This window comes from Pithys albifrons, chromosome 1 (assembly GCF_047495875.1).
Source record: "Pithys albifrons albifrons isolate INPA30051 chromosome 1, PitAlb_v1, whole genome shotgun sequence".
Classification (NCBI taxonomy): domain Eukaryota; kingdom Metazoa; phylum Chordata; class Aves; order Passeriformes; family Thamnophilidae; genus Pithys; species Pithys albifrons.
In genome coordinates, this window is record NC_092458.1 from 60,224,177 (window position 1) to 60,329,334 (window position 105,158).

At 39.5% G+C, this 105,158-nt stretch overlaps 2 protein-coding genes across 4 annotated transcripts; one reads left to right on the forward strand and one right to left on the reverse strand.

Annotated features, from left to right (window-relative positions):
- The first annotated feature begins 24,887 nt into the window (after positions 1 to 24,887).
- Positions 24,888 to 43,611, forward strand: SERPINE3 (serpin family E member 3). Its single transcript, XM_071570931.1, has 8 exons — positions 24,888 to 25,177; positions 29,422 to 29,655; positions 30,923 to 31,120; positions 36,324 to 36,522; positions 37,569 to 37,669; positions 39,186 to 39,272; positions 41,426 to 41,509; positions 43,571 to 43,611. The coding sequence occupies exons 1-8, from the start codon at positions 24,919 to 24,921 to the stop codon at positions 43,609 to 43,611; spliced, it is 1,203 nt and encodes a 400-aa protein (XP_071427032.1). The 5' UTR covers positions 24,888 to 24,918.
- A 1,513-nt stretch (positions 43,612 to 45,124) lies between these two features.
- INTS6 (integrator complex subunit 6) lies at positions 45,125 to 87,083 on the reverse strand. Of its 3 annotated transcripts, XM_071551862.1 has the most exons (19): positions 87,033 to 87,083; positions 86,552 to 86,712; positions 86,234 to 86,311; positions 85,367 to 85,516; positions 68,674 to 68,763; positions 60,866 to 61,049; positions 59,814 to 59,939; positions 58,813 to 58,967; positions 55,868 to 56,020; positions 55,603 to 55,735; positions 55,031 to 55,125; positions 54,521 to 54,631; positions 52,720 to 52,935; positions 52,485 to 52,611; positions 51,089 to 51,231; positions 50,205 to 50,439; positions 49,109 to 49,480; positions 48,579 to 48,672; positions 45,125 to 45,707 (listed from the first exon to the last, which is right to left on the reverse strand). In XM_071551862.1, the coding sequence occupies exons 2-19, from the start codon at positions 86,660 to 86,662 to the stop codon at positions 45,614 to 45,616; spliced, it is 2,667 nt and encodes an 888-aa protein (XP_071407963.1). In that variant the 5' UTR covers positions 86,663 to 86,712; positions 87,033 to 87,083; the 3' UTR covers positions 45,125 to 45,613. The 3 variants fall into 3 exon arrangements, with proteins under 3 accessions (XP_071407963.1, XP_071407955.1, XP_071407973.1); XM_071551854.1 differs by lacking the exon at positions 87,033 to 87,083 and having other exon boundaries at positions 86,552 to 86,994; XM_071551872.1 differs by lacking the exons at positions 52,720 to 52,935; positions 87,033 to 87,083 and having other exon boundaries at positions 86,552 to 86,994.
- Positions 87,084 to 105,158: the final 18,075 nt, after the last annotated feature.

Genomic DNA, 105,158 nt, shown 5'->3' on the forward strand with positions numbered 1-105,158 from the left:
CAGTGAACTGACTGAAAATACACTCAATCCTCTCATCCAAATCATCAGTGGAGATGTGAAACATGACTGGTCCTAATACTGAGTCCTGGGGAATACCACTAGTCACCAGCTGCCATCTGGATTTATTTCCATTCACCACCACTCTCAGGGCCCAGCCATCCAGACAGGTTTGTACCCAGTGAAGAATGTACCTGTCCAAGACATGAGCAGCCAATTTCATCAGGAGACTGCAGTGGGAGATGGTATCAAACACTTTACTGAAATCTAGATAGACAACATCCACAGACTTTCCCTCATCTCCTAAGTGAGTCACTGTCATAGAAAAAGATCAGGTTGGTCAAGCAGGACCTGCTTTTCACAAACCCATGCTGGCTTGGCCTGATCCCCTGGGTGTCCTGCATGTGGTGCCACGCCATGTGGTGGCACTCAGGATGATCTGTTCCATCACCTTCCCTGGTACCAAGGTCAGGCTGACAGGCCTGTAGTTCCCCTGATCATTCTCCCAGCTCTTGTAGATGGGCATTACATTTGCTAATTCACAGTCACTGGAAGTTCTCCTGTTAGCCAGGGTTGCTTGTAAATGATTGAAAGTGGTTTGGGAAGCTTTTTGCCAGCATCCTCAATGCTCTTAAGTGCATCCAGTCTGGGCACATAGATGTCTGATTGGGACAGCAGGTCACTGACCCTTTCCTCATGGATTATGTGGGCTTCATTCTACTCCATGTCTCTAACTTCCAGTTCTGGTAGCTGGGTATCCTGAGGGAAACTGGTTTTGTCATTAAAGATTGAGGCAAAGAAGGCATTTAAGTACCTCAGCCTTTTCCTCATGCCCTGACACTTTGCATCCTCTGCATCCAGCAAGGGATGGAGACTCTCCTTAGCCCTCCTTTTGCTGCTAATGTATTTATAGATTTTTTTTGAAGAAGAAGCTTCACTCCTTTCTCAGGGAAGATGAAGCTCCACTGTATCTCTGATGGACCAGGATGTGGAAAATGCCAAAAAGGAAACCTTAGAGAAAATTTTCAATAACCCCATCCAAAAAAGTCCTTCATTTCCAGTTGGAAGGGAGCCATCTGGGTTGTTGTCTGAACCACTTGTCTAGACAGTGATAACCCAAGTAAACCATGTGTGCTACTTCTAACTTGGACAATACCTTTTTTGAACACAAAATAAGAAAGATAACCCAGCATTTTTATATATTGCTTTGCCATTAGGCCCAAATACATGACAGTTCCCCATTTTATAAAGTATTTCTGTTAAAAGATAATTAATGCAGAAACTCAGTCTTCATATTTTCAGTTCAAGCATACTTCTTTCTGGGTGAAACACATTTCTTCTCAAATGGGTCTGACAAAGGGAAAATAAGTAAAATTTTACTGGCTTGCAAAAGATGTTTTTAAAATACACATTCTTGATAACCTGTTTTGCTCAAGTTAATTTTGTATTTAAAAAACATAAGTAAAAAGCTAAGTACCTTCTCCGGGATTCAAGTCACATAAACAGATTTCATCACACGTGTTCTGAAAATTTACATTTTTGGCAGAGAAGTATCACTGATTACAGCTCTGGTCTAGCCACTGAGAAAATGACCATGTTAAAATGTGTATGTATAATGCTGGATTTAGCCTATATACAGGTGTAGGTGCTGATGACCTACCATGATGGCATTATGGTGTTTAGAATAAAAACTCATTGTTGGAGAAAAATGTTTTCTATATTACTAGGTAATTTTAATCAAAAGAATTGCTGCTCTGTGGAGGGGAAAAAGAAAAAAAAAAAAGAAAAAACATACATACTCTAAATAATACTAAAAGTGGAACAGCTCCCCTGGCCCACTGAAGTAAGTGTGCAGATTTTACAAACAATTTGGGAAGGACCTGGACCCCCAGTGCAGAAGAGACCAGAGGGATACTCGTGTCAGGATGCTACTCCTCAAGGCTTTTTTCTTTTGCTGTTGTTTTCTCCAGACAGGGAAAAAGGCATCAGGCTGAAGTCCAAGTCTCCCCTCTGTGACATGCTGTCATAGCTTGTAGCAGGGGTAGACTTTGTGTTCTGTGCTAAACACATTGAATAAATAGGAAAATCTACTCAAATTCTAGGAGCACAGAAGATTATCAGCCTTCTCCTGCCCTCTGTGTAAATTTAGTGCATTTTTGGATAAACCTTTCTCTTTCTGGGACCAAAAATAGCACTAATGAAACATTTGTTGTGGTGTGCATGTGTTTACCTGCTCTATGTTCCTTCAGAGCCCACGCAGTCTTTCCTTTGACTTTTCATGACCTTTAGATCAAATTCCCCCAAGAACACGGTGAACCTGATTTATCTAAAGTCCTTGTTCCATGTTATTGTTTGTACCCTGCCAAAATACACTGTGAAGTCAGACTAGCCACTTTTTTCCATCAGCCTGCAATCCACCATACAAGCAGTGATGCCTAGGACCATCAGGCTCCATGGATTTAAATTTATCCTTCATTACTTTCTATCATATTCATGGTAGAAAAAATAAATTATGAAATAGCATTGTATGTTTATTGGGCAGATATTTTATCAATGCTAGCTACTTCCAGATATGACAACCAACAGGATAAATTTTACTCAAATCTGTTAAAAATGTTAGTATTCCTTATTTGGAACAGAAAAAAAAGAGCCTTTTCACAGTATTTTAATAATACAGATAACATTTGATCTGAACATGAAATAAAAAACTCATTTGAGCTGATGGTGCTGTCTGATCCTGGCACCATGCCAACACATCCAAACTCCTGATAAAAGCTGATTGGAGTTTTTAATGAAGAGGAGGCTTTGAACCATCTTTGCACCTAGGGCAGGCCTCTAGAAAGTGTTCAGCCCACCTGGGGGCCCTTGCCTGATGCAGCAGGAAGCACAGGTACTCAAGATCTACAAAGAAGTATGGAATAGTTCAAGTGTCACTCCCAAGGTTGATATGTGGTATTAATCAAAAGCTCCACAAGCATCTCGCCTCCAGATTTTATCACATTAATCCTAATGGGATGAAAATCAAATGAGTCCTCGCAGACACTGAATTTATGCTGTCCCCACTGGTTCTGTCTCCCAAGTATTTCTGTTCTGTGTACTGATACTTAAGTCAAAATTAAAGTTTTAATTGTTTACATTGATGGTATTTCTGTTCTGTGTACTGATACCTAAGTAAAAATTAATGTTTTAATTGTTTACATTGATGGTGCTTGTAACCAAATTGTGTAAAAAAAGTGTCCTGCTTTCACGAAATCAGAGATGATAGTGTACAGAAAAGTTTTGGTCTAAAAGAAAAGCCAGATCATGAAGCGTGTTTCACTGAAGGTAGGCTTAATTAATTTTCCTCCCAGTATTCAAGAAGGGGCTGATCTCTTCAGAGAGTTGAATATCCACATGTTTAATGGCATGTACTTATTGTAGTTAAATTGTGAACAATGTCCTTTAAGAACTGCATATTTTTTCCTGAGCTTTCTCCTCACCCCGGAATGCATTGCTTTGGTGAATTAAAATAGAGATGAGAAGTCAATTGTACTTAATCTTCTGCATGTTCATTTATGAAGTGCTGCAGACTCACACAGTATTTTAACTAGGTTTCAAGAATGAGTACCGTGCTACAAGCTCTACAGCTTTTGGCAGTGTGTCTCGGTGGGATAATTACAAAATAAACATAGCAAAAATATTTTTATGTTGCACTCAGCTTTGCCTCTGTAGACTGGGTCTTTTGATTCTCACTGTGGTATTGTAAATCATTTGCTCCAGTAAAGCTGAATGATAAAATAGGAGCTATGGCACATATTGGTAATCTTGCATGCCTAAATCCCATCTTGGTTTGTTTGATGTACATGGGTCTTCATAATAGTCCTTTCCTCTTATTTCCATCAGTGTATAGTGTTATCTGTTATACATTTCTTTATTTTCCCCATGGGACATATCTGCATGTCAACATTATGTTGTATATGCAAAGCTGTGTAGAGTTGGCTTTGTTTAGTTTTTATGGTTTTATGGTTTAACATTGTGGGTTTTTGTCGCAGGTTTGGCCTAGCTGCTGCCAACCCTGGACTGGCTCCCCTTTCCCCTCTTAGAACCTTCCCAGCAAAGGAAAGGGAAAAAAAAAAACCACTGAAAAGAAATGCACTCCAGAGAAACTGAACTGAATAAAAAGAATAAATTATATTTTCTAACATTCACAAACTACACTGTATACACAGTACGTAGGATCCCACCCCCAGGGGAAAGGGAAAGGGAAAAGGGGAATGATTAGCCAGAAAATAGGGAAAACACCAACTCAAAGAAACCGAATGAAACAAAACAAACACAATTAAAAACTTCAAGGAAGGGGAACAAGAATGAAACAATCTCACCCAGGACAGGAGAACCACCAACAACCAGAGGGATCAGGCTGCAACCACCCCCCACCAGCTCCTCGGCCAAGGGAGAAGAAATAAAACACCCACTCCCCCCCCTGCTACGTGGAAGACACGTGTGGAATACTTGTAACTTCCTTAGATACAGTGGTTACTGAGGAAGCCATGGGTCAAACCATTACATTCTTATATATTATTTGTATGTCACTTACAGAGTTGTAGAAACAGTGGGAGTGGAAAGAGGCCTCTGGAGGTTGTCTAGTCCAAAGTGTCTGCTGAAAGCTGGCACAAAGCTGCTGAAGTATCAAAGCTTTGGAGTTAAGTTGTTCAGGACCCTGTCTGGTCTAGTTTGAAAATATCCAAAGGTAGCGATTTTGCGGTGTCTGTGGTCAGTGCGTGCCACTGCTTAACCACTGTAATGGTAAAGAATTACTTCCTAATGTGCAGTCAGAATTTGTCATGTTCAAAACCGTGATCTTTCCCTCTTGTTGTTTCACTGTGTACCCGAGAAATTTTGTCTCTGCCTTGTCTGTAATCCTCCATTAGATGCTGGAAGGCTGCAGTTGCTCTTTCAGCCTTTTCTTCCACATCATATGCTCTAGCTCCCAGACCATCTGAATTCTCTCCTGTTTGTCAATATCTCTCTTGTACTGAGGAGCCCAAAACTGTATGCAGCCCTATGGATGTGGTTAGATGAGTACTCGGTAGGCAGGATGAATAATTTCTGTCAATCTGATGGCAACTTCCTTGCTTATACCATTCAGTGTGCTGTTGGCCTTATCACTGCAAGGGTGCTCTGCTTAATCATGTTCACTGGGATCCTGAGATCAATTTTTGCAGAGCTGCTCCTTAGCTAGTAGGTGCTTTAGCTTGTGCTGTCATACCAAGTTAGTCCATTTCAGGTGCAGGGCTTGTATTTGATTTTATTGAATGTAGTGCCATGGTCTAGTAGACTAGGTGTTGTTGGGTCAAAGGTAGGACTTGATCTCCAAGTTCTTTTCCAAACTAGTTGTTTCTGTGATTCTGTGGTTCTCATTGGTACCTTTCTCCAGCTAGTAAAGGTTTCTGAGTGGTAGCCCTGCCTTTCAGTGTATCAGTCATGGGCCCCAGTTGGGGATCATCTGCTAACTTCCTGAGGGTGTTAGGTAAAAATGTTTAGCATAGATGAAAATGTTTAGTCGCACTGTAACTGGAAAAAAACAGTGTTGACCTCAGGGGAATGCCAGTTAGAATTTAAGCTGTTGTCCAGTGCTCTTTAAGCCTAACAACTCAGTCAGTTATTCACCCACATTGTAGTCCACCCATCTAGTCCATGTTTCCTTGATTTGCCTACCAGGATACTGTGAAGACTATGTTGAAAGCCTTGCTAAAGTCAAGGAAATAAGATTCACTGTTCTTTCTCCATTCACCAAGGAAGTTATCAAAGGTGGCAATCAGTTGAGATTATTCTTGGTATAACTTGCTGACTTTTCCAAATCACTGTCCTGTCCGTCTTGAGTGTGGAATTGGCTTTGAGAATTGCTTTATAATCTTCTGTGGGACTGACAATAGATTGATGAGCCTGTTGTTCCCCAGATCATCCTTCTTGCCATTCTTGAAGTGGGCTGTGACATTTTCTTTCAGCCATCTGAAACTTCACCCGTCACCACAACCTTTCAAAACTGAGAGGAAGCAGTTTAACAATTACATAGACCAGTTTCTGTTGCAGTCAGTGGTAGCCCATCCAGCCCCATAGACTTGAGTATGTCCAGCTTACTGCATTCCTGACTCAGTCTTACAGTGTGATTACTGATTGTGTCCTTGGAACTTTGCTACGAGATAGAGACATGTGGCAGACCTAGCAAGACACCTTGTGAGTGAAGAACCTGTGAGTGAAGACAGAGGTTTTCCCAGTTGGCAGGTTTTCCCAGTTACAGAAGACAGGAACTGTTCTAGTCTGGCCTGAATCACTTTGCAGTTGTTCAAAGAAGGTTCTGTCTTGTCTTCGTTTCTTGATTGAGTGGGTTGTAGGAGATGCCCACAACAATATCCCTTTTGTTAGCTTCTCCTGACTCATGAGGTTTTGACTTTCTCATCTTCTGTTCCCTTGCAAATATGGATGCATTCATGCCACTCAGTTGCTTAGAGCACAAACCTCATCACCATCTGCCACCCTTCCCTAAAAAAACCTGTATCCAGCCATGACAGGTCTGGTTACACAACTGTCCCATCACATCTGTAAATCACCTGTTTTTACATCCTGGGAGTGCTGAGGTCCTTCAGGAGTGATTTGCAGGTTCAGCAGCCTGAGGACTGGCACTGGCCATCCCATCTGCCCAACAGAATGGAGCCACCTAGGTGTTGGTAAGACAGTCCCACCTCAGAAAGGGCTTTGAAAGCAGATTAAAACTGCATGTGTTAACTAATGAAGAACTCAGAATATTGGAACACTTCGATGTTTCCCTCTGTTCCATTTTCTCTTTTCAAGCTGAGAAGACTTAATCCCGTTACTCATTTGTCATAGGAAAACCATTCCATCCTTTTATTCATTCTTGTTACTCTTGTATAATTTTCTGTTCTGCTGGGTGCTTTTTGAGCTAGGGGGTCCATAACCACACATAGTTTTTGGAGAGGTAGGTGCACTGTGGATTTACAGAATGACACGAAGGTGATTTCCATTTTATTCTCTCTTCCTCTACTAGTAGTGGAACTTGCTGCTTTGGCTGCAGCTGAGAAGTGATCTGATCTTTTCATAGATGTTTATATAGTTCCAAAGTCCAATTCCCAAGCAGAAGAAGTCATTTGAGACCCTACTATCATGCATATAAAGTCGGATTTTTTTAAATGTAATTAATTTTAGAATTAGCTACATTGAATTTCATCTGCTTTTTTATTGCCCAGTTGCTGTCTATTGTGAGACTTTTCTGCAGCTTCCGCTGTTGTTCATCATCTTTACTGTCTTGGATGCTTAATAACCTCAACAAACTCCCATCTCACAAAGCCCCCCCTTTTTCCAGGTTTAAGTCATGCTGAGCAGTGTAAGCTTGAGTACAAATCCCTGCATGACTCCACTGCCAACCTTCTTCCACTGTCAGAACTGGCTATTTATTTCCACCTTCTGTTTCTTGCCTTTTAATCAGCTCTTTATTCACATAACCTTACCTCTTAAACCATCACAGCAGGGTTTCTTTAAGAGGCTTTGATGAAGGACTTTGGAAAATCATTCTTAGCTGTACATCTATTTGTTGATGCCTTCTGAAGCCCTTAATAGATTTATGAGGTGCGATTTCCTTTTATAAAACCATGTTGACACTTCCCAAAAAAATCCTCAAATTATCTCTGTTCAGAATATGACCTGTCTCTCGTCTGAGCCGAAGTTTCATTTGAGTACAGAGCAATCCTCCCTGTGGCATTCTTTACCAGCTTCCAGGATTCAGCATAGTGCAGATTGCTAAATTTACACAGAGTCCAGACTTTCTGAGCCAAAAACTGCTCAGATCACTGTGTTACCAACTGCTACATTGTGCTACCAATGGATTTATCCTCCCTAAATTTGTCAGATTTCCTGTTAAATCTCTTTACATTCCTTGGCTTTCCACAGCAGTTCAGGACAATGAACAGTGCTGAATTCACTCCCTGCATAAGGAGATAGACATATTTATTTACAGCCTTCACACAGATAATTTCACTGAACACTTCTGTTCCAGGAGAAGATGCAGAGTGTTGGGTAATGTTGCCTCAGTTGCTGGGAAAGATTGTGTCCCTCTGAGTGCAGGAACTAACCTACAGGTGAGGTAAATGGGGAGGAAGGCAACTGCTTGTTGTGGAAAGCCTTGCAGCCTTCCAAGGTGTAAGTCCTGTGGTGGGGTATATCTGCAGTGGTAAATGGAAGTGGGACAGGTTCAGACACTGGATCATTTGATCGCTGCTTGTCTGTTTTGGACCACTTCAAGAAGCTTTTGCCAAAACACTACCTGGTGGTGCCCTTCACCTCAAGGACTGTTCCCACTGTGGAAGAGGCTACATTAAGTCTGGGTCCCTCTGTCTCCAACACTGTCCCACCAGACTTTGCATCTTCCTGTCCTCCAGTGTGCCCTTGGGCATTCCACAGAGCATGAAACTCAGCCTGTCAGGGTCATGCTGGAAAAAACGCCTCTCAGCTGGGCTGCAATGCAGTCCTCACTTCATTTCAGGTAACAGCCTCCAGTGCAAAATGAGCTAATTGTGTCCTAGAGCTGAAAGGATCCTGCAGTGTTCAAGGAGGGAAGCCAGGCCAGCTGCTGTGTGGTATATTTAGTGATCAATGGGACATCTCTGAAGGGTGTGGATACAAGTCAAACAGTGCTAGGCTTGCCTTAGAGCTGAAGAACAGTATTCAGACGGGTTTTTATAGCAATTTCCAGATAGACAGTATTGCATCAGTTTGGCTGCAGAAAGGGCATCCGGAGTCTAAGAGAGCTTCACAGGTGTACCTTGCCCTTGCTGTGGCTCAGCCTCTTGCATTAAGCATGGTTGATGTTTGAATCAATTGTCCTTTTTAATCACTTTTCTCCTGATTATATAATGTGTAACATGCAAAATAGCTTGGTAGGTGGAGGCCATTAATCCAATCTACCTGTCATAAATGAAAACTGCTGACTTAATGAAACATAATGAAATGGCAATGGAAATTAATTTAGCCAAAGCTGACCAGTGAGTATGAGAAATAACCCGTTCACACCTCCGTGCCTGTGGAGTGCCTGGATGGTGTGACAGGATCCCAGCAATGCAGTGTGCTGGGTTTGTGTGCCTCGCTGGGAAGCCACCCCCTGCAAAAGTTGCTAGTGCCATCTCGTGGTTCTCACGCACACGAGTGACAGCGCAAGGAACTGCCACCCCAGGTGGGTGACACCGGTGGGGCATGTGGCAGGGGCCCCGCAGGCTCTGGCTCACTGCCCTCATGTCCTCATACCCTTTGTGCCTGTATTCCAACCTAAGCTGCTGACACTGCCCGTGCTGCGCTCCCACCCTGCTGCTGTGCTTTATTGCCCTCCCTTCCATTACAAAGCTGGGGAGCAGAATAACCAAAGACTCACTGTCCCAAAAGGCTCTGACGTGTCATTTCACTGCTCTGGAGCCACAGGCGAGGAAGCAGCCAAAGCCCACAGGGAAACCACTCAGGGCTGCACTTGGGATGGAGCCGAGCATCTGCTGCGAGCAAGCCCTTTGAGTACGACACAGTGAGCTGGCTGTCTGTCACGAATTCCTCTGTTTACTTTGATGAAAAATTTAGCCCTCCTGGTACAGGGATAATCTGCTAAGTATGACCCAACTCCTGCCAAGACAATGCTTCTTGTGAGGTTAGCAGTGCTACTGGAGAGCCCCTGCTCCTTGGGTATAATGAACTCGGGGACAGGGCTACCCGGAACAGATAGAGTTTAAGAATGCAACACATAATACCAGTTTTATAATTCCTCCTGCTTCCATGAATTAACAGCCATCTTTTTGAAGTTCACATGTACTATTGCATGGACAGATTATTTTTTAAACTGGGCTGTGATTAGGAGTGAGAGGGTTTTTTCACATGGTTTGCCATGGCATGGTTATGAGTCCCACTTTTTCCTACTCTTTGGGGGGGTTTTGGTCACAAGAAAGCAAAGCTTTAACTAATTACTCTGTGGCTCTGCTTATGGAATTTGACTAGGTGCCAATGTTCCCCTGGTGTGCCATGTAAACCCACAGAAACGCAGCCTCTGCCCTTAAGTTTCTCTCCTCAGTTCTTTGCTGCCTTGCTTGCTTTCAAGACTTGATTGCCCTGTGGTTTTCCCACAGGAGGGGTGAAGATGCTCATTCCCACTCTGCTATGTATGTAAAGATGGCTGAAGTTTTGAAGAAAGGCCTTTTGGTGCTGCCTTAAGGCAGCAACAAAAATAACCACTGCCAGGGCTGCCACTGACACTCACCTGGGTAGAAGATGGGGAGGGGAGAGCAGGCAATGAGTTAGAGTAGTGCTGGGACAAGCCAAAGGGCAGGGGAGGAGCAGAAAGATAGGATCCATCTGTGACTTTTCGCCCGTTTTCTAGCCCCAGATGGTGGACCCAGTCCAGGCATGTGGGACTATGCCATACCCCACTCTTCGCAGGGTTGGGGTGAGATATGTGAGTGTGGAGGGAAGCCATCAGCCCAGGGGGCTAAGGATGCTGGAGCTGTTGAGTTGCCATCTGGGCCCAAGCATACAACATTTTACAGGTTTGCAGGACAGGTTTCCATTTTTGCTTTAAGCTAACAGGCTGATTTGCTGTTTCAACCTATGCAGACGAGTTCTTTTGGATTCATCTCTTCTTTGGCTAACATGAGCCTGGAGGGGCTCTCGCTCAGCCCACTTCACCAGTTCCCTGACATATGTTTTGTTTCATCCCTTCAGACAGGACCAAGTCTGAGGCTGCACTTGCAGCTCTGTGTCCAGAACAAAGAAGGACTGGAGCCAGGCTCCTTGCCTTTCCTGCATACTCCTCTCTTTAGCATCTCCTTACTAAATAAATTGGATTTGCTACTTACCTCATCTGTAGCAGGCTGCAGAGGACAAAACTCTGCTTTCAGCATTGCTAGAATCATTAAGTGACACCACAAGTATGCAGATGTGCTCTGTTCTTCTCTGCAATGGAGGCTCATTGTCTGTTAGACATAACAGGTCACCAGAATCTTTTCTGATGCTGTGATTTTTGGTAAATGGTCCAAAGAAAAATCAGCTCTCTCACGACTGACAGCTAGCTTGCAGCCTGACATGAATGAAGAGCATAGCAAGATGGAACAGATTTTTGCCCCAAGCCTTCTCTGCTGATATGTTAAGTTTGGCAGCATCATTTGGAGAAGAAGTGAATTAATCTTGGAGTTGTGTACAAAAGAGATTGGGGAAGGAAAAGGGAGAAAAAAAAAGAATGTGTGAATCTATGTTGATTATTTCAAAGCCATAAACAAATGGCATCAGAAAAGGTTTTGACAACCATATGGACTTTCTAAAGTGTGAAATCTTCTGAAAATTACATGCAATCATGTAAGGGACTGGCATAAAACAAAAAGAAGACAAGATATGGATGGATGAGAAGTACAGCCAGAGGATTGCATGCAATCTGTGATACAGGAGTTAAGATTCTGGGTACATGAAAAAAATGTTAGCTAGGAAAAAAGTGTATAAATTAAATAACATAAGAAAATCCTCCCAAAGGGGATAGGAATAACAGTCAATCCTGTTTCTTAATCCTATTTCTTAATTGCTGATTTTCAGAACTAGACTATGGGGAACAGCAGTCTCAGGGATTGAGGAACAGCTTTCCACTAAAATGATAATGGTTTTTCTGAGAAGCTTCACTGGAGATGCCACATGCAATCTGGATTTTACACAGGGTGAAAACTGCAGGTACAAGGGCACAGGTCCTACTGTAGAGGTTCAGCTGTTTCATCTGAGTTCAGTAGCTGATGTGGCAGTGCTAGGTTTCTCTCCTGATGTTCATCAAGGGTGGTCACTTCTTATCCTAGAGCTTGGGAAGTACTATCATTGCCCCTGAGAGGTAAATAGGATGACAAGAAACCAGGTTTTCAAATTTTGTAACCTGGGCGTGGCACATCTCCATACACACTGTATGTGCATATGGCAGGGACACCTCCATGGGCCACAGGGCCTAACAGATAAAGGTGCATGTTGTGAAGTAACTCACACACTGAAAAGAAGCTAAGTGCTGCTCTGCTATCTTGGGGAAATAGAGGCTATCATCAGGGACAACTCCTCAGATCTGGACAAGGGCCACCGCACTGCTTGAGGTCTTAGCTGCTAGGAGGAGAGAAACTTGAGGAGGGGTCTGGACTCTGGGGACTAAGTTTACATGCTGTCAGTCTGAGCCTCTTTATAACCTAAGTGTTTGATGCCTTTACCCTTCAAGTTATCACAGTGGACAGTATTGTGAGACACAAATCGCAGGTAAAATATTTCAGGTTTGATTTATAAATGACGTCTGATTTGTCTCTGATTTCGTCTTCCCTTTTGGCAGCATTCCAAGTCCAGATACTGGTCTGTGTTGCTCATCACCACGAGAGAATGGGAAAAACAGATGAGAGGTGAAAAACTGAAAGTGGAAAGCAAACCAGCTATGCCATCTTAAAGAAACTGGAAAAAAGTAGGCTGAATACACAGAGAAGAAATGATCTATCATGAGAAAACAGATTAGGGCAAAAACTGACTTTCATGTATCAGTAAAGATGTATGAAGGGATGAAATGGATGATGCATATGAAATGCATCTGTTTGCATAGTCTGGACATTGGATGTGACACATCAGCGCAACTTAGGCCAGAAAGTTACCATGGTTTGGACAAAAAGAAAATTGCATGACCTGCACATACTGTAATGCACATTACTGTGGCTCACCAAAGCACTGATGTCTCAGCCCAAAGAAATGCAAAAATGACCAACATAGATAATCCCAGAATCCATGAAAAGGTCCTAGCTGATCTTTCAAGGGAGCACTCCTGTGATTTTGGAAGCCCTGTAAAATGTGGGTTTGTTTAGTTTACCAAAGGTGTGTCTTCCCCCTTCAAACTGACAACGGCTTCTTACTTGCACAGCAGTGACTGTTCCTTCTTCATTGATAACAGATATTCCCTAAGCCACTGAGAAAGCAAAATGTCCCTCTGTGATGTGGTGTATAACCAAACACTCATGTGGCAGCTCCAGGATGCTGATCTCTGAGAAGCAGTTAAAAATGTCTTACCTGGTTGGTTCATTACCGCAGCCACAGCAGCCTGAGAAGTGCCTGTGTGTCTCCTCAGGAGGACTTCGGAGCAGCTTGCCTCAGCTGTCCAGAGAAGGTGGCAACATGTAGAGAAGGAGAAGCTCCTGGGAGATCCAAGCTTTATGGCTGCACAGCAGATCAGATGGGAGGATGTGCATATTTGTCCTTCATAGCCTAGCCACCATATCCCATCACTGAAGGATCACAAGTGACCTAATTTGGAAGCAGCTGAAATGAGAGGAATCCCAGTCTTGTTCTTCCATTCTATGGAGTCACTGTTGAGAAGACCTCGTGAGACAAGCTGAGCACAGAGAGAGCAGGTGGGAAAAGGGGGAATAGACAGGTTATTCCACATGGAGTACCAGCAACAATGACCAGTAACAAGGTTTCTGAGGGAATATCTTGGGGTTTTTTTGGTCTAAAGTCATTTCCTGTCTCATCCATAATACTCAAAGGTGTTTCCTGCTTTTCTCCAGTAGGGTTTGTATCTCAGCAGGGTACCTGCTACAGAATTGCCTACGTCTGTTTTGCTTTGCACTTGGAATGATGAAAGTACGGCATCTGTGCACTGTATACACTATATACTCTCCTATAGTCTGATATTTTGAGTTCCTTTTTCCATTCTGCAATATTTCATTATACCCCAATATCTCTAAGAAGTTAGTACGCATCCAAAAGAGTTCACACACACCTTTAATTTTTCCATATATGTCATCTAAGTATACCCTTCTTCACTTTCCCTTTGCTTTTCTTTAGGCCATTGCTACACCCCACAATCCATTATCATTTGATGACATTAGCACAGTCACCAGTTAATTTAATGTCTCACTAGCTCTTCCCACTACTGAAGGTGGTACTTGAAGTTAGTCCTAAGAGGTTCCAGCAAGAAAGTGTCATTCATGAGAATGTGATGAACTGTGTAGAAACATGTTTTTTCTATTTAAAAAGAAAACTCCAGAGAGTACTTTAAGATGCCATGATTTGTATTTTCAGACTGTGGAGTGACAGGCCTAAAGAAAAGCATATCACGACTCTCCTTATTTCTTTATTTAATGAGGTATGGGGGTTAGCTAAGGAATTTAAATGATTGACTGAGAAGTATTTGAAATTCTTGAGGGTCATAAGGATCAAGGCAAATGGATCAATCCAAAATAATTAATTTTGACACTGTGACAACTACTAGCTGTTTCTTTTTTTCCTCCAAACAATCTACGAATATTTTTCTCTTCTTGAAATTTTGAAGTAAAGAGTCTTATTTTCCAAGGAACTGCAATATTAAATGTCTCCATATTTGCCAAGAGCATTTACAGAGACTTGTAGCTGTTCTGTCTCTAAAGAAAAGAAAGCATTTAAAAAACTCAATTTCTTCATTTCTTGCTTCATTCATTCATTAGTTGGTTCTCAAACGCTTTTTCTTAATTAGTAGAGTTGTTATGAGACCAAGCTGCAACAGATACACATTAAGCACAGGGGAGGAAAAAAAGCAAACACCGCTGAGAAATATAAATGTTTTACATTTAATTAACAATAGTCATGCTCCACCCTAAGCAGAATCGGTGCATCATTGTGTATTGAAGATATGACCTTCAGAAAGAACAATTAGACTTTCAACACCTTTTCGATTACTAGTCATGTTTCTGGTGAAACAACATAGTTTAACAGTGTCATTTTGTTTTATTCAATAACACAGATTTACTGTTTTCAAACATACAACCTCGAGGGCTGGAACTACAACAGTGCTGAGGGTCCCATCTTGAAAGGCATTGTGGGACAAAAGTGCGCAGAGACCAACTCCGAAAGAAAGACCAGCAGCCATCCTGTAGCGAATGACACATGCCTTCTGTGTGGCTTTACACAAGATCCTCAACCACATAGTGACCTGGTCTTTCCAGAGAAAGAATGAGAATAACGTTGTGTTACCAAACCTAGCCCTAATGTAGTACCACTTACCACAGAGAAACTTAAACAAAACAATATTATTTTATCAGATGCCTATTCCTACAGATTTCTGTTTAAAAGAGGAGAAGGCAGTGTTTATTTTCTGTAAGAACTGGCCCTGAATTACTGCCCTGAAAGCTCAGCTTGGAGTCATCTCTCTTTTCCTGCCAGCTTCCAGCTGTGTCAGAAAGAGCTAATGGCTGGATATGAGGCAGCCTGCACACTGATACAGGAGAGGGCAGCTTGCAAAATTACTGCCACTCTGGGGATTATTGTAACTCTTGATCTTCAAAAACTGCAACAGCTCAGAGAGGAAGCTTCAGACTTATGAGGGGAAAAAAGAAGAATGAACATAGAAAGCAGACAAACTACAGTGGAAACCAGCACGTGTTTCATGTGTGTACCTGGTTGCTTAACTCCCCTGCCCTGGGTTGGCTTTTGGCTCTACCGTTCAGAGAAGCCTGAACAATGGTAAACTACACTGTGCTCAGAGGACTGCAGGTGCCCTGGTCACTACAATATCTGAAGAAAGTCCATGTAGCTTCTTGGTGAATTTGTCTAATGTTAACCACTTTAGGATCAGCCAGTTACTTTTCAGGATCGCATTCCTGGGACATTCTTCTCCCCTGACTTTTGTTCTGCTGCTTCCTCCCTTTTCCCATCTGTACAAACATTTGCAGAACTACAGAATATAAAAAATTAGTTTTACACTTGTTTCCCTGAGCTATAACGGTGATCCTATCAGCCTGCTGTGACCTGATGCAGAAGTCCTGGGTGACCATCGTAAACGAGGCAACATTTGAGAGGCCACGGTCCAGCAGGACTGAGGTTTTTGAAGAGTCTGCAGGCAGCATGCCCTGCTCTATCCTTCCCAGAAAAAATTTATTTTAATATCTTGGCTCCCTCTTCAAGTACTGGTGTGGCCATGCCACTGTTAGGAAGATCAAGAGCCAGAGCTGCTGGCATACAGCACTAATGCTGAGTAGGTCTTTTGGCACTGCAGCAAGAGCCATCTCATGTCCCCAGGTTTCTCTGTTGCCTTAGCAGTTGGTGAGCCAGCCCTCACCCAGCTCCCAACATCAGCAAGTCAGAGGGTGCAACTGCAAATTACTGCTTGCTCTTGTGGGACTGAAATCCCACTTTTTGATGGCAGGCACTTCTAACACACCCCTTTAAGGACTGTGTGTGGAGATTCCTCCCTTAAATGGCGATGCCCCTCAAGGTTCCTCCTCAAAAGTGAGTGGAAGAGATTTGCCCACAGTCATTGATGTGGATGAGTAAAATCAATCTCTATTTAAAAATTGTTTTGCTAGCTTTAATATTGCTGTTTCAATATTGCCTCAGGAAACAGTGCACTACACTAGTAAATATAACTATCTGTACTGTGTAGTAAATAATTCTGGTTAAGGTTTTTTAGTCTGATCATTATAATCATCAATAAAATAAATCATCTATTTTATTCATGTAAATACATTTAGTTTGCCATCCTTAATCCTGCGGCCAAAGTTGCACAAAGATTCAACTACACCTGTGTAATGCCTCATACCTGCCTTACTCACTGCTGCATGTTGGGTTTGCTTTAATGCCTACCATGAGGCTGGGGAAGACCTTCAGTGCTCTGCTTTCCATGTGGTGTGAGGAGGGCAAAGCTCAGGTGCTCGGTAAGGGAAGACGGGAGCCATGGTAGGCAGCATGTACATAAAGGCACAGTCGCTTATGAATTCACAAAGCTCCATGAGAGATGATGGAGGAAAAAAAGAGAGAGAACTTGTATGTGCAAAGTTGTGCTCCTTTGCTGCAGAAAAAAAAAAGAAAGAAATGGATCTTCTCTTTGGATTTTCATGCTTTTTGCTTCCTACTTTCTTGCACTGCCATATCAACAAATGCCACCTATTAAAAGGAAACCTAGATAGAAAGCCATTAGGAAGAGGCCTTCTAAGTAGTGATTTCCCCTTTCCTTACAGCTCCAGCTTTGTACAGCAGTCTCTCCACTCTGTGTTTAAAGCTGTATCTGCCTGTAACTCACCCACAACACAAAGCACAGACCTCCCTCCATGAGGCACATACACCGGCAGATAATCCAGATCAGTTTACCTCTGTGTACCTGGCAGCATGCTACTGTGCAGTGACCAAATATCAGAAGAGTTTGTGGTTAATTAGGATCAGATTAATCCCTGCTGACTGCCTGTCTCTGTGTAAAAAGGGCACTAGAGGTTAGAAAGTATTAAGTACCTTAAATGTCTACTTGCATAACGTAAAACCTGCTGAAGATCCAGACTTTGTGCTTGAAAGTGTTGATATGAGATTATTTACCCCTAGAGGCATTTAAACGTGCTTCTTATCCTATCACAGCAAGAAAATGCATTAAAAAATTTCCAGAAGAAAATGTAATAAATATTTGACCATGGAAAATAATAAACCTGCAGCACAATGGAGACAAGACATCTATAAAAACAATGCCTTAGAGATTCTGAATGTTATTTCCAACTCCTAAGAACTTAGTTTAAAATATGAAGTATAATTCTTATAGCTGCAATAAAGCTTTTTCTGTGATACAGTTGTACCTAGTTTTCAATTTTATTAGTCCCTATTTATCATAAAAATGCAACAGCTCATAATCAGATAGCTTTATATATACACCCCTTCTATGGCACTCCCCATGGAGCCCAAGGGGCATCACAGAAAAGACACATTTCTTTGTTCTTATATGGCCAAATTACTTAATGCATTCATGATACTAAAATATAAATTATATTTTGTTGAGATGCTTAGCCATCCCTAAGCATGTATGTGGCTTTTGGACAGGTCCAAATATGGAGAACTTCTGTGATTTCTCTTAATTTTAAATATAATAATATTTTTACATAAGGAAGAATCCCAAGATTGATTTTAAAACCTGAGAAGCTGGTAGAAAGATTTTTAGAGGCAAGATACACTAATATAGGTTATACAGGTCTATGAGAAAACGTCAAATTTACACACATCTTCACATGCACTGATGGACCACTGGGCCTTTGTTTCTTATTTTTTCATTACTAGCACATTTATATAAGTATTAGGGACATTTATATAATAACAGGATATTAGCTTATTTTGAGGTCATCTGTTCTTGTGATTTATTCCCCATTTACAGTCATAAGCTTCTCATTGTGACATCACCTTGGCGGCCACAGCACTACCTGTGATGTCATCAAAAGGGATTATAACCTGATGTGGGGAGTAAGCTGCAAGAGCAGATCAGCTCCTAAAGAATAAAGGGTTTGTTTTGCCCTGCTAGCAGAGGGAGATGGAAACACTCACCCACCTTTTTTCCCCTGCCTGTCGTGGAGCAGGACCATTTTACTACACAGGCTTGTAATGCAAGGTTGGGGCTGCCTGGGTAGGAGGATTTGGTTATCTTGGGCAAACTTCAGTGCAATAAAGTGGGTGCATGAGAAAATACATGCCACGTGTACAGGTACGTACAACCTTCCTTCCCTGCCCACCTCAGGTGTACTTCACAAGCTCGGATGAGACAGTAGGACAACAGTTCTCTGTGAAACTGCAGTGAGCACAGGGAGGCACATATGGAATCCACAGTGGGACACATTGCAGTTGTGCTGTTCTTGCTGTGTGGGCCTGGCAGCCCCAGAAGTCAATCAAATATTGCTCAATTGGGTCCAAATGGTTTGCTGACCTGATCCCCAGGCTGGAGGAAGGGTATCTTTAAATGACAGGCAGGATATAAAAGCTATGGCTTAGTACTAAACCAGTTTGGCAATGTGGCTTTCAACGTAGATCCATGTGGTCAGTTCAGGCCATAGGAGAGGTAAAACCACAGCTGGTGAACTGCCCTGTGCAAAGCTGCTCTGTAAATAATGTTCTTCCATGGTATTTATAAGTTCCCATTTGATCTCAACTCTTTTACCTGCTCAACCAAATCCCTCTTTCTGAAAACCAGACTTCTTATGGGAAGTCAGCACTGCAACTTCATAAACATCTTCTTGTTTTCATCTTCTGTTTGGTTTCCTGTCACTTCAACCATATCAGCAGCAGAAATTGCAATTGGCAACATACTCATATGAGGACCTCTTCCTATGTCATTTACTTGGCATCACTGATTTGGCACTGTAAGAGACTGTGATAGTCAGTTAGATAAGCATTTTGGGGTGTCAGCTTTTAACTTACTTTATAGTCCATGTCAACAGCAAATGCATTTAACTTGTCAGTTCATGTAATCATCTGGGAGGAAAATATGCTGCCACATTGCTGCTCCCCACACTGCTTTTGTCTCACTAGTATGTCTTGTCTGAGTGTGAATTTCCACCAGGCTCCATGCAGGGTACTGACTCGGTCCCAGAAGCATTTTAAATCTGCAGATACCAAAAAGGTGACATATGGGGGCAGAGGTGGCATTTCACAGACTGGCAAGTCAACTCTGGAAGTGCTGATGCAGCACCTCTGAGCTACTGCAGGCAGCTAAGTAGCTGATCACTGACAGCAGCCCTCACAGGTCAACTGTGCACTGAGGAAGGCTCTTATACATTCAGAGTCCACAGTGCTGCACAGTTGGGTCACAGCCAGCCTGTGCCACTGCTCCTCTAGAACTTAGCCTGCACCATGGGCAGGAAGACTACCCCCAGCTGTGGAGCTGCCAAAAAACCTCTATTGCTGCAAATAGTGCTTCTTTCCACCTTGAACTGGGCAGGAGGGTGTGAGGGAAGCAATGTAGGGGCTCCTGCAGAATAGGGCTCCATTGTATGACCTCCCCAGCAGGTCCCAGCTAGCCAGGAACTGGCACCAAGCCCATCTGCTCAAACCACAACACCTCACTGAGTAGATGGACTTCTTTGAAGGTGACCCTCTGCAGCGGTCACCCTTTGAAGAGCCAGATTTTGTCCTCTCACCCCAGGGGAAGGCAGGGGCACTGTTGGTTTTAACAGTGTTGGCATGTGGCTAGAAGTAAGCAAATTCACTCGAACTTGCTCAGCTGTGTGTTTTGCAGCTCCATAGTCAACTGGCTCCCTGCAGAATAAGCTCTGTATAAAATGATGATGCAAATTTTCCTTATCCTGAGATTCAGCAGACCCACCTTCCTGACAGAGCAAATGTGCTGGCATCTTGCAGTGCTGGCACTCTCCTGGAGGAGAGATATAAACAGGAAGGAAGCTGGTTTGGATTCTATTTAATTTCCCCAGGGTTATTCTATATGTTAAAGAGAGCAAGCACACACAACCCAGATGCAGATAGTAGGTTAAATTCTGTTCTCATTTATGAACGTGTAATTGTACAGTAATCCTGCTGATAACAGGGTTGTGCTAGAGTGGAAGGAACATTGCAGAAGACTGACCTAACACAGAAAAGCAAACAAGAGGGTTCTGAAGAGGAAAATCTGCCTTCCAACTGGTTGTCTCATCTTTTTCTCTTCCAGCCTTTTCTTGGGCCAAATTCTGCTTCAGATCACTGTGTAAAGTCCATGCAGCAGAAGTCCAGACTGGTCGGAGTCCAAAAGCTGAACTGGTCTCCCATTCCTCTCAGTAGCCACTCCAAACTAGGTGTTCTTAGAACCGAACTTGGTTTTCTCAGAACACAGATTAATAAATCAGAGAAAACTCCGTCTTCTGGGAGAAACAATTCATTGAGGGGAAAGGTTGCCAAATAAATCTCTCTCTGCCCATAGTTCCTGTCAGGCCATGTCTTTTACCCTGGTCTCTCATTTCAGTCCTGTGACTTCTAGCTGCTTCCAGGGCTGTACAAGTTCCTCACCTTCCTCCCTGATGCCACAAAGGCTTGATCCTGACTCTGTTTTCCACAGATGGAGCACCCTGTCACCCAGAGGAGTCTCCCAGCCCACAATCCCCCAGTAGCTCCCCACTTGCTCCAGGATCCAAGTTTGCATTCACGCTCCTATAACTGAGAGCAGAATTTAGCCGCTGAAGACCTTGAAGGTGAAGTTCTGGGGAACAGCAGACTCTGTTTTGCTTTCCCTCATATTTCTCTCTCTAATTCTGCATGTTTTCACACCAGACATTGCAGAGCCACCTATGATGGCATGTGTCAGTGCTGAGCAGCTGTGGATGCTTCAGCAGTCTGTCCCATTGCCCACCATTGTAGTCACACAGGAGGACATCAAGGGCCCATACACTAACAGCACTGTCACACTGAAGGCATAGACAGGATACAATCCATCAGTGAAACCAGCCACCACTTAAGGCTTCTCTCCACGGCTTTTTGCCAGTTTTGCTCCCTGTTTGTGAGATGCTCACACATCAGGAAGCTCTTTACTGTTTTCCCTCTCAAAGAGTGGTGTTTTTTTTCTGTTCAGTGAGGGAACAGAGAGGTTGGGCTCCCTCTGAAACCTTCAGAGTTGCTCCTGTAGATGCTCAGAGGACCTCCACTAAGACACAACACTCTGTGATCCAGACACCTACCCACACACTCCTGTACTGTGTTTTCTCCAGACATCCTTAGTTTGTGCCTTTTCTCACTTCCCTCACAGGCAGTCCGAGCTATTTCAATGTGAAATATTTCTCAAAATGCAGCTGCTACCTCTGCCTCTTTCTGACTTCGAAGAGTTATCATGGGGACCAATCAACTGAATGCCTTTTTAATTGCATTTCCAGGATCTTAAAAATAAAATGATTGTCAGAAAATTTATCAGTACTTTCCTCAGTACCTTGTGCTGCATAGCCAGAATAAGATCCAAAGAAGAATGTGCTGCTTAAACTAGGACACAAGCAGCTATGAAGACTCTGGGGAAAAAAATCCTTAAAAAAAGAGCCAGAAACTCCCTTTCTCAACAGTGGCCCAACCCTAACACATCAGTAGGTCCAGGACACCTCTATTTCTGACAGAGAATTTCTGTAATTGGCCCATTTGATTTGCAGTCCTCTCCAAACAGCACTCACATGGACAGCTCAGTGCCTGGCTCCACGGGCTCACTTGGTGACCTCAGTTTTCAGATTCATCCTCATGTGGCACCAGCTTCTCCTCAGACACCCAGTTCTCAACTTTGGATCCTAGTTTGGGGAAGAAAAACTTAAACTGCTAAACTAAACAGGTGTGAGAATTTTGGTTCTGACCTTGATTATGACAAATGTTCACAACCTTCTTCCAGTATTTTGTCACTTATTTCTTAACCACAGCTAGTTTCACTGACTCACTTATTTCTTACTCCACTGCCTTCTTCCACATCTTTCCTTTCCTAAAGTAGGTGCAGAGAAGGAGGATTTAAAACAAATCCCCCAATTTCTAAGCCTCCTTTGTGATGAGACAAGACCCAGAACACTTTTTTTGCCTTTTCTCACTGAAACTACGTTGCTCTACACAACATTTATACCAAGTGCAATTTTCACTTACCTCTTCCATAAACACATATTCCAAATGTGATAGCAACATTTTTGCAAAATCACAGTTCAATGTTAATTTTTGACAGTAATGCCTAAAACTTTCAGGGACTCCTTATCTTTCTTTTAAATCTTAATAAATCCACAGGAGAGTATCAAGCAGGGGATGGAGGAAATGTTTCATCAGGTTTGGACCCTCTGGGAACATCATGTCAAATCCAGATGTATAATTCTCAACAGTGATGACAATTAATTTATCTATTGACAGCTCTGAGCCCTTCATGAAATCACTTGGTGGCCTCTGAGCCCTTCATAAAAATCACTGTGTGGCTTCTGTTTCATTTCCTCTGAATACAGCTCCAGTTCAGTGGACACTGTTAATGACAACTTCAGCACAGAGGTCTTCATTCACCAAACTCTTAAGCCCAAATGTAATTTTCAGCATGAGGACACTGCTATTGACATTCCTGGCAAAAGCAACATCCCTGCCTGTTGTACTAGACTGACACTGGCCAAGCCCTTGCACTTCATCTGTTCTAGCAGGAATGTGGTCTAGAGCCCAGGATCCTGAAGCAGACTCCAGTATCTGCATCTATTCTGACATCTTCTCAAAACAGCAGAAAGAGAGGAACTGTGCAGGTGCAGAGGAAGGGAGGCCCATTGCTTCATTCTCTTTTGGGCCCTAATTCCACTCTGTGGCAGTTCCTTACCTGCTACAGATGAAACAGTAGCACTGAAACTACTGCTTGATTGTAATGAACTTTTTCCCAATGTCTTCTTCAAACAAGAATGTAGGTTGGGAAATAGCTAAGTATGTATATAAAGTCAACCTCTGTGAAGACCAATAAGCTGCAGTTTTACATTAATTTTAAACCCAAATCTTGCTTGCCTGAAGTGGTGTTATGAAGCTGTGAGGCTGAAACTGTGAATATGATGGGCAGAATTTTTCATTCCATCCTATGACGAAAGCCATTAACAGCTACAACTGCTTTTAAAGAAGTCAGAACTATAGCTCTTTTGCTTCTGGTCCATTCAAAGTGACCCCTTCCTCACTGAATCTCCTTCAAGTGCCCCATGTTGTTGCTTCTTTCCTTCTGAAAACTAAAGAGTGAAGGAAAATCTTGCTATTTGGGATGGCATTAATTAAAAAAAAAAAAAGGAAATAAAGACATTTTAATTGCATGGGATTTCTGAATAAGTTTTCAAAGTGGGGGTAAAAAAAAAGCTGTGTGCCTGGTACACAGAGAGCCCTTTCTCTTCCCCTCTGTGGCAGAGGAATCAATGGAATTCATATAAAAGAAGAAGGGGGGTGGGAAGAGAGATAGGAGATGCCTTGCTCGGTACCAGCAGGTCACAAGTCTCACGAGGCTAGATCAGGGCTTGCAAGGAAGTTGCTGACTCTATCTCCATGTGTACCTTTTTGTTCCTTGCCTTGGATTTGCTGGTCAGTGGCATGCTGCTTTGCCTGGCTCTCCATAGAGCTTGTAGCCTACAGGAATTTGGACAGAGTGGTACAGACATCGCCGACAGAGACTCTGATCACTGACTATCCCTTTAAATGCAGTCTCATGACTTAGTCTTTACTCCACTACCTATTAAAGAAGGAGACAAGACGTTCATAGACAGCTTCCATTCAGACACACAGAAGGACACAGAAAGGCAAGACAATTTAACAGAGCTAACTGTGAGTAAATACAAAGCATTAGAGGCATTCTCTAGAGCAAAGGGCATGGAGAAAGATTTGCAGGAAATCCTGAGGTGAAAGAAGGTGCAGTAATTTTTAAAATATACTCGCATACAATCTTCAGAAGGTGAAATTCTGTAAAGAAGGCTATTTTGTCATTTTAACCATATTCCTTTAAATATGAATCCAAGTGTTTCTTAATATAAGAGACCACTATATTAATATTCTCTTAATATATTGGTCAATGCTTGATTTCCCATAAAAATCTAACATGGGGATTTTGAGCTGCAAGCATGGGAACATTTTGAGAATACAACCTTAATTTTGCTGGGATAAATTCCATAGAAGGAATATCTGTGGAGGAAATTTGAAGCCAGCCTTTTTGCAAACTTGGAACTAAAGCCCAGCCTGGAGCCTCCTGTTAGATTTCTGCACCTCACAATGGATGGCCTTCCTTCTGGGTATGCTGGAGACAGAAAGGAGCTGTGGATGCTCAGCAGCATGGAGACTGCACTAAGATGTCTCATCATGTGTGTAGGTAGCTAACTTTTTAACCAAGGGGTTCTGTGTCTCCATGCTCTGTAATGACCAACCATCCTATATGCTACAGCATTCTGGAAAACTCGATCCTTGTTAGTTAGCAGAGTCATCAGCATGTCCCTACTTTTTTTTTTTTTTAATGACAATAGCTACTGAGTAGACCCAGACAGATATTTTAACAGTGATTGTTACTATTGTAAGTAATATCTCAACAGTGATGGCAAGAGAAAGTTTCTCTGTCAGCTCAGCCTCTTATTTTTCTAAATATACCTGTGTTATTGATTGCAGGTATGATTAGCTGGTGGAGAGTGTTCCCAGTTTGCCTCCATGTTGCCTATTTTCTTCTCTGCATTTATCTTGTCTGCTTGCTGCTTAACCAAAGGAAACTGCATCTCCTATGATGAACTAAAAGAACTGAAAACTGAATTTGCCATCAATCTCTACCGGCATGTATCTGAAGCAGAGAACAGAACCAATCTTGCAGTCTCCCCAGTAAGTGTGGCTGTTTCTTTGGAGCTGCTGCAGTTTGGAGCTCAAGGAAATACCTTTACAGAGCTGCAGGATGCCCTAGGATACAACATTCATGGTAATGTACTGCTTAAAAAATACTTATTGTCTTATAATTTTTAATATATTCACAGCCTAAATAAGGTGACAGGAATTGGACACGTCATACTAAACTGCTTTCTGTCTCACTGCAAGAGATAGTTTTAGGAGTGTTCTTCAGGTATCAGCTGGACAAAGTAGTTTCAGGAGTAGATGATATACATGTTATTCTTCTTTTTTCTGAGTCAGTGCTTACTTTCTTATGGCACAAAAATACAGGTACATTTAGAAAAGCCACTTCCATGAACAACAGAATTGCTCCAAATTTCCTACAGGTTCCTCGTGTCCACTGTGCCTTTGCCTCCCCTGTGTGCTCTGCAAAGAGGTGCCAGGCAGAAGACAGTCATTTTCTCTCCTGTCCCATTAACAAGTTTTATGAAACCTATAGAAGCTGAATTATCTTTAAGAATTTTCTAATGTTATTACAACTGGCCAAAAAGATGAAAAACTATCAGAAGGAGACTGGCAGACAGATGGATGTTGTGATTGCATCTTTCCCTCAAAGGAGGCTAAAATAAAACTCACTGGGAATTTGGAAAGGATATGGGAAAGACAGATGTCTTTAAATCCACCATTAAGTCAGCTTAATTTAAGGATGCTGTTTTCATTTTAGCTTTGGATTATCCTACCATCTCACATCACATGTCAAAAACTATTTTACATTATGGGCAGAATGTTTATGAAAAGCAGATGACTGCTTCATCTACAAAATTTACAGCTTATAGACAAATCTTGTGTATAGAGATGACACCACTATTTCTCAACATAGAATTTACTTTCAGGGTATGAAAACTAAACATAAAACCTACAGTAATTTCATCATCTTGTACTGTAACCTGCCTTTGTCACCATTACCATTCTGTACAACATTGATATTCAAAACCAACACAGCAGTAAGAGCTAACTCGGGCTGAAAAATAGAGATACAGCTACCAAGTACATGTACTGGCATAGGAACAGTGCATCTATATTATGAGCAGCTGATATAATGAAGTCTTGCCTTTAAGACTCCTGTTTCTGTAAATTCAGTTCCTAATTCATAGAAGGATTATACTTTGCTTGACACTTCTGGTCATTAGGGGCTCAGTTATTCAGACAGAACCTTAAAGAATAACATTTCACTGTGAAATCTGAGCACAGATCTCCACAGAAAATGTAACAAAGAGAAGTGCAGAGGTTGTTAGTGAGCTTCTAGCTCTTTCATCCTCTCTTTTCTTCATGTGGCACATCATAGCAAGCAGACGTTATATCTCCATTTTAGCTGTCTGTGGCACAAGCCACAGGAGCTTTGGCTTTCAGTAATATTAAAGTAGGAATGTGAAAACAAAGGAGGATGGAATATATTGCTATTGGTTATAACAGCACATTACCAGTAATGAGGAAGGAAACCACTTCCTCAAATGGTCTTAACAAATAAATCAATCAAATACTTAGATGAAATTCCTATCAGATGAGTAAAATCAAATCGTATATGTATGAATATGTGATAAAATCCCTTTCTTCCATTAGATGTTTGCATTAATGTTTTGGTTGGTCTGCCCTAAACAATAATGAAGGATGTGGTTAAAACCTTAGCATGCTGAAAACAATAAAGACATTGATGGTTTATTCACTGTTCACAGAGAATCTGCTCTTACATGCACTTGTTATCTTCTTTCAATGTTTGGAAGATTTGTTCACCTTTATTCTAAGGAAAACAATGTATAAAGGGAAATATCTGTAGACAGCACAGACAAAATTACATGCTTTAAAATGCTTTCTCCTTGCTGTTCTATCAACAATAGAGTATTTTAAAGGAATTTTGAGCTGTTCTCCAAGTAAGAATTCAGAACTTTAGTTAGCTAAGCACTTTTATGAAGTTACAAGCTTGGGATTCCACTCCTCACACTCACATCTGCTTCCAGTTTACTGTCCTTGATTTCTCACATCTGCCAAAGGGTTTGTCAGATGCTCCTATACTAATGCATAATACACAAGGAAAGCACTTTACACCTAAGGTTGTGTGAGTTTTCTAGACATGTGTTCAAGGAGTCAAATATTTTATCACTTAAATAGTAATAGATCCAAATTTTAATACCAAACTTCCCATAGGTGATTAGTTTTCCTCCAGATTATTAAAGTAGCACAACTAGGTCAGAAAATACACACTGGATTCTCAAGTGATAGAATCAATAGATGTGAAACTCTCCTTTTGCCCCATGCAGGATCTGAATCCATGCAGTAAAAGTCTCCAGATGACCTGTCTGGTAGCTGGAGACTCATAGTGATCCTGCCCTTGACCTGAGACCCTCAACTTGATCAGCCTGAGATAGGTCAGTCCAGGTGGGACTGACCTCCCTGGTTAGCCACCCCAAAACACCCATGCCCCAGATGGCAGTCCTGTCTGACTTCCCTCCAGCTCTGCCCACACCCACAGGTGACTGGAGAAACTGAGTGATCACTCCCTTTGCCTAAGGCCTCCCTTGAGTAAAAACAAAGATTTCCAACTGGCTCTAATGGTGAGCTCAGCCATGACAATGGGTAACCAGATACCTGTGAGCTACACAGTGCACTCCAGGTGCTTGAAACTCCAGGGTTTCAAGCCAAGGCAGAGGAACAGCTGAGCCAAGTACCAAAGCAAGGGGCACAATACTAACCCCCCTGGAAGATGGTGGCCAGGAATTCATATACAATAGTGAGCTACTGAGATTTCCAATAGAAATGGAGGCACTAGATGGTGAAATCAGAAAGTTCCTGGTGGTTCCACAAAGCCAAGAGGCACAGATGTCTTGCTAAAGGAAAGCAGTGCTCCAGACATTTCCCAGACCTCATGGAGAACTTAGTTACAGAATGAAGAACCTGTTGAAAACATCTTAAAGGCAAGTAGTAATACCAAAAAGACTTTTATTATCTGGACATAGGCAAGTCTCCTCCAAGATACCACAAGATATATAGGGAAGAGGCTGACCTACAAACACAGGAAGTTTGAGGAGATTTGACACAGAGCCTATAAACACCATTTGGGTGGGGTGCAAGTCCCAGGTCTGAAGAGGTCACTTCAGTACCAACCATTCCATCAAAAACCATTGCAACTGAAGCAAAATAATTGCCTTTCAAGGGAGTCTATGGAAATTTAGTGATGTTAAAAACATAAGATTCTCTAAGTTTGCAGGACTTACATTCCTTCTGGGCCCACACCTCAACCACATATCCACCACAGAAGCCACCAGTGGTGAACTAGGCTTCCCAGAAACAGGAAACCAGGGCATTATTCAACTCTTTTCATTAGTAGACAGCACACTAGAGTATACCTTATTGAATTTTGGAATGACACTGAGCTTGTAATTGCTACAAGCATTTTGGAAGACCAGAATAGTACTTAAAAGGATCCTGGAAAATCAGAGAAATGTGTGAAGTGAATAAGATACAATTAAGGAAGGACAAGTGCAAAATTCTACATTTAGAAGAAATAATCAACCATTCAAGTTGGGGAACAGTGAGTCAAAGAATAGTGTTTCTAGGAAAGGATCTGAGGGATCATAGGAATTAAAATAAAATTGTACTTCAAAAATAAAATTGTACTTCAAAAAAAGCAGACACTGTTTTGAGTTGTATAAATAGATGAGTCACTTGTAATATGTGAAGCAACCATCAGCTCTGTTTAGCATTGACAGGGCTCATCAGCAATACTGGGCCAGTTTGGGTCACCATCCTTCAAGAAACAAAACAATGCTTAAGGGCCAAGACTGGCACAGACTAACCTGGTGCTGTCAGAGAGATGTCTTTCCTAGGATGGGTGGATAGTGACAAGAGAAGGAGACAGTGGTACTGTGGCATCAGCAGCTCAGCCAGTCACTGCCAGAGGTACTACATCTCCCTAATGGGAACTCAGAGAGAGCTCCCCCATACACCCTCTCAAAAAAAAAAAAAAAAGGTACATTATGAACTCTTCCGAAGTGTGTTTGCATAGAGGTTTCAGCCAGATGTGAGTTCAGCTGCTTGACATATCTGCACTAATTTCTACAGCAACAGGAAGAGGGCTTTACTACGCCCTGGGCATCACCACCCTCAACAGTAGTGCTTTGACAGTAATACTCCATAAATTCAAGGGTCCTTCAGTTGTTAAGGTACTTTAACAATCAGAGGACACAAGTGTCAGCACTGGAGTTGAGAGCTGTGGAGGCCTGGGGCAATCCTTAACCTCAACATGATAATTGCAGTTTCTCCCTCCCTCTTGTCTCACAGATCAAAGCTTGCAGGATTTCTTGCACATGATGCCTGAAAGAATGACTGACTTGAGCCAAGGCACAGTGGTTCAGCTGGCATGTGCCTTCTTTGTGGATGCTGGTGTGCAGCTTTCGCCCCACTTCACTGCACATGCTGCACGCTGGGCAAACAGCAGCCTGCAGCAAACCAACTTCACTGACCCCAACAGAACCACGGCCCAAATACAGGAATGGATCACTAGTCACCTTGCAGGTAACAGAGCAACCCACAGAGAATGCACATGAAGAAAATGTAAAATAAGACCAATGAGAGAAATTGCATTTAACCAAGTATGCTTTTTTACCACAATTTGTGTTGTCCAAACCAAGGCTGAAAGTCAGGAAATCTAATTCTTGTGCTGACACTCATTTCTAATGTGAAGAAAGAGTGGGAATAGGTCTGAACCTGGGAGTACAAGTTTGCAGTATCAAGCTGGTAACCACTTGGCCTCATTCCCCTAATTTTTAAAATGGCAATCCTTTGCAGTATTTTCACATTTAATAAGGAGCAGCCAAATTCCTCAGTGACCATGTTCATGGCACTGAATGCTTTCATGGTGCTATGGGGAACACATAGGGCTATAAGCTCAGCAGTCAGACTCTGAGTGTAAAAAGTCAAAATGCTAAATAAGAAGAATTTACTTTCCACATAAGCAAGAAAAGTAATGCAATTAAATTCTGTGTTAATGAAAAAAATAATTAAAAAAGAAAGTCCTTAGAAGCAGCAGAGCAAATCAAGCCCCTATTTGCCCCATCAATTTATATGAATGTTAATTTGGCCATCAACATGTGAGCTGATGTTAAATGCACACACTACAGCGGTTGAAACTAATGAAAACTAAATCTATCCTTCTAAAATGAACAGTAAGAAGTGATCCAGCTCTGTGACAGAAAAGTATTGCTTCCCAAAGCAGGTACTAAAATGGAAGGTCTATTGCAGTGCTCACATGCGATGTCAATGAATTAAAAGTGGATCACTCTTCCAGAAATATTTGAGATACCCAAAGTGGGATCAGTTGAACAAATAAACAGGAGAAGGGGAACATTAGGATATAAGCTTCAGGTGACTTTGTTACTTCATAAAGCAGTCTGTGATCATTCCATCAGGGATTTCTGGTGCTATCAATGAATGACTCCAAGATACACCTAGGCATATTTAAGATGGAAAATCAGTTAGGGCCGGGGCATGGTGCTGAGCACTGGACTGCTCTCATCAGCACTGTTCAGCAAGTAGCACAGTGCTGGCACAACTTTCACCTTCAACATTTCCCAACTCTAACTCAGTTCTGGGGAGAGCATGGACCAACAGGCAATCCTGATGAGGTCCCTGTACATGTGGGAAGGGGAAGGTAGAGGGTTAATGGTGCCTTATGAGTTGTGCCTCTTGCCCTTAGGAATTGCTTTATTTAGTCACACAGACCCGGCCTTTAGGCCTAGGCCAGTAGGACAGCATGTGTCTTCCCCGTCTTTTTTCTGTGCAGATGGTGATGTGCATGGTGTGCCGTTGGATAGCGCTGGGTCATCGCTCAGCCAGATCGCCTTGGTGAGCACCATGTATTTCAGAAGCACTTGGCAAAAGAAGTTTTCCCTTATGGATACTCAGATGTTGCCTTTTACCACATCAGAGGGCTCAACCTTGAAAGTGCCCACAATGCATCACACAGCTGAAGTTAACTATGGTAACTCCTTAACCCAGATTTGAGCTATTGTACAACATGAAATTGTTTTATTTAATTTCCACAAATACCACAGTAAGACTGTGCTCTTTTCCCAGCTTAGAGTAATCTCAGAAGAAATTTCAGCAAATGAAGAGACCACCTGGCTGACCAAATTGACTCCTTAAAATGACAGGCATAGATTAAACAAATTCTGGGTTCAAAATGGTTCCTAAAACATCTGCTGTCCCTGCTTCATCCCTCACAGACCAACACCTCCCAGCACTCCATAACAAATGTGTCAGCTGTAGCACACAACCAAAAGGCACCAAGATAACATACCAGGAGAAAGGAGCATGAGAGACTGAGGGTCCCACAGTATACAAAGTCCTTCAGAATAGCATGGAGCTTGTTAAATGAAGATGCTAAGGGAGGACCGTAGGAAGCACATTTGACCCCATGACAGAGAAGCAGTTAAGACTGAAACTGTGTCAAGCCAATTTGATTTGTGGGATGGGTAAGAAATTTTCTGGCCCCTCAGTCTAATCCCTGCTTGTCATTTGAATGTGAACACCAGAGAGAGGACAGTATAACCAGGAACACCAGCACTGCACACTCTTGTCTCTGGTCACAGCCTGTCTCCAAGACTTTAGGGTAAAACTGCAGATCCTCAGTGCCAAATTCTGCAAGAAAAGAGAATTTTTTATAGTGCTTATACCAAATCAGTGGATGATCTCAGCATGGGCTTAAAACAGTATAAATAGAGGTGATACTTTATTTTTATAATATATGAATACAGTGTAGGCTACTTTCCTTTAGAGACTTGATGTATGTGGGTTGCTAACAAGAGGACTTCTGCTGCAGGCTTAATTTTCTACCAACAGGAATTATGCCAGTTAGCTATACAATCTCTTTCAAAATACAAAGAGCTTCTTTCCTTTCTACCCTAGATTTCAGAAGCGAACTTGGGTAAAAACCTCCCTAAGTCCAAGTCTAAATTTTTTCAAGACCAATTTATAGCTCCTAAAATCATGCAAGCTTTAAGTTTCTCTTCTGCTTTGATACTGACTCCCAAACATATTTGCAAGTTACCAAGCTGCCTCTCAATTTCCTCTTAGATAAGCTGAAGAAGCCAGGTTCTTCTAAACTATTCAAAATCCAGATGCTCCAATTTGCTACTAGTTCTTTTTTGTGCTTTTCTGATTTAAATCATCTTTCTTAAGTGACCAGGAACGTACACAACACTTTTACTGAGGCCATATACATGCCTGATTACGGCAGTTAAATGCCTCCCTGACATCCGATCCCGTCAGATCTCGGAAGCTAAGCAGGGTCAGCCCCAGATTAGTACTTGAATGGGAGACCACCTGGGAAATGCCGGGTGCTTTAGCTTCTAGTCCTGAGGACTTCACTGTCACTGTCCAAGCTCGCTCGGCCGTGGCAGATGAACCTCAGGACTTAAACGGTGGGGCCAGTTCTGCACACGCTGTGCCTCACCTAAAACGCACTGCACAGGCTGGAAGGGCACACCTTCCCAAATCTTCGTTCATGAAGCCGAGCCACACACACACATGCCTGACAAAGTGACTTTAGTATTTCTACAGCTTGCTAAAATACCTTGCACAGTGTAGTGGGGAACCAGCTCAGGGTGGTTACTCAAGGTTGCCCCACCTGGGTCTTTTTCTTTTCTGCATTTTTTTCCAGCTGAACAGCCCTAGGTAAGGAGAGGGAAATCTCCACACATAATCTCCTTTTTTGAACCATCATTTGATTTCCACCACTTCAGTCATCATGGCAACTCACTGTTTGTTTCTGATGAAAGTCTTCAGTGTAGCCATACTTCAAAAAGCCACTAATAACCCTTTTCAACCTTTATGTTTGCTCACTGTACTTTCCCCGTCTAGTTTCTGCTTGCTGCTTTTCTTTTCTTGCTCTAATTGTCATCACTTCTACTTGTAAATAGTTTCACAGTGAAATTATGTTTAATGTTTTAAATAAAACTATATGACTGGATTCATGCCTTTTTATCAAATTAGAGTCAAAAAAGTTCATAGTTTTGTTTGCTAATGTACTTGATACTTGAATTTATCTCACTTTCTATTTCCCTCTGTGACTTGTTTATTCTTTTCTCCAGGGTATGTTCTAACATCCCAGATTACTTTCTTTATAAACTGACTCCTGTTTTCCAGTCATGGGAAACAACTGAATTTACAGTTTATTAGAAATCCTTGCTGACTCATGTCCAATTCCACATCCAAGTTCTTCTCATATTCTGGGGTGGTGATCACCCAGGCCCCAAGAATATTATTTGTCTCTCAAGTAATATGAACTTTGTTTCCACGTCTGGAGGTGTAATTAAGCCTGCTCTTTCCTCATTTCCATTAGGAACCTCACCATTTTCTTTTACTCTATCATCAGATTATTTATTTAATAGGAATTAATCTAAAAAATTAGCTTGCTTGTATGGTTAAAATATTTTCTTTTGTTGTTCAACACTCACATCAAGCAGGCAGATTGCAGAGCATTATTTCTATACCTTTTTATCTCTGAACCATAACTCACTTGGCCAAGAAATAATTTCTTCTGCTCTTTGCAAGTTTGTCCTTACAATTACGTCTTTCTTTGTGGTGTTTCTTCTTCCAGGACATTTATGGTGTGCCCATCATTGCTTCTTCCTCCAGCTGGGACTGCCAGCTCCTGAGTGCATTCACACCTCTGACTTGGAACACTCCCATCTTCTTTATGTTTGAATCTTTTGGATGTTAAATCACTTTACTAAGGAGTGCTGTTTCCCTTTCCAAAACCCTACACCTCATCATCCTTGCTGTTGAGCATCATAAACTACTACACGAACTTGACTTTTCAGTCCTGGGTGATTTTTCAGCTCATGGCAAGGGTTTTGCTACTCATGATACCTTGAATAGCCTTAACCATCTTTGCTTTACAAGCTGTTCAGGTAAACAAACAGGTTTCTTGGGACTGAAAGACAGCTATTACCTCAGGAACAGACTTTTCTGAACTTTCTCTTTTAGTAGAGTGAGATAAAGAAATTAGAGGTCCAAAACAAGGGAAGGTAGGGGACTGCCAATGCTTATGCAAATGAAGATCTCAGGTAAAGCCAGGGACCACGAATTCAGCAGCTGAGCTGCATTGTCTGACCATATAATTGCACCACAGTCCTTGCAAACTTCATGTGAAATCATTAGTTGTGCCAAAAATACTGAGACTACTTTTTATCTAGCCTGAAATAGGTGAGCTTTTTGCAGCTAGAGAGACTTAAGGAAAGTCAAAATGAAAGGGGGATGATTTTAAATTTGCTGATTGTCAGACTTGATTGGGTCAATTTCCATCTTTGTCACTAAAAATCCTAGAAACATTCCTAACAAATCCATTTGAAACAAATGCCAAAGACTCACTCAGTACAACTCAACAGAGAGTTGAGATAACTTTCTGTCATTATTAAATGTTAGTAGCTGTCTCCCACCAGGATCCAAAACACAGAGTGAGAAAGATTAGTTATGACCTACAATCAACTGCAGCTTTTACAACATTGTTTATTCTTTTAACATTGCCACGCAGAACAAACCAGCCTGGGGACAAGTAACACTGCTCTAAGAAAATGTCAACATTACTGTTTACACACACCTCTTAAACACTGCAGCTATTTTACATATTCATTTTTCCAAGCAATTTGTTAACAACATTTGAATGCTAATTTAGTATATGTATAATCCTTATGGGATGCTCAAAATCAGTTCAAGCAAGTAACATTAAATGTTCTAATTCAATAATCTAGTCTTTGATTTTCTTTCTAATTAACAAATAAGGACTGTATAACCTTTGTGCAGAATGTGCTGACTTCAAAATATCAGCATGTCCACAAATTAAACCACTCATGACCAATGCACTACAAATGTAAATCTCCCTTGTTTGCCCATTGGAAATCAGAACATCTTTTCCCAGCAAATGATCCACATGCTGGGAGATGGTTTTAACAGAGCAATTCTTTCTCCTTATTGCAAGGCAGGAGGGCTCATTTAAGAGCTCAAAATTTAATCTAGCACAATAATCAACACTGTATGAATCCTATCCAGTCCATATCTGCAAAACTAATAAATATGGTACATTAAATATTTGAGACATCCTATAGCTATGTATGTATGGCCAAAAATTTAGATATTATGAACATGAGCTACTATAGTCTGTAATTTACAGCCCCTGACTAAGAAAGTGTGAGCATCTACCCTTGAAGTTACAACTACTACAGCTGGGTGAAGAAGTAGATTCAGTATTTTGTATGACCTGCAGCAAATGCAGTAAGATGTTTGCTTGTGATGTATTAAGCTTGCATTTAACTCCTGGCCTGCTAATAATTACTGAGTGTTCCTAAAATGCTATTTATGGGATTGTCAGATGGAAAAATAAGAAGGTAAAATTGTGATAATCTGTTCTGCTATATAACAGAGTGCACTAGAAAAACCTGGATAAATTTTTCTTTGAAATATGGAATTAAAATGGGACTTTTAAACGGCTATTACAAATGGTTGTATAACTAATTGCAAGTTTGGAAGCCCTACAGCTTTTACTTTTGAGACTAGCTTTTATGACCACTGGATCTTGATAGATCTTTATGCCTAGATTTTAAAAAATTATAAATTTGGCGCTTAAATAAGCATAAACTATTGTTTAATGTAACTATTTGTTTCTTGAAACAAGGTTAAAACTGATTTTTAAAGGTAGTGAAGATGGAAACATGAGGCAAAGTAGATTTCAGTTAATTAAGTAGGACACTCTTAATTTTGTTTTTGTCATTTCTATCAGTAGCGAAATTTTAATGAAGGATATTATAAAATTGTATATTGAGACAAAGAAGACTAAACATTGCAGGAAGAGTCATCATAGTTACTGTCATTGCCTTGATAATTTCTTTAAATCCGTGAGCAAGGAGCACATATTATACAACCAAGTAATAAAATATCCATGCTCTGTTGAGATGCTGTTTCAGGTTCTCTTACTAGCACTGTGATAGATGAGCTCTGTTCAGATGAGAGACTCTTATGAGTTAACAGCAACCTGAGTCGGCTACAAGAACCCATGTGCTAGAGACAACTCCTTAAATCCTACCACAGCTGCTCTGAACTGTGTGCTGACCCCAGCTAGGGTTGTGGCTTTGAGGGTTTTTTCCCACTTGAATGATGAAATAAGATCTGTATTTGCCCACCCACAGGCCAGTTCCAAACTGCGGCTCTGGAGGCTTTCAGTGTGGTCGAGTTGCCATACCTGGGGGAGAAACTCAGCATGTTTCTAGTGCTTCCCAGTCACAAAAGAACACCTTTGTCCCAGATTGAGTCTCACCTTTCTGCCAAAGACATAATCCTCTGGGCCAACAGCTTAAAGAGAACAAAGATGGACATTTTTCTGCCTAGGTAAGCAGTGTTAGCATGATGGCTTCACTACTTCAGTTGTCAGAATTCCATGTGACAGTGCTGACACAAGCAATGTGTGAGCAAAATCACATGACATGCTTTCTATTTTGTTATTCACCTCACAATCAGCAATGGCCTTCCTGAAGCCATGAAGAGGTGAGCTGGGAATGACAAGACTTTCTGGTATGCTCTGTACTGGTTTAAAAAACACAAGAATTTTAGTTGATCCCACAGCTTTTACTTAAAATTTGTTTGGGGTTAAGAATCCTTTAAGGATCTAAAAGAGATATATTGCTGGGTCTTTCCCACACTCAATTTTTCTCTTTGCTTTAGGAAGAACAAAAAATATAACCTTGTAAAGACACTATTGTGTTTTTTAAACTTGCCCGTGCGCTACAAAAAGGCACTGCACAAAGAACTTAGGCCCACCACTCCCTCCATAGTCATACCCATCTTTCCATGCACATACCAAGTTCCAGTCATTTGTTTTCCACCTCAGTCACTTACTGTTGTTAGCACACACACGTATTTTCTACCATCTATTCCAATGAAATTGCATACTAGGAGGAATCAGGTGCAGGAGGCCTTTTGTGGCTGTACCTATTGTATGGATCAGCATGGAAGGGCTTCATTACAGATCTCCTAAAATGTATTCATCACATTAATGAAGCACTGAAAAACCATTTATACATTAATATTCTTTTTCTCCAAGCTAATAACTGACAAATGTTTCAAAGGACCATTTACTATAGCAAAAAAGATTATGAGAAAAAGAACACTTGGGAAAACGCAGAGTTCACATGTCAAAAAGACTGAGGCAATCTGATTGCAACAGATGGGGGTGAGGGATTCCTTCTGTTAACATCTTCAGGTGAAGATGAGTTGCTTTTCTGCAAAGTACACTTAATCAGGCAGCATGCACTGGGCTCATACTGGAATAGATGGATGAAATGCAAAGGCTTGATATAAATTGCATCTGTTATACCTTTTAACTCCACATAACTACAAATTCTGCATTTAAATAAAATCTATCATATTAATTTCAGGTTCAGTATTCAAAGCCTTTTTGACCTAAAGACAGTTTTCTCTGCCTTGGGAATTAGAGATGCATTTGATCCCATCACTGCTAATTTTAAAGGCATCTCAGGTAAGAGGTTTGACTGAATACAAAATGAACCCTAACCCAGTGGTTGTAGACTCCAAACTTGGAATGATTTTGTAGACCTGGGTCTACTGAATTAATTCAAATTCTTTCTCTGTTAAATTCTAAAACACAATTCATACTCAACTGTTCTATTTTATCATTGGCAATTGTATTTTGAGCTGTTTTGTAGAAAAGAGGAACCTGAAAAGGACAGGGTTGGTTTTGGTCTTGAGCCTTCTTTTTCCTTCTGTTTTCTTTAAGATTAAGTCAAGACAGCATAGGCCTAGAAAAACGGCTATTTATTCAGAAATCTAGGAATGCCAGTTGTACTAAAGCATCTTATTTGTGTTTTTAAATAGTCATTTAACAGTTAGGGATGCTGGTCCAACAAATCTGTATTCCAGCTCCTGACATTGAAAACAATACTGGTATATGTCCAGGCTGTTGTCTTGCTAATCCAGTGACCTGTGAACAGTTATATTTGCCATTTGCTATAATACTGGTGCTATGATTAAACTCTTAGTGTTGGAAGCCTGAAATTCTCCTTGGAAAGTTTTCCTCCATACTTAATATTAAACACAAGAAGAATCCAAATTATCTATTTTCTTTCTCCTTTGACTGCTTCCAGTAACACAAAGAATTTCAACTTAATCACTTCTGCTCATAGTAAAGACTCAGAATGGTAGCTGCCCAGAGAGCAGCTCACATTCTTGTGCATGTGTGAATAACTGAAATTCCTCCAATTCAGACAAACCTGCTTCTACAGAAAAATTACTTTCCTGGGATGAACCTCAGAAGGCACATTACTCATGGATTTCTTCATGCCACTTTTAAAATTGAACATAGCAATGTTCTATTACAGTATATATCTTGGACTGCAAAGAGATGCACATTAAAATAATTTGTTACTGCTCACTTCTTTGTTAAAGCATGCTGCTTCATTCATTGCAAACAACTAATATACTGAGAAAGTGCACAAAGATGTGTTTTATAAAGTTAGTATCTATTTAAATAGGATAAATACTTGGAGGAAATGAACTTCATAAACAATATTGTTTAGCCGCTTCCTTCTATGTACACAACCTGGTGGCTTTCATCAGAGGATAAGGCTTGTGGAAGTATTTGACCCTGCCTGTCCAGGGTTATGGATCAAAGGATATATTGAGGCCCTTCTCAGTTCTCCTCTTACACGACTCGGTTATGTCATAAGAGTAGGGTTATAGGTGGCCTAAGAGTTACATAGGGCAGATTTTATGAGGAAAATTTGAGTTTATCTTTTACTTAATCAATAGATACAGTTGAAGAATAGGTAAGTTTTCATTTCCTCTTCCATAAGAGGCAGAAGTCACCTGCAGTCCACTGTTGTCTATACAGGGAAAAAACAAGTTAAGATGGTTGAAAGGCCTAACAGCTGTGATCCTTATATTCTGCAGAAAAAAAAGGTAAAAGCACTCTATTTTTAAAAAGGTGTTTGCAATGCAATTCAGAAAACAACTAATATTAATGTGGGTTTTTGCAGATCAAAACAGTCTTTATATTTCAGAAGCTATTCACAAAGCAGAGATTGACATAACAGAGGATGGCACAAAGGCATCAGGAGCTACAGGTAAATCAATCAGAACTTCTCACTTCTGGAGCTTACTACAAAACCAACTACTAGCCTTTTATTTGAAATAAGGCAAACACGCATGGTTGCATTTAAATGTATGTCTAATCTAAACTTAAACTTTTATATTTAACACACCTCCATTTTACCTTTGTAAATGTTCATAAGAACCTTTAATTTTTGATCTCGGACATGTAAAGGCTCTAGTGAAAAACAACTCAGCCCAGAGGAAATCTAGTTTGAGAAAATGAACCACTCATTTTTCTGTTGATCAAATCTGTTTGCTCAGCTCATAAAAACAAATCCTGAAAAAAGGTTAGTAATATCTTATCTATAGTGCCTGAACTGCTAGAGATTTTGAAGATGATCTCATTTAATAGCAATGATGGGAAAGTTTTACAAAGACAGGTTTGATTTTCACATACATGCAGTACCTAAGGGATCATTTCCCCATGAGCAGCTGGGGCTGGGCGAGTGGGGAGATTCAGAGTAAAACCTCAGCTATGGACTACACAGTCATTAAGTGATCTTCATCAGCTGAATGACATATCAATAGCAATCCTTCAGGCAATTTACATAGAGCAGGATAACCAAAATTACTGAGCTGTGCATTCCCCCATTTTTATCATTGGTCATAGGAGCCTTATCAAAGAAGGCCCTTGCTTTTTTTGGTTTGTCTTTGGAAGCCTCAAATGATCCAGAGATGCTACAAATTAGCACAGAAAGCAACTGTAATCCTAAACCCCTTTGCTTCCTTCTTTTGAGAGTCTGAACTTGCCCTCAAGCTGTTCCAACATCAGCACAACAGTGGGGTGATCATTAACCACATCTCAGCCTTCTGCTTCCCTGGGCTGTGCTGACTATAGATGTGCTACACACACGCACTGCAAACGCTGGTGGTCCTTGACTGTGGATCTGGGCAAGATCTGGGTCTCTGCCATTTCTCCTCCTTGCTTCAAGGAAGGCGCACGTATCCCCTCATTCAAACATTCCATGGTCACAAAGCCAAAAAGTACCTGAGCACACCTGAGTTGGTGTATTTAGTATTCCTCTAAAAACAGCTTTGAATAAGACATCCACAGTACATAGGTGGGTGTATAGTAAAAAATTTATGTAACTAATTAACCTTTCTGCAGAGCTGTACAGTTTTAAATTTTATAAAGATTTTCATCTCTGTTGGAGCAATATTTTTCATAATTTCTCTGGTAATGTCTAGACAAAATAAAAGCTTTCAAGCAGCTTCAATTACATATTAAAGACTAAGGGTAAGAGACCTTTATCCCATTAAAACCAATGCCAAAGTTTCCCTTTACTCCAACCAGACCAAGTTAAGAAGCTGATTTTAAAACGTTTGTTTAAAAGTTCTGGATCCAGTCACATGGTGGCTTGAAAGCTAAACTAGGCACTTTTTCTAGAAGCATTAAAATAGTGCCTCTCAAACTAGTTTTACTGTATCTTAAACTTGAGTCTTCAAATTAATTCCATTGTTTTAACTGCTCAATAATCCAAATCTGGTGGGTTTAATATTGGGGGGTTTTGACAATGTATTCTTAATACTGCATTGCTACAATAAAGTATTAATTTAAAGAAAATGTGTAACAGCTGAGCCATCGTAATTCTTAAGGACTCTATTTAATCTAATAACCCACAACCTGAGAATGGAAAAACAGTCATAATTTGAGATTGAGAATACTTAAGTTTTGTTGAGAGCTCTGTCAAGACAAATTCCAGGATAACATATTTCTCTGCTGCAAATCTCCTAATTTAAAAAGTGACTAAATTTGTGCCTTGTTTATCTTTTTCACCAGAACAACATAGCTAGGAATTGGCTAACAGGTGGGACAATAAAAAGCTATGACTTCAATAGTTAGGGCTGCCATAACATCAAAAGTTACATTACCTTTGAAGTCCAAAGCCAGACAGACTCTCTTCAGCTCCAAACTACACACAAATCACCTGCATGTAGTCTCACAACTCTCGTCTTGGTAATTGAACCAGACTGATTTCACTGTTGGATAAAATCATTGTTTTACACTTAAAGCAGAGAAGCAACTCACAACTTAAGGTACTAAACATTAGAGCTTGAGGGCACTCCACAGAAGATGGAAAAAAAGCAGATACATTTTAATAATGTTTTCTTTGTTGCATTACAGCAATGGTATTACTAAAGAGATCTCGAACACCTATTTTCAAAGCAGATCGACCCTTCACATTTTTTCTGAGACAAGCTAATACAGGTATGCATGCTCTCCCTTTCAGGAACAGAAACCTTCACAAATAGCAATGAAATCAATACAGTTCTTTGTAAATAGTGTGCCATTCTTCAATCAAGAAATTTCATCAACCATGGAAACAGTGATGTTGCGGTTCTTTAAAGCATAGAGCTTAATTTCCTTAAAAAGAATACATGATAGTCATAGAAGTCAGGGAAGCCAAATTAGCCTTTTCTCCAGACAAGCAGATTGTGCTCAAAGATTTCTACCACAGTTATAGGAACTAGAAAGATCTTAGAGATATTAAACACCACAGACAGCATCAAGGACTGAACTCCACAGGGCAATTCAAATTACAAACTGGCCAGATCAGCCAGATTAACATTGAAAGTAGTTAAAATAGAAATCTTTCCCTAGAAATCAAACTTATTCATGCCTATACTGATGGCAAACAGCCTTCTGTCAAAAAAAAAAAAGCATTTCTTTTGATACTGGTAACTCCCTGAACCTGCCCCAGACCCCAGACAAACACCAAAATACCCAACAAACAAAACTGCAGAGCATATTTTAAGAGTGAAGCATCATAGTACTCCTTTAGCTTCAGTCTTAGATTATATGTCATTTCAGGTGTCCAGTCACGTTTATTCCAGAATTTCTGACGAAAGAAAACACCATATAGCTCATTTGCAATAACAAAGAATTGCATTATGCACCATTTAGCAGATATTTGCTCCTTGGAAGCATCAGGCCATCTCCAACAGCTCTTACCGTTCCTAGCAATGCAGTCAATTTCCACCCTTTCAGTATTTTCCTAGAAATCCTTCAAACCTCGTAACTGGGGTCACATCTCTAGATTTCCAGAGAACACTGTAATTTATAGGGTGCAGTAAAACACTGGGGCCTAGTAAAAGGAGAGAATAATTTTCCTTATCTGCTTTCAAGCAACACACACTGTTCTCTTGATCAGTGAAATCCTACATCTAACACTCTGCTTTAAAAACTTGTGTATTAACATTTCCACTACAATGCAAGCAGCTATTTTTTTAAAGAGAAAAATCACTGCCTTGGTGGATGTTTTAAATATGCTTTGGCAATCCCTACCACTTGATGAATAAAAGTATTTTTACTTGGCAAATGCAGAATTTCAAAATACAAAGGCGTTAATAAGCTCCTCTATGAAGCCTGAGCCACAGACTCTTCAGGATTAAGAACTGATTTTGATGAATAAAATGGCTCAGTTTACAGCATATATGTTACATAAAAAGGAAATCTGATTGTAAAACAGGATTTTAATGTAAAGCATAAAATACACACTTTCCAGTCAACTTAAATCAGAAGGACATTTGTAATGTAAGCTTTTTAGTTCAAGAGAAAATGTTCAGTCATTTTGTTTGCTCAGACTTAGTGACTGAAGCTTTTCAGGTATTAAAAGGGACAAGGGTAACAAGATCTAGTATTAACATATTTTACCAATGTATCTAGAGGTGCTTGAAACTCACTATCCCCATGAAGTTCACAATGAATCTTTATGTAGAACAAAATTCTTCACTGCAATCTTCTAGTAACAGCAGAAATGTATTTTCCAAGACTTAAAATGGCATAGTTCTGCTCAAAATAATTTTAAAAGGTTAGTATTTTTAATCTGAATTTCAGGTTTGAACACATTCCCTTTAAAGGACAGGCAAGGTAGCAGGAATACAAATAAACAAATCCAATGAATCTGAGTCAGTGATTTCATTCAAGGGGTTGTAATGTCATCTTTACCTAATATGAGCACAAAGCAATTAATTCAGGCTCTGTTTCACTCAGTTCAGAAGTGATTATTTAGCCAATGATTTGTGTGGGTTTCAGATTTTGGCAAATTCCTAGGTTGGGTTATCAATTATTTGGAAAGGTCTTTTTTGTTTTAATATAGAAATGTTCAAATTACTCGAAGACAAGGATGCAATTGCAGTCAGCTTTCCCACACAAGCAATGAGTGATTCTATGATCTGCTAATTCTATGCTTAACATATAAATTTAAACTGAGCACTTGGAAAATGAGGCCCCAGATTGAAATAACACTAATATTGTTTTCATTCACAGGTTCAGTATTCTTTATAGGAAGAGTTACAAATCCTTCATAATAAGCACTAATCAAATACACTGTCTTCTGTTCCTCCTATGGTGAGCTCTCCTTCAATGAAATTAAAGGCTATATGACATGTATTTATTAAAACACTGCTTTAAGCAGTAACTTTTGCAAGAATAAGCGAGTAAGCCCTCCAACGCTTTATTACATTGTACACACTGTTGGAAACTTAAAGCTGTCTAGGAATCATGAGCACCACAACTACAGCAGAGACAATAAGCATATAAACATTTCAGAAAAAAATGAACAGATTTTGCCTCCTTAATGTTTAACAGTATGGACCAACAGCTTCAGCTTAACTTCATCATGGTTTGACCACTCCCGAGTATGTAGGTCATCTGAAAAACAGCACCCCACAAGAACATTTTGCGATATGCTATTTTTCCAGCACAATTTAATTTCCCTATTCTGAAGTCAAAAGCTTAAGAGTAAAACTGAAATTCAGTCTGACCCCAGACAGATATAATCCAGCTGAGACAGTAGGGTAACAAGTCAACAGCAAAATGCTGTGAAAAGAAGATAAAGCTGAAAGGGTGTTTCAAAACTGACACAGAATCACTAAGGCTGGAAGAGATATCTAAGAACATCAAGTCCTACCATTAGCCCAGCACTGCCACATCCACCACTAAGCCACATCTCTAAGCACAACTACTGGTTTTGAACACTGCTAGGGATGGTGATTGCACCACTTCCCTGGGCAGCCTGTTCTAGACAAAGCAGATAAGAAGCAGAATCCCCACTCAGTGAGTGACCAAATATATCATTGCCAAAAAAAGTAGCAGTACTACCTTTACCACCTTTGAAGTGTATACAACAGAGTGGACATTTCTGAAGAACACTGAATGAGGCTAAAAGCACCTAGAAAATATGACATTTTTTTCAGCATCCTGACAAAATTTGGGATTCAGCAAGTGTTCAGCAACTCATGGTACAAGGATCAAAAACCCAGGCCCATGAAGGTTTTGAGTGAAGGCTGCAAACTACTGATTCCTAAGGAAAGCATCATAATGGAGGACTGTTTGATTTAGCTCCCACTGAATCAAACAAAGCTTTCTAGAAATTCAGCGCATCTCTACCACAGATGAAAGACATGGCCAGTAAAGCTATCAGTGATATTTTATGTCCAATCAGCAGCACCTTCTGGCTATTCTTGCACTTGTAAACATGTAAAGACTTCTGACACAGAAAAATTCTGTGCATCCTTTCTCAAAGGCTACTGGCCCCTGCTTGACCACACTGAATCCCTCAATAAAACTGTGGGATTTCTCACTGCATACAGAACATCAGTATGACAGTCACCGAACAGTGAAGTGGAAAGTACACAAGATACCATTCTACTGCAGCTGCAATTCAGGATTAGCTTTCTTTCACTCATTCTCTGATTAAGAACAGAATATCCAGTGATACAAACCCACTTTTTATTTTTTAACACTGATACTAGAATATATAAGCTCTGGAAAGGGAAGGCAAAATTAATCACTCCAATAAACAACAACTGTACTCAAAACTACATGAAGATTAAAATAGAGATTTTATTGATGGAATAACAAAAGTGCTTTTCTTAAATATTTTTCAAAATACATTTATACAACTTACAATAATATATCCAAAATAACTGTATATACAAAACATTACCTTGTTTAATGTATGTGCTTTTTTTTGAAAATTACAAAGCAACTTTTTGGCAAAGTTCAACCTTAAGAGGTGATAGTTTTGAAGGTTGGATTAAGAAAAATAGAACCTGAGGGAAAGTGACACTTAATGTCCATGACAAGCAAGAAGTTCTCCATTTAGTTAAATAAAAATGGTTTTGTAGTATTTTTCACATTACAAAAATAACAGAAGTGAAGGGGGAAAAAGATGATGGATACTCTTATCATTTTATAGAGCAGCTTCTCATTCTTTCAGGTACAGGAACTTGAGATAAAAGTGCATGTCAAAAATGAATGCAATTAAGGACAGCAATGCCCTGCTGTGGCTCTCTTGTGTGCAGTTTCTTAGCTGCTGTTGATATGATTGACCTGATTAGATCTGCGATGGATCTCTTCCAGAAAACTCTCAAGCTGTTCTATTAGCATTCGTTTTTTAAACCTGTATTTAAAAGAAAACGTGACAATGGATGCATACAATAATACATGAAACGTCATTCACAGAACTTCTACCAGACTCTGGAAGCTTCAGATATTACTTTAGGACCAGTGCATGGTGAGGCTACACATACCTCATATGTATATATGCTGTCTCCTAACGCTCTGGTAAACTGCTAACTTGCTTTTCCATTTAATGAGTATAAAACTATGTCTACTACAGTCTATTCTAGCACATGGCTGAACATCACTTAGCCCTTATAAATCCAGGAAAAAGAGTTAAGTGTTTGCTGTTTCCAGAAGTAGTTCTGAAATAGAGAAGTAAAATATACATCAAAAGAACTGTAATCCTAAAGCTGGCAATAGCTCTTAGGAATTACTTGCATGCCTTCATGATACATTCACAAAAATTAAGTTGGTAGTGGTGAAGGAACACCCATTACACAGTGCAGAGCAGATTTCCTGACAAAAATTATAAATTAAAATTTTGAGAAAGAAATTAAAGAAAAATACTGGCATAATCCATACATGTGGAGTCTCTACAGTTTTACTTCATAGCAGTTGCATAAATTTGAGCAGCAGGCCATTCTGTCACCTTTGCTCACACCCCTGCATCAGCAAGTAAAACTTCTTGCTGTTTCCAGATAGCTCTGCCTCTTGTGACATCTGAGTCTCTGACAAGCCATTTCTGACTGGTGCTTTGGTACCCATAAGCAGCAATGAAAACATTTTGAACTATACACCAAATTCAGTCCTACGACCTCACTAAATCCCAGCAAAAGCCTCTAGCTTCCAGTCAGGCATCCTGGTTGATGTCCTTGGCTCACAGAGTCATGGTATCTGCCCTAATTTACTGATCACAGACCTCTCCACAATCCCAGCTTGACTATGGGGAAAACAATCTCCCATTCCCAACCACTCTGTCACTGAATACCCACACTCTGGTCCCTTACCTATCCTTCTTAGAGTTTTCCTCAGTACCCCAAAGGCACATCACACTTCAAGTACCACTTCCCCTCCATTCTTCCTCATTGCCTCTCAAAAATGATAGCTTTTCTGCTGTCAAAAGAGGAACTGAGGGACATTCAGCTTCCAAAAGGAGCTGAAAGCTGTGTATTGTTTTATAAATCTTCCTCTTCCCTTACAACTATGGCAGATTAACCTCCAGAATTGAATGGGGACTCAAATACACTTCATTGCTGAAGTGATCAAGAGCTTTTCTAAGCCTGTGTTCAGAGACAGAGCTCCTTGGAGCAGCAAAGAAAGGAGGCATTCCAAATTTGCATTGCATTCCATAGCATTGGAAAGTCAACTATCAGTTAAAAACACAAATATCTTGAAAACTTTGGAGGGCCTAGAGATGTTTTTTGCAGGGAGCAGGGAACCTGGGTTAAATGGGGTAGCTTGCTTGGATAAGAGAAGGGGCAGAGAACTGCAAAGGGCTTATAGGGAATGTTGTCCAGGTGGATAAACTGAACACACTACAAAAATCTAACCCAGGAGAGAAGAGGAGGGAGGTTAAACTGTTCCTACACTCAAACCAATAAAAATTGGAACTTTAGCAACAGTCAACAGGAACAGAATCGCCAGCCCTTTCCACCAGTAGATAAAGAAGGTTATGGTAGGAGACAAGATTTAATTCTCATACATCCAACAGCAACACAATCACTACCAAATTTTGGAGGAAGCATGAACTCAAGACAGGTAGAATAAGGAGGGTGTGCAAAAGAAATGAGAGTTAGAGGTGATCTTAAAAGCCTAATTTTATAGACACAAATATTCTAACCCCACTAAAGGCTGCCACTAACTCCAAGAGCAACACTATTGTTTTGGTGTGGAAGCAGGTATAACCTACAAACTACGGAACAACTCTGACAGGCAATATATGAATCAAGCAAAAGCACCATAAGTCACTGTTGCTATTAAAAAAGAGCATGATCTGTGTAAATTCACATGCCCCACTGATCTGGCAATAGAAGGCTAGAGGATCTGTATGGATGTTCAACATCTGGGGTACCTAGAACTCAGAGTGGTTTTAATAAAAAAATACTATGTATTTTGACCATAAAATTTGTTCAATAATGCCACATGAAAAAAGCTGACTGCTGCAAAAACAGAATAGAGGAAAAAGTTAGCTATATTTATGATCCAAGCAAGGTGCTGGAATTACTAATTCCCTGTAACTCAAATGTTATTGGTTCCAATATTTTTCTCATTTCTTTTCTTTTCGTAAAGATGTAGAAGGTTAAGTATGGACAGTCTTAAGGATACTGTACAGAACAGTTTCTATCCAGATCAACAACCCAGGGTTTAAATCTTCAGCAAGTCTCTTCTCTAGTGAAAAGCTTCCTCCATTTCCAAAGTCTCAGACAGGACCTATAATATCTCTGAATGAAATTATGTCTGAAGAGTAAAGACTTATCTTTACAGAGCATACCTGAATATCAAAACTATTTTTAGGACAAGATTCTGAGCAGATGCAGAATGAATTTCAACTCTTTCTGAAAGCCTAATTCACAGTAATATACAGCTCCATCAGGTTTTTAAATTTGCAGTAAACTAATACCTGGACTTTGAAATCTGAAATTTTTTTTTGTTTGAAGTTACCTTCTCTTTCTGTCCCATTATCCATCTACATTTATGGTGACTTGACAGTTACAGTTACTAACATTAAGACAAAACCTGAGGGTAAAAATGGTAACCCTGGTGCCAATACCTCAAGAAGCTTAATTAAGCATTTCTGTTTCTTCTTAGGGAATTACTTACTTGCAGTGCAAAGCATTGTTTTTAAGCAAGTAACTGCATGGTGGTCAAGCAGTTAGGTATGATACTACACAGTGCAGTTTTACGAGATTAATACAATTCAGTTACCTACCTCGAAGCTTCCTTAATAATATCTTGTAAAAATATCAGTCGGGTTTGTAAGCTTCCTTGCACATGTTTCAGTAAAAAGAAGATTCTTTCATATTCTTAAAGGTAAAAAGAAGAAAAAAATCAGTTAGCTGTGGTAATAGACCTGAGTGAAATGCAACAAACATTCAGTTTTTTGTATGCTTTTAGAGGCTGTATGGCCTATCAACTGTACCACTGACATACTGTTTAATGAAAACATTAAAAAACAGGGTATTGCAATTTAGGATATTACTGGAACACCAAAAAAGTTAATTCTAATACTGATGAAATAAAAACCATGACTTTCATGAACACTGATAAGTATCACAATGTTTTAATCACTCATACATGAAGTTTTCATCAGAGGTTTTAAATTTATTTTTTCAGCTTCAAAAATTTTCACTGATTTTATGCATCAGTGTCATGGTTCAGTATATTTTTAAGTAGCAATCTAATATAAATTCTTTGCTTAATTCTCATGCCAATAATTTGAAAGATATTTTGTATACTTACTCCTTCCTGGTTTTCTGATCTCTTTCATAATTTGTGCTCTTAGCTCTATATTAATCTCTCTGGAACTTCTGAAATGAACTGGTTTTTTTCCTTTGCTGGGTGAAGACACTGACAGGTTCTCTTCTGTACTTTGTTCTCTACTACCCGATTCCTCATGATTCTCCAAAAATCCATCAACGTTCAAATTATTCCCTAAGTGTTCATGGCCTGCATCATCTGTATGAGCTGCTGGTTGATCCAACGAATTGAATGGCAAAGAAGACAGTGAAAACTCTGAATCCACAGTATTTGGGAAAACATCTGGTGAAAGTGAGTCTGTAACATGATTCTCAATGACATCATAAATTGCAACTTCATTATTTGCTTCTGATGCTGAAAAAAAGATTATACTTGCCAGTTTCACATTCTTTATCATTTGACAGAAGTCAATGAATCAGACCAATATTAGACTTTTAAAACTATGCTCCAGCTTGTATAGTCTGCTGTACACACCAAGCATAAGAAAACCTGTTTGTGGGTTATAATATTGAGCCCACCACCATATCTCCTGGCAATCAGTGGCTTTTAAAATCACAGGTATATTCTTCATATAAAAATGGAAATTACTACATAAGTTACTAACAAAAGAAAAAACACCTGTAAAATGTGCTTTTTATGACATTGTGTCTTTCCCCATTAAATCAAACTTACCAAGTTTACTTTAGTACTAAACAGTGAGCAAGACTGTTACACAGCACCTCAACTCCTCACTAAGGGAAGCAATTTCACTGCAGTAGAGCAAAATCCAAAATAACTTCATGCTGTGATACTTATGGAGCATCTGAATTTTCAAAGAACACACCCTTCTCTCTGTTTACATTATCTCCTCCTTTAGTAAAGGAAATGCATTGTTTATACTCTTGAATTCACACAAAGACTGCTGTCTGAAGGACCATATGAACCCTTTGTCATTAACCTCAGATACACACTTAAATATTCTTTTTCAAAAACGGGGGATAAAATTGCCATATTTGACAAACCAGCCAGCACTACTTTTACACAAACAAGTTTTTTGCACAAGTTAAACAGCAAACTCTGAAGATGAAGATTCACTTACTTTTGTGAATAGCAATAGGTTTAACAAGGTCAGGCTGTGCTTGTGCAATTGGTGTTGGTGGCCCTTTCCCTCCAATGTGGTTATTCACAACCGGAGGAGTCTGTGGTCGACCTCTGAGCAGGGGGGACATACAACGTCGTCTTTTCGGAATCCCTTGCATATTTGGTTCTCCAGGTCTTTTGTGTTTATTCTGAGGTCCTGATACAAATTCATCTGCTTCATCTATCATCATTCCCTGTAATTAATTTAACAGGAAGGATTCTTAAACTTTATACCAGAACTACACAATACAAAGTACAATTAATGCTTTCATATTCTGATAACATTCAATATGTATAAAGGCATCTATATACAACATGTCATTATGTTTGGAATACTAAAATGTCAACTAAAACCCTCCAAGACTAAATCAATGTGCTTATGGCCCCTATCCAACAGTCTGCCAAGTGAGACAGTGGGCCATCAAACTTCCTTTTCAGTAATTGCAAAGTGACCCATGCATTTAATACAAGAGCTCTAAATTACATAGTCGGTTTTGTCAACTCTAAGAAAGATCCGGAAAGAAGGGACAGTCCAGACTCCTGAAGTCTGGGAGGCTTTTCATGGTGGTGCCTTGGTAAGGGAAACATGATTAGGTTATTAGCCATACTACAGAGTGAAATGCATGTCATTTATTATAGAATTTAGAGGCCTGACACTGGTTTTCTAATAAAGACTGCTCTCCATACAATACTATTGATGAAAAAACATCTGAAATGCTTTCTTGTAAGCAGCACTTTTACAAATACTTGTAAGGGTTTCTCCAGCAAACTGTTCAAAGAGCAATGCAAGCAGCAGCACACACACAACAGCATATTTTTTAAAAAGCTTTACAGAAAGATCACCTTTTTGTCCAATTTGAATGGATTGCCAAATGTATGAAGCCTTCGTGGTTGATCAGGATCAAGTTCTCGGAGTGGAGAAGGTATTTGTTTCAGATACTCCTGGTAGTTTCCCATTTGTGATATAGGTACACTGTGAACTTGATCTATCATGACAGGATTTGTTAATATATAGTACTGCCCACCTTATAAAAATCCAGTCTATACCCACTTCACACCTCAGTTTTCATACTTTCATCAAATGCATTAACAAAACAGGTATGCAAAGCACAACATTTTTCTTGTCTAACTGGTATTTATAATACTATTTTGGCTGCAGGAGACCTGCTTAAATGAATCAGTACATGTCCTGAGGATTTATCATTATGACAGGAAATAAGCAATAATTGTCATGCATGGATGTTAGTTTTCCAATCTGTCCTGTAACTTTTCAACAGGGCATTGGGTGAAAAAATAGACTGGGAACAAATCACAACTAAAACATTACTACAAACAAAAGATACATTAATGCAAGGTAGTAATGCCATGCTGCACACAGGTTTGACATAACTGCCCAGTTTCAGCTAACGAAAATTTAATTGTCAAGACTAGCATTTTCCCAAAGCAAGGATGACTTCTGACCACTGTAACCACCAAATTCTTTAATATCGATAGGACTTGATTCTAAACTTGTTATGCCTTTAGAGTTGAAAAGCCTTGATCTAGAAAAACATGCACTAGAAGTAATAGCAGGAACAAAACCCAAACTAACTTGAGTTATGTAGCTTAGCCCTCTCTTCAAAGAACAACTCCTCTGACAAAGTGGTGATGTATTGCGAAATGCACAGATGTTCATCTGAGCTAAGAAGTGTCAGGACTAATATATGATTTCATTTGCACTGTCCTTTTTATCTTCTCCACTTGTTTCATCTTCTGATAGATGCCACAAAGCAGTGCCAGAAGACACAGGGAAAAGGTAAAGAAATAAATTAGGAGACTACTGAACTATTTGCTTCAGCCTAACAGGCAAAAGGATCACACTGGCAACACCCAGTCATCTAGCTTAACTTTTCCACTGCTCACAATCCACTTATATGGAGAGAAGACATAACATTCAGAACTGCCCTGTGATTTTTTTTCTATCCTATACATCCATGAAAGTTAGGAAAAAAACAGTGAACAAAAAATCTTCTGCAAAAGCCTAGGTCTCCTTGTATAGACCAAAGGACAGACCAGTGAATCTGCAATCTTCTCTATCCCTGCCATTTTTTCCTCCAACAAGCTATTTAAGGAAAAAGTACCTAAGAAACCATGCAGTCTAATGGCAGACATCGACCAAGTTTTAAAGAACTGCACTACTTTTCACATTATTTTTTTAGTAATAATCATATCACAGGTAGACAGAACAAACTTATCTAACCTTCATCTTGTCCTTTCAGGAACTTGCGAGTACTCTTCAGTAAATTAGACCTCATTCGTGTTAATTGATCCAAAAGATTTCTTCTGGGTATGTCATAAGCATTTCTAAAAGTCTGAGGTTTCAAATCCTATGGTTCCAGTAAATGAAGTCCCAATTAATGTCATGGAAAAAACAGTATCTAGCATTTCAATGGAAGTATATTGAAAATAACAACATTACACACAGTGGTGCTTACCTTATTCAGCAAAGCTATTTGGAACCCAGCATACTCCTTCATATTGAGGTCTAGAGGTCTATGAGGAATTTCCCCAGTAATCCCCTGTAGCAGATGTTGAAAATCGTTCCTATGTGCCATAGACAGGTTGTGTGATCTGCTTCTGACCTTAATTCCAGTCTCTTGCGCTACCTTTTTGCCTACAGAGCCAATGACTCTATCGGACTCTATTTTGGCCTTAATTTGAAATAAATAAATAAATAAAATTGACAATATGCTCTTAAAAGGATTATTCAGACTTATTCATTTTAAATTCCTACCTACAAGATTCAACAATGTGCTAACACACTATGACCACCATAACCAGGATGAGTGCTTAAGGAGTGCTTAATATATAACCACTTAATGCTTGCTACAATTTTAAATATAGTGAACAGTTTGTGCCTACGTCTTCTGCATATTTCTCCTCTGCTGCCCATTATGGTATCTAAGCACCAATATGCATGCAATGCTTTTATTTTCATAAAATGCCATAATTTGACTAGTAATTCTCTATAAATCTCTCTGTACTCGTATAGTGTTCAGCTGTTACTGTAGAAAGCAGTCTCACAAGACTGATTCTCCCACAGCTATAGTTGGGATCAGTCATCCAATGGTACCAACTTTTTAAAAGCTAATACAAATACTCATAATATTAATGAAAATGAAATACATGGTAATACCCAATTCTGTTTACTAGACAGACATAACCCTCAATATTACATTAGATTTGTACTAAAATAAGCTTGTTCATAAATGCCAGCTTCGGGGCAAAATACAATGGAACAAAGACAAAAGGAATTTATTAATACATCAGCCAATTTTGTTTTTCCAATCTCACATAAATTTATAGACTACTCGAAATTGGAATATGTATTTATTGAGAATAGTGACTCTACTGGCAGGGCCTTTCAGAAGTTTGAAAAGCTTTAAGTACAACTTGCAGTGCACATGATCACATTTTAGAGGAGTCAAAGATGTCTAGGTTGAGACATCAGTTCACAGAATTCTGAGCAATGTGGCTCATTTAACAGGATATGCTGTAAAGTCCAAGACATTTGCTTCCTTAATGTTTTAAGAAAAAGCTGATCCATAAAAACTCATTAGCTAAGTTACAAGTTACAGTACAACTACTGTTCCTTGAAGTTTCAAGCCTACTTATTTGATTATTTGAACAGAAAGCTTAACATGCAAAATTGAATAAAAGTGGTGGTAGCAGGGCAGAAATGCTTTAGTTGGTGCAGGAGACTAGTCAAAGATACGGGCACTATTCTAAACATAGCCAACAATTTCAATGGTCACTTATCACTTCTATATCTGTATCCTCATTTGAGATTCTGGATTATGTCAGTTATTTACTGAACACTTTCCATTTCATGTTACAAGCCAAAGAAAGAACACTGATTCAGATGCACAAAGTGAAAATATCTACTTTCTGGAAAAAAAAAGCTAGAACATCTTTAATATCTAAGGTACAACAAATGTTTTCTTTTGGACTAAAGTATGTTACTGTCTGTACAAATAAAATTGCTCCTTAAACGAAAAAAAAATCTCAATTTGTATTTCTGTATTTATCTTTATAGTCCAGCTTATAAAGCCTCTATTTAAATGTTATGTTTTCCTGCAGCTCAGAAGACCAAAATTATTTTCTGCTAATTGTTTATGGGAAGGTATTAACTTGAGCTTTCTGCTCTTTTTTTCCTTGAAAGTCACTGAACTTGAGTATTTTAAGATTATCCTGATATTAGAATAAGTTTTCACTGTTCTTTTGCTTCAACATTACCTGCTGACTCAACTTTTTGAGATATGAAATGACACTGTAACTAAGTCCATATTCCACATTGTCAGCTATAAGGTTTGGTGCTCCCATCATTCTCACAGCTTTCTTCAAAGGCTGAAACATGGAATATATTGTATGGTCACATTTAACTTTAGACATACTTCAACTGACTGTATCCATTTCAAATAGAACCTGAGGTTCTCAGAGTTAGAAAAGAACAAATACTCTCATCAGAGCAGTGTTTTTTGTTATTTTAAAACACAGTTCCATTGATACAGAATCAATTATTAACACAGACATGACTTATATACAAGCCACAGTGTATTACAACCATGTGACATTTTCGTAACATTCAGGTCTCAAGCCTCCCATAGGACTCCAGTGAAAACAGTATCACTATGTATGAAGTTTAACTATTCTCTTGAATTAATACATATTTTACTTGAAATAGATGTTACATCCATAGTGGAAAGAAAACTAAAATAGAAATTTTAATACTGTAAGTCAACTTACCCCAAGATAATAAGGAGGCATTGTCTTCAAATAGCTTTCAAATGACTGACGCCATTTCAGTGTAGGCTTTGCCTTGTGTACTTTAAACAAGTCATCTAATGGTTATAAAAAGTAGAGAGACAAAATGAAAGGCATGTTTAGACAGCATTAATCTTTTTCTCCTAAAAAGAAGATTCTAGTAAAAGAAACTCTTGAAGAAACGCAAGTTCCTCAATACTTCAATTAACACCTTTAATATATATACACAACAAAACACATACACAAGTTTAACACCACAGCCACAAGATGGAACATGATAATATATCAAAATGAATTGGAATGGAGACCATAGACTAGGAAAAATGGCTCCTAAAACACTGAAAGCAAGACCAAAACATATCTGAAAAACATAATTAAGTAAATCTTAGAGTGAGTCATGAAGGTCAGCCAACTGAAGACAAGTGAAACAAGTTACTGAGTCTACATTTCTACAGGTGTGTGATGAATACCTGCACTAATTGTAGTAATCTACTTGGATGACATCAATATTTGAATTGCCTACCACACAACAATTTGTATGAAGTGGTATTTACCTAGCAGTGGAAGGAGGACTGGATAATTGTAAGGCATCACAAATAAATTCACACAGTTCAGTGCTGTACTTGCTTTCAGGTAACCAAAAGGATGACCAAGTTCACTGTATTTTGCGCTATTGCTCACATATACCTGCAAGAAAACACGTTACATTGTTTGTAAATACATTGTTATGAAATTTTACATCCTGTTTTCATTATAGAATAAAGTCTAGGAAAGACAGCATTCTATAAAAGGCTTCAATTCAGCATGCACTCTACTTACCTGCCAGCAGGTCTGCGGAGATTTTCTTTCCAGGATAAACTGGGTCAGTGGTGAAGGTTCTAATTCATATTTATCAAAAGGCAGTTTGTCAATGACCATTGGTTCACAGTCAGTACAGGAAAATTTCACCACAGGATGCGATGTGCGAGGTGGCTAAACACAAGCATTCCACTGTTAATAAGTCTGCACAGCAATTAAAAGGCAATTGTACCATGACAACTAAATAAATGCAGCTTCTTTGAGAACAAAATGTATTTAAGGAACCTATTCAATACAGGATTCGTATTTATTGTTAATGAGATCTAAGCCATTACTTCACAATATTAGCATTATCTTAAAATAAGAAGGAATCTTATTTTCTAAATAAATGAAAATTCTTTTACTACGCAAGTCGAGAGCAATACACAACTAAGACGTCTTGCATTTACACAAAAATTTTTTCAAATGGAAGTCCAAGTGGGGCCAAAAAAAAATTCCTCAGTGCTACTCTAGAGCATGTCCATTTTCATTCCCCACAGAAGCAAGTGCTGTAATTTTGCATTTGCTGACTTCACCCAGCACCTTTCCTTCTTGGGAAATTTAACAGTTACAAAAATCAAACTGAACTATAAAGATCAAGAGCAGCAAGAACGCAGAAAAAACCTTTGAAAGAATTCATATTTTAGCTAGGCCTGAGAAAAAATTATTTTAATTCAAGGAATTTCAATGTTTGGATTTTCATCTTCTTATTAATCAGAAAAAAGGCCTTTGTGCCTCAAGTTCCAACTGTAAGTTAGCAACTTACTTGAAACTTCTTCTGCTGACAGGCAAAGCCAATTTTTAGTGTGATGAAAATTGGAGTTTTACACCTTCCACTGCAGGGCTTGCAAGAGAGGAACTGAAGCTCTTATACTTACCCTGAGCCTCCTTCAAGGCCACTAGAATCTGGACAAGACCTCAACCGGGAAGTCTCCTTCCATTTATTCTTTACAGAAAGATAACTAACAAATGCATAAGATGAACTAGGGAAACACAGGGTTTCTTGGACCTTCCTATAACTTCACCTTGAAAGTAAGGTTCTACTTCTATAATCTCTAGCTTCCTCATTTCGGAATGAGCCACCCAAACACCATTTGCCAAGAGAGCTGGTCTTGCCTTGAGTGTCTCCACTCCGAGGAAGGTGTGCTAGCCAACTGCACACAAAACAGCAGGGCCAACCAACTGAAGGAACTGCAATTCTCTTCAAAGAACATGGCTAATAAATAACTATGGTGGAATTTTTGACCAAGCCACAAAGCAGTTATAGTAGGAATAAAAAGGCTGCAAAAGAAATTGAATACTAAGACTTGAGAAGTCCATCAATCCTTTGCTGGACAGAACTATTTTTACTTCAGAGCGCATCGAGCGGCCATTTACATGTTGATATGCCAACATAATTATTGGCAGACTTCCATATACATTTAAGTAAGGCTTGACAGTGCCATTAGCTACAGGACACTGAACAGTTTTTGGGATAGAACTGTTTCAGACAACTCCACCGTGGATCAGGCAACAGGGAGGAAAAGACTCTTAGGTAGACAAGATATGCTATATACATATACATTGATTGCAATATATGCTACATTTTAACTCTGTTTTTAGAACAGTACAGAAATATGTCTTGAAACACTATCAGCAAACTTGGCTCCCCAACACTGCATGAGGAAAGTTCAATGCAGAATTCTAACTGATGGCAGCAGCAATTTATCTGACACTGCTTTATGGAGTTATGAGAGCTATACAGCTACAACAGAAAAAAATTATCCTGCCATTTGGGTAAGTTAACCCCATGTTTTCAGAAAATTTAGTTCAACAATTCTTCACTTGGCAAGATCTATTTTATCAATCTTAATCAAGATCTGCAGACAAACTGTACTGACTTTGCAGCAAATGGAGGCAGATACGCCATTGACAGCAATAACAAGTACACAGAACAGTTTTCCTATAGAACAGGTTTTAAATATCACATGCACAATTGTCTTTTTAATAACTATATGAGGTTTACTTTTATTCATATATGCTAGTTTGCTCTTTTGTTCATAAGTGCATCCACATCCTTCAATGACAGAAGACAGATGTCAGCAATATCAAACCTGTAAATATGACTAAAATCTTGTATCACTCCTGTATTTTAAAGGATTTCATACGTTTTTCAACCAGAAGAGATAAAAGTTTTGAGAAGTTCAGTGAGTGTGCTAGTCAGCACATCCATTTAAGCTCAAAGGAACAAAATTCAGAAAAACCATCATGAAATAGAGGTAACAATTGCACAACCACAGTATTTCCACTTGAATGATTTTCAAATATTAGCAGAAATAAAAAATATGCCAGAATATACTAATGATTAGTTCTCAGACCAAAAAGCAGGGGGCATGCATTCCTTTATGAAAAAGAACAAATAAATTAATTCTGTGGGCAGTAATTAAAAAAACAACGTTCTCTGAACTTGGTAAATTGAAGCTACAGTTACACTGCACTACAGCAGATTGAATTATATTCACTTTCTAGAATGAAAGCAGAACTATCACAAGGATTCAAACTGGGAAGATCATACTATCTTTTATTAATACCATCTACAAGGCAATAGAATTCCATAGGGTTTTACCACAGTGCCACCATTACATATTTAACAGGGTTCAAGGGGTAACACTACATGCATGTACTTGGCCAACAAACCAGTCTGTCTCAAGCAGTTTCCTAATGCTTCAAGGTAACTAAAAACAAGTCCCAGAGTATTATTTGCTCATCAGTAATTTGTAAGAGATAATCACAACACATGTTTACATGTGTCATTCCTTCTTGGGTCACACTGCTTTTACTGTTGCTAAAATGAAATATGTTACTCAAGATTTTAAACACATCAGTGAATAGGAAATTCTAGAATATTCCCACATGCACAAGCCCTTTGCTTTATCTTCAGTACATACCAGTGTTGGAGAATTTTGATCTGGCCAAAAGGATTCAGGAACAGGCCAATGACCTATAGGAACCCCAGTTTTAGGATTTGGTCTGACATAAATAAGTTTGTGACAGCTGTGCCACGGTTGAGGTCCAAAGGGTCTAGATATCTCCACCTGCCCATCTAGAGAAGAAAAAAGGCTTTATGAATCAAAACAGTCTTAAAACTCAAGAAGAGTATTTAACAACTTCTGTGAAGAGTTAAAGAACTGTATTCCCAGGGAAGCTCTTCTGTAGTTAATATTATTTCTAAGAATAGCAGATAGTTGCCAGTAAGCATTTTGCAAAAACACAAGACTGAGAAACCAAATAAGCACTGAATGTTTACAGGATCATAGCTGAGAAAGCCAATTATCATGGAGCACTTCAAAATAATCAGTTCCATTCTCCTTCACTGTTATTAACAGATAACTTTCAAATCCATGCATTAAAAAAGTGATATACATGGCTAATGCTGCTGGACTAACTTTTTATTGTAGCAAAATAAGATCTAAAAAATACCACAAACACTTCCCAGTAACATCTGAAGAGGAACCTAGCTAAGTCATTTAGAATGAGAAGGTAACATGGCTCAGTTGAATTTAGTATTTTAACTCTTAATGCAGCCACTTTACCACATTGAATGTAAGAGGATAAGCATATAAACCCACAGCCCTTCCAAAAGTTATTCACATTTCTAGCTGGTTGAAAACCACAGTTTAAAACCCATGAACCCATTAAACTATGACTGACATGAGTAACTGCACTTAATACTAGCTGAGTCATATGACCAAATGTAGATGGGTCTAGGAACTACAGCCAGTATTTCAAAACACAAGAGAATTTCAGAACTAGTAGGTTATTTTTGTAGTAATGTCTTTTAAATTGCAATACTTGCCCTTTTGTCTTGGCAACTGTTACACTAAGTTCACTAAATTATATTCAGAGTCATCCCTATTACTGGATACCACAGTGTAAAAATGTCAAGTACCATCAATTGGTGAGGGATCCGGTCCAGCTTTTTCAAAATTTATTACCACTCCACTTTGCACTTTTTGCACCAACGATTCAAGACACTGATTCAGCATTCTTGGAGAGCACACACAATATGATCGACCTAGAACAACACAGTTAAGGTGAAGGCTGTTTAGTGTTTCTGCCCATATAGTAACTTGGATCATTTAAAACTATTCAACCAGCACACACTAATTTACGTATGGATCAGTGATTTAAAGCTTCTCCTGAATACTCCCTCCTTGTTTAAGCAACATGGCAGCCTAGTGAAGCAGCAACAAGTACCTCATCAGAAAGGTTTGGATTTTAGACCTTTAACTCAAATTCCCGGTTGCATTCACAGAAAATGGGCGCCCCCTTGTGACAGACACAACTGTCCTCGAATTTCAGTCAAAACACTGTTAGAACAACCTACAGTCAAAGCAGTGGAATACTTTTTCAGATCCCTTTGTTTGCTCTCTATCACAACCCTTCTGTTGCATCAGAAGAATCATTGTATTTTTAAAGTGTGACAAAAATCAACGTGCAAGTCTGATTTGGAATTAATTTCCAGGAGATTAAGAATATGATTTATGACAGAAAAGTATCAATTCTGCAGTACTACTACAAGTACTGCATCACATAAATTCTGCATCACATTCTGCACGCTCTGGAGGGCAAAAAACCCTAAACAATCCCACACACTTCCTTCATTTTGACTTCTTTAGATTGGAGTATGTCAGGAATTTAGCTAAACTGCAGAACAGACTCTACTACAATTTCTAACTGCAATACCTCAGTACAGCAGAAAGTTTTCTCTTCAAAAAAATTCCCAAAGAAAGTAGATTCATACTTCCAAAACAGCTTGTATTAAATTGCCTATACCTCTAATGCAGTATCTTTAGTTTCACAGTATCAGTCTTGAGAGTTTTTACATGTACTGTAAGAACTTAGAAATACTTATCCCATGACAAGGAACCACAATGATTAATTGAACTAAACTGAATTCATTTACATTTGAAAATTATCAAAAGAACTCAGGGCACTCACCTCCTGTGACTTCACACATAGGTGTGATTGCAGAATCATCTACTGGTACCCCTGTCATCTGCTCCGACTCTGGTGCTGTAATACCAGGCAAACGAAGAACCAAAGCAAACAACCTCTGATCCCATCGAAAGGGTTCCTTAGTCAATTCACTTCCAGGTAAAGGGGAATTGAGAGGTAAATGGAGCTGAAAAGGAATTTAAATCTATGAATGCATAGCTTCAAAAATAAACAAAAATTCAGGTTACATAAGAATGGCAATTCATTCTCTAAGCACACATCTCTCCACACATTTATAATTTTATTCAGGTACTGTACCTGACAAGCGACACCCATCATTTAACTAAAATTTCAAACATTTCAAAGCAATACGATACATAATGTTCAAAGTCACAAATCAAGTGATAACCACTTTTAAAAACTTATCTAAACTTCAGAAGCAATAGAACATTTTCTTTAGAATTTCAGTAGTAAAAGCTGCTTCACTGCAGTGTTTTTGTTCAATTTTCTGTAGAAAATGCCCATCCTCAGCTCAGTATTTTCCTCAATTCAAGTGTTAATCTAAGAGACCTCCAGAAATAATATAGCTTGGGGGTAGCTCCCAAGATTACCTACTCCAAATAACTCAGCTTCAAGTGAACTGAAGTGGTAATTACATTACAGAATCAGAAAGCAGAGATTTTACATAATTTGGGTATATCCCAAAACTAAACTCAGGTCTGTGCTTTAAGTGAATAGCAGATGTTAAAATTAAAATCAACACTAAAATGCAAAATTAGTTCTCATTTTTAGGTAATAGCTAACAGTAACCATTGCTACCCATACACGCAAGAGTTGTTTGCTATGTGTTGTGTTGCCTCTATCTGGGAAAAACTACGAAAGTTTTAGTTCAAAATATTGAAGACACTCAATACGTAAGAGCATTTTTTTTGCTTTAATTCACAGAAAAGACAGTAAAGAGATTTAAGTGTCAGACTTCAAACATGCTGCAGTAAAAATACAGCAACGGTCAGGACATTATTTATTAATCACTAACAGCCAGAGAGTAACAGAACATCTAAACTTCCCAGGAATAGCAGCATGTATATACCTAGTTAACTGAGACAAGAAAACATGTGTTAGCTTTTAAGGGACAGCACAAGGCATTCAGAAGATCCTCTTGTATCCAGACACCTTGCACAGAGATTAGTGGGAAAAAATCTTATCCAAACATTCATCTGCAGAAGCCCTGAACAGATAATCTAAACTTGTAGCAGTTACAAGTTTCAGAACATTCAATGGATCCCTGGCTGATGATACCACTGTCAGCACAAGTAAAATTCTCATTTCACCTGGAGCACTGCAGCCATAAAGGGGAAATAAAAAAATTCCCAAAGCAATGACTCAAGTGATGCAGACAGTGCCATTACCATGACAAATACAAAGATTAAGCCCAAATGCTGAAGCAAACTGAACGCCTCCTCAAACATTCTCATACAACATTCAAAAATCCCAATTCTCAACCTCAGCTCAATGTTAGCAAGAAATTACTAGTCTGTTCCAAAACTTGATGCAAGTTCACATAAGACTCCATTTTTAATTAATAGGAGTTAGAGAATTTACAGTAAGCCGTTAAAACAAGGTTTTTTGTTTGTTTATTTTTAAGAGATGGTTTGAAAGCCTTAAACCTGATTTCCAAACCAGTCACCTCATCTATTTCTATTTACATAATTGCAAGCATATCCTACTGGGGAAAATACACATCTTCATGTTTGTATCAATAAACTGTTTCTCCATCTCAAGGCTAAGAAAAAACATGGCAAATTTACTCATAACATGTGGCCAAGAATCAGAATATTTTGGACTTTTCAGCACACCTGATGATTCCTCCTGAACTTCTGTTTTTCCTTATGCAAGCACAGAGTACATGTGAACAGAACTATTTTCCCCAAATGTCTCACATGAAACTGGTCAAGGGAACTTAAAGATGTACCTGTTTATTATTGATTGACATGCATGTCTTTTCCCTTTTCAAACAAGGGACAGCAAAGACTGCCTGAGAAAGGAAGCTCAGTTAAAAGAATAGCTGCATTCTTAGTGAACAGCCTGGATTCCTGACTGTAAAAAGACTCAATTGCAAGCACCCTACCGTCCTCACTTGGGGCTATCAAGGAATGCCATTCAAAGTGTCCTGCTTAGATCTGACTGAATAGATTTACTGGCTCTGAGGAATATATTTGATTTGCAAAACATACCTATGTAACAGCATTGTTTTGCTTCAGGCAACATATGTTTACACAAACATAAGTTTTCTCTCTCTAGATATATATATAAAGTATCCCACTGGATCTTGCACCAACACTATCCTGAGTTCAGTTTATCTCAACCTATGAAAGGTTTCTTTGGCTCAGCTGGTTATACAGCTGGTTAAACCAAACTCAGGAGCAGGCCACTGCATTATGTACATATTGCTATCAGAATTCTTTTCAGACTGTAAGACACCATGCAAAGAAATCAGCATCCAGTCAGTCAAATGCCCTCACTTTCTTTCCCACAATTTAATTCCAGTTAAGTTTAACATCTTTTATTTAACATTTACACCAGCAAAGTTACAGATTCAAACCACCTTTCTCCACAGACATGAATGACTTGGGTCTTCTTACCTTCAGTTACCTTTACTTTTAAACTGGTACTGTATTACCATAGCAACTGCATACCTAGCAGAAAATAAGATGAGCCTAGAATTCTGTATCTTGCATTTCCCTTCTTTCCCCATGCATATTTCACTATGAAGGCACACACACATTTTCCTCTTTGTCCTTCATACTGGCTGTTGAGAAAAAGGCAGACTGAACTATTTAACGGGAGGTTATTTACCAGCACTGGTCTTCGATATGTTGTCTATGTACAGTCACATACAAGTGTCCTCTCAGCTTAGTACAAGAAACCAGCTGTTTAGTCTCAACATTAGTTTGTAGGAGCATACACAAACCCTACCATCATTTCCAAGTACCACAACGCTACCATAAGATAGCAGTGTGTGCCTTATGCCCCTCTCCCTGCCTTCACAACCACTAAAATATTCGAGAACCAAGAGGGGCTAGAGGGCAACACTGTACTGAAGAGATCTTATAGAAATCAGTTATTGGTGAGCAGGTCTTTTGTTTATTCTCAGTTCTTGTTTCTGTCTACATTCATGCAATCACAAGAAGCAGCAGAGTCTAAAATCCAAAAAACAAAAAAGAGACATAAGCATTTTAGAGCACTATCCACTGGTATGGTAGTTGGTAAACTGGAGACAGTAATGATCTTCTGGCAGTGGCTGCACATATGGAACTGTACAATAGAACAGGCAGCACTAGCACTGCTTAAAGCTTTAGTACCCAGTAATTATGGGCAGCACCATCTTGAGAAATCTCATAAAAGGTTGTTACACATCAGGCACTGAATAAAAATATCTGTACAATCAACTTCTCTTTTTGCATCTAAAAATAACTTTAAAAAATAATCCATCCGCAAGTAACTTTCCTTGCTTTTCTGTTACCCATAAAAAGACAAGACATATCTAATATTCCAAGCAAATGCAGTATTTCACTCTTACAGGACTTAAGGACTAAGGATGGTTAACTCTACTCAAGTCCAACTAAGAAAACCAGCTCTTGATAAACTGAGAAACTCTACTTACAGTCATCAACATTATGTTTTCCCATCTTCTTCCATGCAGTTGTAACACAGATAGAAAGCCATAAATTGTTCTCCCAAAAGAGATAACATAAAAAGACACCAAGGTCAACTGACACACCATGTCAACATCATGGATATACTTGGCCATTCCAGTGCAAGCATTAACCATCAGCAAGTGCTCACTGAGCTGATGGTTACACATCAAAAACACACACATCAAGAGCTTTGGAGCTAAGCCAAATGCTGCAAACCCCCAGACCACTGCTAATGGGAATAAGGACAAGAAAGAATGGGAACATAAAAACTGCAAGTGTGGCGAATATAATGTAAGTCTAGATGTCTAACTGAAGGAACTACAATTTAAAATACAATGGAACACTTACAGTTCCTGACTATTCCTGAAAGTAAGCAGGATCTTGCCACTTGTTGCCATTGTTACAACAGGGATGCACGAGCCTCAGCTGGGAGTCTCTTATAACTGGATGATCATAAGAATGGCAACATAGAGAAACCAAGCAGCACTGCTATGCTTTTTGCTTGCATAATCATTTATCAGAATGTATCAATAGGTCAATAACCCAGTTTTAGTCTTAGAAACAGGAGTTTAATGCTTCCTATTAAAACAGAAGGTATATAGAATGAGGACAAGTGGAACATAGCTCAGCAGGTGGAAAACTGAAAAAGCATGATGTTTTTTCATAATAAGAGAAATCCCTTCAAGCAATTAAACACTTGTTAAAGGAAAGACCAAGAAAGGGCCAAGACCCGATTTGAGAGATCAGGCCAGAAGTGAAAGCCACTCCATAAGGAATCCAAAGCATGAGAACAACTAATTAAAGATAGTCTCCCAACAGTATGAGCCCATGCTCTCAAGTTATGAGTGGGATATGTCCAGGGAAGAACCTGGTCAACAAGCCATGCTGAATGTAGAACTGATTCTGGTACTCTTCAGAATATCAGCACTGGTGCATCAGAAAGCAATGCCAGAAGGGACAGAACTGAAAACATTAACTTCTGCAAGTGAAGGTAATTGCACAGACTGTATAATGTCTGTCTTCAATCTGAGGCATTGCACACATGAGACAAAGCAGTACTGAACAGGTAAAGCTCTTTATCTGCAAAATCCATATTAAAATCTACAAAGGAAAAGGACATCTGAAGAATTCAGCAAGAGTTCTGAACCAGGGTTTAAGCTTGACTGCTTCACGTTAGGGCAAATGACAAGTGTTCCCATGGCGATAAACAGATTTCATGGGCAAGAACACAAATGTTCAACTGAATGACAAAGCTTTGAGGAAACTTGCCTTGAGCTTCCATACTGGCTTCACAGGCTTTCGAAAAAACCAAAACCACCGCCCCCCCCAACCCAACATTCTGCTGGTTCCCTTGTACATATGTCTTAAAAGAACTAAAAATATATTGCCTTAGTCAAGAAGTAAAAACACTGTTGTTATAGCCAGTGGGATATGATCACTTCCAACAACAATTCTGAAAAGCCTCCCCAAAGTCAAATCCAAAGAACAAAACAGACATTTGAAAGTGACTGAAAAGCTTTGCTATTGAATCAAAGAGCAGCAATGAACTTCCATATCTCCAAGGTCATGTTACTGTACTAATTCTGGTTCATTTCTCCATGCCCAACTTGAGAGCTAACTGTAAAGGACACAAGCTACATTAAGAAAAATTCTGACCAACAGGACACACAGTGACAAAAGCAAAAGATCATCCCTGAAAGACAGAAGTACTCTTCAATGTTTTGTTCCACTGCTCTTTGATACTGTTAAAAATGTTCCTGCCAGGACACCTATGGCAAAAGAGAAAACAAAAAAATCGCATCTGTTGCTGGGTATGAAGCACCTACTACATACATATGGAAAAACAATCCAACTTGCATTTTTTCTTGCAGGAAGTAAAAGCAGTGGTCACTTGCCATTCCTCCATAAGTCAATGCCTTTACATCAGCTTATTTACAAAAAAAGTATCTTTAGTTCACTATCATTAAAGCAGATTCTGCATTTCTAGAACATAACTGAACACTCACCAAAATGATGTGTCAACTTTGGCTCAATGTCATGATCATGATACTAGAACTCCAGGTGTAGCACACACTTAACAGTCAGCACTGCTCATAATCCAAGCCTAACTTTACCAGATTAGTCACCAGGAAACCCTGTTTCTCAACATAAGTTACAACTGAAAGATGTGAATGTATGACCAAATGATTGCCTGACTAGGAAAATGTCTTCTTGTAAGAGTAAGGTGAAAAAGTTGTACCCAAATTTAAAGGAACAGGCAGACAAAAAACACTTGCTGGTTATAAAATCAAATCCTGACTCTTGCTATACGAACAGGAGCATTTGACAACCAATACAGCTTTCTTATCTAAATCCTTTTGAATAATGAACAAGATGAAAGGAGATGTCACACAGTCATAGTATCAGAAGAGACACAGGAAGGCTATACAGTTTGGAGCCTTTTGACTGCTCAGAGTCTTGTCCAACTCAGCTATACCATCTCCACAACTACAGGACAACCTATAGCAGTGTTCAATCACCCACATAGTTAGAGTTTTTCCTGATATCCAATCAACTTCCTATGGCACAATTTGCAGCTGTTGCCTCACCACAACCCTGTGTTCCTCCAAGAAAAGCCAGGCTCCTTGTCCCATTAAGTTGTTGCAAATGATAAATACCTCACAGGTTTCTCTTCTAAAGGCTGAAGAAATCCAGTTCTCAAGACTCCACCAAGACAACATTTACTTCACCTTCTGAGCACTTTGGTGCCCCTCACTTCAGGATGCCCATGTCAGATTTTACAAGTTAGTCATCTGACAGTAGGGAAAAGCTTCTCCTCAAGAAGGAACTTACACAATTAGGGGACTACCCAAAACAGTACTCTGCTGTTAACACCACTGTATGTTGTAGAAGACTCTGGAAGTGTCACACTATTCTATTCTACTTGGCATTTTAGACTGCACCCATTCACTCACTGATTAAGATGAAAATAGCTTATTGGGTAAAAAAAATAGGATGGAAGTGAGGTTTTTATACAAATAACCTACTTGTTATCATGGATCCAGGAATTCCCTTTCAGTTACTGGCTATGCTCATTTGTTAGTAGTCCACACAGAATTTTGAGGTCATTCAACTTTCTTCCTCTAAGTCAGATACATTACAAAAATGCTCAAATACAACTTTTCATACAGAACTTCTGTAAGTGCTGTAAGAATGCAATATAGTAGATTATTAGGAAAAACTTAAGTAACTAACAAACAGCAACGTATGACAAGTTAACCTCTACAGTCAAATGTGGTGTAGCACAGGCAAAATCTGAATCTTCCCCTTAAGTTTTAAAACAGACCTTTGGACATTAACCTTTTCCCTGAAAAGTGAATGATCTTACAGATTTGTTGTTGTTTGATTTGGTTGGGGATTTTTTTACTACTGCATGGAACAGGCACTGAGCTGGCCAGACCAGCCCTATCCCTGGTGACCACTTCCATCTTTTTAAGGAAAGAAATCAAAGCAGCCAGTAAGTTAAAATAGTTTAGTGCATCAGTATAGCTCTGAGTTTGTCACATGTCTAAGTGGGTACACCAGTATAATAAGATCTTGATTTTAAACTGCTCTACGGATTAAATTTGAAATACATTTCTTCAGCTCTTATCTTGGATTATAAGGACTACTGATTTGATTATATATATTATATATTTATTTTTAAGAACCCAGTATGAAAGTAGCACATTTCACATACTCTCTACCGACCAAATCCTTTGGGAAATCACTTCCTTAACTTGGTCCATAAAGAATTTACATCTAGACCAATTAAAGACACACACACTTTATAGAGAACAATTTCTTCTGCTAACACATTTGAAAAGCCGTGAACATCCTGGATAGAAAGAGCAAGCTCAGTCTACTAAACAGACCAACAGTTGTATCACAGGTTTCTGTCACAAGAGGTAAGTAAAAAGTTATTCAGGTTTTTTTGTAGCACTATTGCATAAATTACTTCAACTTAAAAGAAAAACACATTCAAGTTTAAGCTATTAATGAGCATTCTTCTCAGGATTCATTTATGCTCCAACTGTAAACAGTATGGTAACACATGTTTAGTACATGTAACAGTAAACAGAGGTCAGACCTTACCTCTTCCTGTATTCCACTGGTAGTAGTTAATTTACTTCCATCAGTAACTGTTATAATTATTGCTGGCTCCAGAAAAAAAGGGTTTCTTCCCTAAAGGGGAAAAAAAAGCAGTTTCACTTAAAATGGTGTAACAAATTCATAATGTTCTCTTCAGTGTCAAACGGCCACTGATACCCAGCTACAAAACTATGAAGCCTGAGGTATTTATTCTCACGAAGTACACAGTACAATGCAATGGGTTTCTGAGCTTTTCTACAGTTAGGCCAAGTAAAGCCAGACATCTAACACATATGTATTTAAAAAATGCATACAAAAACACAGCAAAAATTAGTAACATAGGACTTCATGAATAATGTGGACTGCAGTATTCTGATAAACCAGCAGCTGTTCAGAAAAGCAACTCTGTTCAAAACAGGTACTTTTAATTCCCTCTATTGCAAGATTGACTTTATGTGTGATTTAATTATTGTGTGTCCGAGTAAAGTATTAGCATAGTATCCTGCAATCATGATCCTTGTGTTAGGAACTAATACTCTGAGTGTATTAACACTAACAGCACCAGTTACATTTTGATTACACTGGTTCAATCAAACATGCAACAGTTACTTCAGAAACAAATACTTGCAAAATAGATAAACTTTACATATGAATTCATGTGATCCAGCCAAGACATTGAACTAGTCCAGCTGTAACAAAAAGACTTGGTTGGTTATTGGCAGTTCCTTTTCCTACAGCCAGTATTCTAGGAGTTCTCTCTTCCTCCCAAAAAGAACTCCAGAGTAATCCACGCACATGTCAACTCCAAGACTAGGTAGCACATTCCACTCTACTTCAGGTTAAAAATGGACTGAATAAAAGTCACATTATTTTGTTTAGTAGGTCCTACTCTCCTTCTCTTGTCAAGGTCAAGGCCTTATTTTCCTTCTTCAGAAAATAAATAAAAACATAACTACATGCACAGACTAGTTCTGCTTATAAAGACAATCTCATGAATGCTACAATTGACTCTAAAAATATGAGAACTAATAGGTTTGCAGAAAAACACATTTAAAACCCATTTTTAGAATCCATTAAATATAAAGGATCATCTACTGATTGTGTTTAGAAGAGAAACATTACTTAATTTCAAATATATTTGGTAAAGGGTATGCTGCAGTTTGATTACTGTGGCAAGACCACGTTTACAGTGATCAATTTACAACAAAAATTAAAAAGTTATTTGCTTAGTATTTTTTTCAAACCTTAGTGAAAAACTTTAGTTTATTTTAAAACAATATGCCATCACTACAAAAACCATGAAATAATAAAATTAAAACAAGAGAATCTCCTATGAAAACTAAGCTAGTTCATAATCCAATTTAAACAATTACTCAAAGGAATTTAAGGACTCTCAAAACACACTCAATTTAATTAAAATAATTTCCTAAGAATATTTAGCCTTATTTAATTCTTATGAACAGTTATAGTATATGATTCTGCCAACTAATAGTTTACCACAACCGCAAAAACATCAGCTGGAAGCAAATTACATAATAATTTTGAAAACAGGGTTTCTAACTAGAGGAAAACATTGCTCTCACAAAGACTGAACACAAAGGTATTTGTTGTACTGCTACTGAATGAATGTAAAAATAAATTGACATTTGATAAAAATATTTTAGATTTAGATTGTCATAAGCAATACTTTTTGTGTCAATACTGTGGTGCCATTTGAAATATAAGTACAAAAAAATTGGTCTCTGACAACCCTATTACCTTGATATCCTCATCTTTAAAAACTTTTTAATTCCTCAACTATACTTTTTCTCAATTTTATCCATCTAAAGTTTAAGCCTTAAGTTTAACCAGTTTAGTCTTAGAATGATTACAAAATTGCAAGGAAGGAAACAAGCTTGAGATCCCCCAGGAAACAATTTGAGGGAGAAATGGTTTCATCTTCAATCTACTTTTTATAAATTTCATAAGAATTTTAACTGTACAAAGGACAATCAACATACTAAGAATCAACTCATATTCAGAAACAATTAGAATGCCTCAAGGAAGAAGTTCAGTTAAAATGGCTATTACTGAGATCTATTTTTGACTAAAAATTTCCATGTCATTAATTTTTTAAGGCACCACTGACTCTTTTGACTTTGCTCCCCACCTGAGCTATATGAAGGCTTACAAAACCATTATCAAGTATTCCTAAAAAAACCCCAAAAATGTCAAAAAAAGTCAAACCAACCTCTTATGTATATTAGCTCCCAAAACTCAGATGTTTTTCTAAATTTCACAAAACTAAGTTCCAGAACACTTACAGTTACTAATCTGTTTAGCTCAACTGCAGCAGTTCTGCAAATGATTGGCTGAGAAATTTATTTCAACATAATTAATCTAATTTTACAGTAAATAAATTACTTTTTGTTTCTTTTCCTCTAGAAACATACTATTAAAATAAAACACTTGGAATTTACACATCTTAGGAAGACCATATTCTTCAAAATACATTGTAGCACCATTGACTGTGAATGCACAGGCAATGAATTCAGTCCAGCCCCATTATTTTGGATATCCAGTGAAACAGTGGGTGACAGTGCACACTACCAGCTCTTTGGCAGCTCACAGGTATGCTGTGGTGCCCTGGAAAGCAGCTCAGGATAACATGGTGTAAATTATTAGCCTGCTTACAACTGACTCTGACAACTAACTAACCACCATTAGGTTTTGTTTATTTCAAAAGCAAATCCTTTTCAATAAATTGCTTTTTCTTCTGAAGGTTTGTAGCAGTTGTGAAAGAAAGTACTAAGAAAGGAAGGATCCAGCTGATGATCCTGTTCATCCACCAAGTACTGTAATATGGTACAGGGAAGGCTTTTCCATTCACCAGCAATCTCTGTTTTCAAAGACATGCACCAAGATGACAACTCCCACATCCTTCTGTTTGGAAGAAAGTTGTTTAAAACCCAGCATCAATACCAGGGCTGGCTTGCTTGGCTAAAAAAGAACAATCAAGATATTCAGAGCCTTAAAACTAACTTCTGTTACACAACACACTCATTTCAACAATTTGACAGCTTCACAATTATTTGTTCCAAATCACAACGCAACCCAGTTGCACAGGTTGCCAGTTCTGCCATCCAGTTGAATTAGTTCTGTGCTCAGATAACACACAAAAAAAGACTGAGCTGTGAGCACCTCTGAGCTTCACACACACATCACAGTCAGAAGTACAGCCATCCCATCTCAGCTTGTGTGATGCCCTCAGAGGGAGCCTCAGATCAAACCAGGACTGTAGCAAATTATCATCATAAAAAATTATTGCCTAGTTAAGATGCATAACTAAGAATTCACTTCCAATGGCAAATAAGCTCAGCATCAAGTTTCAGCATGACTGATTAACACGTGCATGATTTTTTCCTTCTTCCCAGTGTGCATGTAAAGCAATTCAAGAGCTACTGTGACCTTACATGCGCAAATATACATTACTACACATGCAGTAAGAGATTGATTTAAGTAACAAGCAACTACTGTTAAAAGTACTTAGTAGTACAAAAGCTTCATGCCCAAGAAAGGCTAGAAGTTGAAAATAAATGTGAACTGAAATATAGTGTATACTTTTAACAGAACATATTACTAATAACTGAAAAAACACATTCTGAGATCATGATGTGTCTAAAAGGCACACTTTCATTTCAGTAAATCAGAAAATTTAACAGAAGCTGTACTGCACATCCGTATCTCATTATACTGTCTTGGCAGAGCCCTTCATTTTCAGAAGTTTCAGCCATAACTGCCAGTAAATTTAAGTATCTGACCAGGAAATACAGAAGTGCACTACAGAAGCACACTATCAGTTTTTCAATTCAATAATTTTTATTTTTTAGAATTTAAAAGGTCAAAATTCTCATAAATGCTCATGAAAATCTGTGACCAACAATTGTTCAGAAACAAAAGCTTTAAATATATGTCAATGACAGCAAAATTATTAGTTTTAAAGCTATTTTTAACTGATGGCACCTTAAAAAATACCAAAACACTGAGCCTGAATTTCAGGCTAAAACAGATCATCCAAATACATCATGGTTTTTCACTTTCTGTATCTTAGAAACTTCAGTTACATTTTGGCAAAATCATAAGTGTCTAAGACATTAACATTTATTGGACTTTCTCCTTCCTTGCTCAAGGCAGAACCCTTTCAGTCAAGTACACAAAGGTATCTAACAATTGCTCTCAAAGTCAACTACATGAGAACTGTTGTATCTTGTGTAACTTTTGTCTCACTTGCATTTTCAGCAGCTTTGAGTATTTTCTATTATCCCTGCAGAAACAATCAACATAGTGGTGAAGACCTATAGACCCAATTGTATTTTAAGCTTTCACTCAACTGTTTCCCAAGTCACACACAACTGAATACACTGCCATCACAGTAGTAAGTTTAGTGAATTCACATCTAGCAACTTGACAAAACTACTCTAAGATTTTTTCAAATGTATGCAGACACACCAAAATCATGCACATACATGTGACATACCCAGGAAAAATATGCTTTCAACTTGGGTAGATTAGTAAATTCTTCCCTATTACTTGATAAGAACCAAAATATCTTTAAACAGAAGCATTCTCAGATGAAGCTGTGCTGCATGTCACCATGAATGTTGAGCACAAACACACCATGAAACTTTGATCTACCAAAAGAACACAATATGCTGGGGAAGGCGGGAAGAGCAAGAATGGCAGCCCAGTTCTACCACAACACTTCCTTTGATAAATCTCACTTATCACAGGACAAGTCATAAGAGTGCCATAATTCTGTGGCCAAACTGAAAAATACAACAGCTCTAAACTCCATCATGGTATTATCCAAGTGATTGAACCTGCACAATAAAAACAGCTTTGAAATTTTATGTCTTTATTATTGCTGGTTTAGAATTGAAACTGACTCCTTCAGCACCAGAGATTCCTGTGACTTCAGTCTGAATGAATAGGAGCTGAAGAACATAACTGGAACTCTGTACCACTCTGCGTTTTACACAGGAGAAGTGATCTGAAACCTGTTACAAAGATTTCAAGTCATAAAACAAATTTTAATATAAACCAGAAACCTCCCTTGATGCCTGATTAACGTAAAAGACACACCAGATCAACCACAAATAGCAATCTTATGAACAACCTAATGAAAGCCCAATTCCAGAAACTACACTACCATCAAGAAAAAATGCCCAGTGTTTTCCTGAAGGGGCTGAAGGGCAGCAGGAGGATTCTTACTGTTAGTGCCAGTCCACAAACATCTACAGCATAGTCAAGCATTCTCCATCCTAATACTGAAATCTTTTAGCTTCCCCTGTAATATCCAAGAGGGGAGGACTTTTGCTCTGCCTTCCCTTCATGCTAGGCAGCTGGGAATACGACTCCACCCACATACAGGTTTCAGAAAGAACACAGATAAAAACCTGTTAAAAGTAATGTGAGACATCCCCTTACTACAACCAAAATAGAGCTCTACATCTCGAGGGGAAAATGACCTTCACAAACACAGGTGATGGCAGCAACTTTTAGAAATCCAAAGTGGAGTCCTCCATAGTCCCAAGAACCATGAAGATCTAATTCCTCTGTATATGACACAACATATACACACACAGAGTGAGTAAAAACACCAAATCTCTTCAAATGAGGGATGAAGGAAAGAAATAGGTTTGACAAATGCTTGAAGTCTTGACAATGCCCATGACAGTAACTACATACTGTGAAAACACCAACTGTCAACATCACCACTGATTCTCAGAAATTAAAACTCACATGGAATTTTTCTGTAATTTTACCTGCATAAAAGGAACATCCATAAACTGATATTTGGCCAAAATAGCATATCAGAGTACCTCACCCATGTAAATTTGTATTTTACTTTGTAATTGAAACAGTAGCCAGCAGAGGGAGCACAAGTTAACAAAATCCATCCTCGATGAGACTTGAGTAACAAGATAAACCTCAGTTTGCATACTACCTCAAAACACACAGAAACAGGTTAATACTCTTCTAAAGCTGTATACCTAAAACCCCTAAATGTACTTGCATAAATATAAATAAGAAGTATTCAATCACTGAACTCTAATCTCTTAATCTAACTCCATGTTTAATCCAACACAACAGTTGGTTCATGGTTTTCTGACACCAATGCACCACACAGTATCATCCCACTTCTCCCTTTTTTGCTGCCCATAATCCACCTTCAGGAAGGCTCACCACAAAGAATCAACTGTATTACATACACACTTCCCTTTTCTTCTGAAGCTAGAAAAGTAGTATTATAACTTAAATTATTGTGGTTTTTGGAGAAGACTTAAAAGCAGAGTTTTAATAAACTACTAGAATTTATCAAGTTCGGAATTCATTCTTCCATTAACTCATCACCTTTTCCCCCAAGGAAATGGAAAATGCTGTTCAAGCAGTAATAATTCCTCCTGCACTCATTCACATTCTGAAAGTCAACGTATCAATGGCGACAATTTTACAGTAAGAATGGCTACCAGAAGAGATCTTCCCTCCATGAGATGAGATTACAAAACCTAAATCCAGCTACACAGAGCTGCTTTCTCTACAGACTACAGCAAGGTTATTAAAGGCAAAATAACTTCCCATGTTCTGGAGAATTCTATAATTAACTACATTACAAATACCTAAGAGCAACTACAATGCCTAAGAAGACATGCACCAATCACCATTTCTTATGTGGAGTATCAATAAAGGATTACAAGATATTCACACAGTTTTTTCTTCATCCCTTACTGACACTACAGATCAGCAGTAGATGAAATTATTTTTGCACACACAGTTAGGACATGAGTTTGGTGGTATGAAGCCTCCTGTATTTCAGGTGACTAGAACAAATGAGTTGCAGGCTTAAACAAATAAAAAAAGCAACAAAAAAAAGGAAAACCAGTTAGCAAAAGGCTTTCAAAGCAGAACACAACTGTAACAGCAGACCTTTCCTAAGGTTAAGGCACATCAGTGACAGAATGTAAGAATGAAAGGAGAACTCGTGAAACAACCACTAGGTCCGTGACACAGGTCACCTAAGTTCCATTTAAAAACAGGAAATTCAAGGTATTTAGGAAAACAAATGGGATGAAAAAACATCACTTGCTCCTTGCTATTTTAGTCTTAAGCATTAGTTTCAAAAATGTTCTAAAAAATAACTATTTATGGCTTCAATTAACTACAGATCCTCCAAACATATGCCATCTTAAACTAATCATGTCCAGTCTGAAAGCTGTAAAAATCAAAGATCCAGTCAGATAACACTTCTATATTTAGAAATACTACAGAGACAAAACATTTGAATTGCATAAGAGACATCAAATCAATTTGCAAAAATGTCATAGAAATATATTTAACCATATCAGCTGCTTCCTCTGCTTGAGCTTGCAAGTTTGCATTCTATAGGCCATGATTTCATTGCATATCCATCTTAAAACATGTAACAAGAAAATTCTGTGCTCAGTATAATTTTTATAGATGCTCGTAACTGTACACATTCTGAGTTTCCAAGTCTGGCACTGAATGAACTGCTTAAAGACTATTTAATTGTGCAACTTCAGTCATTTTGGAATCCTCTCAAATAGTTTGTGCCAAGAACAAAACCAAAACTAACAGGGAAAAAACCCAGGCAACTCAAAGCAGCCTGAAAAGGAGATTCAATGCAACAACTGATCATTCGGAATACCAAAATCTCCATATTGAACAGTGCACATGTGAAAACAGAAGGTATGTGTCAAGAAAGCAGTTTAAGACTCTGTTTGTGTAGAACAATACACGTTGATGAATACATGGTAGGATTTACTGAGACATCAAACTCAAAACCTCAAGATACCCTGATGTCTTCACATGCCTAAATCAGAGATCCAAACATTACTAACTCAGTTTCAAAAATGACAGTTTAGTATATAGGTTTGTCCTGCTTCTTTCATTTAAGAACAAATTTAATTAAGTTTTCGATATCATATTATATAAGTGATAACTTCTTGATTATCTTCCAAGTGCTCCAATTTAGATGAGGTCCTTGCTAAGTTTCAAAAACAATTCAGTCCTTCAATCTTCCACAATTACATGAGTCTCAAAAAAAGAGGCAAAACATATATAGATTTCCTCTATAATGAATTCCAGGAAGTAAATTAATAGTAAAAACCAGCATTAAAATGAGGAAAAAACATTAACATTTGAAACATGTAAGTACTGATGTGACAGATATATGTTAAACCCACAAAGGGAAGAACTTCAGTTCTCTTAAATTAATTGAACTATATAAGCAGCCAAAACAACTATGATCACAACTTGGACCTTATTTTTAATATAATGGAAATTGTCAGTCAAAGACCCACCTTATCAGTTAGTCACAGATTAGTAAATAAATCACTATTTCAATCATCTGAAATTGGATCAACCAACCAACAAATTCCAGCAGTTTTCAAAGTGAATATAGTAAATGCCAGCTGCTAAAAATAGGTTATATTTGAGCTTTTATAATTTTTTTTAAAAAGGTAAAATAACCAGCCACACCAAACATAAAAGTCAGCCCCAAAGACTCTGGGCTTAAGATGATTTTGGTACTATTTCCTTAAAATATTTTTAAATGTTTTATTCCAAAAATAACTGACCTTGTCAAGCCCTGGATCAAGTCCCTAATTACAGCAGCCTTTCTACTTCACAGCAATGACTTTACACAGCTGCTCCTGGCTCAGCTGGTGCAATTCACAGTCCTAAGCCAGGCCTCTGTTCAACTGTACGGGAGAAGGGTAATGAGTCCTACAGTTGCCAGAACACTGAGTAGGGAAAACACACAAAAAACTAACAAGTAAAAAAAACCAAACCAAACCCAACCAAAAAACACCCCCAAGGGGAAAAGACAGTTGTGTACAAAAACCTTCACACCTTTCTGGGGGAGGTTAACAATCCAGAGTACTGACAAGCTGACTGGAAGTAGCTTAATAACCTATGAACACAGTGCAACTCTACTGAATAATGGTCCAACTCCCCCCACAGTTCCCTCCTTGAATTTATCACCACTACACCAGGAACTTAGTTGTTGTTCTAAAACATTCTGAACCACTGGTGTACACAGTACAGCTTATTAATCATCACTGATCAGTCACTGATGTGTTTTACAACATAAAATCACACTCACAACTTGAAGCAAGTTTGGCACATGAGAGGCCGTAAGTTCCAGAGCAGAGCAGCCACCTAGGCTGAAGATGTCTTACATGCAGATGCATACAATCAAGTTGCCATTCTGGGATTCAGAGCATGGGAGATCAAGTGGGGGAGGGTGGTTAGAATTGTCAGAAGAAAGAGAAGGCCACTTTTCACTCATTCTGTATACAGAGCATCAAAAAAGAATGTCAGTGCTCTAAATTGATTCCAATGAAAATTATTCTGGATTTGTTCAATGTAGCTTGACAAAATGCACAGTGTATTCAGGTAATTTATCCTAAAACATCACTACCAAATAAAAGATTAACACCCTGGTCTCCACAGGCAGCAGCAGTTACATGTAAAGAGAAAAAAAACAAACCCTGTGAATTAAGGAAAATGGGAGTGGCAACATTCAACAGATACCAAATGTGATTTTTCAGATTAAAGTTACTAGAATAGGATCAGACTTTGACAAGTTTTCTTGTTCTCTTATACAATCAGAAGTCTTATCTACTCAGGGAACCATGACAGTCATTCAAGGTTCCTGATAAGGTTAGTACTGTATTTTGCAGCTAGCAACTTCTTACCTGCTTACTTTAATTTGACCATAAGCACTAACCTAGCTCCCTACTGGAAGAGCCAGGCTTAAATCTGTAGTGGACTATAGATTCATGCAAGCTGGGGCAAATCAATAAGCTGAGACTACCCCTGGGATGAAAACAACAGGTGCTTTGATAAGATCCCTGATTTCTCAATCATGTATGACTGAAATGGCCTATACAATATATTTTTGATAAATCTAGTCCATTGGGGACAACTTGATGGTTCTAGAGTGATGAAATAAATCCCTTCCACCTTTTTTTTTTAAATATACTGGCAATCAAGAAAACCTGAAATCCTGCTTGCTGTCAACACTCATATTTACAATAGTAAAAATATACCAATACACAGAATATACCTCACAAACATAATATGCTTTCTAGAAATCACAGAATTATATACAGGATTATCAGAAATCTCTTACAGCTCACAGGCTAGTTCACCCTAAAAAAAAAAATCAAGTATCATAACCATTACCCCCCTACCTGCAGTATTTATTTTTCTTTAAATGAAACTGATCTACACTTTGGAAAATTAAAATTAGCACCATAATTACACAATGAAAACTGAACATTTAATAAGGAGTTCTGTATTAGGTAAGATAAAATGCTCAAAAACTTATATGAAATTCCAAGCAGTTACATAAACGGGTGAAAACAATTGCATCAGACAATATGAGGCTAAAGATCACATTAAGTGTAACCATTAACACATTCTTGAAGTGGGAGATGCAGATATGGGAATCATCTATGAGCTAAGACTCACTGTGTTGATAAAGATTCAATATATTGTTAAAGACTCACTATGTTGTTAACCTGAAGAAAAAAGCAACAGCACATAAGCTCTCAAGAAACCCAACAGTTTTAACTGAGCCTCAGCTGAATTAGAACTCAGACACATTCACAAGTTCTTCCCTTCGAGATTCAGAGATGTCTACAAAATAAAACCAAGACTGAACAACCTCAAAGAAATATACCATGACAGATACTAGTTAAAAAAACACCAAACCCCCCTCCCCCGCAACCAAAATACTTCTACTTCACAAAATAATCAAACTCCTGGCTTGTCATCCATAGGTATTTGTGCTGCCCCACAACAACTTTTGTGATGAAATGCAAATATATTTCAAAAAGATAGGAATACTTCAGCTGCAGGACATGTAACTTTAGGCACCCAAAGTTCACATATCTAGGGAGTCTATAATGACCTAAAGCAAATAAACTGTTCCAGAGAGAAGGTCACACCAAGATGTAAAACTTTGGTACTACTAACTGTCCTCAGACTTCCTGTGATGACTTTTTAGTGAATCCATGCATTTCAGCAAGGGACAGACATCTGTGTCACCTGCTTAAGCTCTGGCAGGGAACCTGTGCTCATCTGACATCCTAAAAATCAAAGCTTCCATGAACATGTTATGGCACTGTCCCTTCCAAATCAAATTTGCTTAAATACTGAGCACTTAAAAGATTCAAAGTGGTCAAAGCACATTCATAACATGATGAAGTACCTCACTTCTTTCTGCTAATGGAACAGACAGATATTGTTTTTACTTGAAAAAATAAAGTTCTTCGTGTAGGCTTGTTTTAAATTCTTTAAAAACACACCATGTTAGAACTAAAAATGTGATTTTCGGAGCACTTATTGAGACTTTCAGTGAGCTTTGTTGTGCTAGGAAGGCTGAAAGGCAAGCAGTTCCCCCTCACAATGTGAAAAAACACTTCAAGAGTGCCTGTTGTAGCTCTCAAAGGTTATTATTAAACTAAAAACTACCAAGATTCTAAGGGTGGACAAGATGTTATGTTTAAAGGTTACAGCCTAAAAAGTGTATTTTTGAACCAACATGCTTAATTTCATCACACAGCAAGTGATAATGAATTTCACCAGCCCTTCACACCAGCAAGCATACAGGTTTATGTTAAAACCATTTTTATTCCACAGAAGACTATGAGAAACCTCTTCTTATATTTCTGCCATTACTATACTTAAGCTTGCTTTGTTGTCTACTACTGTCTTGAAGTTCTCCAATTTGGTTTAGTTGGGGAAGGGGAGCAAAAAAAAACCCCAAAACCAAAAAAACAACTACTCTAGAAGCACAAACCTCTGCCCTTACCAACATGAGAATTGAACTGCCTATGCAACTGTGCCATCATGACAAAGCAGGAAATACCAACCTAAACTTTGGTTCCAAATTTGGAGGCAGACTCAACACAGGCCATTTCAGTGCAATGTTTATGACCCCACGATGCCAAGACAAAAGCCATGCTAAAGGGATTTTAACTTTTGAGAGCAAGGAAATCTAGTAACAATCACCAAAAGGATTGGGAAAATAAAACCACTCAACAATTTAAAGAAAACAGACCATCACTGCAAAAACATTGCATTTCATGTTAGGGGACAATATTTTTACATGTGATTGTTGTTTTTATAAGCTGAGATCCTAGATACAGATAAGCACATGATCAAGGAGTCAGCCTATAATCTGTGCCTCAAACAAGACTGTTGTGCCTAGAAGCATTATTAGACTTGATCTCCTACATATGCTATTTACATGTGTTTGGAATATCATAGCATTTAAGCCATTATGGCAAAGCATGCTGACCTCTACAGACCAATGTTAAGTTTTATTGTGTGAACACATCAGCAATTCTGCTCCAGTAGCTATGAAAGGGTCTAACCATACATTCAGAGAGAACCATAAAGTAGCAGTTAACCTAGGATTTTTAAAGTTCCCAGAATCAGTTGAATTCCACTTGGATATTAGTCTCAACATTCCTTAGTTATGCTTCTGTTCATATGTGAAATGCACCACAGAAAAAAAGAAAGGCTTTCACCAAGACTACACACAGCCTGGTAAGTCATCCAAACAGTGTTTCTTGCGTTAGTCTAAATCCAGGCAGCACCTCATTCATGTGAACGAAAAATACTTATCCTAAGTCCACTTGTATTAAAGAAGCATTATAGTTGACTCTTCTCTTTCAAAAAACTAAGTTAGCATGAATTTTTTTCACATTACATTTGTTTAAAAGTCAAACATCTCTAAGCCAGTTTTACCATATAAATAATTACAACACTGAAGAATATGTGCAAGACACTCTACAGGATAAAAAGCTCATAAAAAGCTTGTTATTGAAAAGCATTCTTCCTATCTGCAGTATTAAAACTAAAATTTACCTTGAAAAAAATCTGTAAAAACATCTTGATGTGTCAACTCAACCACTTTGAAATCCACTCAGATAAATGTACTTTATCCTCTCAAACCTTATTCTGTGCAATACTGCTGAGAAAAATAGGAGACTTTCACTCCACAAATAACAGGCAAGGTGAAACCCATGAGGTATCAGAAAATCAGAGCTTTAGCAATTTAAAACACCCATCAAATTCTAGTTTTGTCCATGCTGTGTAGGTTCTTTGCATGCGAGTATCAAAACGTAATTGATACATTTACCTACCTTAGATTCAGTGCTTAGCCTTAGAAGTCTCACAACAAACTTCAAACTGAGGTACATTGATGGTTCATTTCAACCATTTGTTTATATTTTTCTGTATTATAACAGCAGCTACAGTTTCCATATTTTGTGTTTCCACAGAAACACATCTATTAGTATTTAACCCTTCTATTAACTATAACAAGCTGCACATTTACTTCACTCAAAACTATTTAGTTGAATTGTGACTACACATGTACTGCTGAACAAATCATACTTGTGAGACTGAGAGGTATATTCCAAGAGGACAAAAAAATCTGCTAGTAAAAGGCTTGATATTTAAAACTACCTGAAACAATGGAGAAGCTGAATTGGAGAAAAATAAGAGAAGTCAATTAGCTAAGGGCAAACCAGGCTAACGAAGCATTTTGTATGATATGACAGTAAACCCTTACTGAACTTAAGTGTGTTTAAACCACGTTCTACCTGAAGACATCCAAATCCAGTATTTTTGACGAAGCTCTCCATAAAAATGCAGAAGGTGAGAAGGACTGCTATTTTTAGTGAAGCCGAAAAGCTGACACCCTATTTGAACATTCATTCTTCTGCTACCACAATCATCACAAAGCATACTATGGTGGGAACAGCTATTATTGGATTCAAGCAGTATAATGCTGAATTTATCAATCTGAAAGAGCTGTAAAAATTAAAGGAACAATCACCTTAAAATATGTGTACTTTGTAAACCCCTTTTTTTCTGGCAAACGCCTTCACAAAAACTTGGATCTAGAAATCCTTGATAAGACAAAGTGTTTACAAAGCCATAAAATAGCACTAATAGCAGAAAAATAGCTTTTGAAAAAATCTTCTGGGTGCTTAACAATTTAAATGTGTTGACAGTGTCCCTTTAAGACCTAAATGTGAGATACTGTGATGAGCTGGTCACTTGGTAATTCAATCTTTTTGAGTATCTGAGGCAGTACTTATTGACTGAAGAAGTAGTATGATAAACATTCACAGTAAAAATCCAAACATTAAAGTTGGAACAAAATGTGAAGCAGGAGATTTTCTTCAATTTCAGAATGACCGTTCAGCCATCACTCTTGTTCAGGATGTCAGCTGATGGAGAACTCTGGTCGACTTTGAAAGAAAACAAGTATGGTGAGTGACACTGCCATTTAAACAAAAAGTTCATACTCAGTAGGGGGACAAGATACCAAACTGCTGGATGACATAACCAGAGAATCCCATCAAGCTTGTACCATGTCTAGTCATTTGCATGTATAAGAAAGTCTGTTTCACAATTCATCCATGTGAAATAAGTGGATCTTGGCAAATGTCTTAGAAGCTTGTCAATACACTAAAATACAAGCATGGCAGTCAAATATCAAAAGCTAGAAAGATTTCCCACAGAAAAAAACCCTTAAAAGTTTGGATTTATTATGTCACATAATACCACACCTAAGATGGTCTACATGTTGCTTTTCTGTAAAATTATCATCTCCTCCCACTGTAAGATAACCACTCTTCAAACATCTGCTGGCTATGTTTTACTTAATCACCAATTTGTGGTTTTAATATTTGCAGCTGCTTTAAAAGAGAATCAGCACTTGATGTTCTAGTGAACACTAGTGAAAACTGTCTCAAACGCAACTGAGCATTCTGATCACTTTTATTTTCCTGAATTTGTATGTTTCTCAGATCTTGCATGGTTAAATATCCATTTATCTGAAGCAAATTTTAGATAGTAGACATGATCAACAGGAAGAAAGCATAAAAAGACAGTGCTTAAAGACCAATGTGAAGTCAAGGACAGTTAACTGCCTTGGATCTCTCCCTGCAAATGCTGAAGGACCACTTAAGTGCTCTGGAATTTGATCTGATTTATATTAAAAAAATGCTACTTGGATTAGACTAGCCAATATGAGAACTTGTGACTTCAGCAGCAGATGATCTGGCACTTGCAATATAATTCATCTTTTTTTGCAGACTCTAAAAAGAGTCAAAAATTCTACTTAATCATCTGACTGCACATGTGAACACCTCTCCAACAGCCAGCTCCATATGTGGAATGGAGCAAAAAATAATAATAAGCAAGAGTGGGTTCAAACCCAGAGAGACATAACCAAAACAGACCAAAGAAAAAGTCATTGATTCACAGACAAAAGAGCAGCTATTACACACTACCTGTGAGTCAAAACAATCATGACAACTCAACTGCCCCCTTGACTGAGCACTGAACACAGCTGGCTCACTTAGAGCAAATTATCTGACATGAATTAAAATAACTATCAGTAGCAATGCGAAAGAGCCAGTATTGTGTGTATGTGCCTACAACAGTTAAGTGTTTAAAAAGATTCACACAGCTCACATAACTAAACAAAAACATCAGAAAATGGGGAAGATTATACACAGATGTATGAGGACAGCAGATAGTAATAGAAAAAAAATAACCATGTGTGGAACTAGCACTTTAAGTTTCATCACTAAATTGGCATTTTAAAAATGTTTAAGCTCACTTCATCATCTAGTGGCAAAATATTACAATGCGGCATGAAAGAAACTTCCTTCCCAAACAAACGTGGCATGTTATCACATAGACTCTGTGTAGACGAGAAAGGGACCTAATGTTGACAACCACACTTCCATGTTAAATACCAAGAGCAGCAGCTAATCCTCAGATTGCTGACAGAGCATTACATGAGAATAACAAAATGGGGAGACTCAAGCAGGTACATCCCATGTGAAAAATACATGCTATACTCTGCCCAATATTAGTAACATCCTTCAAGTGAACAAATACAGGCTTTGATCCGGTGCCAGAAAGAACTCAGGACACTTCTAATGCACAGGCTTAACCCACAATTCCTGTCTTTTAGCAACTCATACTAATTAGCAAGAGAATGTTGACCCACTCCAAACAAAAGTCCTGCTTTAAAGGCATAGTTGCAATAGATATACTGGAAAAGCACAGCTTCTCAAGGCTCTGGTACAACAGGCAGGTTTATACAGGTACACAGAGAAATGTTGTGGTAAAGTCACTGGAAACAAATGGGGTTTTGAAAGAGTTGTGCTTCTTCCAATACTCTTGGACATGCAGTGTTATTAGAAAAATGGCTCATCTCCCAAAGTGTACTTAATTGATTACACAGCACTTTATAGAGAAAGCAAAGTTATCGTAACCATATCAGGTTCACCATCCAAGGTACTGAACACAGACTTGATATAAAAAAGAAGATACAGTTGAACTGAGAAGGTCAGCTTGAAGGCTATGTCATAACTTAAAAATTGAGGAGTAACTGAAGTTAAAAACCAGGTAAGTTGGGTACCAAACTATAATCACTGATTGTATTTCTTCAAGCTATCTGAGCTCTGCTTACTTTTGGAGAAGCCCCCATATCACATATTTCACAAGGATGCTGCTTTGGACAACTAGCTAATTGCTGTCTCTGGGAAGTCTGTGTTTCAAGGGTTTTTATGCCTATTAACAGTCAACCTACCTGCCCATAGTTGTCTATGCCAGTTACTAATCTATTTAAGTTTAATAAATCAAAAGCTGTCCTTAGGGACTGGCCAAGAGTTGTAAGTCCTTCAGCTTGAAGGTTTTTCAGTTCATTCATAAACGTTGCATGGTTTTCCTTCCAGCCAGCCTGCAAAGAGAAACGTGAGAAGACTTATTCTGCAGATACAAGTTTTGCTTTCGTGTTAGGCTACAAAGTGCCTTCCCTGCTGCATGCAGATTACTAAAAACGTTAAAACAACACCTCACAAGTTACTTATGCATAATGCTGTCTGAAAAAAAGTCTGAAAAGATGCACTTCTCCAATCTTAGAGCTTCCCATCTAATAAACGAGCATTTCTGATTTGTCCCAAAGAACAAATTTCTGTGAAGTCGCTGGTGCCCAAACCTCCGAAGTATTTACACCGCCCTCCCTGAGCCCGCTGCAGACGGAAGCCAGCTGCACTGGGAAGCGCCTTCCAACAGGTTCACCGCCCCGTGTCATGTGGACCCTCCGCCCCTTCCCTCGCGCGGTGCGTCCCCTCCTCCCCGCCCCGGCGGGGCGCGGGAAGTGCCATCCCCTTCCGAGTCCGGGCTCTCCGGGCTGCAGTCGCTCCTTTCCTCGGCTCGCCCCTTCCAAGCCGAACTCTCCTCGGAGTTGCGGTGACTTCTCCCAAGTTGAATAAATATCCCCCACAGTCCATTGCTGCCGCTCACACCGCGCAGGGGAGGCGTCGGCCATGTTGATGTCAGCGCCGCCGCCGAAGCCCGTGTGTGCCGCTCTCCGCACCGCCGGGGCCGGAGCGAGCGGGCGGGGGGCGGCGGGGCCGGAAGGAGGCCGGGCAGGAGGGGGCTGAGCGGGGGTTACCTTGATAGCGTAGGGAGGCTCCTCGAAAGTGACCAGCATGTACCTGTCTCCCCTGCTGGCCGGGTCCCGGGCTCGGAGCTGCGGCGCGGGGCACAAAGCAGAGGGTGAGCCGAGAGGCGGCGCCGCCGCCGGAGCCCCCCGGCTCGGCCCGGCCCTCCCCTCCCTCCCTGCCCACACGCACTCGCTTGCTCGCTCCCGCCCGCCCTCGCCCCGCGCCCCCGGCCCAGGCAGCCCCCGCGCCCTGTCGCCCCTTCCCCTCCCCGCTCAGGCACTCTCCTCTCCCTCTCTCGCCTCCTCTCGCAAGGCAGAGCCCGGTACCTTCATGAAAGTCTCTACAGCGCCTTTGGCTATGTCCAGATAGGTGGTGCCCAGATGGGTGCGCTGGTTCATGGAGGCGGACGTGTCTATCAGGAAGAGTAAGATGGGCATAGTGCGGAGGGGCCGGCGGCCGGGCGGCTACATGGACAGCGGGCGGGGGGCTGAAGGGAGAACCGTGGGGCAGGGTGGGAGGGATAGAGGGAGAGAGAGGAGAGGAGACGGGGGACGGGAGAGGAGTAAGTGGCTGTGAGTGCTGTGCACGGGGAAGGGCGCCTCCCCGCTGCCCCTCTGCCGAGGCGGGGGGGAAGGGGGGGGCAGCCCTGCCTGCCCTGCCCTCCTTTGTGTGAGGGGCCTGCTCAGCCCAACACAGGCTGGTTTATGAGGGAGAGGCGGATAGGGCTGCGCTGCTGGCTAACCTTCCCCCCACCACCACCTTCCTCCTCCACCGCCGCCCGCCCTCCCCTCCCCCTGTTGATGTTACTCAGAAGTTTCGGGCGGAGCAGCCGCAGCTCCGCCACCCCGCACTTTCTCGCTCTGACTGAGGAGCTTCCTCGCTCGCCGCCCGCTTTTAAGGCAGCCTGAGCAGGTCGGGCCCCGCCCCTCAGGGACACGTCTCCGCCCCACGTGACCGCTTCCTGGCCCCACCATAGGGCCGCCCGTATGCCATCATTAGCATATGCAAATCGAGGGGCGGGGCGGGGCGGTGGGAGCGCGCAGGCGCGGCTGCAGCGCCGCGGGGGGCGGGCAGGGGACACGGGGCAGGTCGGGGGGTGCTGTCCCTCGCGGGGTGTTCTCCGGGCGCGTTCCCCAGGGACGGTCCCCAGGCGGCGGAAATGTGGAGGGGCACCGCGGAAGGGAGGGCCGGAGGATCTGCCGCCGCGCCCCTGGCTGGACTGTGCCGAGGGCTGCGGGTGACGCACCGCGGCGATGGCGCCGTGCCCGGCCTGGCCCGGCCGCTTGGGGAGGGCGCCGGGGCGGCCCCTCGGGGTCGCCGGGCCAGGCCAGGCCGGGCCGGGGCGGTGGCTCCGGCGCTGCCGGTGTGTCCCCGCCGGGAGCGGGAGGGTGAGTCACGGGGTGGGAGGAAAGGGGGCGGGCGCTGCCCCCGCCTCGTCCCTGGACGCCGCCGTTCTCCTTGAGGCGGCGGGAACGTCTCCTGGCTGCCCCCGAAGCGCGTCCTCCCCGCTCGGCGTGCGAAGGGAACGCTGAGGGTGCTCCCGGTGCCCTGTGCTGGGCCAGACACCGGCACAGCCCCTGAGCGCCGGGGGGCGGCCGAGAAGCCCCGCCGGCCCCGGGGCCGAGGGAGCAGCAGGATCGCTGCTCAAGGGAACTTCGACCCCTGGCTGGCAGTACATGAGTCGCCTTTTGTACCCACTGGGGTTGAGATGTAGGAAGCGCTCCGGTACCGTTTTGGTGATGAACTCCCAGAGACATGATCTGGCCTTTCACTCGATCTTTAGGGGGAAAAAATTTGGCTAACCTCAGCTGTGACCTTTTCCCCTACATGCGGGTGGAGATTAACACTAAGGTTTCTTTCATCCAGGCTAAGGCACTCCAAATTTACTTCCTATAAATAATACAACTGTTGAGTGTTTCCAATCAATTAATGATGATCTCTGTTCTTAGTTGTTTTTTGGCAATTTGTTGGTTTTTTTTTTCCCCAGCAATTGAATCTGCTGTTTCTACTCTCATAGTCTTGGAGCAGTAACTTCAGAGCCATTTCTTAGCATAATCTGTTCAGGAGATTGCTCTGCTTCCTATCCGATTTTTTTTTCCCCTGATCCAGCTGATGTGCTCTCACAGTCACTGCTCTAGAATGGATGAAGCCACTGTGCTTCCTCCTTCTCCTAAAAAAATGAAATTGGCAGTGTTCTGGTTTGATTCATCTTGGTCTTCCAGGCAAGATTTCTGTCTTGATTAGGCAAGAGCTGGTTTCGGCTTTTTTTTGCTAAGACTAATGGAAGATTAGCATTTCTAGGAAGGGAGAAGAATAGAATCACATTTCCATTACAAATTAATATGCATTCTTACGCCTTCAAGCAGCTTACTTTGGCTTTCCTGTTGGTGCTGCGTCTGTGACCTCTTCCATCCCTTCTCAGGTTTTGGGGTGAAACCAAGGACAGTTCCTTTCAGGCTAGTTCACCATTCAAGGTCATTAAGGAATTCCCAGTCTCAAGGATCCTGTGAGAGTGGTAAAGAATCTTTCGAGTCAGCACAGACCACAATACAGAAAACAGACTTCTTTGGAAGTAACATCTTTTACTATTGAGTATTCCTCAGTGTGGATCCTGCTGGTGGTGATAAGAGTTGCAAAACTCATGTGCACCCCCTGGCTCTTGAGCTGCTTGTATCTTTCCAGCTGTTCAGTGTTAGAGCTCTAGCAGTGGTGCTGGGTCTCATGACCTGTAGCAAGGCTGTTCTGGTACAGGTTCTACTGTTCAGTCTGAATCCCTGCTGCCAGAGGGAGCAAACCAGAAGTTACCACAGAGGCCACATTGCTGGGTTGGCCTGGAATCCAGCTGCATGCCAATCCCTGATAAACAGTAAAACATTTGAACTTAGAGAGGCTTGGTTCATAGTAATTTTCTCTCTACAAAGGTATTTTGGGACACCTTTCTTCCCCTCAGTTCCCCGCAGAAAGTTGTAGGTATCTCCTGCAGCCCCTAAGGTCAGCAAGACTGGTTGCTGGTAGAGCAGGAATTTCCTCCCTAAGGTGGTAGGATTCAAGTTATTAGGTAAAGGCTGCAGAGCTGTTTTAAAAAATCATGCTGTGGGATTAGTAACCTCATTTGGGAGTAATGTTGCCGAGTATGATGTTGGCTTTTGAGTGGCTTCCTTTTAAATCTCTGAGATAGGTACATTCTTCAGATGTGCCACCTTGTATTCGTATGTCACTGATGTTTTGTTGATTGTCCTAATAAAACCAGCATCACTTTTACATGTCAAACATCATGCATCTTCCTGTAGAGCATCTGAAAAATGGGAAACTTCTGTAATGGTTCCTTCCTCAAAGCGCCGGAAAAGAAGTGTTTTAGAGTCCTTGCCATACGAAGAAACTGTCAGGGGGAAAGGTAGCCTCGACCATGGAGACTTTGCATAAATCTTGGAGGGTTGTTTGGCATTTTTAAGTTTTGTTGCCAGTAAGTGAAGAGAGGAGGGAGGAGGGGAAAGCCACATTAATTCATGGTGGGAGAATTGGTCATAAACCACCATGAATTCTGGATCATGTTTGAAAATTACAAATTGTTGGCCCACTGTAACTTTCTCTACCAACACAAGAGGAAGGTGAGACCACAGCAGCTGGCCCCATTCTACACCTAGTCCCCTCGGCCCTGGTGATTAGCACCAGTGAAGGAATCCCACAGACAAAATTTACACATGGTTCCAATGGGATTTATACAAGACAAACCACTTTGCTTTTCTGTACATGCTTGCTTTTTGCTGATATATTTGAGGCCATTTGGAACATTCAGGCCTTTACACTCCTGTGCATCTTATGTTGGATCCCCTATAGGGCAGAATCAAGGCTGGGGATGTGTTGTCTGTGGTAGGCATTTGTACTTTTCTGCTGGGAGCAGGCCAATTTGATTAATATTGAGAAAGATTCTTTCAAAGACAGATGATCAACCCAAGCTTTAGGTGTGCATCAGCCATTTGATGTGAGAGTCATAATGGCTAGTACTGCCATCAGAGTCACATTTATAAATCTGTATGGGAGATTTGCTGCAAAGGAACAAAACCCAGTGATATTAGTGCTTATGCTCATTACTGGCAGAGCTGACACAGCTGAGCAGGGAGAGAGTGAAGCTGTCAGTGAAAACAGAAGCTTTTTTGTTTTCTGTTTTTGTTTTCTCCATAGTGGGCAAAGTTATACCCCATGCATAGTCTAAATGAGCTAGTTGTATCTTTTCTCCTGAATCTAGATGAACGGTTTCAGCAAGGTTCTGGCTGAAGGAATGCTTTTGCTGCCCTGATGATTCAAAAGATTGCAGCCACTTTCATACAGGTTTCTATTTCTTGTACATCCATGAGAAAGCATAAATGTCTATGTATGTCTAAGAATACTCATCTTCTGATCTTCAGAATGGGTGTTGTCCATTTGGGGACAAATAAGATAGCACTGAAAATGCAAATTTGACTTTACATGTGAATACTAAGTCAGTAAACCAAAAATCAAATATAAGTGTGAAAATATACCTAAAAAAACCCATTATATGAAAAACATTGAAGAGCATTTTTAGTATCACTTGCTGTTACTGTGTTTTTCCTTAAACAGCTTCTCCAAGTTGATGTTTGTGAGATTTTTGTTGTATTATCACATAGTGTTGCCCTTTTTTTCTCCTAAACTGCAGGCCTGAATGGAAGATGTGCAAAAGACATTTAGGTAGGTCTGAAGTCTAAAATTGACGGTATAACTTCCTTCCTTTAGTTGGCTTTCTCCTTCTCAGTACAGAATATTTCCAGATCTTAGTCCAGGTTTTAATGCCATAGGTAAAGTTTTTTAGAGTGTCCTTTAGAATACAATTCTGTAACCTTTTAGATTGTCATTAATAAACTTTTTCCCCCCTGTTTAATAGCCTTATTTTTCCTTTTCATAATTTTATGTTACTGCATATCATTAAAATATATATCTTTATACAGCATTGAGTTTCAATTTGTTATCTTTTAATACTTGTGCCCTCTTCTTTTTAGTCTTCCTAGAGCCAAATCCTGTTCATTCAACTTACTTGCTTTTTTCTATAAATAAAATTTTGTTTGTCACTTTTCTTGCATACATGGCAGCTTGTAGTGTTGGAGGGTTTTGTTGTTGTCCTGTTGGTTTTTTACTAGTTTCAATTCTGTGGGTTTTGACCTTAGGGGGTTTTTTATCTTCCTGAAATTGTTACCAAAGAGAAACGGATTTAATGTTATAATTCAGGTAGCTGAGGTAAACATATAAAACTCATTCTATACTGAGTATTACTGAGAAGGCTGGAATCAGCTAAGATATAACCCCAAATTTTTTTTCAGAAATATGACCATAAGATAACTAGATTCAGTTTTTTTATGTGTATTCAAGGACCTGAACATAAGATGCCTATTTTTCAAAAATTTGCAGGGACAGCTGCCTTCCATTGAAACATTTTGGAAACCTGTACTTTGGCTTCCCTAGCACCAGAACACAGTGAAATTACATTCCTCTGCAGAATGATGACCTCTAAAAGAAGTGGCATTCTGGCTTCTCTTGGCCCATCTTCAAAGACAGCCTCTTTTTCATTGTCCATCCATCAGGAAACCCAGAGGACAACCTTTGAAGCTTCCTAGGGACTTTTGTATTCCCCACTGCCACCCCAGTCACCCAAATCCCTTGCTGTTTCCTGGCTCGAGGGTTGTAACTGCCATGAAGAGCAGTGCAGCATTCAGGGGAAGAACAGTTAATGTGAAAATGCAAGGAAATGGTTGCTATAGTAGTTTGATAAAATTTGTTTTCTAACTGTGCAAACTGAATATGAGCAGACCAAGTTCATGAGTATTTGTGAAGTACTTAGGAACTTGCAAATAAAGTTATGATAGAAGTGCATAACGAGACTATTTTCAGAGGAAAAGCTGACCTCTTTGAGGACCACCTGTCCTCTGACAGCAGAATTCAGTCATTTAATGATGGAGAGCTTGCAAGGCACCTGAATAGAAGACAAGGAGACTTGTCATTAAATGAACTGTATGTTTGATACCTGCTTTTGTTTACTACTACCAGCCTTAGATTGAAAGGTCTTCTGGATTATGAACTGTCTTGAAATGTATTTAGGAGTGTTTAGCAGAGCAGGACCTTTTCTTAAATCTAACTTGGAGAAAGCTACTTAAAACAAACTTTTCAAAATTACAATTGCATTAAGGTAGTACATATGAGACTTCAAATAGAATTACAGTTCTTATTTATCCTTCCTGATGTGTTACATTGCTCCTTTCTCTTGAGTTAGGATTCTGGTCAAGAGCAAAAACCTGTCTCAGCTCTGGGCCTCTAAATTTATCCTCTCTCTTGAGGATCTCAGCTGGTATGTCAAGACCCAAAAGAAACAGAAAACACCCTTTAGCATACAAAAGCTATTTTATCTGTCCTTTCATCCTTTCTTTCCTTCCTTCCTTCTTTCCTCTTATTTTGCATCCTTGAGATGCTGGTAGAAGCAGGCAGCCACAGTGCATTTGATTACCAGTAACACCAGAGTGCCCAGTTCCCACCAGCCCCCCAGGCAGTGACCACAGAAGAAGTCTTCTGCATTACCTAAAACAACGGGTCTGAGAAGACCTTTGTTTGTTATGCAAGCAGAGAAAAAAATAAATCGTCGTTTGCCAGGATGGCCAGACACTGTAGTTTGAGAGAGATCATTTGTAGCAGTCTGCCCTGGTTTTGTTTAGCTTTCTTTTCTTGTAGCCCTGCGTAAGAGCTGTATGTGTGGTAAGGGGTTAATACATCCGCCATACAAATACCTGTAACAATGTTACTATGCAGACTTTTCTCAGGGAGATAGGAACAGAACTGTTACACTCTTCCCCACAATACCGCTTTTAAGTGATCTTTCGGGTGGTTGTTACATCCCTCACAGGGAAGCTTTCCTGAGGCATCGCCGCCTTGCCTGTCCCTGTTGACCTGAGCGATCCTCTCCTTGTTCCAGCGATTGCTGTTGTTTGTTCCTCCAAGCATTCCTTCTTGCCTTCACTACCGAGTTTCATTAGCCCTGGAAATCATAGTCTTCCCGAAGTGCTGGACCCTCCCGCGCATTTCATAGCTTAGCAACATAACTCCATTACCATGGATCCTAGACACAAGCATGCAAAATTTATCTAACTAATCAAGTAGCTAAGGGACACCAATTTCAGCTACAGTCAGTTTGGATTATAAAGCATTTATACCTAAAAGGTAGCCTGCAAGCACTTCCCAGGGAGGCAAATAAATTGGTTTGTTTTGGGGTTTTTTTAATTGTTTTTGGTTTTTGTTTTTGTTTTTTTTTTTTTTGATGGCAAATGTAATGTGTATAGTCTTGTCTACCAAGAGGACAGAATTATTCGTTCATCCCTAAGCTACTTCCCACTGAGGTATCACACCTGCATGTGATATTTGAGAGCTGAGTGTTCTTTGTTTAAAATATTGCCACATTGTAGAGTTTAATATCCTACTTTTACTCTAGATATGATTATTATGCCTTGCCATCTTTTGCACAAAATCAAACTACACTCTAAAAGAAAGATGCACTCAGTTGCTCCCTACAAAGCAGCTGACATGACTGATGCCAAATGCAATATAGACCAGTTGGTCTGTCTTTTTCCACTTAATTAATGAAAACTTACCAAATCTCAACTAGTAACTAATCGGAAATCTCTGCAAAAGCTGTCTATGAAGCACAGATATAAGTCTTCTAGAATAAAATAAACCCGATAAAGCCTCTTTCATCCAGGGGACAAATCTGTTTATCTGTATTTCATGATTTTAAGCACCTATGGCAAAGTGCTTGGGACTGTTTGCTGAGCATGTTATTCAAAAGATGCAGTTATAATTAAATGTGAGGATTTTTTCCTACTTTTATGCAAGTATTGAAGCTCTGATGTAAGGCTTATTTTTCATAGAAAACTTGAATGGGTGGCACGGTGGGAAAATCTGTCTTGCACCAATTTGCATAGAAGTAGTGTGTTGTTTTAGAAATATTTCAAATGGAAAGGATGGACATTTAAAACACAGCTTTGAAAGTCACAAAATGATAATTCTTAGTGAGTTGAGATTACAAAAGCATTTCTCATTAAGAAACTTTTAAAATTGACTTGAGACCAGCTTAAAAACCCCACCGAATTACTAGTGTAACCTTTTTTCATAATAACAGTCTTCATCAACCCGTGCTATTTTGGTCTGTGATGAGTTCTTTTGTTGGTGGAGATGGCCTTCAATTTCATGATGTTGCAATCAGAAAGCCTTGAACATTTTGGGATCAGTTCTATTATTTTCTTGTTGGTAAGCCATTTTTAAGGCAACATACCATTTATGGTTATTTTCCAAACATGGGTCCAAAACAAAAAGTCCAAGAAATCCCATCCCATAATTCAGGTTGACACTGTGTGCGTTTCCAGGTTTGGCAGTGTATGTGTACACTGGTTTTATGATAAATGTAACATTTTCTCTGAGTTTCTCCTGTTCTTTCCCTCCTTTAAGGTATTTCTGTTTTCTGTTTTGCTTTTTTCCTAGGACCTTGGCACTGTTATATGCATTCCTGTTGGCTGGTTTAGGTGAGTTTTGAATACAGCTAGCAGTGATTTATGTAACTGGGGTCTTGAAAGAAGATGAAACTTAACAATCCAAAGAACACAACCCCCCACCCTAGGGTTTTAACTATTATATCCATTCCATTATCTTTCAAGGTATTGCAAGAGTTTATTTATTTATTTTATTTTCCTTGATCAATTTCTATATTTCTTCATTTCTTTCATTTCAGGTTCTCTTTCAGATAAAGTTACAATATGTTTTTCTTGACATTTCTACTTAGATATTCAGTATGGTTCTCCTCAGCTGGCCAAGGGAAAAAAGCCAAAACAACTGATTTGCCCTGACAAGTGTTTTCACTCTTTGTGTTTTCAATGATTGGTTGTGCTATGTGCTGGACTTCTGCAGCAGCTAATAAGTAACTCCTGATGCCAGACTAACTCCTGATTCCAAAGGTTGGTAGATATCATTTGAGCTCTCATTTCAGAAATAAATGACAGCCCTTTAACCCAAGTATTGGGCTCAATTGTGATTCTCTACCAATTGCTACTACAGTTAACTTACCAGAAATGGGACAGTATTCCATTTTCAAGGGGAATGAGAGTCTGTTATGCTTTAATTTATACATTGTTTAGAATGTTCCAGCCTGTTTCTACCATAGCATGAATCTTCCCATTTCTGCACCTGCTCATTGTTTTCTAATTCCCTTTTATTATACTGAAATCTATTACTTTTGTGCTAACATGTTTTACAGTACTTTTCACTGAGGCATTTGCAGTTTACTTCGTCACAGCATCCCTCTAATTAATACAGCAAATTTTGCTATAATGTCAATTACTTTGGAGTATGTAACTGTAATTGTGACCTTTGTCTAAATCTGTTCCTTATTGCACTGGTAGCAGTCCAGCAGACCACTGCCACTAGCACCAAACTTTCCTGTAATTATGACATTGTGGTGAATTCCTTCCCAGCTGGCAATAAGCAGGTCTTACACAGCTCTTTCTCTGCTTGAATTCTCTGGTTTCTGGATTGTGAAATTATCCTCTGCATAATTTAAGAACCATTTCATGATCTACGTTTGGCAGAATTTGTTGCCCAACAGATGTCTGAAAAGTTAATGACCTCTGTAAGTACAGCCCTGTGAGTTCTTGCTACTTATGGTCCAAGAATTTTTAATCTATTCTGCTACAAGTCAGCACTAGGGCAGCCTGTCACCTCTTATTAAAAAACAAAAGCATAAAATGTGTATAAATTTTCCTTTCAGAATCATTATGCCTAGCCAGAAGTGGTATTTTTCCCTCATTTTCTTTTGAATCTTTATGTTCATGAATGTGTGCGTGCAATGTATAATATGCATAGCTCCATATTTTTCCTTGGCCAAAAACAAAGGACATGAATAAAATCCCATTAAATTAATCACAGTGTAGTTTCAAAGAAAAAGTACTTCCATAAATGCAAGTCAGAACTGAGACTACCAGCTCTCAAGTTAGGGAGAAGGTAGCTGCCTAAAAACATCCATTGTAGCAAGGCCTCTTTTACTGTCACTTTTACACATATGGCAAATATAGTCTTACAAGAGGATTCAAAGGCACTGGAGTGATGTGTTCACAGTATGAAATCATGCTGCAGCTGCACAACCATTCCCTCTTTCCTTCTCTCCATTCAGATCAGGCTCCAGCCCATCCCTGCATAGGAAAGTTGTCCTAGTTTCTCTTCTTTATTTTTTTTTTATATTTTCAGTTATTAGCACCTGTGAGGGGGAAAATGTCAGGCAGAATTGTACCAAAGAGTAGGTAAGAGGGTCGTGAACACCTGACACTCATCTCCCAGAGGAGGGAGTCAAGGAATTGAATGCTGATTGATCCAGGTCCAGTCAGACATCCCTACGGAGCTACTCTGCAAGCCAGATGCTGAAGTCCCTAGAACATAAATCTGCACAGTGAAGTGCTTGAGAGGATGTCTTGTACTTCACTGTGTGCCACTGTGAAGGAGAGAAATTGGGCTGCCTGCATTCATGTGCTCCTCTACCAGTTGGGGTCCTGGCAGCTGCCTCAGACACACACTATGTAGCTCCTGAATGCCGAGAAATTAGTTACATGTCTTGTTGGTACATGCTCCTATAGTGGAAGGGTCATTGTGGCCAAACTGCTTGATTGGAAGGTACCAAAACACTGAAGAAAGAATCATCAGCTGGATCTACACTGGTAAGGTTCAGAGGCCAGTGCTCTGGCACTGCTACACAGTAATTGAAGTATTAAGTAGATTGCTTGGCAGTTTCGGCATACAACTCTTAGTAGGCTCTCATATTGTACATGGAAATGGCTTGGAGGACAGTGTGGAGCAGGGATCATTCCCCCAAAAGCAATTTTACATCATCACTTTTGGGTGAAGAAGAAAATGTAATTCTGTGATACAAGCTGGAACACTTTGGCCTCAGAACCCAGACCTGTGGGTGGTTTTATGAGCTAATTGAGCTGAAGCAGTTATCAGAATTTCTTGTCTACAATGCTACAGTTTTAGCCTTAGTCTCTGTAGCTTTAGTGAAAGGTTTCTTTTTCGTTTTTTTTTTTGAGAGTTGTTTGTTTGTTTTAATGTGTTTAAATATATGTGCATACCTACCTTTGTGACTTTTCAGATAGAGAAACCTATTTCCAACACTCATTCATTACAATTTGAGGGTTCTTTCATGTTCTTAATTACTACCTGTCCCTTCTGTAGTGTTTTCTCATTTGAACACTTTGAGACATGTGGCCTATTCTTAGTGGGTTTTGTCATGGTTCACTAAAAAAATAACTGTTGCCCTAGTCCTCTCCTATTACTGAGAGCTGATCTAACACACCAGACAAGTTCTTTTGACTTCAAAAGCATCACTTGGCCTCTTATAGAGTCTTTTGATCACCTTTCTCTTACAACACTGATACTTGATTGAGAGCTTCTGTGTGAAAATTGTCCTGTGCTAATATTAAGCATACAATACAGAGGCTATTTTGGGGCTAGTTAGCCTGAACTTTGGGAGCTAATGAAAACTACTGAGAATGTAACCTCTTTTTTTCTCTCACCAGTTAGTCCCAGATGGACTGATTCAGGAATTTTCTTTGTTTTCCTATTTGGAGTTTCCTCATCCACTTTCAGAGGTACAAGATGTGCCTTCGTTGTTTCTTCCACAGAGGTCTTTCTACTATCTTGTCAGATGATTTTTATACAGGGAGGTCACTGAGTTATAGATGAGGACATGACTGAATAATTGGTTTTCCCCTGCAAACACATGTGGCCTATTGTCTCTAGATCATTTTCTATTTTACAATAAAGAGTATTTCTCCCACTTTCATGTATTTTCTCATTTGGTGGATGTCCTAGAGTGGGCCAGTGCTTTCACACCCACTCTTGTCCCATAGGATGTCTCCCTAAAGCAGCTAAACCTGACTCAGATATGGTTCTCTCTTCAGAATCAAAGGGCACTCTGTAGATTGTGACGATAGACATATGGGCCTACTACTGTGCAAGATGTTCAAAGCAATCAGACATTCTGGCTGTAATCTATCTAGAATAAAAATGATGCTTGTCAGGAGTGGCCATCAGAGAACCAAATGCTCCACAACACCATCCATGAAAGTGCCCATCTAAATGTGGCATTACTGGGATGTATATATGTGCCTACAGGATGAGGAACCTCTTCCTGTAGTGACAGCCAGAAACAGTGACTTACCTGCTAAATTGAAGGTGACACATAACATTTGCACAGAATAAGACATGCAAAAGTTTGATTAGACAATCTGGGATTCTGTGGTACTGAGTCATAAGTTGCTGCATATGCTGAAACTTCTCCAATTTTGCTCTCAAGCTGCTTCTTGGGACTTCTCTGGAGAAATCATTTTCCACAGAAAGGATGAGTTCAGCCACCCTGCTTCAGGAACCACAAGCTTTTAAAGCAGCATTTTGTCACAGGTTTGAGTCGTCAAATATTGCCAGTTTTACTGAGGATTTACCTAATTTTTTAGAGACTCAAATGCTTCATTTATACAATATGGAGTTTTCCATGTAATTACAGTAAGAGGGTAATATACAAAATGGCTTGACTTCAAGAAAACTTCCCAGCTCCAAAAACTTTCTATTGAAAAATGCACATTAAAATGATGGTAGAGCTTTGTTAGCATTAGCACTGCTAGGATCTTTTTGGCTGTAAGTTGCATCAGACCTTTTATTTTTAAAATAGTCTTGCATTCTTTCTTCAAAGGTATATTCAATGTTAACAAGCAATGAGCAGTGGTTTATATTTTAATAGTAGTTTCCTTGTTTGATTTTTCTCTTTGTGGACTCAGATCATAAAATCACAGAATGGTTTAGTTTTGAAGGGACCGTACAGATCATCTTGTTCCAACCCACCTGCCATGGGCAGGGAACCTTTCAGTAGACCACACTGCTCAGAGCCCCACTCAACCTGGCTTTGAAAACTTTCAGGGACAGGGCATTCACAATTTCTCTGGGCCACTTGTGTTAGTGTCTCACCATCCTCCCTGTAAAAAAAAAGTTTCTTCTCATGCCAAATCTGAAGCTACCTTCCTTCAGTTTAAAACTCTTGCCACTTGTCCTGTCACTACAGACCTTGGTAAAAAGTCTCTCCCATCTTTATTGTAGGCTACCTTTATATATTGAAAGATCACAATAAGGTTTCCCTGGTGCCTTCTCTTCTCCAAGCTGGACAACCCCAACTATCTCTGCCTTTTCTCACTGGAGAGGTGTTACAGTCCAGCCCCTGACTGTTTTTGTGGTTCTCCTTTGAACCTGCTTTAATAGGTCCATGTCATTCTTATATTAGGGACCCCAGATCTGGACACAGCACTCCAGATGGGCTCTCACCAGAGCAGAGGGGCAGAGTCACCTCCCTTGACCTGCTGGCCATGCTGCTTTTTATGCAGTCCAGGGTATGATTTGCTTTCTCGGCTGCAACTGCACACTGGTGAGTCATATCCAGTTTTTCATCTACCAGTGTTCCCAGGACCTTCTCTGCAGGACTGCTTTCAATCCATTCATCCCCTGGCTTGCACTGATATGGAGAATGGCACTGATCCAGGTGCAGGACCTTGCAGTTGGCCTTGATGAACTTTGTGAGGTTTCAGATGGTTGAAAGCATTTTGTCAACCTAACAACATCCACTGTAGTCCCATGTGTAGTAAAGGTGAGAAAATTAAAAAGAAAAAAAAGCTAAAAGGCAAAAGTACAAAAATTGTTGTAAGAAAAAGTTCCTCGATATTCCCTGGATATGTACTTAGTTTGACACTTTAGTTGAAAGAAAATACTTCAAAGCTTTCATATCATTCATGCATTATGTAAGAGAAAATTATTTACCTTTCAAGCAGGTTACATAGGTGATTATAATGCATTTTTCAGATTCAAAAATGTGTTTATTGGTGATACTTCACGATTCTTTAATATCACAGAGGGAAGGAAGATTTAAGGAAGAAAAAAAAGTTCTAAATTTTTGAGACCTAGAAAAAAACAAGAGTAATGAGCTTAGAAGAATTAGTGGTCAGAAACTTCCACCAAAAAGACAGTGAATTAAATTACAGAGGTTTTTTTGCAGCAAGTTGGGAGCCCAAAATGTGAGTAATACTATAGCAGGATCAATGAGGACAAAGGAAACAGCAATAAGACTGCATACAATGCCAGAACTGCTTATGGGGCAAAACGTATGAGCCAGAAGTTCTCATTTGCAGCCCACACACTGACACAGCATCCCTTTTTTTGTTCTCACATGTTCACAGTCAGTTACAAAGCCAACAGCACTTGAATGGCAGCTAAAAATGAGTGTATATCTTCTTGATAAGGTGCTACACAGTGATACTGCTGTACATATTTTTTAATTATCTTTTTCTCCGTAACTTTGACCTAGAGCAGATTCATGCTCTGCTTCTGATAGGTCCTCATTTTCTGGATGCCTGCATGGACTGAAAGTAGGGAAATACAGAAAAAACCTGTCACAATGAGCATGCAGGCGTTATTAATAGAAATATGATAGGTGGTATACTATTAATTGTGTAACTGATAAATACCTGGAGCAAAATAAGGCACAATGATTAAATATGAGAGTGCATTTTTATAACAAGTTTCATATTTTTAAGCAAGATGGACAAGCGAATTTTCCACTGAACATTTTGGTACTCCATGAAGTTGCCTTTCTATATAAAGAGCTCATCTATATTTGTTTCCCACATGCTTCCAAGAATGATGTAGCATCTGAAATTGAAAATATTTTTCAGTAACTATCATATGAAGGCTATCACTGATGACAAAACAGGAGGAGAGAATTTTAAGCATGCATTTTTGCAGGTGCATAGAAGTACAGGTATAGAAGAAATTGTAAATCCCATACATTGTAAATCTGGGAAATTTAGTTTACAAACAAGCAGAGAAGAAAAGCATGAGAGAGAGTAAAACACTACCATATTCAATGGCTATTGAGAGGCAGCTCTACTTGTTGCCAAGTGGTTTTACCTTTTTTATGTGGTTATCTTTTGTGTATATAAGTTCTTTGGTTTTACATGGGTGATTGAGGAAGAGGCCTCAGAAGCTGAAATCTGGCATGCTGTCAACAGAGCAGTTTTAAATTTAAGCACTGAATCAGTCAAAGTGCAGTTTCGCTCCCACACTAGTTCCCTTCTTGCAGAGTGAGAGCAATTGGAATCAGATTACTTAATGCCTCCAAAGGGCATGTGTTGAATAGTTTGGGCCTAAAAATGAATCATCATAAACCAGTTTTTCTTTATTAAAGGCCCAGTTCAGGGACTTTTAATATTACTCTCACTATTGTTGAGCACGTTGTAAAAGGGCTGTTTTTCATAGCATCCATAAAGAGGCCAACCTGCTTATTAAATTGTCCTACACCTACTCAGCATCCCCAGTCCTTGCCAGTTTTAGCTGAAAGCTATGAGAGATGTGCCTTATGTTTCCAGATCATGTAATGATCATTATTTTGCAGAAAAGTAAAATTACACCAACACAGAACATATTGCTCTGCCTTTTTGTCAAGGGATTCCATGTCCTCCTGTGCTAAGGGTAGCAACTTTGCAGACAGGAGTATCTAAACACAAGGTTGACAGCAGAGCTGGGGGGACCCTTCAGCTCCCTCTTCTCTGGGACACCCCTTCCATCTACAGGTCAGGATTCTCTCCTCCTTGTCTGAACTGTCACAGAAGGTGTGATTACAAAGAAGATGTGGGGTTTTTTAAACAAATTTTTTTTGTAAAACTTGGAAGACTCTCACCCATATATACCAAAATAAATAGACATAAAAAACCAGTCCCAAACCCAACCAACCAAACAGAAGATGGAGCCAGAGAGCAGTTTTTAAAGCATATTCCCAAAGAAGATGGGAAATTCGGTTTGCTCCAACTCCTAAGCTCCAAACAAGACTGCAGAGGAGAAACTGGAGGAAGCCCTCCAAGGCTTTGGTGCAGTACGAGGGCATGGAAAGAGGCTCCACTGTGTGTGAATGCATCAGTTCAAACCGGCACAGCTTCCTTCCAGAGGTTTTCTGTTCTCATCCTGCACATGAATACATGAGCCACTATTACTGCTCTTAGGCAGGCAGCCTGATTCTGCTCTATCCAAATCAAGAGTGAAAGTCGACTTGCCTCAAGATTAGAAGGGCCAAAACTACGAGAGGAGTGGAAGTTCATTTACCATGGTGTCATGCCAAAACAGAGTAAGAGAAATGACACTAAGAAACAAAGATGAGGTAATATTAATTTGATATAAAGTAAGCTGGATTTTCCAGCTTGTTTTTCTCTCTGTGTTAGTGATGGTTATACTCTTCCAAGGAAGTTCAGATAATCCAAGCATCCTACTAGCCACACTTTTTACTAATTCAGAATTGATGTTAACAAGAAAAAGATCCTTTAAATGATATCATTATATAAATTTTCTTCCATGTGATTTTTGCAATTTCCTGCAAAAAGCAAATACTATAGGAGCATTTTATAATTCTTAATCCTACAATTTTTTTTGACACTGGAAGAACTGAATAAGCTTGTTTTTCTTGGCTTCAAATTCAGTTATTAAGTTGTCTTGCTTTCAGTTCTATCAATATTTTTAATCTGTGCAATGACCTGAAAGCTATGACAGAGAGTGAAAAAAGATCTTCTAGGAAGTATTTATAAGATTTATTTTCTTGATTTTTTTTCACTTACATGAGGAAAAAATTTTCTAAACTACCCTAATTTTCCTGCTCTAGGTACTCATTAAACTTGGTGTCTACAGCAATTCTAACTTTGCCTGAACTGTCACAGAAGATGCGATTACCTACTTTCTAAAACAAATTTAGTTTGTAAAACTTCTAACTAAAGTATTTCTGTCCATTAGTTTTTGTCATTATACAGGAAGTGGTTTTAAGTGTTTTTGATCATATTGTGTGTTTCAGTGGTACATCTGGTAGAACACTCAAGTCTTGTTGGTAATTTCAATGCCTTTTCCACCATCACAGCACCCTTTAAGCCTGTTGGGTTGAATGGAGGAGGGAGGTTCAGATTCTCACTTTGAAATCTTTCTATTTCTTCTCTGCTTCCCTTCCTCCTCTCCCCAGGTTTTCATGCATTACTTTTTGTTCCCTCAGTCAGCAAAATTGCTTCTGTGTGCAATAATTTCCCAGACATATTTCCCCATCTCATCAGGAGAGTAAAACATTGACCTCAAGTTTGCACACCTGGTAAAATGATGCACTAGACCTCAGGATACTTTCTATTATTCAAATACTTTCCTGGTCTTGCAGAGGAAATCACCATTACAGATAAGCTTTAAAAAATGCCCTTAAGAATTTTATCTTGAATAGCTGCTGGAGACTCTCTTGCACTGTGTTTTTTTTGTTTTTTTGGGTTTTTTGCATTTCTTTGACCCCAAAGGGTAACTTATTTCCAAAGATCAAACACAATAAGCATATATTTGATTTCAGCATATTATTATTTGTCTTTGGTCCAAAATGCATGCACACCTGTCAGTGTTTTTACCCAACCAGCATCTTAAACCTTGAAGGAGTAGTTGGACCTGAAACTGTTTATAGAAGAGACAAGGTTAATGGGAAAATGTGATGTTTCAATAGGCAACTGAAGAAAATCCAGCTGGTTTGGGGAATACGTAGGAGCTACTTGCAGTCCTGTGACCCACACCTACGCCTATAAAGACATTTATTTTCTCAACTACTTCCCTTCTTAAAAGGATGTTTGGAAAAATGTGTTCTGTGTCTCCCAAGAGCCTGTAGCCTGTTGTCACCAGCATACACTCAGCCCCTGATTATCAGTGATGCACAGTGCCTAGTCTTGAAGGCAAAGAACTGTAAAGTCAGCAGACGTTGCCAGACATCAGTTTTAAAAGATGTTTTAGATATATATCCATTCTGAAAGACCATCAAGTATGTCATAATCTTCAAAGTATACCTCACACCTCACCAAGTAGTAATACACGCATTTTTGTCTTTAGGTCTAGCTGAGGACTGCAGGATCATCCATAGCAGTAAAAAGGTGGGTTCTTTTCCTATTTAGTAGTAGTTCCCTTCTAAGAACTATGAGAAAGAGATGTTATCTAGTCCAATCACACATCCTCAGGGAAATAGTTTGAGACTGCCAATTCATTTCCTATAAGCTGTTACACAGCCACTGGCTGTTGCTGACCAGACCTTTCCTTCTACAGTACACTTGTGAACATCTCATAGTTTAGCTGAAAAAGCTTTAATATCTTGCTGTGGTCCTGCAGATACTGCTTGTTTAGCATAACAGAGATTACTAGACATCCTGAAATTTTAGTTTCTGTCACAAGGACTTGCCAATATCTTTCCCCTGTTGCTTACATCTACTACGTGACTGTGAGTGGGCAATCAGGATTTCTTCTATAGTTGCTGCTGTATGTTACTCCTGCAGAAAAACTCCTGATTGTAGTTATTTTCATACCTGGTATTTTTCATGGAGAACTGCTGCTCATTGGCTTAGTGCCGGTAAATTTAGAGTTAGAGCTGAAATAAAACTTTCCAATCTGCTGACAACTTCTGCAACGTAGGACAACAGTTCAGACATTGAGCATGACTTTCCAGAACATTTCAAGACAGATTATGAAAGTTTAGCATATGCCTCCGGAGGAAGTTTCCTTTTCACTGGCTTTAGCACAGAGCTTTGGGCAAATTATCTCACTTCCTTGGACCTCAATGAACTTGTAAGGTAAAGGGAGTGAAAAGTGGCCTCCTGATGAAAATGAGCTGCTGAAGTCCTTTGCATTTCCCTGAGAAATAAGCTGTCTAAAGGGGAATTTCTGATGTAGTCGCGCTGAAGCCCTGCCTGCCTGCGCCCCTGTCTAACGCAGCAGCAGCAATCCCGTATTTACTTTAAATTACACGAAAAAAATCAG

Excerpts from the sequence above, each read along its gene's own strand:
- SERPINE3 (XM_071570931.1), top strand. The coding sequence starts at position 24,919 with ATGTTGCCTATTTTCTTCTCTGCATTTATCTTGTCTGCTTGCTGCTTA. Across the intron at positions 31,121-36,323 it reads CACAGCTGAAGTTAACTATG|GCCAGTTCCAAACTGCGGCT; the intron begins GTAACTCCTTAA and ends GCCCACCCACAG. Across the intron at positions 39,273-41,425 it reads AAAGGCATCAGGAGCTACAG|CAATGGTATTACTAAAGAGA; the intron begins GTAAATCAATCA and ends GTTGCATTACAG.
- INTS6 (XM_071551862.1), bottom strand. The coding sequence starts at position 86,662 with ATGCCCATCTTACTCTTCCTGATAGACACGTCCGCCTCCATGAACCAG. Across the intron at positions 85,517-86,233 it reads AGCCTCCCTACGCTATCAAG|GCTGGCTGGAAGGAAAACCA; the intron begins GTAACCCCCGCT and ends TTCTCTTTGCAG. Across the intron at positions 50,440-51,088 it reads CATTCAAATTGGACAAAAAG|GGAATGATGATAGATGAAGC; the intron begins GTGATCTTTCTG and ends AATTAATTACAG.